Source organism: Glycine max, chromosome 4, assembly GCF_000004515.6.
Source record: "Glycine max cultivar Williams 82 chromosome 4, Glycine_max_v4.0, whole genome shotgun sequence".
In the NCBI taxonomy this organism is placed as follows: Eukaryota; Viridiplantae; Streptophyta; class Magnoliopsida; order Fabales; family Fabaceae; genus Glycine; species Glycine max.
Window position 1 is genome coordinate 25,779,845 of NC_016091.4, and position 144,179 is coordinate 25,924,023.

Sequence of the window (144,179 nt, forward strand, 5' to 3'; positions counted from 1 at the left end):
TTGCTTCCTCCTTAAGCAACCCAACTTCCAAAATGTTTTAGAAGGGCCTAGACTCAAAATTCTATTTACACCCCTATCTTGATAAGTTCACCCCCTTTTTTCGTAATTTACGAAAAAGTTACAGAAGCCTTACGGAAGCATATATGACTTTCTTATTTTTTCTCTTCCCTTTCACCAATGTTAAGTGAAATATGCTTACCCAAGGTTTTCGGAAACTTTACGGAAGCATATATGACTTAACTTTCTTATTTTTTCTCTTCCCTTTCACCAATGTTAAGTGAAATATGTTTACCCAAGGTTTTCAGAAACTTTACGGAAGCCCCGGAAACCATTTTTCAAAAACGTGGAGGAGCTTGCCGCCCAGTTGCTTCCTCCTTAAGCAACCCAACTTCCAAAATGTGCTAGCAGGTCTAGACTTTAATTGCTATTTACACCCCTAGTTTACTAAATACACCCTCTTTGCCTCCCTTTTTTCTAATTCTTTTTCCGTAACGTTACGGAACCTTACGGATTACGTAACGATACTTGTTTTCTTTCTGTAATGTCACAAAGCTTTACGGATTACACAACCATCCCCTCTTTGACTTCTGGAATGTTATGAAACTTTATGGATTGCACAATAATGTTTCCTTTCGACTCCCGACATGTCATGGAACTTCACGGATTGCCTAACGTTGGGTGTCAAGTTCCTCGAAGCGGTCATGCGAACGTCGCATCCCAACAAACTGATGGTCCCCAGACGAAATTAGGGTATGACAGGAAGCAAGGAAGAAAACTTCCTTAAGAAGCTAGAGGGGGGGGGGGGGGCTACTCACACCCCTCCAATAGCTAAGCTCACCCCTATGCCAAAATACATGAAAATACAAAAAAAGTCCTTACTACAAAGACTACTCTAAATGCCCTGAAATGCAAGGCTAAAACCCTATACTACTAGGGTACCCTTAACTTGGCCAAAATACAAGACCCAAAAGAAGGAAAACCTATTCTAATATTTACAAAGAAAAGTGGACCCAACCTTGGTCCGTGGGCTCAAAAATCTACCCTGAGGTTCATGCAAACCCTAGGTCCTTCTTCAGCAGCTCTAGCCCAATCCTCTTGGATCCTCTTGCTCATGGCTCTAGTGACTGGTCCCTTCCTAGGAGGGTTAGTCCTATAGGCTGGCCTATTAGGAAGGCTTTCTCTTAGGACTAAGTTATTTGGTGTTATATTCCCCTAAGAGGAGGTAGCCCAGAGGGTATCTCTTTGGGAAATATATCACCAAATTCATGTAAGAGTTCTTGGATCTTTGGGGGTAAGGTCTCAAATGTAGGAATTGAGGTAGTGTTAAGGGAGGTTTCCCTTGATAGGAGAAGGTAGAAGGATTGTTTAAGAAGGAGTGCTCTTTTGATATCTTCTTTTGTTGCAAAATGATTTTCCTTAACAATCTTCTTGGAGGAATCTTTTTCCTCTTTTTCCTTCCCCTTGGCCTTTGAAGACAAGGCCTTACTATCTTTTTTTTTTCTTTTTTTTTTCTATTTTTTCTTTCCATAACTTGAGGGAACTCAACTCATCTAATATTCTAGATAGAGGGTCCTTATGACTAGTACCCTCACTATTAACGCTTGATGAATGATGACTCATGTTGATTCCTAAGTTGTGGTTCTTTCTTGTTGGGGGTTTGAAAAAGGTAAAAGCTAGGGTTCAAAAGAACTAAAGATAAGCATGATAAGCAAGAAGAAAGTATTATGCAATAACAAGATACTCAGGCGTGACTAGTAAAGAAAATAATCTATGAAAGTAAGCAAGAAATTAAAGTGCAAGAAATGTAAACTATGTTGATCCTAAGAGTGTTCGGATGACCACATTTAAGGTTCCCAACAAAACACTCACTATCCTAAGGGAAAATTGCCTAAAATTATTACACACAAATGGAAGTAGGGTAACCTATTTGAGGCTCCGAACACACTTCCAATGAAAGACCTTTTTGTTACAAAATTTGAAAGCAATGAAGGTAAATGTACAACTGTCCAATTACAAGTAAATTGCCAATTACAAAATTACAAAAAGGTCCTCAATTTTGGTGGCTGTTCTCTCTTTGGTGTTTCACTCAATTTGGAGTGCTTCTTAGTCCAATAGCTCTTAAGGTGGTTGGCCCCTTGCTTCTTGACTCAAATTCTTCAATTGATGGAACCAATCCTCCTTTCCAATTCCCTATATGGCAACTCACAAACAAGGAAACAAAGAGACAAGCAATAACCAATGACAAAAAAAAAAATGAAATGAAAGCTAAACCAATAGAGTTTTAACAGGACAAATTTTCAAGGATTATTCAACAATTAAAGCAATGAAAAGCATATAAAAGCAAGCTAGGACTCAAAGAGAAACCTAGAATGGCTCTAGAGTAGAGTAAAAAAACTACAAAAAAGAGACTCAAGAAACCTCTAGTTTTGGCATTTGTTTTCACACTACTTTTCAATTGAAATTTCAGAACTAAGATTGGTCTAAAATAGACACTAATTATAGAGCAAATTTTGAGCTAAAACAACAAGCACACTTCCCTTTCACTTTTTTTTTTAAATTTTTTATTGACACTGATTTTCTTGCCAAGATGTATGATTTTTCTTATTTTTTACCTTTTATCCAAATCACTTGTTTTTTTTTTTCTAATTTTGGTGCAGATGTCTATAAAATTTAGTAAAAATTTCAGCTCAAAATTCGCAGTGACCAATTCCCAGTAATTTTTACAAGTTTGTATGTTCAAGCCGCCAGTACTGGTGATTTCAGACTTCGAATTTTTTTTAAGCATGATATATTGATTGCCTTTGGTTTACTTTCCACTTTCCTATGTATGTTAAACTCACTAGGACAGTTTATCACAATTTTAGGATTTCAAAATTCACTTAAGATCAAAATTTCAGCCAACAAATCAATCTCCAAAACTCAAATTCACAATAGACACAATCATAAGGAAACCTAAAAGTTGAAGAAAAGGTTCACAACCAAAGACTCTCTAAGAGTTATGCATGAACATGTTAAGGACTAATTAACATGAAAGATTTGACTAAAATCAAATAATAGGACAAAAAAGATTTCATACACTCATGAAATCTTATGTGACAAGTTTCATCACTAGACATGACTTCTATGACAAAACTATAATAGGTGAACATGTCACTCTAGATTTTTGAGGTTTTCTTCTACTTTAATGTTTTTGTAAGAATTTTATGGTTCAGGTTTCAGCCACTAAAAATAGAAATACAAAACTCAAAGGAACCTAAACTCAACACAATTCATGGTTCAAAAACAGGAACAAGAAATTTGAACCATAGAAAATCAAATCTAGCTTCTATAGCACGTTTAATCAGTGGAAATTCTAAAAAAATCATGTTAACAACATTCAGCACAAGACATGTGAGGAGATACATGGATAAAAATGAAGAAACAACAATGGAGGAGAAGGTAAAGCTGAAAATTAATGGAGGTTTAAAGAGCACACCTACTTGAAGCTCTTGTGCTCTGATATCACTTGATGGAAGCTTGCTTGAGAAGCTTCTATGGGGGCTAGATCTTTGATCTTAATAAGGTCATTCAATGGTAATTTTTAGCTATGGAGTTGTAGCGGAAGATAAAGGAGAAGAGGTGAGAGGAGGCACCATCCACTAGAGAATAAGCCTTGGAAGGAGAAGCTTCACCACCAAGAGAGTGCTTTGGATAAGAAGCTTAGAGAGGAAGCTTCAATGGAGGAAGAGAATGAGAGAGAGAGAGAGAGAGAGTCGGGGGGGGGGGGGTGCGAATTGATGGAAATTAGGGAGAGAAGTTGAACTTTGAAGTGTGTCTCACAAGTTTCTCATCCATCAAAGTTATGACAAGTGTTACACATGTTTCTATTTATAGCCTAGCACATGGGAAACTTCCTTGAGAAGCAAGGAAGGTAGCTTCCTTGGGAAGCTAGAGGAAGAAAGCTTCCTTGAGAAGCTAGAGGGAGGCAACTCACACCCCTCCAATAACTAAGCTCACCCCCATGCCAAAATACATGAAAACAATGGGAAGCTTCCTTGAGAAGCTAGAGTGGGGGGGGGGGGGGGGCTACTCACACCCCTCCAATAGCTAAGCTCACCCCCATGCCAAAATACATGAAAATACAAGTCCCTACTACAAAGACTACTCAAAATGCCCTGAAACACAAGGCTAAAACCCCATACTACTAGGTACCCTTAACTTGTACCCTTAATTTGTAGGGTACCCCACAAACCTAAAATGGCCAAAATACAAGGCCCAAAAGAAGGAAAATCTATTCTAATATTTAGAAAGAAAAGTGGACCCAACCTTGGCCTATGGGCTCAGAAATCTACCCTGAGGTTCATGAGAACCCTAGGGCCTTCATTAGTAGCTCTAGCCCAATCCTCTTTGAGCCTCTTGCTCATGGTTCTGGGGACTGGTCCCTTCCTTGGGAGGATTGCATCATTGTGTACCTTTCAGTATCTATGGAAGCGATAAGTGTAGTTTTTGTCAAAGAACTAAACAAGGCACCCGACACCTTTGACATTATTTCCAAAGCCACAAAACTACAACCAAATTGATTGCCCAATCGCTAAAGTTTTGTGCAAACTAGAACTAGCCAGTAGGATGATGGCATGGTCTATAGAACTGTTAGAATATAAGATACAATATGAGCCAAGGGGAACAATTAAGGCACAAAGCCTGATAGATTTTATGAATGAGTTCCATCCACCCATACTAAAGCCACCAGATGAGTGGTGGGAATTAAATATTGATGAGTCTTCTAACCAACACAACAATGGAGCATGGGTCACATTAGAGGGTTCGAACAATGTTGCCTTGGCCAAATCCTTGCATTTTAGATTCAAGGCCACCAACAATCAAGCGGAATATGAGGCTCTACTAGTCGGCTTGAGGCTAGCAAAGGAAGTGAGGGCCCGAAAGGTCAAATTCCGAAGTGATGATTCTTTAGTTGCATCATAATATATTAACAAGGTATTCCATGTGAAAGATCCTCAACTGTTGAAGTATTATCATGGCTTTTCAAAATTAAGGGAAGAGTTTGATAAGTCCAGACAATTCACTTCAACTAAGACTACAATGATAAGGTTGATGAGTTAGCATGACTAGCAAGCTCACTGAAACCTAGACAATTGAAGACTTTCATACTACAAATACTCCCCAGTCCCAATGTATCGACCAAAGGATGCATGCAAGTGGAGGAGGGGGAGTTGGAAACATAGATGGTGGATATCATTTAATATCTGATTAAAAGGACATTTCTGGTGGATAAGATGAAAGCCAACAAACTCAGAACCTAGGTCGCCCAATATGTCATAATAGCTGGAGAGCTATATCGACGAGGGTTCTCATCACCATTGCTCAAGTGCCTAAACAAAGAACAAGCTGATTATGTTCTAAAAGAACTTCATGAAGGCTTATGCGAAATGCATTTGAGGGGAAGATCAATCGAAGTTAGAGTGATAAGGGCCCGGTACTATTGACCAACCCTCAAAACAGATTGTGTGGAATTCGTCGAAAAGTGCCTAAAATGCCAACAACAGACCAACCAAAGAGTTGCACCTCATCACCTCCTCATGGCCCTTTGCCATTTAGAGAATGGATATCTTATTAACCTTTGGCAATGATTAGTTCCTAGAAGGTCCATAAATTCCTCTAGAAAAACATCATTACCCATTTCGACATTCCAAGTGTCATCGTGATGGATAATGACTTACAGTTTACAAAAAAAAAAAAAAGCTCAACGAGTTTATGGCCAGTCTTGACATTAAACATTGAGTCACATCTATTGAACACCTTCAAATAAATCGCCAACTAAAGTAGCCAACAAAGTGATTTTGGAAGAATTAAAGAAGTGTCTTGGACAAGCAAAAGGCAAATGGTCGAAGAACTCCTTGAAGTCTTATGGCCATATCGGTGCACTCCATATTTCGTTACTCCAGAGACCCCTTTTCGAATGGTATATGGGATAAACACCATGGTCCCAGATAAATTCGACTAGTAGTGAATTAGACTTCAAAACTTTATCGAAGCCGAGAACAATGAAGCACTACAAATAGACTTAGATCTCATCGAACAAGTGCGAGAAGGCGCAATGATCATGACCAAAGCATGCAAGTGACGAATGACTTGGCGTTTCAAATCGAAGCTCAAATCAAGGAAATACAAAGAAGGAAATCTCTTTTGGAGAGTCTGAGGTGATGCCAAAAAGGATTCAGTAGAGGGAAAATAGATTGCTAACTGGGAATGACCCTTCATGTCCAGAGAAGGGTCTGACACAACCTATAGAATAGAGCTTACAAGCTTGAAGAACTTTCCAAGAAAGTCATCCCACGAACTTGAATTCCACTCACTTAAAGTTTTATTACAGCTAGGCTATGTAACAAGAGCTACTCTTTTTCCTACCTTGACTTTTTATCCATATAAAAATATGAAGGTTTTTGCCGAGAAGGTTTTAATGAGACCTCATCCTACAAATATTATCAATGAAGAAATATTTCAACAATCACACTTATGTCATTATATTACTCCTTTTTTAATATTGTTCCCCCTAGAATACCCTCTTTGGCTAAGGTTAAACTTCATTAATCATAATTAGTAGTTCCCTCCTGAATACCCTGTTGAACTAAGGTTTAACTTCCTTAATCATAATTAATAGTTCCTTCCTAAAAACTCTCTTCGGCTAAGGTTAAACTTCATAATAATCATAATTAACAGTTTGAATTTTCAACCAACATTTTGGCCAAGTGTTCTTCTTTGAACACCCTTTCTATCTTATCATTAACCAAGGCAACCTTTAGTCTTTCAACCTCCTCGGCAACTTTCCTCCTCGACTCCTCAACATTGAAGTCTCAATCCTCTAAACCCTTGGTCATGTCCTTAAGCTTGGAAACCTTTTCCTTTAAGGTCACATTATCCCCGGCCAAGGCAACGTGAGCAGTCAAGGCTGAGTTAAGAGAGCTTTTGACATTCTTTAAGTTAGATTTCAACTTGATAACATTACAAGAGCCAACAATGTGTTGAACTATGGCCGTTGCACGCAAATGGAAAGCCCATAAGTTGTCCTAGTTCACAAAATCATCATTCTTGTTAAGGACATGATGTTCGAGATTCGAAATACTATCTAGCTTGATGATGTGGTTTGGGTAGAAATCATTGGTAAAGAATCCACTATTTGTAATAGCTGAGATGTTAGCCAAGGAATAGCTAATAGGAAACTCTAGAATTTTTTGTTTCATTTTCTTAGAACCTTTGTGGTTGGAGGGTTCCCCAGAATACTTGTGGTCCTGATGTTTCCTCTTATGCTTACTCTTGTCTTTTGACTTTGGTTACTTGTCAGAGGGGGGAACAACATCATTAGGCGTATCTCTCGGCTGCAGATTCTAAATGATGGGTTGGGTTGGAATGGAGTTACCCGCATTTGCAGGTATCCGGTAGGCCGCCATGTTGTCACCAGCTTGAGCCATGATTCCTATAAGCAAAACACAAGTTAGCAAACCCAAATAAAAAACCAAAACACATAAAAAGATCATAAACTATGTTAGACACTGGGCAATCCATCAATGGTTTGATTAAAACAAAGATATAAATTTATGTTGACCACTTTGTTGCATATAAGTCAACAACTTTGATGATTGGAAGCAACCCCAGGAGAGACCTATGAATTACTGGATAACTTGCCTACTGGATGTAGAAGCAAAGCTTCATGGTGAATCAAAGGTGTTTTGATGATAACAATGATGATAACAAAAGATGATGACAAAGGTGATGACAAAAAGCTCAAAGATCAATCAAAGAACAACTCAAGAGAATCAAGAACAATTCAAGGGTTCAAGATAAGAATCAAGAAGAATTCAAGACTCAAGAAGAAAGTTTAGAGTCAAGAATCAAGATTCAAGGTTCAAGATCTCAAGAATCAAGATCAAGATTAAAGACTCAAGATTCAAGAATCAAGAGAAGGCTTAATCAAGATAAGTATGAAAAGTTTTTCTCAAAAATTGAGTAGCACATGATTTTTCTCAAAACATGTTTACCAAAGAGTTTTTACTCTCTGGTAATCGATTACCAGATTGTTGTAATTGATTACCACTAGCAAAATTGTTTTGAAAAAGTTTTCAAATTGAATTTACAATGTTCCAATTAATTTCAAAAAGCTGTAATCGATTACAATGTTTTGGTAATCGATTATCAGTGCCTTTGAATGTTGAAATTCAAATTCAAATGTGAAGAGTCACATCCTTTCACATAAAAGCTTTGTGTAATCGATTACACTTATTTGGTAACCGATTACCAGTGACTGTTTCTGAATAAATCAAAAGATGTAACTCTTCAAAAGGTTTTTTGACTTTTTCAAATTGGTTTTAAGTTTTTCTAAAAGTTATAACTCTTCTAAATGGTCCTTTTGGCCAGACATGAAGAGTCTATAAAAGCAAGGCTTTGATTTGCTTTTCAATATACTTTTCCAATCATTTCATTACAATCCTTTACAAGCCTTGAATCTCTTTGAACTTCTTCTTCTTCTTTGTACCAAAAGCTTTCTGAAGTTTTCTGGTTTTCTAAACCTTGAAAACTTGTGCTATTCATCCTTTTCATTCTCTTCTCCCTTTGCCAAAAAGAATTCGCCAAGGACTAACCGCCTGAATTCTTTTTGTGTCTCTCTTCTCCCTTTTCCAAAAGAAAAAAGGACTAACCGCCTGAATTCTTTTGTGTCTCCCTTCTCCCTTGTCAAAGAATTCAAAACGACACATTCTGAGAATTCTTTTGATTCTTCCCTTTCCCTAATACAAAAGTGTTCAAAGGACTAACCGCCTGAGAATTCTTTTGTATCCCAATTCACAAAGTATCAAAGGTTTAACAGCCTGAGATCTTTGTCTTAACACATTGGAGGGTACATCCTTTGTGGTACAAGTAGGGGGTACTTGGGTTTGATTGAGAACAAGAGAGGGTACATCTCTTGTGGATCAGTTCTAGTGGAGGGTACATCCACTAGGGTTTCAAAGAGAACAAGGGAGGGTACATCCCTTGTGGATCTTTGCTTGTAAAAGGATTTTTACAAGGTTGAAAGAAATCTCAAGGACCGCAGGTCGCTTGGGGACTGGATGTAGGCACGGGTTGTTGCCGAACCAGTATAAAAACTCTTGTGTGTTTGTTTCCTTCTTCCCTACTCTTTTACTTTCCGCTGTGTATTTAATTTCCGCTTTTACTTTCTGTTAAGTTTCTCTTCTACTCGTCATTCTCTTAACAATTTAGTAAAAGCCTTAGAAGAGTAATTTTTTAATTAGTAAAGGTTTAGGAATAATTAATTCAACCCCCCCTTCTTAATTATTCTGAGGTCACTCGATCCAACACTGGAAGCATGAAGTACTCGTCCAATCTATCCAAACAACGAATGGAATAAGGACTTTGTTTGATTTATTAATTTATTTCAGTTTATATGATTTTGTTTAAAAGGAACATATTTGTGAAACTATATTTTATTTCCATTTATGTGTTTAACAATCATACTGAGTTATGATTGACAGATACGGAAAGTCATGATTCTATCAGACAAAAAAGTGCAGTATCCACTTGATTAAGATAACCAAGATCAATCTCCACAATGGTCATAACATTACTCTCCGCAATTACAAGCGTCTCTCTACCTATAAATATGACATCAAAGATTGAAGAAAAATGATGAATGTACATAGAAAAAACAAGAGTTGTGAATCAATAAAAGAGAGAAAAGAAAATCACTTGTTCAGAAACACACTAAGTCTAGGAGAGTACATCTTTTGTTGTACACAAAATATTAGTGAGAAATAAGAACCTTATTGTAAATCCACTTTCTGAGTGTTGTAAAAAATATCCGATTCTATATCAAAGTTTTGTTTGTGAAAGTCAATAGTGGCTTAGTGACAAAATAATACTTGGGTGTTCTTAGATCTAGAGGGAGTCTAGGGGTTGTACCAGTAATAGCCATGAGAATATTTGTAATCCAAAAGTGGAAGAAAAGAATACTTGTTGTAATCAAGGCAGATTAGTGGAACCATTTAGTGGTTGGTAAAGGAGAACTGGATATAACTTAGGTTGAGTAAATCAGTATAAAACAAAATATTTTTACTGTTATTCATTAACTTATTAAAGTATCTCATTGTCCATTACTGTCACACTCTACACATAAGGTTTTTACTGAAAGACAAGTTTTACATCTCAATAGACGATAGTCCACCTTTTGTCACTAGACGAGGTTTATATAAACTTGATTATTATAATATCTTCCATTTTGAAAAGGTTTTATATTTTGACTAATACACTATTCAACCCCCTTCTAGTGTGATTTGTTATATTTCAAACTAACCCTCAAGGTCCTTAGTTGCAGAGATTTAAAAAGAGCAACCAGTGACTTCACAGGAAAGCGTCAAGGAGCGACTCGTGAAGGTTAGCTCTCAGAGTTCATCATTAGTTTGGTACTCCTTTGGATACTCATCATATCGACGAGGTACTTGTTGCTAGTAAAAGGGAAATAAGGAATTTTGGGCCGAATCATAAAAATAATTTCTCCCAATTTTTGACTTTATTACCACCTTTGAAGTCACCGGTCTTGAAGTTTTTATATGAAGTTGTCATCTTGTATGGCCGACAACAAAAATAGTGTAGAAATTAGCCAGGGGTGGCCTTAACATAATTATACAAATAGAGGACTCAACACTTAGATGGCAGCCCAACCATTTGGATGCAATTGAGAAGGAGCCACATTGAGCACCCGATGGCCCCCATGATGAAGTCGTCAAATCCTCACATGTAGGTTTCAGAAGACTAGTCATACATAAAGAAGAAGTCCCAATGCTCTTTTGGCTCATTCTCCTCGTGATTTTGTACATGCTCGGACTCTTTATTTAAAAATACAAAATTGACCGAAAGGTCTGCATCAGTCTAACATGTCCAGAAAGCAAACGTACACAATTAATGTTCTTGTATTGGCGAGGTAGTGAGCTAGCTTAGCAAATTCTCTATATTAGACCTATCATTGTAACAAGAAAAGGATGTGCCGACTTCCCTATCCACCCAAGTATAGCTGGGAAGGGTGATAAGAGGATACTCTTCCTTTTCCTAAACAACCCTTTGACGCCTCTTTGGGTGAACCTCCACCAAGTGATCGGATTCATCGGCCTCTACACCTATTGCAATGGCAACATCATTTGCATCTCCCTTAACCCTCTTACTATTTACAATGTTGTTGGCCACACCCTCTTACAATTGTTCCAATAATGTCAAGAAGTCCGTTGAGTCCCCCCCATCATTTGAGTTGTCATTGGAATAAAAAAAGACCCTAACAACCCGGTGTTTGATGAAACTTTCAACACATCATCGGTGTTGGCCCTAACCCCAAAACTCACCTCCTCGAACTCCTTTGTGTGACCTTTTGTCGAACCCATTATTGCTATAATACATGTGTACCTAAAGAGTGATTGAGAAGAACTACTCAACTGGGAGGAAATTTTTTAAATAAAGTGTGTGAGGATGATAACGTTCTAGGTCCCCTTTTATAGAAAATGGGCCCTATTCCAAAAGATATATGCACCGTTGGATCAATATAGATCAACAGTTGGCAATCAAAGGTGTTTCCGTGATCAATGATGGAATATGAAAAGACGTTGTGTTAGAACACATTCTCACATTCCAATTGCCATAACGAGAAAACTATAACCACCACAACAGCCGAATACCCCCTTTCTCTGATGTAAGCTCCATTGGAGCTTGTAGGCCTTGGATCTTCTTCATCAATGGATTCCTTTGCTTCTCGAAAGATGAATGATAGAGGAATGGAGAAGGAAGAGAGAGAGGAGACGCCACTTCAAGGAGAAGATGAGTCTAGAAGAAGCTCACCACTATAAGAGGCCATGGATAAGAGCTTGGAGGAAGAAGGAGATGAATGAAGGGGGAGGAAGAGAAGAGCACGAAATTTTGTGCTCTAAAAGAGCTCTGAAATCTGAAGTTTAATTTTCAAATGATCAAAGTTGAAAAAATGCACACACATGACCTCTATTTATAGCCTAAGTGTCACACAAAATTGGAGGGAAATTTGAATTTCTATTCAAATTTTACTTGAATTTGAAATTGAATTTGTGGAGCCAAAATTTCACTAATTATGATTAGTGAATTTTAGATATGATTCAGCCCACTAATCTAAGATCAAGTCCAAGATTCTCCACTAAGTGTGCTTAGGTGTCATGAGGCATGTAAAGCATGAAGGACATGCACAAAGTGTGACTATATGATGTGGCAATGGGGTGTAGCAAGCAAATGCTCACCTCCCCCTCTAAAATTTAATTGGATTGGGCTTCTACCAATTCAATTAAATTTATTTCTCAACACACACATCAAATATTCACTTAATGCATGTGAAATTACAAAACTACCCCTAATACAAAAACTAGTCTAGGTGCCCTAAAATACAAGGGCGGAAAAATCCTACTTTTCTATGGTACCCTACCTACATTATGGAGCCCTAAATAGAAGGCCGAAAAATAATGAAATCTTAATCTAATATGTACAAAGATAAGTGGGCTCATACTTAGCCCATGAGCCCAAAATCTACCCTAAGGCTCATGAGAACCTTAGGGCCTTCTCTTGCATCACTGGCCCAATCTTTTTGGAGTCTTCTATCCAATGCCCTTGGGGGGTAGGATTGCAACATTCCCTCCCCCTTGAAAAGGATTTGACCTCAAATCCATAGGTTCTTGAAACTCAGGGATTCTTTCCTCAACACCTGTAAAAAGAATAAAAACATATGTATTAGTGATGTTGGGTATGCTAGAGTAGGGTAAGGACAAAAAACCCCTTTCTTGACCATCTTCCCATGAGAGAACATAGTTCCTCACCAACTCAATGAGTGGTGCTATAGGTATAGAAAAATATGGGACAAACCTTTCGTAAAAGTTTGTTAAGTCATTGAAGCCCCAAATTTCCCTTATACATGGTGGAGTAGGCCACTCAAGAATGACCTTTATTCTCTTAGGGTCCATGGGAAGCCCTTGATCACTATTTAAAAAGTTAAGGAAAGTAATGGAATAAAACATACCTTTTTCTTTATTTTCATGTTGATTATTCCTACAAAAAATTATGACAAACCTAAGGTGTCCCATATGAACACCTAAGTTTGTATTGAAACAAAAAATAAGAACAAACCTACCTAATGAGTCCCTATGTACACAAATCATGAAGATGTTGGGTGCATGAGTGATTTTACAAAAGAGGGTTGCACCACTCAACACATTCATCATACCACCTATAATAGGGATTTGGTGCCTCATAATACTTATTTTGGGCACCAACGAAGCACAAGGATTTAAACTCTTACGAACCAAACCCTCATCCAACAACTCCTTTACTTGAGGAATAACCTCAAGCTCAAGAGGTATGGCGGTGCTAAGGGATGTTTCCCTTGATAGGAGAAGGTAGAAAGATTTTTTTAAGAAGGAGTGCTCTTTTGATATCACATTTTGTTGAAAAATGATTTTCCTTCTTAACAATATTCTTGGAGGAATCATTTTCCTCTTTTTCCTTCCCCTTGGCCTTTGAAGACAAGGCCTTACTATCTTTCTTTTTTCTTTTGGTTTTCTAGTTTTTATTCCTCATCCCTCTTATCTTTCATAGTTACTTGATCCTTGGCCACCTGTGAAGGTGTTTGAGGATGCAACACAAATTTAGTGCCAAGACGGGTGAGGGTAATCTCATTAGTTAGGCCATTGTAAATGATCTTTCTATCAAATTCCCATGGCCTTCCTAAAAGAATATGCCTTGCCTCCATGGGAACTATATCACAATTAACTTCATCCTTATATATCCCAATGGAGAAACGTACCTTCACTTGTTGGTTAACTATCATTTCCCCTTATTCATTGAGCCATTGAAGTTTATAAGGTTTTGGGTGAGGACTGATAGTGAGGTTCAACTTGGAAACTAATCTTGTGCTACAACAATTGCAACAAGATCCACTATCCACAACGAGAGAACAAGTATTATTTAAAATTTTGCATCTTGTATGAAAGATGTTCTCTCTTTGGGATTGAGATAGATCACAAGATTGACCTCCAAGGAGCCTTCTAACCATTAGGAGGTCACCTTCTTCATGGGGGTAGACTTCCTCACTAGTCTCTTCACCCCTTACTTCATCTTCACTTCCACTAGAGGAAGGGGAAGAAGTAGCCTCCTCTTGACTACTATAAATGTCTTGACCCCTCATAATCATGGTTTTCTTTGTGGGGCATTGAGAGGCAATGTGACCTCTCCCAAGACATTTGAAGCATTTAATGTTGCTAGTCCTTTCTTGGGAACTAGTCTTAGGGGTGGATTTCTCTATGGTCTTACCCTTATCTTCCTAGGGTTTTGAAGGTGCAGCCCCCAAAATTCCTTGGGCTTGGTCCTTCCTTGGATAAGAGTGAAAGCCATAAGATTTGGAAGAAGGCTTTCTTTTAAGTTGTTGCTCCACTCTTATACAAAGTTGGACTAGTTCATCTAGGTCCCTATATGGAAGGAGTTCAACCTTATCCCTCACTTCCATATTAAGCCCACCAAGGAACCTAGCTATGCTTGTTCTTTCCTCCTCCCTAAGTCCAGCTCTTAAAAGGAGTAGTTCCATTTGTTATCTATATTCACTAACAAGGGAAGTCCACCAATAGAGGGCATACCCTTGAAAGCTAAGGGTAGCCAATGGAACTTTTCTCTCTTCACTAGTATGACGGCAAGCAAAGAGTTGTTCAACCTTTATTTCCCAATCTAAGTAGGCCTCAAAATTTTCTTTTCCATGGAAATATGGGAGGCTAATGTTAACCTCTTGAGGCCTTCTATCCTTTTCTCTTCTTTGGGAATGATGTTTAGTATGTGAACTATGGCGCCCTCTATAATAGTCGCTAAGTTCTTTACTTAAAATCTTGCAAGAGTCATGACTACTAAAGGAAGCATGTTTTTCTCTTTTCATTTCTTTTATTATTTTTCTTCTTTCTTCCTCTCTTATTTTCTCTCTTTTATCTTGACTTATTTCTTCCACTCTTTTTTTCCTTTTTCTTTTCTCTCTTGTTTTTCTTTCCACAACTTAAGGGATCTCAACTCATCTAATATCTTATACAAGGGGTCCTTAGGAGTAGAACCCTCACCATTAACACTAGATGAAGAATGAAGACTCATGTTGATTCCTAAGTTGTGATTCTTTCTTGTTGGGGATTTGAAAACAAAAGGTCAAAGAAACTATGGTTGAAACTAGCCAAAATAAACACTAAAAGATGTGTGAAAGATAAGGTAAAAACTAATTGGTAAAAGGAAAGCTATCTAGGTGGTTTGACAATGGAAGGTAAAGGAAATAAGCTATGAAAGAAAGCAAGAAATTAAAGTGCAAGAAATACAGACTAGGCGGATCCTAAGAGTGTTTGGATGACCTCATTTAAGGTTTGCAAAAAAACACTCACTATCCTAAGGGAAAATTGCGTAAAATTATTACACACAAATGGAAGTAGGGTGACCTATTGGAGGCTCCCAACATACTTCCAATGAAAGGCCTTTTTGTTACAAAATTTGAAAGCAAAGAAAATTGCCAATTTAAAAAAAAAGTCCTCAATTTTGGTGGCTATTCTCTCTTTTGTGTTTCACTCAATTTGGAGTGCTTCTTATTCCAATAGCTCTTAAGGTGGTTGGCCCCTTGCTTCTTGACTCAAATTCTTCAAGGGATGACACCAATCCTCCTTTCCAATTCCCTATATTGCAACTCACAAACAAGGAAACAAAGAGACAAGCAATAACCAAAGACCAAAAAAATGAGATGAAAGCTAAACCAATAGAGTTTTAACAAGACAAATTTTCAAGGATGATTCAACAATTAAAGCAATGAAAAGCACATAAAAGCAAGCTAGGACTCAAAGAGAAACTTAGAATGGCTCTAGAGTAGAGTAAAAAAAAACAAAAAAAAAGACTAAAAAAAACTGAAAAAAAAAGACTCAACAAAACTCTAGCTTTGGCACTTGTCTTCACACTAATTTTGAATTGAAATTTCCAATTTAGAACAAATTTTTGAGCCAAAACAACAAGCACACTTCCCTTTCACTTTTTTTTTCCTCGAGACTGATTTTTTTGCCAACTTGTGTGATTTTTATTATTTTTTCCTTTAATCCAGATGTCTAGAAAATTCATTAAAAATTTCATCTCAAAAAACGTAGTGACCAATTCCCAGTAATTTATACAATGTGGTATGTTCAAGCTGCCAGCACCAGCGATTTCAACCTAGAAATCAAGAGTAGTGTTTATGTTGCTTAAGGCTTGGATAATTACAATTTGTGTTTGCTTATGCTCAATTATCTTGAATAACACAATTCAAGAGAGCTTAAGACTTATTTTGATTCACAAATCCAGCCACAACTCAGCACCACTACTCAACTTCATCATAGGCATCATGTGGGAAACTTATAAAACAAAAAAAAAAAAAGAGTTCAACAACAAGACTACTTCTAGGAATTGATTTAGAACATGTTATGAACTAAATAACATGCATGAATTAGACTCAAAATTCAAAAGATAGGCTAAGAATGACAAGAATACATGAACAAATGTATCTAGAATTCAATCAACAAAATAAAAATTCAACACAAACTTAGAACATAATGTGACAATTACTATGACTAAACATGACTCTAAGACAACATGGATTAAGTGATTTATACTTAGATTTTTGTGTTTTTTTTTCTAATCAATATTTTGGAAGAAAATTTAGATCTAAGGTTCAGCACAAGAATATTATGAATGAAAAATGATAGAACCTAAAATCAACACAAAAACATGATTCAAGAGTAGATCTACAAAATTTGAACCATAGAAATGCAAGAACAAGTGTAGATCTAAGATTTAATCGGTTTATTTTTTTTAATCTACTCTAAACAATACCAAACCACAAGACAATGAAGGATATACATGGAGAATAAGATGAAGAACAAGAAATTAAAGAGAATTCATCGAACAAAATGATAGAGGAAGCAAAAGAGCATCACCTAGATGAAGATGCTCTTGATACCACATGATGTAAGCTCCATTGGAGCTTGTAGGCCTAGGATCTTCTTCATCAACGGATTCCTTTGCTTCTTGGAAGATGAATGGCAGCGGAATGGAGAAGGAAGAGAGAGAGGAGACGCCACTTCAAGGAGAAGATGAGTCTAGAAGAAGCTCACCACCATAGGAGGCCATTGATAAGAGCTTGGAGGAAGAAGGAGATGAATGAAGGGGGCGGAAGAGAAGAGCACAAATTTTTGTTCTCTAAAAGAGCTCTGAAATTTGAAGTTTAATTTTCAAATGATCAAAGTTGAAAAAATGCACACACATGACCTCTATTTATAGCCTAAGTGTCACACAAAATTGGAGGGAAATTTGAATTTCTATTCAAATTTTACTTGAATTTGTGGAGCCAAATTTTGGAGCCAAAATTTCACTAATTATGATTAGTGAATTTTAGCTATGGTTCAGCCCACTAATCCAAGATCAAGTCCAAGATTCTCCACTAAGTGTGCTTAGGTGTCATGAGGCATGTAAAGCATGAAGGACATGCACAAAGTATGACTATATGATGTGGCAATGAGGTGTAGCAAGCAAATTCTCACCTCCCCCTCTAAAATTTAATTGGATTGGACTTCTCCCAATTCAATTAAATTTATTTCTCATCACACACATCAAATATTCACTTAATGCATGTGAAATTACAAAACTACCCCTAATACAAAAACTAGTCTAGGTGCCCTAAAATACAAGGGCGGGAAAATCCTACTTTTCTAGGGTATCCTACCTACATTATGGAGCCTTAAATACAAGGCCCAAAAATAATGAAATTCTTATCTAATATGTATAAAGATAAGTGGGCTCATACTTAGCCCATGCGCCTAAAATCTACCCTAAGACTCATGAGAACCTTAGGGCCTTCTCTTGCATCACAGACCCAATCTTTTTGGAGTCTTCTATCTAATGCCCTTGGGGGGTAGGATTGCATCACTCTCACTCACCAAAAAACCCTCTCAATCTTTACAGACCAAGATGGCTTGGGGGGTTTTGTATACATGATATGTATTCGGCTAAGGGAGAACAACAAACCTAAGCCCTTGGTTTCCTAAGGCGTCTTAGGGAGTATTCAACCATTATGAGAATGGTTCTAATCTTATAAAGTACTTAGCTGAATACCCTCATAAACCTTGCTTTGTCATTATCTTAGATTAAGCCGAACGTTTAGGTTGTCTAAACTCACTTAGAAAAAGATTACCTAAACGATAATCTACCTACCAAGGCCCATAAATGTTTATATAAATAAGGTAAGACCCCCCCAGGTAAAAACAGAGTTCATTTCTACACATCTTTACTATCCTAGTATTTGCTCAAAGTCAAGATCTTATTTGAGTGTCAGAGTGTCTTTTGCAGATACTTTCCTTTCGGGCAAACCTTACTTGAGACAGTGGAGGACAAATAGGAGCAAGGAACTCGTCGACAGAAAGAAGTGTCTGGCCACTATTTAGCAGGAACGATAATTATAATAATTAATTTCTAATTAATAATTATAATTATATTTTATTTTCTAAAATATACTTATTTACATGTATCAAATATCAAATTCATAGTACGCTAGTAATAAAAACTTAAAAAGTGCCTCTAAAAAAACTTAAAAGTAGATTCGTGATTTGTTTTCATCCATAGGAATTGAACTCAGATACCAAAATTTATAATAACTAACACACACAAATCAATCAATTGGACTTTCTTAGTAGTAGACTAGTGATTGTAATTTTCTATTTAGAAGTATAACCTGCTCTCTCTTTTCCACTTTTAATAACATACCATAAACCATTTTTTTTTTTAATAAAAACTAGTGGTTGATTCAAGTAGCATATATTTGATTTTTTTTAAGTAAGGTATAAACATGAAATGTAGACTAGTGATTAGTAGTAGACTAGTGATTTTTTTCTTTTCCACTTTCTTAGTACTTACATATTGTCTTACTATATGTAAGTATGTATCACAATGTAATGTATGTATAAACATGAAATTTAGAAGGAATTATTATGAATCACCTAAACATAGTTTGTGAAACTGTAACTCAGTAATTATAATTGCAATCACTTTCTTTTCTCTTTTTTGATTTTAATATAGCAGCCAGGCACGCACATGACATGAGGAAGGCAGAGCAGGCAAGAATTTCCATTCATATTTTCTTGTAGACTATTAAATTCTAGGTCAATCAAGAATGAAAGAATAGACACAAACAATGAGAGAGAGACAAGGCAACTTTGGCCACGTTAAAGATATATAAATAAAGAGCATAATAGAGAAGGGATGTGGGGGGAGAGAGAGAGAGAGAGAAGAGGGAGTGAGAAATGGATGTGAAGAAAATTGTGGTGGTTGTAGAAGATGTGAATGCAGCAAGAACTGCTCTAGAATGGGCTCTTAGAAACATCATTCGCTATGGTGACATAATCACCCTTCTCCATGTCTATAATCACTCCACAAGATCAAGAAGCAGAAGCAAAGCACGTCTTCTACGCCTTAATGGCTTCAAATTAGCCCTTTCCTTTCAAGACATGTGCAACAGCTATCCCAACGTACGTACCCTTTTTCAGTTTGTTTTTGTTCTCTTTCAATTATTATTACGTTGTGGATTTTGCCGTGTTCAAATTAACGGATATGTGTCATATATAATAATAGGATTGTGTTACAGACAAAGGTTGAAATAATTGTCATAGAAGGGGACCAAGAAGGAACCAAGATTGCTGCCACGGTGCGAGAGATTGGAGCTTCCATGCTTGTGGTTGGACTCCATGATTATAGTTTTCTATACAAGTAAGTCCAATTTGAAAACATTTCCATGTTTTGAGTTCAATTTCAAAAGATAAATGCATATTGGAATTATTAGTACTTCTAACATAGTTGTGATGGGTGGATGATGTTGATGACCCTCCTTAATGATGTTATATGGGTCCTCCCTCAGTCCCTCTCCTTAGAATTTATAGCTATTTTAGACAAAATTGCAGTGGAATTTTCTCTCTTGTCATTGTCAACATGATCTGGGTGATCAATGAACACCTGAAATTCAAGGTTCTTTGGATATGCATTTGAGGGAAACAGAAAGGTTAGGTTCTAATAAGAGGTCAATTTCAACAAACTGATAGGTTTTGGGGATTTCACTTTATCTATCTTAATCAGCAAGATCAGGGCCTTCATAAGACAATATCAACATGGATATTAGTGGGACCTGGGTTTATTAATTGTCCAATTTGTGTTTGTTAGTACATTCTTTCTTTCTGCTGCTTTAGCTTAAAAAGGTTTATGCAAGTGAGCTTCAAAAATTGGTCACGAAAAGCCTTTGCAAATGCACGTGCCTTCTTTAATGGTGACAAAGCCTTTTGGGATCCACTTTTAATTTTAATCTGCTTTGCCTTTAAAAGAAGCACCCATGTTGCGTTCAGAGATGACTATGCTCTAACCATGTATCTATGCTCTAACTTAATGTGAATAAATCCTTTTTGTCAAATTTAAACATGATAAGGTCATTTCTCTCTTGATGGAGATTACTAGTGTGTTTGATTTGGTGGTAAAAATTATGGTGAATACAAAATCATGTAAAATCATTACAAAAATTACTATTTGTTTTAAAAAATTATGGTGAGTTTAATTCACCTTATTACCAAACATGCACTCTATATGTGGCAGTATCATTTCAATTGCATTTGACACCTAATCACATTTCTTAAGCTCATACCAAATAAATGCATTGATTTCTGTTATTGTTTCTTTAATTTTACTTATGCAACATTGTAGTGTTACTAAGAGAACTCAAAACAGTGTTTTTATTCATTTGTAACATAGATTGGCAATGGCCCATTCCCATAATAGCATAGCCAGCATTTTCAACTGCAGAGTACTTGCAATCAAGCAGTCTCATGCGTCATCAGTGAGGCCCATGATATGTGCACTGTCTGTGCTAGACAGTTCAACCAACATGGATTTTTCTCAAATTGATGTTTCTAGATTACAGTAAGTTTCGTGACAATATGTCTTACCATCAATAATTTCTCAACATATTCAATTATTTACTAGAGATTAGGAATTTGGAGTTTAAGCATTATTAGATTGTTTCCTTGTGCTTTTTAAGTAATGACTCGTTTTATGGTTCATCTTCGTTTGTTTTAACCAAAAGGGATTCATAAATTTTTAGTGAATAAATCATCAATTTGGTCCTAGAACCGAAATTCACCATTTCTTTTAAATAGTTCTTAAACTAATTAAATTATATAACTAGTCCTTGAAATATTATAAATGTTATATAATCCCTCAAATATTGAATTTATTATCAAATCAATTCCTTAATATTATTAAAAAAATATTAATCCAGGGACTAAATTGATGTATAGTCAATATTTTAGAAATTGTTTATATAATTTCATTAGTTTAAGGACTATTTGAGAGAGTGATATTTTAGGAACTAAATAGATGGTTTATTTAATTTTTAGTTGTTATAAATGAGCCGTTAATTAAGGTTGTTTAATACAACAGTAACAGTTTATTCAATTATATTGCAGAGTCCCTCGTAGCCCTCCCCCAAAAATTCCATACCGAATCTGTCCTAACCCATCTGCAATTATTTGGAGATCAAAGAAGTCTAGGGGAGAAGGTGAAGGACACAATTTCGTACAGAAAATCTTTTCACTAAAGTAGCCCCCAAAAGTAATTTAGACTCTTTTTTTCTGTGTTCTAATTTCCTATAAGTTATGTCCACCTGCCACACATACACATACAAAAGGGTGCAATTGACATAGTATAGTTTGGTTGTTTATGCCTACATTTTTGTGGTTGTATAAAGGATCTAGTGATATATAACATTACCTTGGTACAGATTCGAAGAGTATTAGAGTTTTTATCCCCAATTTATTTATTATCTTGTATCCATGTATAACGAATCTTGGCCCCTGCTAAGTGCTAGATGACGAGGGAGATGACGAGACAGTGCCTCATTGACAAAGTTTAATTTTTTTTGCTTGTTCATGCTCCACCGAATTAAAATATATGTTTATTCAATTTATGAAAAGGAGTTCATTTCAGGAACAGATTATGATTGTATCACTGACACAAACTTATCTTTAGTCCAAGTTTAAGAATCTCGGTTTATAGAAAGTTTTAATTTACTATTTTAGATTGAGACACCACTTCTTTTTCATAAAATGTTTTTACTATAACTAACAAACAAACTAGATAGTTTAATTGGCTTTATTTTCATACAACTTCTATTTTACATAAATATTTTAGAGACCCTTGAAATATCACCACAAGAAATTGACTTCTCCAAAATTATGACAATTGATGTGTATAATTAACTTTTCCTATTTTAAAATATTTTTTAAAATGATCACGAGATGTTTCAGAATGAGTTTAAAATATATTTTGCTGAAACCAAAGATATAAAGCGCTCAAATTCTATGAAGTGTTTTGATGATAATAAAGATTATTGAAATTAATGGACGGCTAATAATGTTATGTACAGACGTATATATGTATGTTATAAGAACAACGCGCTCTTTCAAGAAAAAGAGAAAAAAAACGACGCTCTTTATCATGCTTTAAAACATGTGTAAAGGACTTTAAATAAAAATGGTTTTATACTAAGCGTCCAATATACTGTTTTTGAACTAAGCATCCGATCCTCTCAAAAAAAAAAAAAAGAAAAAAGAAAAACTATGCATCCGATATCCTTTAAATAAAATAGATTGAATTAAATATATTTTTCATACTTATAGTATTTTTTTTTTTCATTTTACTACCTAAAAAATATTTTTTTTTTGTTTTACTATCTAATATCACTACTACAAATATTGCCTTTTACATCACCTGTGCTACGACGGTTATTTAGATAACCGATTTAAATAGTGACGCGGTGGCATTTTTGTAATTATTTTGAAAAAAATTACATTTTACGACATACATTCTAAGGCGGTTATTAAAAACCGCCTTAGAATGTTATATTATATAAATTTTACGACGGGTTTTAGTGTAAAACCGTCGTAGTTGGGTTAAAAAAAAACAAAGCCCGTTAAAACCTTCCCCTCTTCGTTACTGAACCCTAGCCCCTCTTTCCTGTTCTGTGAGTGAGCACATTGACAGAAGCAACGTAGCCCTTTGCTGTTCTTCCATTCGATCAACCCGACGATGCACGTGGATGACTCTTCTTACGGCTCAAAGTTCCTTTGAATCAGGGAGTTCGTGAAGAGCAAGGCTTTCTCTTCGTTTTTGCCTCTTCATTTTTGTTCTGCAGCATTCTACAGCCATTTCTGGCAGCCTTTTATTCCACTAATGGTCAGAATAGCTTAGTATGTAATCTTTTTTTTAGTCATGGTACTTTTGTCATACATGGGATATAATTTTAATAGGTGATATTTGGTTTTATGCTGTGCATGCAGGTGCTTTAATTGGTGGGAACAAAGCTAGAAGGCATAATAACAGATATGTGTTTGGATAGTCATGACAAATCTCATACGATCAAAGGAACTTTGCTTGTGAGGCCTAGTGACCACTTTTTCTGGTTTGGATAATTGGAAGTCCCAAGCTGCTACTTCATCTTATTAGCTTCATATTGTTTCAGGTTATTCTTTAACACCGTACAATTCTTGATTCTTATACTTGGAAAACATGTATTTAAACTCATTATTAGAGTATTTTGCATCATGCAGAATTTCTTTCAACTAGCATTTTTCACATGGACTTCGATAAGTTCCCCATTTTATTCGCTTGGAAAATAACAATAATAAAAAAATTGGAAAATTTGTGTTCTGAAAATATTGTTTTTAAGAAAAAAACGAGATTGAAAATAAAGAAAATTAAGAGAGAATGTATTAAAGTAGAATGAAAATACTGTATAGCCAGAGCCTTTTTTTTTGTCAATTTTTTTCTTCCACAATGAGTTAGAATTTGAGTTGAGTATTGATCATTGGGTAAATAATTGGTAGTTACTATTCTAATTTATCTAACAAAGTCACAATTACCTTAGCTGTATAACTGTAATTAAAATAGGAAAAAAAAAAGAAGATAGCAAAATCAAATGGAGGATATGAAAAATTTTATTCTTTGTTTCAGTAACAAATATAACATATTGTTTTCTGTGAAGTACAGATCCGATTCGACATCAGATCATGCTTTCATCAAGAAACTGAGAATATTATCATAAGGGTACTTCGAAATCTCAAAGTTGGGTTAGTCACTTACTTACCTTCTCAACAATTTCATTTGCCTTCCCTGCATGGTTTCTCAAACAGATTTATTTTTGATAGAGAGAAATTTAAAGTATCATTTGAGGGTCCTTAGTCACAGTCACACATGTTGTTGGAAGATTTTTTATTTTTTTTAATAAGCAAAAACAAATTTAATCATAAGCACGAGGTCTGCCATTCAGTGGGTAGCATGCCTTGGAACTTGTCTAGCCTTTTGGTTCTGGTTCTGTGGTTATTAAGGATGTTCCTCCAAGGACTACTGTTGTCGGGAACCCAGCAAAGCTGGTAGGAGGGAAGAACAACTCTGTTAAGTTGGATAAGATTTCTATCTTCACCATGGACCATACTTCACATATTGCTGAATTTTATGATTATTGTGTTTAGACTTTAGAGTGTAGTGTAGTGTAATGTAATAATCCTCAAGCATGTATGCTTTGCAGTTTTGTGTTTGGGATTTTAGGTGAAGTGATTTTGATTTTTGATTGGGGCTATTTTGTTTTTTTACTATTTGAGTGTGTACAATAGCAGCAATGAGATTTGAACCTAGGACTTCATGTAGACTACTCAAATCTCTTAACCACTAGGCCAACTCTGGTGGCTACTGGGGCTATACTTGTATCGACAGCTAAAAAGCATTGATATAACATGATGCATGTGACACAGATATGATACCTAGAGGACAGGGGGATGCAACAAATTTTTAAAATTATAAGACACAACATGACTAAAAGTACATCATAAACGAAGTAACATGAAAAGTTAATCTTAAATCCAAAGGGAATTTATTTTTGAAAGTGAACACTAGTAATTGCAGACATCATGGAATGCTATATTTTATTTAAGTATTGTAATATCTTATTTGTGTTCACATAAAAGTTTAAAAAGAAATTTAAAGCAATTGTGAGATGCAGTTAGTAATATTCAAATTTACTTTTGGTTTAAAGGAGGAGAGTGGAGGAATTTTAATGCAAGGGAGAAGTTCCTTGTTTGTTTCACAGGGGAAAGGGAAGTGAAGGGAGGTGAAAACCATTATATATTAAGAATGGTCTAATAAAGTTATTAACGATAATTTAGTTCAATGAATGTAAAAGTTTCTCTCCCCTCCAAATTCCCCAATTCTTGAGGGAAAGCTAAAATTAAGTGAGGAGAGATTTTAACCCCCTCCCTTTCCCTCCAACCAAACACTATGGAAATGTTAGTGAAGTATCCCACATGGGTATGACATGGTTACTATTTTGAAGTGTCTGTGCTTCCTTGATTCAGCTGCTAGTTAGTTAGCTATAACTATATACTAGAGTCTACGGTCACATTTGATTTGGATTCAGGGAGAAAAGTGATATCAATAAAGGTTATTTTTTACTATCTGTTTTTCTACTTTTCCTGCTCTAGTTCTATAATCTATTCTGACAAATTGTGATCCATACATTCTGTCTTGTTTTCTAATACTAGCCTCAACCATTCAAAGTCAGCAGCCTGTCCTCTTAACTATGATAGACTGTTGATCACAGACTGAAGTGCTGAATTGAGGAGGCATACATCTTTCAGGGTTTGGAGTCTTGATGGTGGCATGTAATTGTTTCTTAGCTTAGGCTAGTGTTACACCCTAGAGAAAAAAAGGGGGAGGGGACCGGGGAGGTATATTTAGGTTGGTTATAATAGTTATTCTTTATTCAATGTTGTAACCACTTTCATGGTATTCATGTTGTTCTAAAATTTTACTTTTTTACCTATCATTAGTCTTGGTCCGTTAATAGGGATGTTTGTGGGTCGGTTTTGATCGAATTCAGGATTCAACCTAATCAAATTTGATCGGTTTGATTTTCACATTTTTTAAAACCCAAACCAACTCATTCATGTATGGTTTTGTTTGGTTTGGACCAACGAGTTATTTATTTAAATTTAATCTTTTTTTTCCTTAGAACTACTATTTTATATTATAATTCATCTAATTATCCAATACAATTAATACAATATTATCAAATGTCTGGAAGTAGTAAAATTGATTCATTTAACATCACCAACATAATATTCTATAATAGTCAAATACAAATTAAAATAAAATATTCTTCAACTAGATTTATTATAATAGTATGAATTATAACTATTTCTTACAATAAGTTTTACTGCAACAATATTTGCTACAACCAGATTTGTTGCAACTAGATTTGTTAAAACAAATGAACAAAACATGATCCATTAATATTATAAACATGAAAAAAAAGTAAAACAAATAACAATGTACTTGAAAGTACTACCTTAAGAAGTCCCAACACCTGCTGTTCCAACACTTGAAGTTTTAATATTAGCAGAATTTAAAATCAAATCAAACAACTCTAAAAATTAACACAAAAATTAATTGATATTTTATAAAAATATAAAAATGAAATAAGAGATTACACACCTGATTTAATCTTTTCCACTTCATTTATTTCAACTTGCAAGTCATTAACATTTTGCTTAGTAGATCTAAGCAAATTTTGGGCACAAATGAGAGCTTCAAAAGTAATAGAACTCAAGGAACTATGAAATGAATCTAGAATTTTATCCCTTGTACTAAATGTAGACTTAGATGATACAATAAATACAAGAATGACCAATATATCTCTAGCCATACTAGAAAGAATATAATATTTACATACTTTCAATTTCCACCAATTCAAAATGTCAAACTCAGGGTGGTCATCTTCAACATCATCCTCTAAATACCTATATAATTCATTTTTTTGCACCTCACCCTGTTTTTTCTTCATTTTCATTCTAAATTCATCATCCTTATCATTGTTGTCATCATTACGTTGTGAGGCCATGTTTGAAGCCAATGTACTAGAATTAGCTGAATTGCTAATAGAATAGGAAATGGAATGCTCTAGTACATATTGTTGAATCAGTTTGTGAATGAGCTCTTTCAATTTTTTCATCATCTCCATACTCTTCTCAACACCAGACATGCGATTGAAACAAAATTGAATGTACTCACATTTATAATGAGGATAAAAAACATCAATAAGCAAAAGGTAGTTAATTCCACCACTTTCCCAATATTTGTTAAACTTTAATTGCATATTTGTTGTCATCCTTTGTATCACTAAGTCATCACTATCCCTCCACTTATTTAGTGATTTTTGAATACTAACCAGATTCTTAAAAAAAGTGTTAGGAGTAACATGCAATGATCCAAAAAAAGAAAGAGTTGCATCATAGAAAGTCTTCAAAAAGCTAACAAAAACATGAGCATGTTGCCAATCAATCTCTTCAGGACATCCTTCCCCTTCACTAGATATAAGATTTAACACATATGCAAGCTCAACATACTCATAGCAATAAAATGCATGTTCATATTTTTCAGCAACATCTAACATCAAATAAGTAGAGTTTCACCTAATTGGTACATCAAGTATTAACATGGCCTTAGTGGATACACTTACTTCTTCAACATACCTCTTAAAACTTGCAAATCTACTTGGAGAAGACTTCACAAACTTACATGTAGCTCTTATTTTTCTAATGGATTGGTCAATTTCTTTCAATCCATCACTAACAATTAAATTCAAAATATGAACAGAACATCGCATATGCATGAACTCTCCGTTCAATAAAGTATGCCCATTTTAAACATTCAATGCTCTAGCTAAATACGAAATAGTCATGTTATTAGTACTTGCATTATCCACTGTTACATCACATACTTTTGAAACCCCCCATTCTTGTAAACAATTCTCTAGGGTTATCCCTATGGTTTCACCTTTGTGGTCAGAAATCAAACAAAATTTTAATATTTTTTATTCAATTCTCACCCTTCATCAATGTAATAACTTGTCACACACATGTAATTCATATTTTGAATTGACATCCAAGTATCCATAGTAAGTGAAACCATTTGTTTATTTGCAAACAGCACATGCTTCAACTTCTCCTTTTCATCATTAAACACATGCATGCAATATCTGGCAATAGTGACACGAGAAGGAATTTTAAATTTAGGTTGAGCATCTTCCATGAACTTCCTAAATCCTTCATTTTCAACAAACTTAAAGGCAAGTTCATCAATAATTATCATCTTTGCAAGTGCTATTAGAGTCCACCCTTGATTAAAATCAACAAGTTTCATACTAACTTTACTAGGGTCACTCTCACTACCACTTCCAAAAACAATTGTCTTTTGCTTTTTATCAACCTGCCTATATAGGCTTTTCGTACATTGTTGGAACACATGTCTTCTCAAGTTATAGGTTCCATAGATAGAACTAGTTGTTGCATATGATGCATTACAATACTTACAATAAGCCCTACCATCTTCCTTTTTAATAAAATGTTCCCAAACATTAGAAGGGGGTCTAGCAGCTTTATTTCCCTTACATCTACTTGTGCAGATTCAGGTTGTTGTTGTCCTTGCCCTTATTGTGGTGGAGTTTCATGTCCTTGTGGTAGTGAAGGAGCTTCTGTCCCTTGTTATGATGGACTTCGAGTATTACATGGAGAAAGAGTGCTAATTGGTGGAATTGGAGATGAATCATTAATACTCCATATACCACTTTTCTTTTCCAATTGTCTCATTTGCAAATTCTAAAGAAACTATACAATAATAAAAATAGAAAATTCACTAGCAAAATAAAAATCAAATTCATTGCATGAGAGAATGAGAGGAAACAAATAACTCTTCAAGAGAACCTATACAATAATAAGCTCTTTCACAGAGATTGACCCTATTCCATATTATCAATGACATAGAATACCTCTTCGACCCCTTTTTCTTTGAGACTTGATTTCCGCAAGAGCATCCCCAACCCAAGCTCTCTATCTTTCTATGCAAATGAACCAATCCAACATAAAAATAATCAGAGTTATTTCAATATAAAGATTATTCACTAAATACAAAAAACAAATAGAAACATTGCCATATATAAATGCGCATTTTAATTATAGCAAGCTTTGGATAGAGGTATTAATTAAAATTCTAAAAAATCTATCCACAATAAAAAAATAGAAGTGAAGTAACATGGATTTGTGGTGGTGCGGACAACGAATTAAATTGTAACCCCCAACATTAAAATGTAATGTGTCAAAATGAAAATGTGTTTCTAATTCTATTAGTGTAATGTGTTTCGGTGTTTGTAACCCCCAACATATTAAATTGTTAATATTTTATTAAAAGCACTAAAGGAAATAACGCAGTACCACACCTTCCCTGATTGTCAAATTATTTTTTTAGTTTTTAATATATATATATATATATATATATATATATATATATATGTGTGTGTGTGTGTGTGTGTGTGTGTGTGTGTGTGTGTGTGTGTGTGTGTGTGTGTGTGTGTGTGTATGGATGTATAATAAAATTTATACTTTAATTACGGGTTCACAAGTTGGGTCAACGGATCTATAAATCTACACTCGTGACCCAACCCATACATAAATGATTTTGATCAGTTCGGTTTAGTTTTGACCTAAATACATAAACGACCCAATCCACATTGTTCGGATTGGTTTAAGTCAATTCGGATTCTTAAGTGATAACGTGACATTTTATTAGCTTGTCACATCATCACTTAATAAATTTAAACTAATGATAGATACCAAAAGTAAAAGTTTAAAAATATCAAATGGTAAAATAATATAAAAAATTACTTAGTAAATTTTAAAAAAATATATATTATAGCTATAAAAAAAATATTTAAATCAAATGTTTAATATATAAGCTAATTTTAACTTATCATTTTTTTCTTATTTTGTTCCTTTTTAAGTACTTCTAAATTAATTTATCCAAACAACCTCTAAATGAGTTTCACTCATTTTTGTAGTTATAATAAATTTTAGCAAATGATCAAATATAGAATCTTATTAGAAAATGTGTTGTTATTACTCTTCTAAATTCTCTAAAACTCAATGTCACACACGAATCATGGCTTCTTGCCCAACCCAGCTTCCTCTATGCACATCACTCTCATTGTCTCCACGGCCATCAGGAAGGCTAGGACAGATGCTCCCTTGATGTTTCGTTTTGTGTGTTTTGAGATTCTCAATTTCTTATTTTCTTCATCAATTTATGTTCTACTCATTCACTCTACACCTTGTAATCAAAGTATTTTCCTTAGGTGAGATTTTAGCTCTACCTCATCCCTCCTAAAAGGGACTAGATTTCATTAGAGCTAAAGAAAATGATCCGTTTTAAGCTGTAGCAGGTTGTGGACAATTTATTTATAACATGGTAGATAGAGGAAGCCTTGTTTCCTCATCATCCATTGACAGTACGAGGGGCGTTTAAATTGTCGTGTGCATCCAACATACATTCATATTGCCAATTGAGATGGTGATAGTGACATTAAATATATTTTTAGTACATCAAATTTAAAATAATATTTTTTACACTCAAATTCATGAAATGTTTTTTTAGTCCCTCTGACTCATTTTTGACAATTTGATAACATAATTTGTGACAATTTAAAGAATAAAAAAAGCATTCATAAATTTGAATGACTAAAAACGATATACCTCCAAATTTGAAGAACCAAAAACATATTTAAACCATTATAAAATAAACAAATTTTATGTAACCATACAACACAAAGTAAATCCTTTTATTTCATTCCTTTCTCAATTCCAGCAATCAAAACAACACATTTCCATTCAAAATTCACTTCTATCTCAATTTCTTTCATCTCTATTTCTTTACCTCCTAATTTTAACTTGTATCCAAACAAAGTATTACAGATGACTATCGAGTATACAAAAAAAAGGAAGAATTGAAAGAATATGCATCTCCATAATCGTTGAGGGATAAAGCTATACAGTAAAATTTCCTTTATCAAAATCGGTTGTGGGTTGTTAAAACCACTTGCTGACTTCTTTGCATCTCTAGATTAAGTGCTCTCGTCCATAGTCATGCACAATTACAGGCACAGTTATAGGAGGGATCTACAAAAGAAGCAGATAACAGTTTGGGTAACCAAAAATTATGTTAAAGCGAAGAATTAAAAAGAAAGGGTATACAAAGATATTCACAATTTTATCATTGCTCAAGAAGAAAATAATTGGATTTAAGAGTAAAGAGCCAAAGGATAGGTAATGTACACGAAAAATTAATCATTTAAATTCAATCATAAATCACCTAACAAAAAAAAGTAACCCATAAGAAAATCAGAATGGAAGAGTTGTTAGCATTCTAAAAATTCAAAAAACGTAACAGAAATCAAGTAACTGAATGTCATCTAATTTAAAAGATAGTACCACCAAGGGGTGACAAAGAAATCACGGTGGAATGAAGGATTCTACGACGGTTGCTAATTGTATCACCCTGAGATATTATAAGTTATAAATTGATGTTTAATTGTATTTATTGTGTTATTTGAGTATATAATAGACTTGAACAAGTTGAAGTATGCCTTGAATGAGTCATGTGTGAATTTCTTGATGTGGATGTTGAATTATGTGGAGTTTTGTTGGGCGAAGTTGAAATTATGAGATTTTAGATTTTACCAAAACCTAGTTCAGCGAAATCGCAATACCGAATTCATTAACCGTTGGATCGTCTTCAAATTTTGTCTGCATCTCCCTAAGATATGTTTCTACAGTCTGACCATTGGGATTTTGAAAAGTAATAACTTTTGGTCTCCCACTAAGTGAGAATGGTGTGCTAAGCGCAATTCCAATCGAGGGGAATTGCGCTGAGCGGCCCAAAGGTGCGCTAAGTGAGCCCTAGTGCAGGGGGGCTGCACTAAGCCTAAATTCTTGCGCTAAGCACAAGAAGTGAACTTTGGCTTAGCGCGACAGGCCCGCTAAGCCAAAGTTGCAGGTTATAAATACGTCCTCAGCGTGAAAAACAAGATTTTTCACTCTCCTCTTCTCCAAAAATGCCACCCAAACCCTAAAACCTCATTTTCCACCACCCAAGACCACCGGTGGCCGCCGTAAGCCTCCGTTGCTTGCCGTTGGACCCCCACACCAAGAGGAACACTTTAATCGGAGTAGAATTCTCAGAATCCTCCTCGAAGATTCGATGGAGAAAATCCCTCAATCCTCCATTTCAAAGTTTCTCTGAGGTAATCTTGACTTCTAAGCCTTCTCCTAGCTAGTTTGAGTTCCTGTTAGTGTCTCTTATGTGTTGGGTACTGTAATAGGGTGTTTTTACACTTCCTTTGAAAAACCCTAGAGAATGAGACATTGTAAAAGTTATATTTTTATAACATTGAGGTTATTTTTGCGGCATTCATTGAACCTTGATCACATTGGCGTGATCGGAATTTCAAAATGATGTTTCCATTTGTAGAATCCGAAACACCCCTCAGCTCTTTATGTTTTGACAAGGGTATTTGACCCCGAATGTTACCTTTGACCTTGTTTTTGAAATCCATACTAAATTCCTTTCGTTTTGGCGTAATAGAGACTTGCGTTGGACCGACAAGCGCGATCGAGAGAGAGACCTCTAAGTGACGCAAAGAGAAACCGACGGGGAGCTCACGATAGGTGAGGGGAGTTATTATAAAATTTACTGTTTTGACGCCATAGTTATGGTCAGGGAACCTAGCTATGAGAATATCTACCTGTCCCTGTTGCATGCTGATTTTCTTTCAAGAAAACTATGTTTTTAACGAATGGGATGCGATATATCTATTATTGATGAATAACATTATTATTTATTAAACTTGTGTTGTTTGAAGACCTGGGGAGTGTGGACCTCAGGCATGAAAAATATATTTATATGCGGAATGCGACTTATTGTTGATGTTGCTATTGGTGACTTTAATTGATATGTGGTGATGTTGATATTTACGATGATATTGATTTGAGATGACGTTGTTAATGGTGATCATGTCAACATGAATTGATGTTATTATTGATGGTTTTATCAATATGGAATGAGGTTGTTGTGGTTATTGGTGATGTCATTGAAATGGAATGTTGATGATGTTGGAAATGCATTGACAAGTGCATGTTGTGTATGTTCGTGGGGGGCGGAGTGCACTGACCTTGTTGGATGGCCCATTCGTGGGGGACAAGCGTGGTTAAGGAATCTAAGCATTTCTGAGGGGATGCTTAAGCGCTTTAATTGGTTCATGGTCTTTGGCACTTGCTTTTGGCCACATTCATACGTCGTATGTTGTGTATGTCCATGGGGGGGGTGCATTGACCTTGTCGGACGTCCCTTGTATGGGAAACTAAAGTGGTTAAAGAATCTAAGCATTTCTGAGGGGATGCTTAGGAACTTTAATTCATCCATGGTCATTGTACTTGATGGTGCCCATGTTTCATACCTCATATGATATGGGAAATAGTATAAACTATGGCAGTATGTACTTTGTACTAGGGGGTGTGTCACTTGGTAGGGAACTCCTTGTGGCCCCAGGTTGATCACCTAGGGGGGGGGGGGAGTTACGGTGCACGACTGGGTGACCTCGACAAATACTGCATGGTTTCCTAAGTGAGGTGTCGTGTAGACACGCTTAGGGCTATTTCCTTGGTATTGGATATGGTACGTATCGCATTGCATCTAAGAGTTGAGGTCAGGTGCATGCATCATTTTGAGCAGTCTTGATAGGATCCATGGATGGATGATGTGTATGATGAATAATTGTTGAATGTGGGTGTTGAATATGAATGTTATGTAAGCTCATGAATAATTGTTGAATGTGGGTGTTGAATATGAATATATATTTGTGAAATTCAAATTTACTATGATTTTCATAAGCAAAATAATGGAGTAAGAAAGAAAAAGAATTTAATTTTTCCAATTATTAGAGTGGTGATATCGTAGCGACGAGGCGGGTCGTTACACTAACCATCTTTGAAGGCCGCATCGTGACGGTCCTCTAACAACCGCCGTAGAGTGCTTGCATTTTACAACGTCTATTAACTTGAAACCGTTTTAGAATTGAAGAATTCTATGATGATTATTCCTTAAAACCTGTCGTAGAATGAAACTTGCACCCCTTAATTAGCATGAAACTTATTATAATAAAAATTGAGCTAAAATTAAATAATAATGACAGCTCCAGAACATACAATGGCCACATCCACCTATCCATTGAAGGACAAGTTGGGTATGTAATGCTTTAACAGTTAGTTTAGTAACAAAAGATTGAACTCAGCAAAGGCGTGTCCCAAAAATGAAATGGACATTAAAAAGCAACCTCTTTATGCTCCACTGTCAAAGATCCTCTTCAAATATTCTGGTAAGAAACATATAAAACTTAATGAAATGAAAGTAAAAAAATGTTTCCAAACATACACCATGACCAACAAAGTCAGTCTCTAGAGTATTAGCTATTAGGCTATTAGTGCATGAAAAAAAAGGATGAAATACACAAAAAAGATAGATAACACAAACCTCACCGCCAACCTGTCCATGGTAAGTGCCAGCTAATGATTGACCCCACAACCAATTTGTTGTATCACCTCTATATATTAAAGCTTTAACGGGATTATCAATGAGCAATTGACTATGATCACCATGACACAACCTGGGAAAGTCACCCCTGCAAACCCGTAATAAGATGCTAAACGACTTATAACATGGACAGAGGTTAGACATACATGCATAACAATGTAAGCATTACCACTACACCAACAAGCGCTAGAATGGGACTCATCCCACTCCATTAATGCAAATTCTGCATCAGGGAAGCCTAAGTATTGTTTGAAAAACATAGGCTAAAAAAACATATTAAGAATGGAACTTTTATTGAAAGAACCTTCAACAACAATGATAAGGCTATGATGAAGCTTCATAACCATGTTCCCATTGGACACGCCTGTGTAAGAAACAACTTTATGCATTCGATATCAACATCAACGATAGGTATATTCACACAAACCTATCCTTATTCCCCTCATATAATTTGCTGAAGTTACAGTTGTTTAGATAGACATGTACCTCTTTCCAATAACGAGGCACTTGCTGAACTTAGAAACGCATACACAATGCTCCATCCATCCAGCACATTAGTAATTTTGACGCAACAAGCACATGTTAACATATAATATATAGTATGAATTAGTTCAAAAATTGGTAATAACCACAAATTATAAATAACAGCTTCATATGAACATTCATCAATGTAGTTGTGGAACCTCATATTTGTTGATGTCAATTGGGCTATCATCAGCACTATCGACATTCTCAGCTACACAATAACCTGCATAATGGGTAATTCGGTCGCACAAAAATAACTGATCCTATTGACACACCTACCAATTGCGATATCAATGCATTGTCTAAGGGCTTTGTTGCATAGAAAATGAAATAAAGAAATATCTATATTAATTCTCAAATAATTGCCAATAATTGTACAAAATTGTTTATAACAATTATGTTAAACATCAAATACACCACAATGGTTCTTCCTATCTCATCTAAAGATATGTACATAGATGTTTTTAACTTTTAAAAAATATGCTGCCCATTTCTTGTGAATTGTTGTCATGCTCTTAATGTCTAATGGTGTGCCATCACCAAACCACTACAAAAAATTTAAAGTATAGAAATTAGTGACCTACATGTGAAATGAATAAAAAGGTGATACTCAACAATTAATTTTTTCTTAAAAGTAAATATACCATGCTCCAATCATTCTTCAACCCCTCGCTTACTATGTTCCACGTCAAATGCATGAGATAATAACCACACTCATACCCACCGATTTAAACATGACTCTACATTGAATATAAAAAAAAGATTGAATCAGACAATTACAAACTTACCAAACATCACTAGTCAGAAATAAACATTCATTATATGACTAACCTTTATTTCAATCCACTGCATTGCAACTTTATCAATATGGCCATCCAAACTACTTTTTAATGTCCTCATTGCACTGCTTAATAAAAAATGTCAACGTGTAAACGAGCACACAAATATTAGTGTTTCGATGTTTACAATATATTAAATGACTTATGATATAATACTTAACTTGTTAACTGCAGTTTTGATATGAATATCAGGTTTCTTACGCAACGAAAAGAACCAAACAACAACATCCTTCATAGGATACAAAACAACTAGGTGCTAATGGGCCCTACATTTGAAAATAATTAGGTACATAAAATACAAACATTCTATACATGCATTTGATAAATTTTACTTATTGATTCAAGTAAGCTCCTAGGTAGACCTCTCGTTGGGATTCCTTAACCATGTTTCATTGTAATGTTGACATTCAGCATGTTTGCCCTTTGCATTGTGTATGGACTGAAGCTCAAGGAATCCATACACCAAACCATGTCCCAAGGTCAAACTCCACTCATCCATAAACCTATTTTGATCATTTGAAATGAAAAATTTAAAGTCTTGTATGTTTTAACCACCAATATTAATTAATAGTCAATTATATAGAATGTACTTACATCATCCACAACTACAGTATAGCTATGTCTAGACATTTCTCACCTGATATTATTTCATTTACATAAGAAAATGTTAAGAAGAACAATGCATCCGCATTTGGAATCCCAAATTTACTCCTATCCCATAACAACTTATCAGGGTTGTCGTAAATGTCATACATGGCCCTAATCAACTGACGCAATAGATCCTTTGCACCAACATCATTCGACCTTTTAACATGTTCAACCACTTTCTTAGGAGTAACATGTGAATCCTATATGAAGAATGAAAAGAAAAATTAAAGTAATGATAGTAACTAATTTATATCAATCTATGGTTGTCTTAATACATGTTAAACATAATAAAAAATACCTCATGTGATACAAGTTTGACAAGATTTTCCGGCCATGCAATGAATGTGTCAAGGGCTTGCCTGACATAATTTCTGACGTTGAAAATGGGACTTCAGCGTCACCATCATAAATTTTCATAACACTGACCCTTACCACATCATCTGTGTCACAACCTACCCTACGACAGGAGTGCGGGCAAAAAGCCAAAGGAGTGTCTTTCAAAAAGAAAAACGCGTGGGAGTCGCCACCGATGTTTATTCAAGGAAAACATTAGAAAAACCAAAAAGAGTTATGCGAATTTTGAAACTAAGGGTTCGGGAGTTGTTTATGCATAAGGAAGGTATTAGCACCCTATGCGCCCGTCACAAGGGACGAAAGTCTTTAATCAAGTGTGCAAAAACATGACTTCAATATTATTTACTTTTCCTTTTTTATATTTTAATTTTTTTTGGGGTCAACAAGGGTGTTGCCCTTGCTCCTACGTATCCTCAGGTGCGATGAGGAATTCAAACCTACGTAGTTCTTTAAGTCTAAAAGTTTGTGTTTTAAATTGATTTTATGTTTTTGAAAGATTGATTTTAATTGCGAACAAAAAGTCGTTTAAGACGTTGGACTTTGAAACGATGTTTTAAATTTTAAAAAAGCGGAGAGAATCATTAAAGCGTTGGACCTTGAAATGATCTTTTAAATTTGAAAAGCGGAGAGAATCGTTAAGGCGTTGGACCTTGAAACGATCTCAAGTGATATTTGATAAAAAGAAGTTAGTTATGAGTTGGTTTTATCTTGGTTTTGTTTATTAACTTTCAATCTCTTTTAAGACAACTTTACAACACTAGCGATCGGTTAAGATTTACTTTACAAAAAGAAAAGAGATTACCGATGATAGAAGAAGGAGATGAATATGCACAAAAACAACAAAGAGGACCCCTAAGGGGCATAGATCACGCTCAAATCTCTAAGAACACACACTAACCGAATGATGAACGAAGAACATGGAGCGAGAAACGACATAGGGATCGATCACGGTCGTGATTCGGCAGCGCTATGGCCTTGTTTTCATCTTCTTTCTTCTTCTTTTCTCTTAATTCTCTCAATTCCCTCAAGTCTGAACCTTAGAACCCCTTCCTTAACTCCTCTTCCCGCCTATTTATAGCCAAAAAAGGCATTTGGGACCATGGCAGCTCGCCCAAGCGAGCTCATGCCTTAGTCATGAAGTAACTGACTCACCCAGGTGAGCTGCAGCTCGCCCAAGCGAACTGGTTTCTTAACATTGAAGTCTTTTGATGGCCCAGGCGAGCCAGAGGCTAGCCTAGGCGAGCTAAGGTCCAGGAAACTCAATAAAAAGACCCTTTTGCCCCTTCTTTTTGGTATCCTTTGCATTCTTGATCAAAACATTGAACGATTTTTCATTTCGTGCGGTAATTGGTGTTGAACAACGCATTTTAGCTAGCGAGAATCAGTGAATGATAGTCCCCAGACGAAATTAGAGTATGACAATCTGCATAAGCGACATTGTGTATGGTAGACCCCCTATCATATATGTTTCCCAAGGCCACCAAACGTGTACAATTATCACCTTGCACATACAACCCCATAGTCAATATAACATTAGCATCATGTTCTTCCCCTGATGCATGGACAACAATTTCAGCATTGCTACCCTTTGTGCTCACGCGTGCACCTAATATCTGTATATCCATGTCAATCGGGGGTGTGTACACCAATCCCCTTTGAGACAACTCTATTTTGATGGCCTCGTTCAACTCCTGTTTCATTTTTCCTAGAGTTTGCTTGTTTTCTTCTTCAATTTCATTCCTCATTTTTGATGCAATCCTCCCAAGAAGGGGACCCAGCACTAGTGCCATGGCTAGGAGACTCCAAGAAGATTGCGCCAGAGATGCAGGAGAAGGCCCTGGGTTTTCATGAGCCTTAGGGTAGATTTTGGGCCCATGGGCTAAGTATGAGCTCACTTGTCTTTGTACATATTAGATTAGGGTTTCATCATTTTTGGGCCTTGTATTTAGGGCTCCATAGTGTAGGGAGGGTACCCTAGTAATGTAGGATTTTTTAGCCCTTGTATTTTAGGGCACCTAGACTAGTTTTTGTATTAGGGGTAGTTTTGTAATTTCATATTCATTAAGTGCACTATTTGATGTATGTGTGTTGGGAGAGAAATTTAATTGAATTGGGAGAAGCCCAATCCAATTAAATTTTGGACCATCCTAAGGGGGACGTGAGCATTTGCTTGCTACATCCCATTCTCAAATCATATAGTCACACTTTGTGCATGACCTTCATGCTTTATATGCCTCATGACACCTAAGCACACTTTGTGGAGAATCTTTGACTTGATCTTGGATTAGTGGGCTGAACCATAGCTAAAATTCACTAATCATAATTAATGAAAATTTGGCTTCACAAATTCAAATTCAAATTCAAGTGAAATTTGAATAGAAATTCAAATTTCGTGCCCCTTCTATCCCTCTCCCTCCATTCATCTTCTTATACCTTTAAGCTCTTACCCATGGCTTCCTATGGTGGTGAGCTTGTTCTTGCCTCATCTTCTCCATGAAGTGGCGTCTCCAATCACCTTTCCTCCTTCTCCATTCTGCTGCCATTGATCTTCAAGAAGCAAAGGACTCCATTGATGAAGAAGATCTAAGGTCTACAAGCTCTACATGGAGCTACATCATGTGGTATCAGAGCATCTTCATTTAGGTGATGTTCTTTTGCTTCCTCTATCTTTTTGTTTGGTCAATTCACTTTAACTCCTTGTTCTTCATCTTCTTCTTCATGTATCTCCTCCATTTTCTTGTGGTTTGGTGTTGTTTAAAGTAGATTAAAAAAAACCCGATTAAATCTTAGATCTACTTTTGTTCTTGCACTTCTATGGTTCAAATTTTATAGATCTACTCTTGAATCATGTTTTTGTGTTGATTTTAGGTTCTATCATTTTTTAGTCATAATTTTCTTGTGCTGAACCTTTAGATCTCAATTTTCTTGCAAATTATTGATTAGAAAAGAAAACACAAAAATCTAAGTGTAAATCACTTCATTCATGTTGTCTTAGAGTCATGTTTAGTCATAATAATTGTCACATTATGTTCTAAGTTTATGTTCAATTTTGATTTTGTTGATTGAATTCTAGGTACATTTGTTCATGTATTCTTGCAATTCTTAGCCTATCATTTGAATTTTGAGTCTAATTCATGCATGTTATTTAGTTCATAACATGTTCTAAATCAATTCCTAGAAGTAGTCTTATTGTTGAACTTTTTTTTTTTGTTTTCTAAGTTTCCTATATGATGCCTATGAAGAAATTGAGTTGTGGTATTGAGTTGTTGCTGGATTTGTGAATCAAAATAAGCATTAAGCTCTCTTGAATTGTGTTATTCAAGACAATTGAGCATAAGCAAACACAAATTGTAACTATCCAAGCTTTAAGCAACACAAGCACTACTCTTGATTTCTAGGTTGAAATTTTGGTTGCTATCAGTTTTGGCACACTATCTTCTTAACTCCACCATGGCTTGAATTCTTTGCATTTTGAGCTGAAACTTTAACTAGATAAAATAGACATCTGGACGAAAACAATGAACAAAAATAAGGAAGAAAAGGTGATAAAGATTAGCATCAAAATACACGTCTAGAACAACAACAAAAAATGTGTTTGCTTGATTTGCTTAAAAAATTGTTCATTATTTTGAGTTGTATTAGAAGCCTATTTGACTCCTTGGAGTTGTTCGTCTTTTAGATGTGTTGATAAATTGACATAACTAGAATTTTGTTTTTAATTTGTCAATCTAATCTAGTGCCATTCTAGGACTTCCTTTGTGTTCCACCTTTGCTTGTGGTGCTGTCCTTTTGCTTTATTTTTTTTTGAATCTCATTGAATTAATGTCATGTTAAATTTCCTTTTGGTTTAGCTTTCATTTCATCTTTTGGTTTCTTGCTTGTCTTTTTATTTTTTTTTTTGTGTTTTTTAAGTGTTGCCTACAATAAGAATTGGAAAAGGAAATCAGTGCATTGCTTGAAGGAATATTTTTTAGTCTTGGAGGTTAACCATCCTAGGAACACCATTAGATTTGAAGCAACAAAAGCCTCACCAAATTTTGAGTGAAACACTTGAGAAAACAAACAAGCATTGAAGACCTTAATTGCTTTGTTAAATTTGTTGTAATAGAACAATTGAGTGATGAATTTTTTTTTCTATTGCAATTCCTTGTATTTGGACATTCTTCAGGGGTGTATTGGGAGTCTCCAAGAGACCACCCAAACCTCTATTTGTGTGTAATAGCTTAGTGTAAACCATGTAGACTAAGTGAAGAGCTAGTTGGGAGCTCCAAAGGGTCATCCAAGCCTTCACATAGGAAACCGTCTAGCTTGCTTTAAATTTCCTTTACCTTCCATTGTCAAACCACCTAGATAGCTTGCTTTTTACCAATTAGTTTTTACCTTATCTTTCACACCTCTTTTAGTGTTTATTTTGGCTAGTTTCAACCATATTTTTTTTTACCTTTTGTTTTCAAACCCCCAACAAGAAAGAACCACAACTTAGGGACCAACATGAGTCTTTATTCTTCATCTAGTGTTAATGGTGAGGGTTTTACTCCTAAGGACCCCTGGTATAAGATATTAGATGAGTTGAGATCCCTTAAATTGTGGAAAGAAAAACAAGAGATAAAAGAAAAAGGAAAAAAAAGAGTGGAAGAAATAAGTCAAGATGAAAGAGAAAAAATAAGAGAGGAAGAAAGAAGAAAAATAATGGAAGAAATGAAAAGAGAAAAACATGTCTCCTATAGTAGTCACAACTCTTACAAGAGTTTTAGTGAAGAACTTAGTGACTATTATAGAGGGCACCATAGGTCACATACTAAACATCACTCCCAAAGAAGAGAAAAAGGATAGCAAGCCTCAAGAGGTTAACATTAGCCTCCCATATTTCCATGGAAAATATAATGTTGAGGCCTACCTAGATAGGGAAATGAAGGTTGAACAACTCTTTCCTTGCCATCATATTAGTGAAGAGAGAAAAGTTCCATTGGCTACCCTTTGCTTTCATGGGTATGCCCTCTGTTGGTGGACTTCCCTTGTTATGGAACAAAGGATTTATGGGGATCCTCCAATAGAGTATTGGAATGATCTTATGAGTGCCCTTAGGAAGAGGCACATTTCCTCCTACTATGAAAGGAAGCATATGGACAAGTTCCAAAGGCTTAGACAAGGGAGTATGAGTGTTGAAGAATATAGACAACAAATGGAACTACTCCTTTTAAGAGCTGGACTTAGGGAAGAGGAGAGAACAAGCATAGTGTTCGTGATTGTCGGCAAGTGTACTAATTCGCACAAGTAGTATAAAACGGTAAAACCGAGTATCATATCCTCAGGGAATTTGTTTCACCTAGACCACGTATATTCAGTATGTAAACACTTATAAGGATTGAAATAAAGCAAATGTTGGGTTTTGTACTATAAAATCTATTTGAACATAAACAGAATATTTAAAGCTACAAAAAGTGACAACTATCAAGTTTAAAACGCTGGGGAGTGTCCTACTAAATTTCTCTTGCTGTATACAATGTGTTTTTCTCTATTTAACGTTATCCTTGTGTTCTTACACTGATAAATTACTCAAACCATGATTCCTCATATGAATGAGCCTAACTCTTTTTAGACTTTGTTCTTGATTCCTCAACAAACTTGATCTAAAAGAGTTGCACTAAGCCTACAGTGTAAAATGGACTAGATTATTGCACTCCATTCCTAGACATACAGATTTCTAGCTTGCTCTATCAAGTTCTAAGGTTTGAAAGCATTTTCCAATACTAAAAAGCCTAGCTAGACATACAAATGGGTGATTAAGCCACAAGCATGTAAAATAAATATAGATAGAAGCAATGAACACAGAGAAATAACATTAAAAAGATAGTAAGAGTATTACATCAAGAGGTTCAGTAGTAACTCCCCAACAAAGAGGCTTATCCTTCCATTACAAGCAAAACTTCAAAAATACAAGAAAGAAACTATTTTTGGTGAAAGAAATTGGAAGAAGATGATGGAGAATGTCTTCTCCAGCCTCTAAACCCTAAATCTCTCTATTTTTCCTGAAGCTAAGCTCTCTTTGCTGCTCAAAACTCGTCTCTACCAACTCTCTACCGGCTCTCTTTTGAAACTCCGACAACTTCAGTGTTTTAAAGGCTCTTGGACTCTTCAGCGAGCATGTCTTGCTGAGTGCGAGTTAGTGAATTTACGCTTAGCGACCATGGGCGCGCTAAGCGCGAGAAGAGACAACGTCCTCACTGGGCGGGCTGGCTGTGCGATGGGCGTGCAGATCTTTGGATTATCCTCTTGTAGGGTTTCCCATCCGCTAAGCAAGCTGGATGCCTTGCTAAGCAAATGCATCTCGCTGAGCGGATTTGCCTCGCTAAGCGAGTCATCAACAACTTTAACTTTCTCTTCTTTGGCTTGAAACTGAGTTGGATTCATTATTAGGTCACAAAATTGGAGTTTTTACCCTCTAAAATCACACAATAATGAAAATATGTACAATTCCTACAAAAAGAACCACAAATTGGAGGCACAATGCTATTTCCTTGCAAATTTTCAATACCAATTTAACTTATGAATAACAACTAACAAACTCCCCCAAATTTACAGTTTTTCTTGACCTCAAGCAAAGAAATAACAATTTACTTGTCCTCAAGTGAAAGGAATCAATAGTGGTTAGCCACAATCGTGTTTGTTTCTAATGTTTCAATCACATGAACAGAGAAACCTAGCAATGCTTCAACCATCAACCTTTCACAAAAATATGCAGTATTTCAAAGATATGAACATGTCTATTAAGCAGCACAAATGAAATAAGTTAGCAAGCATGATAGGTATCAAGGAAGGTTAACCATGCTTAATCCTCACGACCACTGTTTCTCTCACAAGCACAAATGTTTAAGGTAGTTCTTCAATCAACAACCAACATAAGTCTCAACTTTTGCATTTCATCTCATTCCATACAATCACAAACACACAAAATGAATCTGAAGGACTTTCTTAGCTTGTAACAAGGTTGGGTTACAAACAATTCATAGTTTTTCTAGGATGCAAAACTTAGGTTCTGAGAGAGCATTCATCCTTAGAGCATCTTCTTCTTTAATTCCCAGCTTTTATTAATATGCCACAAGCATAATAGACATTCAGCTCAAGCAAAAACACACAAAGTTTCACTTATTCTTAAAATTTCCATCTTCTTAAAGTTTCAATCATGGCCTTCATCATTTCCAAAATCATGCGTTCATTCAGTATTAAGAGATTCATGCAAATATCAGTACTTGATGCTAGTTGTTCTCTCACAATTTAGATTCACACATCTCACCGGGTTATAGCAAATGATTACCTTCGCTATTTACTTGTCAAACAAACTAACATTTTCATTCACACCCCTAATTTCATGTTTTTTCTCTTCTAACTACCACATACTTATTCAAGGCATGTGATCTAGTATCGCAATTCATGCAAACAATCTAATTCAAATAGATCAACAAACACCAGAAATTGAAACCAAAACATGTTTCAAAAACCAATGTGCGTAGTTTAAAAACCATAAACTGTTCAAAAAGCTATAAAAGTGCTAAGTAAATAAATAAAACTAAGCTAAACTGAAAATTAAAAACTATATCTAAATAGAAGAAAAATAAATAGAATCCTGTCTTCACTCCTCCTGAGCCGGTGCTGGGTCGTCCTGAGGTGATGTGGGGGCATCCTGGGCTGGCAAAGGTGTGTCATGAGCTGTAGTGGGCCAGGGGTTCCAGGTGCTCTGCGCTGCGGTGAAATTTGCAACGTAGTCTATGTCAGCAGTGCCATCTCCCTCATCTGTGACCTCCATAGGCGTGGTAGCAGGGGTATCCTACGGTGTCTCCTCTGGCTCTGGATGTGGCTCCTGGGCTATAGGAGCCTCACCTCCCCCTACAGGAGAAGGCTGGACTCCTGAACAGGCCACCTGGGCCATAAAGTCCTCCATGATGATGATGGGCTGATGTTGAGCCAAGTCATGGATACTCTACATCACCAGGCATAAGCCATGGTGGAGGCTCTGCAGCATCGGCACGATCGTGTTTGTGCTCAAAGTGGAGGGGCCGGAGGGTGCAGTGAGTGCTAGGGGAAGGACTGGTGTTGGCATACGTGCTGGTGTGGGAGCTAGAGTAGAGGTAGAAGCATCTGAAGGTCCTTGAGCCCTGGCCTAGCGGGACCTAGGGAATGTGATCATCGGATCATCCGGGTTCTAGCAGTTCTTCCTGATATAGGCTAAGTTAATGGCCGGGCTCAGGGACTCGAAAGTAAGGGAATCTGGGACCACTCCTCTGGCTATGCATAAAGCAGTGATTAAGGAAGGGAAGCTAATGTAGATGCAAAGACTTTGGCTTTGATGTTTTGATGATGCCATGTGATCATGCACTTCTCAAGTTTAATTCAAGACAAAAATCCAAGAAATTCAAGATACATTATCAAGAAGATCTCTAGTGATTTAGGAAGGGAATTCCAAGTTGAAATAGCAAGAGGTTTGGCCAATGAATTTAAGCAAAAATGTTTTTACAAGAGATTTACTCTCTGGTAATCGATTACCAGAGGATGTAATCAATTACCAGTGGCCAAAACACTTCCTAAAACGTTTTTAAAATAATTTTGAATATTTTTGAAGGCATGTAATCGATTACATGAGGATTCTAATCGATTACCAGCAGCTGAAAATGTTTACAACAGTCATTAGAAATTTGAATTCAAAATTTAAAAGTGTAATCGATTACTCATGGATGGTAATCGATTACCAGCAGTTATTGAATGTTTTGATTCAAATTTTAAAGCCTGTAATCGATTACACAAATCTTGTAATCGATTACCAGAGGAGAATTTTACAAAATAATTTCCAAGAGTCACATATGTTGAAATGACTTTTTTAATGGCCATCAAAGGTCCATTTATATGTGACTTGGAACACGAATTTGCTCAGAGTTTTTTAGAACAAAAAGATCTTATCCTCTCAAAAAGAAAAATTATCTTATCCTATTAAAAATTCCTTGGCCAATACACTTGCAATTCAATAAGGAATTATTTTGAGTGCTCCATTGTTCAATCTATCTCTTTCAAGAGAGATTTCTTCTTTTCTTCATCTTATTTCTGAAAAGGGATTAAGAGACCGAGGGTCTCTTGTTGTAAAGCAATCTGAACACAAAGGAAGGGTTGTCCTTGTGTGGTTCTGAACTTGTAAAGGGCTTTTGCAAGATAGTGAAACTCTCAAGCGGGTTGCTCGGGGACTGGACGTAGGCACAAGGGTGTGGCCGAACCAGTATAAATCTGAGTTTGCATTTTCTCTTCCCTTAAACTCCTTTATTTATTATTGTTTATTGCTTCTATTCAGTAAGTTTAATTTGCATAATTATTTAGGAATTCATTTTGAAAGGAATCTTGGGTTTTGGGTTAAAATCAAAATAGAATTTTTAATTAGGAAAAAGTTTGTGATATCTTAATTCAACCCCCCCCCCTTCTTAAGATATCTGAGGCCACTTGTCTAACAGCCAAGCCGAGAGGAGTTGGACTGGACCATCTGTGATATCTGTCCAGAAATGATGGAGCCCACATCCATGTCCATCTTCATCACCAGTCCGTAAACTAATCTCGCCCTGTCCATATTAAGATCGGACGTGTGAGAAGTAGGGGCGATGTTAGAATATGATAGAAAACTCAAGGTCTGAGCAAGAGTCGTGAGGTCCTTCCTGAGAAGCTTCCAAGGTGCTCCCTCAGCGTTAAGAACAAATCCTCGCCATGGGATACAAAGCTTTGATGCTAGCTCCTACGGGTCCGGATGTGTGTGATAGAACTTCGAGTAAGTGGAGTATCGCTCCCATGGCTCCTAAACCACGGGGGTCTCCAGAAACTCGTTAAGAGTTGCAGCATCAAACTTAATCAACTTGCCCCGTACCCTGACCTATCTTGGAGATTTATCTTCTGAATCAAACAGGTTAGCATAGAATTCCTTGACCAAGGCCACATCAATGTGATTATCTGGCTGCCTGGTCAAGGCTCTGCTCCATCGATGCCTCTCATGCTCCTGACAAGACTCATCATACTATGTAATCTGTAGCTTAACATTCCTCTCTGTGAGGATGTTTCTGGCATGCATGTTCTGCTCGTACCTCTCCCACGCGACCTCAGACACAAACGTGGATGTGTCATAAGGCTTCTGAGGTCGGGAGTGGACACTCTTCTCTTCCAGGAGGTCATCTACACCAAAACAAGCAAAGGAATTGATGTTAGACAAGGTTTATTGAAAATAGATAATAGAAAACAAAACAGGAAAACAGAGTTGGCGGTGTTAGTAATCTTTTATGACTAACTTTTGTATAGAAAAGTTTTCCAAAATGTATATAAATCTCCCAATTTATGGTTCTTTTTGGTAGGATTGTAAATATTTCTATTTTAGTTTTCATATGTGCTCAGTAGAAGCCTTTCTTATGAATTTAATGTAAATTTAACCTCAATTTCAGGTAAAAAAGAGAAAATTATGAAGGTGCAAAAGTTGCTGTCTCGCTAAGCCTGAACCATGTGCTTGGCGAGACCAAACCGCTAAGCGAGCCAATAGTGGCTTAGCGATTGAGGATAAGCCTGAAGAGAGTTCTTTCACGCCAACAAGCGCCTAGCGCGTATGCAGTTGGCTAAGCAAGATGATTGTCTCTTCCGCACTAAGCGCGAGATTGGCGCTAAGCCAAATCTCACTTGCGCTTAGCGCAAGAATGGCGCTAAGTGCGCCTTCGCGGACAGAAAGCCATTTTTTAAGCCTAACTTTTAGGGAGATTCTAGGTTAAAGAGTAAGTCCTAGGTTTTTAGAGGTAGAGGAGGAATCCCCATTGCTTTGTAATCTGGTATTTTCTCTGAAACCCTTCTCCTATTTGTGAAAGCTGCTCCCTTGTAATGGAGGGCTAAAATCCTTTGTTGGGAATCTCTGCTGAATACTTGATGTAAATATTATTATTATCTATTTGAAGTTATTTTCATGTGTTCAATGTTTCTATCTACGTTTATTGTATGCATGCTTGTGGTTTGATCACCCATTGGTGTGTGTTAGGAACTTTAGCAATTGGAAAATGTATTGTTTCCTTAGAACTTGATAGAGCAAGGCTAGATAACTGCATTGCTAGGAATAGAGTGCAGGGTTTTGGTTTATATTATGCTGTGATTATAATGCTGTTTAAATTAAGCTAAGTTCAACAAGAGACATCTACGAATGAAGTTTAGTTTAAATTAGTTCAAACTCATGAGACATCAGTGTTTGGTATTTTTGTCCTCAGTATAGAATACATAAATAACTTTAAATAGAGAAAAACTCTAATTGCATCAAGTATCTAGGTAGAAGGACCCAACGCTTTTACTTATTTGTTTTCACACTCAATTGCTTACGTTTACTGTTTCTTTGATTAGAACATAAAATACCTTTGTTTTCAATTCATGACACTTAATTCTTTTTACAAGCACTTGCATTTTGAATGACACTTTTCCAAGTAAAACAAGTTCCCTAAGTTCAATACTTGGTTCATTCCATTTTAATTATTTACTTGATGACTTGGTGCACTTGCCGATTAGATTTCACATCCACAAAAATAAGTAGTAGTACCAGGTTGTGAGCAAAAGTATTTTGGCGCCGTTGCCGGGGAACTTCTCTTTATTTGGAAAAGTTTAGTTCAGTTTGTAGGTGTTTATTTTTTATTCTTTGATTCATTGTTTGTTTTGTGAATATTTAGTTACTACATAATTAATTGTTCTTTTGAATTGGTTAACTGCTGTTTGCTTGTTTTGCATGCTTAGAAGGTCTTCTGCAGGTGTTTTGATTCCTATAGATTTGGAGATTTAAGCCACTTGTAGGAGGAAAAAACCGTTGAGCGAAGAAAAAAAATCTTGCAATACAGGACAGTACAACTAAGTCCGAGGGAACCCATTAGATCTTTAAGCAATAAGTTTTGTCTTCTAACGTGTATTTTTGGTTACTTATTTTGTTTAACTCTTTCTTTCTTGAGAACCTATCCTTGCAGTGTGGAAATCCATAAGAACTTATTCCATGACTAAACTTTAGAAATGGAAGACCTTTTTAAGAGGTGGAATGAGCATCTTGACAGCACACGTTTAAGGGTGAACCAACCACCACTGATAAATTGTGATTTTTGTGGAGGAGAGCATTACAATGACAATTATCATCTCTACTCCATCAATAAATTTGGGTGGGGACGGGAGTTAAGTCCTTACAATCAATATGAAGAAGAAAGAACTCCTAGTCTTGAAAGTGTGTTTGAAGAATTCTTGGCATACCATGCTAGCTCTAAAGCCGATCAAACTTCAATGAAAAGTCAGGAACTTCAATTTGGCAAGAGCTACTCCATAGAAGATTACCAAGGGGGACTCGAGTTACAACCTTACAATCAAAATGAAGCATAAAGAGGTTCCAATCTGCATAATTTGTTGATGCAATTTAAGGAAACAACTAAATCAACTCAACAAGCATTCAAAAGTGCAAAAATTCAGTTTGGTAAGCTGGTAGACGAAGTGACTCAATTTGTGGCCAGAAGAGGAAAAGATTTTGTAGAGGTTGAAGATCAAGAGGAAAGCCCTGTAAAAGAGCATGAATCAAGATAAAAAGATAAAGAGAAAGGTGAGGAAAAAGCGCAACAATGGGAGGAGTACTCAACAGTAGAAAATCAACAAGAAAGAATTCTCCAAGCCAATACCTTTCCTCGTCAACTGATTGTCAAGGAAGAAAGGCAGGGAGAACATGAGAAAACCTTTAAGTGTCATTCCTTCCTTGATCACCGAAACCTCTCCTACAATGAATTGGAATGTACTTCCAAAATACATGAAGTTCATGGAATTTCTAGCTAAAAGGCGAAACTGCAAGGAAGATGTGTTCTATGCGACCTTCATGCCACCTTGAAGGCATTTGACTTGTCAAGCTAATGACATTAAAGAATCGTTTACTGGGAGGCAACCCAGATTTTCCTTTAGTTTTTTTTTTAATTATTGTTTTTCTGTTTACTTTTGCATTTAGTTAGGATCATCTTGCTTGTGATTGCTTGGATTCATCATCTTGTTTTGTATTGCATAAAAGGGGTTGAACTACTTCTTGGAAGCAGTGGACGAAAAATTTAACTTACAAAAATTTTCAGTAGTCCACTCGCTAAGCGCACATCCCATGCTAAGCGGATTTTCCTTCTTGCGCTGAGCGAGCTCATGCTTATGCTAAGCGCCTTAACCCCTGATCATTGGCTATAGTGGTCTCGCTAAGCGCATGCTTCACACTAAGCCTAAAAACTTCTTTGGATTTCAATTCTTTTGAATTGGTCTGAGCGCAGTTGCTCGCCAAGCGCGCAAACCTTTATGGAATTGAATTTATGAGAATTGCGCTAAGCAAGCCACCTTGCTTAGCGAGACCCACTCTCTGCATTTAAGAAGCAATTTATTCGCTAAGCACGGCCATTGCCTGCTAAGCGTGGGTTGTAGGACAATCAGATCTGCAGAACCCGCTAAGCGCGTATCTTCGCGCTAAGCCCAAAATCTTCTCTGGAATTTCAAATTTTTGAATTGGGCTTAGCGAGCAGATTCGCTAAGCACGCTTGTTTAAAAACTCAAACGTCACTTTGGGCTCGCTTAGCGAGTCTACGTGCTAAGCGAAAGGATCGAAATTTGCATAATGTAAAGAGGCGTAACTGCCTTTGGTAGTTACCACCCCATTCTCTTCAGCATCTCCTCCTTCCCTGCATTTTTCTACACCTTTCTTTCATTTCCAAATTGCCTGCAATTTTTGCTTCCTTTGCACACTCAATCTCAGCAATTCAAGTAAGTGTTTCAACCTTGTCTTTATTTTCTTAAAATTTTTAAACTTTTGGTTAGTTGACTTAGTTACTATTTAGGTTTAGATAGTTGTCTTGATTAATGCTTTTAACTTAGTTGCTAGTTAGAGTAGAGGTTAGGGTTTTATTGTGTATACAATGTGCTTGTTCTGTTTAGGTTTAGATGGCCTAATAGAGGCCTAATTGAGGGGTTAAGAAAGCCCCTACTTTTCTAGAAATCGCGATGAGTGGGCTAAGCGCCTTGCTACACTAAGCGAGTTCATCGTTTCTGTTGAACATTTGGATTTCCAGATGAACTCGCTAAGCGCGTTCATCTTCTCTAGTTGAAAGTTCAATTGCTTATGAACTCGCTAAGCCCGTCTTTGCGCTAAGCAAGTAATGTGTTTTCAGACACTTAGAAATTTCTATTTTTGTTGTGCGCTAAGCATGCCCTGTCACGCTAAGCGCAATTATCTCTCTGTTTTTCTATTTGTTGGAATTAGGCTTAGACCTTCTCGCTAAGCCAGTGTTGTTCAGTAGAGTAGTCGCGTTAAGCATGCCTTGCCGCGCTAAGCTCAAATCCTTATATGTTTTGAAAATTTATGGAATTGGGCTTAACGAGCCTGCTCACTAAGCCAGTTCTATAGAAAAAATTGGATCCGTGTTCACTCGCTAAGCGCGTGGCTATCACGCTTAGCGCATGAGTAGTTTTTCCTGAGGCACACTGAGTCTCTTGCGCTAAGCGCCCAGACTGATTTTTAGTTTTATTTTCTGCTTTTCAAATTGAATAATTTCCTGTCTAATCTTGTGTTTTGATTCTTTTGTGTTGCAGATGGCTCCCCGTAAGAGAAAAGCCACAACTTCATTGTCCTAGGCCAGTTATGACTTATCCAGATTTGTATCAAGGGATGCCTGGGACCGTTACTTAGATAACATCCTCAGCCGAAACATTCTTCTGGAGAAGAATGTGAAGCTATACATTACTAAGTTTGATGACTTCAGAAGAGAAGTTGAGAGGAGGAACTAGCACAGGGAGCTTACTAATTTTTCTAAAGGAAGCATAGATGTGGCAGTTGGTAAATAATTCTATGCAAACCTATATGTCCCTGAGGACAAAGCACCAAAGCAAGTTAGGGTTCGAGGGCACCTTCTTAAGTTCGATGTGAAATCCCTCAACACCTTCTTGAAGACTCCAATGGTCTTGGAGCAAGGGCAGAGCTTACCTTCTTTCTTTAGGTTGCAGGTTGAGGCCAGACCCTCAAGAGCTGGCAACCCGGCTATGTATCGCTGGAAGGGAATTTGTTCTTAACACTGAGGGCTTGCCATGGAAGCTCTTGAGGAAGGATCTTACAACTCTAGCACAGACCTGGAGTGTTTTATCTTATTCTAACCTAGCCCTGACTTCACATACCTCTGATCTTAATCTTGACAGGGCTAGGTTAGTTTATGGGCTAGTAATGAAGATGAACATGAACATAGGAGCACTTATATCTGAACAGATCTTGCTCATTGCTCAGTCCAACTCCTCGAGGCTTGGATTTCTAGCCCTCATCACTGCCTTGTGTAAGGCCCGAGGAGTCACCTTAGATTCTCTCACTTATGAGTCACTCAGCCCAGCCATTAATTTGGCTTATATTAAGAAGAATTGTTGGAACTTGGATGACCCTTCGGTCACTTTTCCAGGGACCCAAAAATCTAGGGCTAGAAGATCTGAGGCCCCATCTCCTTCAGCTGCCCCTACTCCCCCTACTTCTTCTCTCCCTTCAGCACTAGCAGCCCCAGTTCTTCTAGGTCCCTCTGCTCAGAGCTCAGAGCCTTTCATGTCTATGCTTAAGAGCCTGCACCAAGGCTAGCTCCTGATTATGCAGAGCTTGCAGGATGTGGTCCAACAATGACCAATTATGAGCATGGAGGAGTTTTTGCAGAAGGTTGCTTGGCCAGGAGTCCGGCCTTCTCCTTTGGGAGGGGGTGAGGCCTCCGCAGCCCAGGAACCTCAGCCAAATCAGGAGGATGACTCTTCTGAAGCCACTCCCACTCCACCTGAGCCATTTATTTTTGAGGATGATCCAGTGACCACAGAGGGTACTCAGCAGGCATCTCCAACAGGCATTCTTGCACTGGACTTGAACAAGGAGGTCATGGATCAGGACCCACCACCAACACAGGACCAGGATCACTGACAGGATTTTTATTTCCCTGCTTTTTGAATAGTTTTAATATTATCTCGTCTTTAGTACATTTTATAATTTAGATTTATGTTTATGTTTTAGTCTTTAAATTTCAGTTTATAGTTTTTATTTTGGTTGATAGCTTGTATAAAGCTTGATTGAACATTGCACTTATATTATCCAGTGGTTTGATGCTTGGTTTTGAAATTCAGTGTTTGTTGATTGGTTTGAAGTGATCAATTGCGTGATTTGAGTGAATTGGGATGCGTAAATCATATGTTTTGAATGAGTGTGCAGTGATTAGAAGAGAAAGAACATGGATTAGGATCATGACTGAAAATGTTAGTCAGTTTGACAATTTGATTGTGAAGGTACTCATTAGCCATAACCCGATGAGAGTGTGATCTTTAATTGTGAGAGAGCGACTAGCATTAAGTAATGGTTTTTGCATGAATCTCTAAATATGGAATGAATGCATGAGTTTGAAGAGGATGAAGGCCATGTTTTGATTGAATCAGCCACTTAGCTAAAAAGCTTACCTCGTGAATGAATGACATATCCTTTGCACCCATTTTGAACTGAAAGTATGATTGTTTGATTGAACCTTGAGCCTATACAGTTTATCTCCTTCTAGCATGTCTTAGGTTGTAGGAGAGCATCATTCATAAAAGGATATTACGGTTCAAAGTAAATTTGCCCCAAATTTGGGGGAGTTCACTGGGTGAAAGCTTCCAATGGTAAGGAAATAATAGCACACACAGTAAGTAATAAGTAGTTCAAAAAAAAATTGTCTATAAGTATCATAAATAAAATGTGTGTGCTGTTAAATGAGAAAAAGAAAAGCTAAGTACTTAAAGGAATGTAATAGAGGTTGAGAATTATTATAGAAAAGGTTAATCTAAGGGTAAATGCTCTCCTAGAACCTAAGCTTTTGCATCCTAGAAAAACCATGATTTGTTGCAACCCAACCTCATTACAAGCCTAGTAAAGTCCTTCAGATTCAGTTTGTGTGTTCTTGACTGTATGATATGATATGAGATGAAGTGAAAAGATTGAGACTTATGTTGGTTGTTGATTGATGGATAACCTAAACACTTATGCTTGAGTGAAACAGTGACCGTGAGGCTTTGGGTGATGATCCTTCCTTGATATTTGTCATTCTTACTAGCTTATTTCAGTTGTGTTTCTTAATAATCATGTTCATATCTTTTAAAAGCTGCATGTCTTGTGAGAAGCTGTTGATTGAAGCAATGTATGTCATTCATGTCATGTGATTGAATTCTTTGGAATAAAAACCTTGTGGATAACCACAGTGATTTTGTCACTTGAGGACAAGTGAACTATTTTTTCTTTGCTTGAGGGCAAGCAAAACTGTAAATTTGGGGGAGTTTGTTTAGTCGTCTTTTACAATAAACTTTTGTATAGAAAAGTTTTCCAAAATGTATATAAATCTCCCAATTTATGGTTATTTTTGGTAGGATTGTAAATATTTCTAGTTTAGTTTTCATATGTGCTCAATAGAAGCCTTCCTTATGAATTTAATGTAAATTTCACCTCAATTTTAGGTAAAAAAGAGAAAATTATGAATTTGCAAAAGTTTTTGTCTCGCTAAGCCTAAACCATGCGCTTAGCGAGGCCAAACTGTTAAGCGAGACAGCAGTGGCTTAGTGATTAAGGATAAGCCTGAAGAGAGTTCTTCCACGCCAGCACGCGCCCAGCGCATATGCAGCTTGCTAAGCGAGACGGTTGTCACTTCTGCGCTAAGCGCAAGATTGGCACCAAGCCAAATCTCACTTACTTGCGCTTTGTGCGAGAATGGCGCTAAGCGTGCCTTCACAAACAGAAAGCCCTTTTTTAAGCCTGACTTGCAGAGAATGGGAATAGGTCTGAATAGACTGGCAATTGTGTGCAGAGAATAGAGGAAAAGCTGAGCAAGGAAGCAAAGGCCTTAACTTTTAGGTAGATTCTAGGTTAAAGAGTAAGTCCTAGGTTTTTAGAGGAGGAGGAGGAATCCCCATTGCTTTGTAATCTGGTATTTTCTCTGAAACCCTTCTCCTATTTGTGAAAGTTGCTCCCTTGTAATGGAGGGCTAAAATCCTTTGTTGGGAATCTCTTCTGAATACTTGATGTAAATATTATTATTATCTATTTGAAGTTATTTTCATGTGTTCAATGTTTCTATGTACGCTTATTGTATGCATGCTTGTGGTTTGATCACCCATTAGTGTGTGTTGTTAGGAACTTTAGCATTGGAAAATGTACTATTTCCTTATAACTTGATAGAGCAGGGCTAGATAACTGCATTGCTAGGAATAGAGTGCAGGGTTTTGGTTTTTATTATGCTGTGATTATAATGCTGTTTAAATTAAGCTAAGTTCAACAAGAGACATCTGCGAATGATGTTTAGTTTAAATTAGTCCAAACTCACAAGACATCAGTGTTTGGTATTTTTGTCCTTAGTATAGAATACAAATAATATTAAATAGAGAAAAACTCTAATTGCATCAAGTATCTCTATAGAAGGACCCAAAGTTTTTACTTATTTGTTTTCACACTCAATTGCTTACGTTTACTGTTTCTTTGATTAGAACAGAAAATACCTTTGTTTTCAATTCATGACACTTAATTCTTTTTACAAACACTTGCATTTTGAATGACACTTTTCCGAGTAAAACAAGTTCCCTGAGTTCGATACTCGATTGATTCCATTTTAATTGTTTACTTGACGACCCGGTGCACTTGCCGATTAGATTTCACATCCACAAAAAAATAAGTAGTAGTATCAGGATGTGAACATGCGCTTAGCGAGACAGACTCGCTTAGCGCGCCTTCAAAAAATAACAGCATGCGCTTAGCGCGACAACAAAAAAACATAGACATTGGCTAAGCGAGACACCTTCGCTTAACTGAAACAACACAGTGGCTAAGCGAGCATGGCTTGCTAAGCCTTATTCTTTAACAGAGAACTAATTGTGCTTAATGAGCATGTCTCACTTAGCGTGACACACTACACAGGCTTAGTGCTAGTGGGCGCTTAGCGGGACTTGACTACTGTAATATTAATGGCTTAGCGAGCAAGCTCATGAAGCCTTATTCTAAAACAAAGACGAAATTGCTCTTAGCGAGCACAGCTCGCTTAGCGCATGCACAAAAATTCTATAGAACTAAATTGCCTTGGGCTTAGCGAGACAGACTCGCTTAGCCCAGGCTTATTCACAATCAGAGGCATGTTGGCTTAGCGAGTGTGGCTCGCTTAGCAGCAACGGGAATACCAAGCGCCTCTATGTCACAGTCCTAACTATGTGTACTCGCTAAGCGCGGCATGCCGGCATAGCGAGTTCATGCAAACTCAGAAATTAAAAAACTGAAATTTACAGGCTTGCTAAGCCGTTGTGCAATGGCTTAGCGAGTTCATACAAATATGCATAAATTTAAACAGAAATGATGAACTCGCTTAGCGGGACAGGGCCCACTTAGCGTGCTCATCAGAAAACCCAGAAATTCAACCAAAACGGATGAACTCGCTTAGTGAGCCTGGCTCACTTAGCGAGTGCATCGAATTTCCAAAAAATGGGGGCTTCGAAGCCTCAACTCCCTAGCCACTTTTCAGGCATAGGAAGCCTGAGGCTTAGCCCTACAAACAACCTACATTACATCCTAAACTAAAGCCCTAACGACATACTAACTAAACAACTAATTACAAAGCCACAACATCATCAACAAGAGCAAATCACAGAACAAATAATATGTCTTCTACCCTAGGGTTCAAAAATTTAAAATGAAAATTGAGTAAAGAAACTTACTTGGATTGCAGAGATTAACTGAAATGTGAGGCATGGAGCAGAGACAGAATGAAAGCACAGTGAAAGGATGGAAATGATTGCAAATGATGTGTGTGGGAAGTTATAATTTTTGTGAAGTGTAACTGCCTAAGGTAGTTATGTTTTATTTTTGGCAGTTTCAATCTGCTCACTAAGCGCGAGTGACTCACTAAGCAAGCACTCGGTGACATTTGATTTTTCAGAATTTAAACTCATGTGCTTAGCGAGACTAACTCACTTAGCCCAATTCAAAAATTAGGAAACCCGAGAGGTTTTTGGGCTTAGCGCACAGGTGCACGTTTAGCAAGTTATGCAGCTTTGATTGGTCTGAAACTTTCGCTAAGCGAGACATGGCTCGCTTAGCGGATTAAATGCCTTATGATGCAGTAGTTGGGTTGCGCTTAGTGAGATGGTCTCACTTAGTGCTATTGCCATTCCAGAGAGGGTTTTGGGCTTAGCGGGATGACCCGCTTAGCCCAATTTCCATGAAAGTCCAGGCAGAGAGCCTTTTGCGCTTAGTGCACAGGTGCGCTTAGCGAGAGACTATGTTGCGCTTAGAGAGCTGACTCGCTTAGCCCTATTCCATTAAATGCACAACCCAAGAGGTTTTTGGGCTTAGTGCGACTATCTCGCTTAGCGACACCCCAACAGCCAATGGATGGGGGTTGGCACGCTTAGCGAGAGATGCTACTCGCTCAGCACATAGGGTATGTCTCGCTTAGTGCACAGGGCGCGCTGAGCGAGTAGGATGATTGAAGATTTTCTAAGTTCTTTTCTCATCCCATGCTTTAGAGAATCTTTTGGCCAACCCTTTATAATACAAAACATGCTTAGCACTTTACTCTAGCAATCTCAAATGATTCAAAACCTAACCACATGCATTGATGAATAGAAAAATGAATGAGAAAACTAAGAAAAAGCTGGGTTGCCTCCCAACAAGCACTTATTTAACATCACTAGGTTGACGTATATTACCTCTAAGGGTCTTGTAAAACCTTAGCTCTGGCCACAAGAAGAGCTGTCTCATTCTCAATCTTCTCCATCTTGGAATAGACATTTTGGTCCTTTGAATGTTTCACTGCATCAAATAGGTTAAAAGTAACCTTCTGATCATCTATACTCATCTCAAGGTTACCCTTTCCCATATCAACGACACAATTGGTTGTTAACATGAATGGACGACCTAGAATCAGTGGAATCTTAGCATCCTCTTCAATGTCCATAATCACAAAATCTGCAGGGAAAGTGAATTGACGCACTTTGACCAACACATCCTCCACTACACCATATGGCCTTGTGATTGAGCGATCTTCCAGTTGCAATGTCATCCTTGTTGGTAGGATTTCCAACTCTCCTATCCTTTTACACATGGATAGGGGAATTAGATTGATGCTAGCCCCTAAGTCAATAAGCGCTTTCCAAACTGACACAACACCGATTGAGCATGGAATAGTAACACTCCCTGGATCCTTATATTTTGGTGGAAGGATCCTCTGGATGACCGCACTACAATTTCCTTCCACCATAATGTTGTCTCTATGGATATATTTGCCCTTCTTGGTCAGCAGATCTTTGAGAAACTTGGAGTAGAGTCGCATCTGTTGCAAGGCTTCCCCAAATGGAATAGTGATCTCCAATTTCTTGAAAATATCAAGGAAACAAGCAAAGTGTCATTCCTTGTCCTTCTTAGACAGCACCAAAGGATATGGTACTTCCTTTCCAAAACTTGGGTCAGCCTCTTTTTTCTTCTCTCTTGCCAACTCACTCTTGGTCTTTTTCTCTTCCTCACTATCTCTCTTTTTTGCATTTTTTTCTTCCTCATCTTCATTTATTTTTCTCTCATCCATCTTATCTCCCTCATTTTCTTTTTCTCCCTCAGCTCCTAACTCCTTCTCCTTATTGGTCTTACTTTCATTCTCCACAATGATCTCCCTCTTGCTTCTGGTCATGACATCCTTGCATTCTTCCTTGGGATTTTTCTTAGTATTAGCTCCAAAACCTCCAGAAGAATTCTCAGCTATTTGGTTGGCTAGCTGCCCTACTTGAATCTCCAGGTTCTTGATGGCTGACTCAGTGGTCTTATGATTAGACATTGAAACCTATATAAACTGAGCCAAAGTTTCTTCCAGCTTGGTGGTCCTCTCATACAAGTTAGGCCCTTGATTAGGAGGTTTGTTGGAAGGTCCTACTTGATCTTTATTGAAATGATTCCCTAGATGTGACCTCCATCCTTTCCCTTGATTTTGATTGAAGTTCCCTCCTTGCTGGTAACCTGAAAAGCCGCTTGAATGAAATCCCTGTTTGTTTTGATTCCCCATGTAGTTTACCTCTTTAGCAGAATCATCTTGGGGTATACAACATCCGGATTCTTGGGCTCCTCCACAAATGCTATAACCTTCAACCTGCATAATAGCTTAATGAGAGGGCTGGGCAACTTGTAACTATGTTGGCAATTTGATGAGTGTTTCGGTGAGTGATTCCAGCTGCTTAGATAACAGCTTGTTCTGTGCCAACAATGCATCTTGTGAAGAGAGTTCCAACAGGCTTCTCTTGGTGGGTATATGAGTTCTATCACACAAGATAGCATGATCACTAGCAACCATATTCTCAATGAGTTCCATTGCTTCTTTTGGAGTTTTCAACTTAATTTTTCCTCCAGCAGAAGCCTCTAACAATTGTTTGGACTGAGGTCTCAAACCATCAATGAAGATATTCAACTGAATAAGCTCTATGAATCCATGAGTAGGTGTCTTCCGCAGTAAACCACAGAATCGTTCAAGCGCTTCACTCAAAGACTCATCTGGAAACTGATGAAATGAGGAAATAGTTGCCTTGCCTTCAATTGTCTTTGATTCAGGGAAGTTCTTCTTCAAAAATTTTTCTACTACTTCTTCCCATGTCTTCAAGTTGTTCCCTTTGAAAGAATGCAACCATCTCTTAGCTTCACAAGCTAAGGAGAATGAAAACAAGCTCAACCTTATTGCATCTCCCGACACCCCTACGATCTTCACTGTATTGCAGATTTCTATATATGTTGCAAGGTGTGCATAAGGGTCTTCATTGGGCAGACCATGGAATAGATTTCCTTGGATCACCTGGATTAAGGAATGTGGATATGAAATGTTGTGAGCTTGGACTTCCGACCGCACAATACTTATGAAAAATTGTGGCACGGTAGAGCTGGAGTAGTCCTCAAGAGTAACCCGCTGTGGTTGGTCTTCCGCCATGATGTAAGCTTCAGATGCAGCAACTTCGGATTCCCTCAAGTCTGCTGGAAATGCTGAAGATGATTCAGATGAAAGAGTTCTCTTGGTGCTTGGTTGAACTTTCCTTTCTTGTAAATCTTTCTTACTTCTTTCTGCGTTGTTCCTCTTGCAAGTAGCTTCAATCTCCAAATCTAATGAGCTAAATCACCTACTGAAGAATTACCTCGCATACAAGAAGCAACTAAACAGAGCAGCAATTAACCAAGTCAAGAGAAAAATTGAATTCTGTCTATTCACAAGAAATAATTAAAGAATAAAGAATAAATGTTTCCAAACTGAATTATACTATCTAAGTGGAAAGAAATTCCTCGGCAACGGTGCCAAAAACTTGTTTGTGATTGTTGGCAAGTGTACCGATTCGCAAGGGTAGTATAAAACAATAAGACCAAGTATCGTATCCTTAGGGAATTTTTTTCACCTAGACCACGTTGTTGGATTTCCCCTATAGTTACTTTTTGGTCCACTTTTTCTTTATACAAATATGTTCAAGGGAAATCCGGTTTGCCGAAAAGCGTACCGGGTCGTCAAGTATTTAAAATTAAAACGGATGAATCTGAGTATCGAACTCAGGGAAATAGTATTAGACAGAGTTAAATTCATAAATAAGGAATTGTTGAAAGAAACATTGATAATTGATGATTTAGAACAGAATTAAACTAAGTCTAGGCTAAAAAAAGAAACAGTAAAAATGCAAGAAAGTAAGATTGATAGCAGTAGGTAAAGGTGTTGGGTCTTTCTAACAAACCAGCTGATGTATATAAAGATGTTTCTCTAATCAATTATGATTTTGTGTTTTATGTTGTAGCCTAAATTACTAAACCTCGATCCCTAGTTAGACTGAATCAATCCAAGCTTTGTCCTCAGATCCCTCTTGTTGGACTAGGCTTAATTTGGACAGCCCTCCAAGGTTTAGACTAACTTAAACTAAGCTTCGTGCTCAGATCCCTCTTGTTGGACTAGACTTAGCTTAAATAGCTTACAAAAGTTTAGACTAATTTAGCCTAAGCTTTATCCTCAGATCTCTCTTGTTGGACTAGACTTAGACCAAACAACATTATTGTAACATCATATTTAAAACGAGAACTTAATCCGCAAATCCCTCATTTAAGACTAAGTTCCAATCCTGCTTCATTCAAGTTCTAAGGCAACAATACATTTCCCAATGCTAAAGTCACCTAACTATGCACACAAATGATTGATCAGACCAAGAGCATATAGAATGTAAGCACTGAAAGAAGCATTGAACACAAGAAACACAATTAATTAGATATTAAAGTAATTACTTCAACTGTTCTTTAGAAATCCCCCACAAGGGTGTTTAGCCAGCCATTACAGGAAAACCCTAACAATAATGAGATTAAGAGTAGAGAATAACTGCTCATTACACAAGAAGGGGATCCTTCCTCCTCTTCTCAGCATTTCACAATCACTCTGCAACACACTAATCTCTCTCTAATTAGAAAACCTAGGTATCTCTGCAAAAGCTGCTCCTCTTGCTGCCTCCAGAGCTCTTTTCCCGAAATAGGCACTGTGGTGTGCTTTGGAATTCTGTGCAAAAATCTCTGTAAAAGTGTGTACCCTAATTCTACACAACATAGGCTTTAAATAGACTATGAATCTGTGACGTTGTGCTTAGCGCCACCCTCGCACTTAGCGCAAATAAGTGGATTTGAGTTTAGAACCAGTCGTGCGCTAAGCCTGGCTGAAGACAACTATTGTGCTTAGCGCACTGATCTCGCGCTTAGCACGCGGCCTTGATATTGATGCTCTGCTAGATTGTTCTATCGGGCTAAGTGCGCTGAAGCTGCGCTTTGCCCAACTGATGAGCTAAGCTCAACTGTCACTTTTAGCAATTCATGACTTAGCCTCTTTTTCACCTAAAATTGCACAGATTTCATCATTAAATCCAATGAAATATTCTAGAGACAACTTTCACGTTAAAACAAGATTTATTTACAAACTACTATGAAATAACCATAAATTGGGGGGAACAATACAAGTTTTGGAATGTGTTTTCTATACAAAAGTTATTCGTATAAGACGACTAACACACGTATATTCAGTATGTAAACACTTATAAGGATTGAAATAAAGCAAATGTTGGGTTTTGTACTATAAAATATATTTAGACATAAACAGAATATTTAAAGCTACAAAAAGTGACAACTATCAAGTTAAAAGCGTTGGGGAGTGTCCTACTAAATTTCTCTTGTTTTATAAAATGTGTTTTTCTTTATTTAATGTTATCCTTGTGTTCTTACAATGAGAAATTACTCAAACCATGATTCCTCACATGAATGAGGCTAACTCTCTTTAGACTTTATTCTTGATTCCTTAACAAACTTGTTCTAAAAGAGTTGCACTAAGCCTATAGTGTAAAATGGACTAGATCACTACACTACATTCCTAGACATACAGATTTCTAGCTTGCTCTATCAAGTTCTAAGGTTTTAAAGCATTTTCCAATACTAAAAAGCCTCACTACACATACAAATGGGTGATCAAGCCTCAAGCATGTAAAATAAATATAGATAGAAGCAATGAACATAGAGAAATAACATTAAATAGATAATAAGAGTATTACATCAAGAGGTTCAGTAGTAACTCCCCAACAAAGAGGCTTAGCCTTCCATTACAAGCAAAACTTCAAAAATACAAGAAAGAAACTATTTTTGGTGAAAGAAATTGGAAGAAGATGATGGAGAATGTCTTCTCCAGCCTCTAAACCCTAAATCTCTCTATTTTTCCAGAAGCTAAGCTCTCTTTGCTACTCAAAACTCATCTCTACCAACTCTCTACCGGTTCTCTTTTGAAACTCTGCCAACTTCAGTATTTTAAAGGCTCTTGGACTCTTCAACTTCCGAAGGCTCGCTCAGTGAGCATGTCTCGCTGAGCACGAGTTAGTGAATTTTTGCTTAGCGAGCATGGGAACGCTAAGCGCGAGAAGAGACAACGTCCTCGCTAGGTGGGCTGGCTGTGCGCTGGGCGTGCAGATCTTTGGCTTATCCTCTTCTAGGGTTTCCCATCCGCTAAGCGAGCTGGATGCCTCGCTAAACGGATGCATCTCGCTGAGCGGATCTGCCTCGCTAAGCGAGTCATCAGCAACTTTAACATTCTCTTCTTTGCCCTAAAACTGAGTTGGATTCAACATTAGGTCACAAAATTGGATTTTCTACCCTCTAAAATAACACAATAAAGAAAATATGTACAATTCCTACAAAAAGGACCACAAATTGGAGGCACAGTGTTGTTTCCTTGCAAATTTTCAATACCAAATTAACTTATGAATAGCAACTAACACATAGCTAGGTTCCTTAGTGGGCTTGATATAAAAGTGAGGGACAAGGTTGAACTCCTTCCATATAGGGACCTAGTTGAACTAGTCGAACTTTATATAAGAGTGGAGCAACAACTTAAAAGAAAGCCTTCTTCAAAATCTTATGGCTTTCACTCTTATCCAAGGAAGGACCAAGCCCAAGGAATTTTGGGGGCTGCACCTTCAAAACCCAAGGAAGATAAGGGTAAGACCATAGAAAAATCCACCCCTAAGACTAGTTCCCAAGCAAGGACTAGCAACATTAAATGCTTCAAATGTTTAAAGAGAGGTCACATTGCCTCTCAATGCCCCACAAAGAAACCATGGTTATGAGGGGTGAAGACATTTATAGTAGTTAAGAGGAGATTACTTCTTCCCCTTCCTCTAGTGGAAGTGAAGATGAAGGGGTGAAGAGTCCAGTGAGGAAGTATACCCCCATAAAGGTGACCTCCTAATGGTTAGAAGGATCATTGGAGGTCAATCTTGTGATCTATCTCAATCTCAAAGAGAGAACATTTTTCATACAAGATGCAAAATTTTAGATAAAACATGTTCTCTCATTGTGGATAGTGGATATTGTTGCAATTGTTGTAGCACAAGATTAGTTTCCAAGTTGAACCTCACTATCATTCCCCACCCAAAACCTTATAAACTTCAATGGCTCATTGAGCAAGAGGAAATGATAGTTAACCAACAAGTAAAGGAACCTTTCTCCATTGGAACATATAAGGATGAAGTTAATTGTGATATAGTTCCCATGGAGGTAGGGCATATTTTTTTAAGAAGGCCATGGCAATTTGACAGGAAGATTATTTACAATGGCCTAACTAATGAGATTACCCTAACCTATCTTCGCACTAAATTTGTGTTGCATCCTCAAAGACCTTCACAGGTAGCTAAGGATCAACTTACAATGAAGGACAAGAAGGACGAGGAAAAGTTAGAAAAACTAAAGAGAAAAAAGGATTGTAAGGCCTTAGCTCCAAAAGTCAAGGAGAAAGAAAAAGAGGGAAGGTGTTCCTCTATGAAAGTTATAAAAAAGAAGAGTCATTTTGCAACAAAAGGATAGTAAGGCCTTAGCTCCAAAAGTCAAGTAGTCTTTCTACCCTCTCCTTTCAAGGGAGACTACCCTTAGCACTGCCATAATTCCTCCACTTGAGACCATTCCTCTAAAGGTCCAAGAACTCTTACAAGAATTTGGTGATGTATTTCCCAAAGAGATACCCCCTGGGTTACCTCCACTTAGGGGAATAGAACACCAAATAGACTTAGTCCCAGGAACAAGCCTTCCTAATAGGCCAGCTTATAGGACTAATCCTCAAGAGACCAAGGAGATTGAATCCCAAGTTAAGGAATTGTTGAAGAAGGGATAGGTCCAAGAGAACCTAAGTCTTTGTGTTGTGTCTGTGTTATTGGTGCCAAAGAAGGATGGTAAGTGGAGAATGTGTACAGATTGTACAGTCATCAACAACATAATTGTGAAGTATAGGCACCCCATTCCTAGGCTTAATGATATGCTTGATGAGTTGCATGATGCAAATATATTTTCCAAAATTGATCTTAAAATTGGTTACCACCAAATAAGGATGAGAGAAGGTGATGAGTGGAAAACCGCTTTCAAGACCAAGTTTGGGTTGTATGAGTGGCTAGTGATGCCTTTTGGGCTCACTAATGCACCAAGTACCTTCATGAGGCTAATGAATCATGTCCAAAGGGAGTTCATAGGTAGGTTTGTAGTTGTTTATTTCGATGATATCTTAGTCTATAGTAGGGATGTTGGATTTCCCCTGTGGTTACTTTTTGTTCCACTTTTTCTTCATACAAATATATTCAAGGGAAATCCGGTTTGCCGGAAAGCGCATCGGATTGCCAAGTATTTAAAAATTAAAACGGATGAATCTGAGTATCGAACACAGGGAACTAATGTTAGCCTGAGTTACGTTCAGAAATGAAGCATTGTTGAGAGAACATGTATGATTGATAATTTCAAACAGAATTTAAACTAAACCTTTATGCTAAAAACTATATAAAATGCAAGGTAAGTAAAAGTTACAGCAGTAGGTAGAAATGTTGGGTCTTTCTAACAAACAAGCTGATGCATATAAATATATTTCTCTAATCAATCATGCTCTTGTGTTCTATGTTGTACCCTAAATTACTAAACCTCGATCCCTTGTCAGACCGAATCAATCCAAGCTTCGTCCTCAGATCCCTCTTGTTGGACTAGGCCCAATTTAGACGACCCTCTTAGGTTTAGACTAACTTAAACTGAGTTTCGTCCGCAAGTCCCTCTTGTAAGACTAGGCCTAGACTAAACAACATTATTGTAACAACATAATTAAAACCAAAACTTAATCCACAGATCCCTCTTATAAGACTAAGTTTCGATCCTGCTTCAATCAAGTTCTAAGGCAACAATACATTTCCCAATGCTAAAGTCACCTAAGTATGCACACAAATGGATGATCAGACCAAAAGCATACAAACATTAAGCATTGAAGGAAGCATTGAACATAAAAAACATAATCAATTAGATATTAAGTATTTACATCAGCTGTTCATTAGAAATCCCCAACTAGGGTGTTTAGCCGGCCATTACAGAAGAAACCCTAACAATAATAAGCTTCCAAAGACTAGGTATCTCTGCAAAAGCTGCTCCTCTTGCTACCTCCAGAGCTCTTTTCTCGAAATAGGCATTATGGTGTGCGGTGGAATTTAGTGCCCTGGGCCTTGTCAAAGTTATTTCCCTAATTCTACAGAAGACAGACTTTAAATAGGCTCTAAATTCGCAACGTTGCGCTTAGCGCCACCCTTGTGCTTAGCGCGAGTAAGTGGATTTGAGCTTAGTGTCAGTCGTGCGCTGAGCCTAACTGAAGACAACTGCTCCACACTTAGCGCACTGATCTCATGCTTAGCACACGGCCTTGATATTGATGCCCTGCCAGATTCTTCTATTGTGCTAAGCGCGCTAAAGATGCGCTTAGCGGTGGATGCACGCTTAGCCCACTCATGAGCTAAGCTCAACTGTCACTTTTGGCACTTCATAACTTAGCCTCTTTTTCACCTGAAATTGCACATATTTCATCATTAAATCCAATGGACATATTCTAGAGATAGCTTTATCCATAAAAAAAAATTATTTACAAAAATTACTTCAAAACAACCATAAATTGGGGAACTATACAAGTTTTGGAAAATGGTTTCTATACAAAAGTTAGTCGTATAAGGCGACTAACAAACTCCCCCAAATTTAAAGTTTTGCTTGTCCTCAAGCAAAGAAAGAATAGCTCACTTGTCCTTAAGTGACAAAGACAGTGGTCAATCAAAAGAAAATGGTGTCTGATTCATAAAGGAATTCAACCATATGAACTGAATATCATGGAATTCTTAAATTAATTACTTCTCAAAAGCATGTGGCTTTTCAAAGATAGAAGCATAAGCATTAGAGTCACAAATGAAATAAGCTAGTAAGCATGACAAAAATCAAGGAAGGATCATCAACGAAAACCTCACAATCATTGTTTCACTCATGGTCAAGTGTTTAGGCTTATTCCTTCATAAACAACCAACACAAGTTCCAACCTTTGCATTTCATCTCATATCATACAACAATGAACACACAAAATGAATCCGAAGGACTTTCTAGGCTTGTAATGGGGTTAGGCTGCCAACAATTCATGGTTTTGCTAGGATTCAAAAGCTTAGGTTCTAAGAGAGCATTCATCCATAGAATAACCTTCACCATTTTCATTCATTCCTACCCCATACTCGCCCTTTATTTAGGCACTTAGCTTCCATTATTTTGCAACATACACACTTATTAATTTCATTTGTACTTACAATTTTTTTTTAACACAAAAAACATTATATACATAAACAGTGTGTGTATACTATTTTCTTTGACCATTTCAATTCTTACCCAGTGCCTCCCCAAATTTGGGACAGATTTACCTTGATAATAACTCCCCTAAATTTGGGACAAATTTGCTTTGAACCCAGCTTCTGTGGATGATGCTCTCCTACAACCTAAAATAAGGTAGCAGAAGATACAACTGAATAGGCTCCAGGTTCAATCAATCAATAAATTCATTCAGCTTAAATTGGGTGCAAGGGATAATTCATTCAAACATATGGTCAGCTTTTTGGCTAAGTGGCTATTCATAATCAAACATGGCCTTCATCATCCTCAAATTCATGCATCCAGTCCATACTTTAGAGATTAACGCAAAAATCAATACTAAATGATAGTCATTTATCTCAAAATTTAAAGATCACACTCTCATAGGGATACGATTAATGCATTCCTTCACAATCAATCTGACAACCAACTAACATTTTCAGACATACTTCTAATCACATGCTCATTCTCTTCTAATGACTGCAAACTTAATCAAAACAATCATCTAATCATCCCAATCAATTCAATTCATACATTTACTCAATCAAATCATTTTCAAACACTCATTTCATACCAAACAAGCCACTGCATACAAAGTTCAACCAATTCACTGTTCAATCAAGCTTTTTGTACAAGCAAACAAACAACTACACTACTGAAATTTAAATGCTGAAATTTAAAGAACTGAAACATAAAAATTGAAATTTAAATGACATAAATCATAAAATAACTGAAAATAAACTAAAGTGTTCAGAATGCAAAAATTTAAACGTCTTGCTCCTCCTGTGGCTGGTCTTCATTAAGATCCAATGCTGGAGCTACTGATGAATCCTATATAAGCTGCTCAGGCTCTTCAACTGGTGCATCATCCTCAGGTATATGCACAGGGGCTGGAGATGGCTGTGGAGTCTGATCTGGAGTAGTCTCCTTCTCTACTGGTGCTGGTGCTGGTGGCTCTTCAGTATCAGGCTCCTGGTGTTGGTGCTGGTGCTTAGCACGAGTAAGTGGATTTGAGCTTAACACCAGTCGTGCGCTGAGCCTGACTGAAGACAACTGTTTTGCTTAATGCACTGATCTTGCACTTAGCGCGCAGTTTTGATATTGATGCCCTGGCAGATTCTTCTGTCGCGCTAAGCGCGCTGAAGCTGCGGTTAGCAGTGGATGCGCGCTTAGCCCACTGATGAGCTAAGCTCAACTATCACTTTTGGCACTTCATAACTTAGCCTCTTTTTCACTTGAAATTGAACATATTTCATCATTAAATCCAATGGACATATTCTAGAGACAACTTTATCCATAAAAAAAAAATTATTTACAAAAATTACTCCAAAATAACAATAAATTGGGGAACTATACATGTTTTGGAAAATGATTTCTATACAAAAGTTAGTTGTATAAGGCGACTAACAAGGGACCTAGATGATCACTTAGGACTTCTAAGGCAAGTTCTTTTAATTCTTAGGAAACTCACTCTCTTTGCTAATATAGATAAATGCCCATTTTGTGTCGATAGTGTAGTCTTCTTAGGTTTTGTGGTTAACAAAAATGGGGTCCATGTGGACCTTGAGAAAATCAAGGCCATCCAAGAGGGGCCTACCCCAAAAAGTGCAGGAGATATTAGGAGCTTTCATGGGTTGGCAAGTTTCTATAAAAGGTTTGTTCCTACTTTCTGTACACTTGCTTTGCCACTCAATGAGTTGGTGAAGAAGAATGTGGCATTCACATGGGGTGAGAGAGAAGAGCAAGCCTTTGCTTTGCTATAAGAAAAGCTCAACAAGGTACCCGTTCTAGCTCTCCCTAACTTTTCTAAAACTTTTGAGCTAGAGTGGGATGTCGCTGGTGTAGGTGTGGGGGCTGTGTTGTTGTAGGATGGGCACCCTATTGCTTACTTTAGTGAGAAACTTCATGGCGCCACTCTTAACTACCACACGTATGATAAGGAGTTTTATGCCTTAGTTAAAGCCTTCCAAACTTGGGAACATTACCTTGTTTCCAAGGAGTTTGTTATTCATAGTGATCATGAATCACTTAAGTACATTAGAGGGCAATGCAAGTTAAATAAGAGGAATGAAAAATGGGTAGAGTTTGTAGAGAAATTTCCATATTTTATCAAATACAAAAAGGGAAAGACCAATGTGGTTGCAGATGCTCTTTCTAGGGGACACACATTGCTTTCTTCCCTTGGAGCTCAAATTTTAGGATTTGATAACATAAGGGAATTGTATGTTTCTGATGAGTACTTCTCTCCCATTTATGCTAGTTATGGGCACAAGGCCCAAGATGGATTCTACATTGCAAAGGGATATTTTTTCAAGGAGGGAATGCTTTGTATACCCCAAGGATCCATTAGAAATTTTTTGGTCAAAGAAAGCAATGAGGGTAGGCTAATGGGGAATTTTGGAATTGATAAGACTCTTGTCTTCCTCAAGGAAAAATTCTTTTGGCCCTATATGAAAAAAGATGTCCATAGGTATTGCACTAGGTGTGTGATTGGTTTAGAAGCCAAGTATAGGGTGATGCCTCATGGGCTATACACACCCTTATCTGTTCCATTTGCACCCTGGGTAGATATTAGTGTCGACTTTGTCCTTGGGCTTCCTAGGACCCAGAGGGGTGTAGACTCTATCTTTGTGGTGGTGGATAGGTTTAGCAAGATGGCACATTTCATACCATGCCACAAGGTATATGATGCTAGTCACATCTCAAGATTCTTCTTTAGAGAATTTGTGGGGCTTCATGGTTTGCCTAAGACTATTGTGTCTGATAGAGATGCTAAGTTCCTTAGCCTTGTTTGGAAAACTTTATGGGCAAAGCTAGTAACTAAGCTCCTTTTCTCCACCACTTGTCACCCACAGACTGATGGGCAAACAGAGGTAGTGAATAGATCTCTATCCACATTGTTAAGGGCTCTCCTAAAAGGAAATCACAATTCGTGGGATGATTACCTTCCTCATATGGAGTTTGCCTATAACAGGGCGATTCATAGAACTACCAGCTAGTCATCTTTTGAGGTTGTCTATGGGTCCAATCATCTCACACCTTTAGACCTAATTCCCCTTCCACTTAACACTTCTTTTATACATAAAGAAGGGGTATCTAGGTCAAAGTTTATGAAGAAATTACATGAGAGGGTTAGGGACCAAATAGAGAACCAAATAAAGGTGTGTGCAGGTAAATGCAATAAAGGAAGGAAGGAGTTGGTGCTTAATGAAGGGGATTGGGTTTGGCTCCATCTTAGGAAGGATAGATTTCCTACTAAGAGAAAGTCCAAACTTAGCCCTAGAGGTGATATCCCTTTTCAGGTCTTGGAGAGGATCAACAACAATGCTTATAGGATAGACCTCCCAAAGGTGTATGGAGTTAGCAACACCTTTAACATTACTGATTTAGTTCCTTTTATAGGTGTAGCTGATTCAGATGATGAGGGGTCTGCTGATTTGAGGACAAATCCTCTTTAAGAGGGAGGGGATGATGCAATTCTCCCAAGGAGGGGACCCATCACCAGAGCCATGGCTAGGAGACTCCAAGAAGATTGGGCCAGATATACAGAAGAAGGCCCTAGGATTCTCATGAGCCTTAGGGTAGATTTTGGGCCCATGGGCTAAGTATGAGCCCACTTATTTTTGTACATATTAGATTAGGGTTTCATTATTTTTGGGCCTTGTATTTAGGGCACCACAGTGTAGGGAGGGTACCCTAGTAATGTAGGATTTTTCAGCCCTTGTATTTTAAGGCGCTTAGACTAGTTTTTGCATTAGGGTAGCTTTGTAATTTCACATGCATTAAGTGCCTTATTGGATGTGTGTGTGTTGGGAGAGAAATTTAATTGAATTGGGAGAAGCCCAATCCAATTAAATTTTGGACCATCCTATGGGGGAGGTGAGCATTTACTTGCTACACCCCATTGCTACATCATATAGTCACACTTTGTGCATGTTCTTCATGCTTTACATGCCTCATGATACCTAAGCACACTTAGTGGAGAATCTTGGACTTGATATTGGATTAGTGAGCTGAACCATAGCTAAAATTCACTAATCATAATCATAATTAGTGAAATTTTGGCTCCAAATTTGGCTCCACAAATTCAAATTCAAATTCAAGTGAAATTTGAATAGAAATTCAAATTTCCCTCCAATTTTGTGTGACACTTAGGCTATAAATATAGACCTTGGGTGTGCATTTTTGCAACTTTGATCATTTGAGAAATTACACTTCAAAGTTCAGACCTCATTTGAGTCATAAATTTCGTGCCCCTTCTACCCCTCTCCCTCTACTTATTTTCTCATACCTTTAAGCTCTTATCCATGGCTTCCTATGGTGGTGAGCTTGTTCTTGACTCATCTTCTCCTTGAAGTGGCATCTCCAATCACCTTTCCTCCTTCTCCATTCCATTGCCATTGATCTTCAAAAAGCAAAGGACTCCATTGATGAAGAAAATCCAAGGCCTACAAGCTCTACATGGAGCTACATCAATTTCCTCCTTAAGGTTGACTATAATCTCATTCCTCCACTCTTCCTTAAGGCTTCCAATTATCTCAACCAACTGTTGTTGGCTGATGGATGTGGAGGAGCTGCTTGAGCCACATGATGCCCTTCCATAGTATTGAGAAATTGTCACACCTGATCTTGCTGCATGAACACGACCTCCATGCTCCGGTCGCCTAATGGCAGTGTTCAGTATATCGTCACGACCTTGGGGAACAAAGGATCTCTGTGTCATTTGTTCTTCTAACGAGTCCTATATGAACCATACACTCACAATGGTGATTTTTTAAATAACAAATTAGTCAAATAAAATATGAAAGATGAACTCACAATTTTATAAGATATTTCCTTTGTTGCTTGAGATGTCATCTAACCATATCGCTTTGTTCAGGCCAATTTCCACTTAACATGTCTTTCAATGGGAGATGGGGGGGGGGGTCGTCAATTCATGGAGTATTCACAATCAACATTGCTTTCTGTTGTCTTTTCTTAATTTTTTTGTCTAACAACTTCTTTTCGAGCAAACCATATCCTCCACGAGCAGTAAATGGGGACAACCGTTGTGTTTTTGAATTTCCCGTGCTCTTTTCCTAATTCCCTGTCATGCATAATATATAATTTCCATCAAGCTAATTAAAATTAAATCATATAATTAAATTGAAAATAATAGTTAAAGGCATCCATATCTAACCTACCAATTAGATGTCTTCCGGGTTGTAGCAAATTCCTCCCAAGTATGTGGATCTATACCATATTTTACAGAAGGATCCTCTTTATGTTGTCCCTCATTATTATCATACACAAATTTGGTGGTGAACTGAGACTTAAATTGCCTCAATCTAGTGGCCACTATTGACATGACCTTCTTCTTGGCATTTGCTACTTCTGGGATATCAAATTTGGCATGCATAAGAAATTTGGATGTCAACATTTTTAATTTTTCATAACAGAAAATTAAATACACCTCCCTGTTAACTGGACTTACCAATATTTCGTCCCACACTAGCTCCTTTAGAGATTCCGGTACATCTATCCAATTGCTATGTACAATTGGAATCTTTTCTCGAGCTACTACCCCCAAATAGCTGTGGAGCTTCTCTTTATGTGGGTCTGATCCTCTCCCAGTTGTAGCATCGAAGTTAACCGCTGGTCTAGGTTGATCTAAGGTTCTTAAAGTCAACCTTCTGAGTCATGTGAATTGTCTACTTCTCTTAGACGCAACCTGTGAATGACCATCTAAATGCGGAGGGGAGCTTGGCGGTGATCCTATGACCCTGTGCAAATAAAACAAATTCATGATCAGTAAATTGATTACATATAGATATAGTAAGAAATTATAAATATCGACATTAAAAAAATTGGTTACAAATAATGCAATATGGTATACATTACTTTCATACAATGCAGTTACATAGGAATGTTCTCCCATAACCCTTCATCATGATCAGTATGGGTTGCATGTACATCATCCACGTCGTTGTGTTCATTTATAGAAGGCAATTGTTTTCAAAAAGCAGGCATCTCACTAATGTCAAGTGTTGAATCATCATTTTGGTGACTGATACCACTTGCTCTTCCTTGTAGAACCATTGACAATCTTGAATCACATGGATCTTCGACGTAAAAGACTTTTCTGGCTTGTTCTGCCATAATGAAAGGTTCATCTATTTAAGCCACCTTATTAAGGTCAACTAAAGTAAATCCCAGTTGATCTTGATGCACACCAGTATTCGCATTAACCCACTTACACTTAAATAAAGGCACTCTAAATTCACTGTAATCAAGTTCCTAAATTTGATCAATGACTCCAAAGTAAGGCATGGACGCTTGATTGAGGTCATACCCGAATCAAATAAACATTAAAATGCAGTAACTAGGAAGTGATCCTAGGTCGTTTCCCAACGAGCAATGACTAATCAAATGTTCATAATATGCTTCGTTATAATAGTAACAGGAACGATTGGGGGGGTTGTTTTGTGAATTTAAGAACAAGCAAATTGGAATACGAAATTAATAGTATTAAAAACGTGTTGTTTCCTTTGATTCAGAAGCTATTCTCTTATCCTAGGTTGTGAGGATTTCACCCCTAGCAGTTAACCACTTAATCCAACCCTAATTTAATTTACTAAGCGAAAATCAATTTAGGGTTATCAATATGTGATTAAGCAACACATACACCAATTAAGCCCTTGTTCATTAAGCACGAACGTAATTTAAGCACACAGGCAATTAATCGAACACGAAGAATGCATAGATTAACAGAACGCATGTGGGTTAATTGGTGAAGGGAAAACCGATAAGAGAGCAACATTAAAAACAGAACCTCAAAGAGAATTACGCTTCATCCTCAGAGGGAAACAACAATAGAATTTTAGCCTTCCATAGTTCAATAGAAGCAGCAAATATAAATGAAACTAAAAGCAGAAACGTAAATGAAGCTAAAGGCAGAAAACGTAAATAAAGCTAAAGGCGGAAGAAGGAATAAAAACGAAATTGAAATTAGAAGCATAGAATGGATAATTGAATTCATGTGAACAGTAATATCAAGCTCCAAACGTAAAACCCTAAAACTCCTCAATAATAGAATAACAGAATAGCCCCCCTACACGAATCCCAAGGCTGCTATTTATAAGGGTCACTCAAAGTCACTAGGCCCTATTACATTATTTTGGCCCAAAATGAAATAAACACTGAACAACATAAAATAAAATTGCAATCTCCTAATTAGAAATTAACTAAGGTAAACATTGCTTTATTTTCCCTCTTTAAGTCCACAACCAAAATCAGGATTAAGCTCAATGCTTCATTAATTCCTGAAATTAGGTTAAAATCATCAAATTAGCTGAATGAGCCCAAATAATAAAACTGCCTAATTAATTTGACAATTAAGACTAATTAGTAATTAAAAAGGTGCAAAAAGGTTTAAGAAATAGGAGGAAATAATGGCACATCAACGCTTGAATCAGATTGTTTTCTGATGCACTACAAAAGTGATCAAAATTAGCATGAACACTGACCCCACTTTTCTGCATGGTACTTTTATCATCTTGTGATTTGGTGTAGAAGGAATAATTGTTGATATAATACCCCTTCCAAGTAGGGACATTGAGATTTCGCCCAACAACTAACAATCTTAATATTTTAGAAGCACTGTTATTAGCTAATATTGTTTCTCTAACCTAGTTGATGAAAGTTTTATTGTGCTCTTGCAACACCCTCATAATGTTAATTTTTGGGTGACTAAAACTGACATTTTTTTGTGATAGAAATTGTGTTGTTTAATACATATAGATGCGCTTGTGAGACCTCCTGTCGAGTCATTGTGACAACATTGTATCCTCGTGTACCTTTACCTCCCCATGTCCGGTCATGACGAGTTTCAGGAAGCCCGACAGATTTAACTGTTTTAATGTAATGGGAGCAAAACTCAATACATTCTTTAGCAATGTACCTTTCAACAATGGAAGCTTTTGGATGGTATTGATTCTTGGTATAACCCTTTAAAACCTTCATGTACTGCTCAATTGGATACATCCACCGTAAATAAACGGGATCACACAATCAGATCTCCCTCATGAGATGAACTATTAAGTGAACCATTATGTCAAAAAATGATGGAGGAAAATACATCTCCATTTGACAAAGGACAATGGCAGCCTCATTCTCCAAATCATCCAATTGTCGAGGGTCAATAACTTTGCAACAAATAGCATTAAAAACAAAGCATAAACAAATTATGGCTACCCTAACTTTGTCAGGCAAGATACCGCAAATGGCTACAGACAATAGTTGTTGCATTAACACATGACAATCATGAGATTTCAAGACAACCAATTTTGAATCATTGACAGATACAAGGCTCTTAATAGTTGAAGAGTATCCTTGTGGGACTTTTAGACTTTATAGACATTGACAAAAGCTTCTCTTCTCTGTTGTTGACATTGTATGACATGTTGGTGGCAAGTACGTTCGTCGATCGTGTGATATTGGATGCAACTGCTCTCATATACCCATTTCAACCAGGTCTTGATGATACTTCAAACCATCCTTTGTCTTGCCTTTAATGTTAAGAAGGGTGCCAATTAAACTATCACAAACATTTTTCTCCACATGCATAACTTCTATACAATGTCTAACATCAAGATCGGACCAGTATGGAAGATCAAAGAATATTGACTTTTATGGGTCAAATGATGCCTTCTTTTGGGTCTTCCCAAAGATAGTTATGGTGTCATTGACCCAATCATAAACTTCTTTTCCAACTAATGGTTTCAGTGCACTTTCATTTTCCTAAATCTCATTAAAAGCTTTCTTTAATCAAATGATATGGGTGATAAGCTTTGAGAAATATTTGGTGTCTGGTATATACTGTCTTCTTTCTGTTTTTTAGTTGGATGAAGCTCGTATTTTTCTCACAGATAGGACATGCATGATGTCCATTGACACTGTATCCACTTAAATTCTCATATGTTGGAAAGTCATTAATGGTACAGAAAACCATTGCGCATAACCTAAAGGTCTGCTGTAGATACCCATCCCACACATCAACCCTGTCTTCCCACAATTTTCCCAAGTCTTCAATCAAATGAGTGAGATACACATCAATATCATTCCCTGCCTGCCTTGGACCCGCTATTATTATACAAAGTATTATGTACTTTCGCTTGATGCACAACCAAGGAGGCAGGTTGTAAATCATCAACAAAACAGGCCATGAACTGTGGTTACTGCTTAGGTTACCAAAGGGATTCATTTTGTTGGAAGCAAGACCAAGCCTTAGGTTTCTTGCCTCGGCCACAAAATCTGGATACAAATGATTGATTGTCTTCCATTGCAGAGAATCAGTCGGATGTCGCAGCAATCCATAACTTTTTCTGCCATCTACATGCCATGTAAGGTTTTTTGTATCATGTTCATTAGTAAACAACCACTTAAACCTTGGTATTATTGGAAGATACCAACACACCTTTGTTGGACATTCGATGTTTGTGGTTCATCATCATTGCTTTCGTCGTCCTTCACTTTGTACCATGAAACACCACATGTGGGGCACTTAAGCATTTCTGCAAACTGATTTTTGTACAATATGCAGTCATTAAGGCATGCATGGATTTTCTGGTACTCCATTCCCACTGGACATAAAATCTTCTTTGCCTTGTAATTATTCTTCAGAAACATGTTATCTTCCGGAAGCATCATTTTCAATAACATAAGCAATTCAGTGAAGCTCTTGTCACTCCACCCAAATCGTGCCTTCAAGTTGACCAAAGCTAACACCGCTGACAACCTTGTGAAAGTTGTGCACCCCGAATACAGAGTCCTCTTTGAATCATTTTCTATTTTTTCATACAACGATGCATGTACTTGTTCAAAACCGTGTTGCCAAGATCGCGAATCATGTCTTCTATACGATGTCCCATGTCTACATTAACTGGCTCATTGTGAGAGACTGTTAGCCTGTCTGGCAACTCTTCGTACCTTATCTATTTTGTGTAATTAGGAATGATCCCATCACATATAAGATGTGACATTTTGTCATTTAATGATTGATGCCTCCCATTTGCACAATTAACACATGGATAGAAAAATTTTCCACACAAAGATGCATTACGTTCAGTAAATTGCAAGAAGTCTTCAACACCATTCTCATACTCTTCAGTAACACGTGATGCTTTCATCCAACTTCGATCCATGTTTCCCATTTGTTGTGGCACTTCTTTAAGTTATCCAGCATACATGAAAACCTCACTTTTTTCATTAAAAGTATGGCCTAACCCCATTCAGGAAGACATTTTTTATAGTTGATTTGTACGTATAGGTTAATTGTCTTTTGTTAAATTTGATGAAATTTTGGTAGCATTTCGCATTGGTCTCCAAGTACACGACATGAAAGCGGTGTCATTTGATCATCCACCACATTCAAGTATGGACTTGGAGAACAAATTGAAATGCAATACACCGAAATTTCATCAAATTTAACAAAAGACAATTAACCAATACATAGGAATCAACTATAAAAAATGAGTCTTCCCAAACCATCCAAACTGACAATTCAAGATTCAATACATTAATTAATGCAAATTTTCTGCATTAATCGTTGTATTGAATCTCAAACGGGAAACTAAGGTTTACTCGCAATGCACATAACTGTTTAAGTAAAACAATAGTGATATATCAAGAAGCATGTAATAATGATAGGTGTGGGACAATCAAATACATACCTCGTAAGATGGTCACTAACGAAAGTAACGAGTGCGACCAGGGAAGTGTTATATTATACAAAACTGTTGACTCAAGTACAGTGCTTGAAAAACACAACTTGGTTAAAAGGAACACTTCCACTGTTTTGTAAATTAAAAGAAATTCTTGTAAGTTAATTAATATAGAAGCCATTCCCTCTTATTCCTTTTACATTTATGGTTAAAAGGAAACACACAAATTTTAGCAAATGGACCCGAAAGAGAAAGTAGGAATAAAAAAATACCAAATCATGTTGTTCACAAATTATCAGACCCGAACACCATAATAATGTGACAGAACACTAGAAAATTGTAGCATTTGTTGCATCATGGAAAGCATCAAAATTTACTACCCAGAGTATAATTATTTTTGTTTTCTCATGCATACAAAATGTGCCTCAATTTCATCAGAATGTGCCTCAAAACTTTAAAATAAAGAATGCAAAAAACTATAAACGGAATTAAAGTGCATGAAACATAAAAGAAATAGAAACGACGGCAGAGCCGAACAAAATCTGTGAGGGGAAGAAGAGAAGAAACCGAAGCGACGACAGAGCCGCACATGATCAATCAAGAGGGAGAAGAGATATGAAAATAAAACTTTGAATTTATTGAAACAGAAAGAAAAGCTTACAAAAGATTGTTTCCTAGCAGAGCTTTTCTCTCTAAAATCTAAAATCTGACTATCTGGAAGGGTACTTCACAACTAAGTCGAGGACTTCTTTTATAGCCAAATTGAGTTATTGTTGCTACAGTACCGGTTATGTGATCGAAACTATTTGTACAATAGAAGTAAATTGCAATTAATCATCATTTAAAGAAATACCAAAACAGTCATCTTCGTTTTGGTAAAAAGGATCATCATCTTCTGAAGAGTTAGTTTCTTCCTTCTTTGAGGAGGAACCTTCATCTTCTTCTTGCTGCAGGATTTGTAAGACTTCTTTGAGATTTTTGGCCAAACTTTCTTTTGATCTGGCACTTGCAAGGAATGCAGCGAGTTGGGACTTCTGGTTAAGAAACAACGAAATCTCAGGATCAACTGCTTTGAGGAGCTCTAGATGAGCCTTAAACCAATACTTGACCTATTCTAGTTCTTCTTTAGAGGCATTGAATTGTGTCCACCACTTTACAAAGGCATGCCTCTGAAGTGACGGGAAATTCTTTTTTCCTTTGGTTTTGTTGTACCTGTATTTCCAGGAGAAAATCTAGGATAAAGCAAAACTAGAAAAATATTTGAGGTCTGCTGGAATTCTTGATTCTTGGGAATTGTATAGTTTGTTAAATTGAGCATATCCTTGTTGGACTTGTTCTGGAAAAATTTCAGGTATTGGGCCGAAGAAGTCCCACCATTGAAGAAACCAATTGGGAAGTCTTAAAGTAAATAAGCCATGAATGTTTGAATTCGGTATTTTGGTGCCATAATACTTTGGTCCAAGCATCGATATAATCCCAATAGGTATAACCTACAGGATCAAAGGTGCAAAAAATTTCTAGGCTTGATTTAGGTTTGGTCCAAATTGTCTTGGTTGCATTACCTTTAGGATCTGGATTGTTGAATGAGTGTTTAAAGATTGGTCTTTTGGATCTTTGAAATGTTTGATAGACACTGAGTTTGAGTCTATCAGTATGAACTCATAAAAAGTCCTTGTTTTATTGATAGTAGTGGGTTTGAAATGGAATCCTGGAGGGAAAGCCTTATTTGTAGCCTCGAAGGGATTTTTGTCCCAATATTCTGGTTCCATCTACAAAACAGTTGAAAATTTATTTTTATAAACATAACTGTTATTTCTTTTGGTGGTGTTTGTGGTTGAGATAGGGTTTATTTCCCTTTAGGATTGCAAATTATTTTCGATTGTGAGGAATTTAGAATCATGGTTTGTAAGTCTCTTTCAAAATCATCATTAGATTCTAAGACAATATCTGCCCAAGTCTTTTTAACTATTTTTGGGAGTTTGGTAGACCCATTTCTTGTAGGGCCTGGACAGTTTGTACTGAGAAGGCATAGTCGGCCTTTGTCTGTTTTGCGGTTGCAGGTTTTGGGGGTTCCTGAGTGGATGACGCAGGTTTAATGGTGACTATTTGGGACAATGACCCTTCTTTTTTAGGTTTTTGGGAAGATGCTCCAGCCTGGGTTGGTGACCCAGAGGATGTGGAAGAACTCCTTTTGATGGTTGGCTCAGGCAGGGCCAACTTAAAACCTTTACCTGTGTTTTTTCCTCCCCGTAGGGAGGTTTCAAACGCCTTAGGCGGCATGAGAATTTTTCTGTAAGAATTCATGGGTAAAATAGTTAGGTAGAGAGTTTGAGGTGCCCTTGATATATTCTATATCAAAATCAAAAACACTTAAAATTGTTTGCCATCTTACAAAAATCTGTTTCGAGACAAGGTTTTTTACATCCTTTTGTAAAATATCTTTGACTGATTTACAATCAACCCGAATTAAAAATTTCTGATTTAATAAATCAGATTGAAATTTGGAAATGCACAAAACAATTACTAAAACGTCTTTTTTAACAGTTGAATATTTTAGTTGTGCAGAATTCCAATGCTTTTATGTGTATGCAATGACATGTTCTTGGTCATGAACTCTTTGTTTGAGGATACCACCATAACCTATGTCAGATGCATCAGTTTCAACAATTTTGAATGCCTGCGGAATTGGGAGATATAGACATTTTATGGATTAAACTTTGAGTTTGATGTCTATCACAGTTTGAGTATGGATGTCAGTCCAAGGAGGCGGATTTTTCTTCAGCCTATCATGCAATGGCTTGACAATATTGTTTAAGTATGGTACAAATTCTCCTACATAGTTCAGACAACCAAGGAATCTTTGTAGCTGAGTTTTGTCTAAAATTTGGTTAGGGAATTTGTCCGCGAATTCTAGTGATCTATCTATGGGTATGATTGTACCCTGGTGAATGTTATGACCAAGGAATCAAATCTTTGTTTGAAATAGATTGATCTTTGTTTTGGAGACAGCGAGGCCGTTTTGTTTGATGATGTGAATAAAAGTTTGCAAATGTTTAAAATGTTGGTCTATGTTTTGGGAGAAGATTAAAACATCATCTATGTAAACAATGAACAATTTTGAATAGGGATTGAAAATATTGTTCATGATTTTTTGGAATTCTGAAGGGGCCTTCTTCAGACCGAATGGCATAACATTCCATTCGTGTTGCTCGAAAGGTATTGTAAAGGAAGTTTTTTACGTATCAAATTCTTGTATCTGGATTTGCCAAAATCCGGATTTCATGTCAAATTTGGAAAATAAGCTATGAAAGGTTTATAATTAAGTAAATCTTTTTTGTTTAGAATAGGATACCTAATCCATTGTAAAGCTTGGTTTAAAGGTTTATAATTTATGACTAAATGTGGTGTACCCTATTCAAGCTTTGATTGTTTATTGACGTACAAAGCAACGTAATACCATGGGCTTGTACTCTTTCTAATCAAACCTTTATCAAGCAAATCTTTAATTTCTTTTTGGAAATATTGGAGAAGTTCTTCATTTATTTGGATTGGTCTAGCTTTTGTGGGAATTTGTTTTTCCATAAACTCTTTCTCATAAGGGAGATCAACAATATGTTTCTTACGGTTCTAGAATGTATGTGCCAAGTCGGAACAAATGGTTAATTGGATATGTTGTAACAGGGTTTGGATTTTCTCTTTTAATTATGGTTTTTCCAATTGTGACTGAATGTTATTGCAATAGATTTCTTCTTTTAAGAAATTGATTTTACTAATTTTCTTTTCTGAAATTTATATTTCTTGTGATTGGGTTAGTAGAAAGATTAAATATAATTTTTCTTTCCAAATGAGTGGTAGTTATTCCTTCCCTAGATATCTGAAGGGGGAATAAGGCTCTAATGAAGGGTGTTCCTAAGATAACCTCATTCTTTAGGTTTTTTACCAGAAGAAAGTTTGTGTTAATCCTAAGACCCTGATTTTCTATGATTCCGCTTGATAATTTGTAAATAATCTTTAATTTTGAGCCATTAGTCGTACTTAGTTTTTCTGAGGTTTTCTCAAAGAATTTTGTTGGAACTAATCCTTTCAAAATACAGTTTGAATCAACCCCAGTGTCAAATAGGGCCATTGTTTCTAAAACAAAATCATTAATAATGATTCTAATGTTTATATTAAATTTTTGGATCTTAATCTTGTTGATTAATCCCATAAACATTTCATCTTCTAGATTTTCATTTTCTACATCCTTCTCAAAATCACTATTTTCTTCTAGTTAAGATAGGATGATCTGATGAATTTCTTGTTGTTGACGAATTTCCTTAACTACCTTTTTCAAATTATTAATCTCTGTTTTGAGATCTTGGATTATGGTTGGTTTTGCTGAAGTGTTTTCTAATCTTTTGAATATATTGCAAACATCAAATTTATTATTTGTAATAAAGTCTTTTGGCCTGGGTTTGGTTTCCAGAGACTTTCTCAGTTTTTCCAGGAAAACCTTCTTTTCCTGGGGGTCTGGCATGGAATTGATTGCTTCAAACAAGAGATCTTGTTCTCTTGTTATAGTATTGATTTCTAGTATATCTTCATCGTCTGTAGACGATGGTTGGTCATCTTGTTGAATTAGGTTTAGATTCTCTTCAGAGGATGTAGAGGATGTATTTTCCGATTCTTCCTCTGAGGTTTCGATAAGCAGATTATTAATCTGCTCTTCAATGGTTGGATCTAAGTTAAGGTTTCTTAATTTTTTCTTTAACCTACAGTATTTGCTAATGTGGCCTTGTTTCCCATAATTGTAGCATGTTATCTTGGGTTTTATTTTTGGCTTTGAAGTTTCAGTTTATTTGCTGGTTGAGGGTTTATGCGAGTATTTCCTTCTTAGAAATCTCTTTTTGTTGAAGGTTTTACTTCCATGGGATTCTTTGCTAAGGTTTTGTTTCTTCTTTTGCTTTGGATAGGCGGGTAGTCCAAATTGTTTGCAGCAGGATCCTAAATCTCTCTTTGTCTGGGCCTTCTCTTTGGCTAATTGTCTTTGGATTTTGGAATCTTGACAAATTTTCAAAGCTACTTTCTGAACATATGAAATTAATTGACCATAACTTAAACTCTCATATGGGATGTCTCCATTGATAGATTGACTACGGATTTTGTCTCTAACCTTATCTCCGAATGATCTTGGAAGACTAACTAGAAATTTTTCTTTCCAGGAAGGTTGTTGGCTATCCTCTCTTGTGTAAACTCGAGTTAGGAAGGTGTCTCTATACCACCTAAAATCTGCTAAAGTTCTACACTTAAGATTGGATAATAATTCTATTGACCTATCTTTCAAAGTGATGGGTCACCGATAAAATGTTGAGCTATTGTAAAAATAAGGGTATTAACAACGTCACCAATCTCTTTATTATCATCATTTGTAATGACTTTTCCATTGAGATCCATTTTGACTGCGCCGTAAATTTTTTATTTTTCATCATTAGTGAGATAATTATCCCACCATCCCTTTAATTGGCCGGAAAATCCTACCACTAGGATATTGATGATTGTTTCCTTCGAACACTCATGGGATGTCTGGTATGTTGAAGCTACCATCATCATGTGTTGGAGTGTATTCATAATATTATACTCTATTTGGGCATCTATATTCCATTCATAGATGTTGTTTGCGCTGAAACTTTTAAAATTATTTTCGCCTCTTTCTTGTAACAAGAGGTTAGGGGTGGTTGGTCTTTCGTAATAAAGTTTGGAGGGTGCTTTCCAATGTATGGAATTTATTGGATTTATATCCTTCTCAGATACTGAACCTATTTCAGTTTTGTGTTCTGAATTTTGATCACTATCTTCATTAGTAACATTAATTAATTTGGAGGTGCTTCTTGTTCTCATTTTTTATGTTTCTTTCGAAGGTTGGGGTGTTTCAAGGATGACTCTAAGTAAACTATCAATCTTGTTTAATAATTCACTGTTGTTGTCACCTACTCCTTTCGTAAGGATTTTGTTTTTTCTAAGTTCCCTAATTTTTTGTTTTGCCTCTTCACTAGCCTTAAAAGGTTTGAATAAGGGTTTTTCTGTGGGGACATCTGACAAAGATTCATCATGAGTTTTTGGTTTAGGAGTTGCCTTTGTTTTAATGGATTCTCCTAAAACTTGAAGGTATTTATTGGTGTAATTAGCCTGTTCCTTTAGGCTCTTGGTGTCTTTGGAAGTTATTTCTTCATTGACATCTTTTTTTTAAATGGCGTGGCCATGACAGGTTTGTCATTACTGTCTTTGACCTTTGGTAATTGGTATTGAGTTGTTGGAGGTCATTCCCATTGGATTAACTCACCGTCTTTGATTTGCCAGTTTGTAATAAGATTGGTTGTTGGATCACCTATGATATCTTGTTTCCACGGGTAATCTAGGTTCTCTTTGATGGTATAAGCATGAAACCAATCAAAGAAAAGGACATTAATTTGGACTCTTTCCACAAACTCATAAAATTTGTCTTGGATTTGCTTTCTGTTTGAACCCTTAAAATGCTGAAAAAGCCATCTCCTTTGAGGTTCATTCTCTAGAGAATAAAAGTCTTTTCTAAGGGTATCCTTATCAATGCTAAATTTGTTAGATAACATCATAAGGTTCATGCATAGAGGAGTATGTTAGAGATTGGATCGACTTCTAGTCATCCTCTTGTTCTTAATTGTATGTTGTTCTAGGTATACTAAAAGTTGTATCTAATCCTTGGAGGTTTATACTAGTAAACTGGTTTTGTGACGCAGATCTAGTTAGTCCTATTGGGATTGATCGGGTTCTTATCGAAAAAGACCTTCTTGTCGATTTGTATTCGGATCTTGAGGCTTCTATTCTTGATGAAAAAGAGTTTCTCCTACTAAAGGTTATTTCTACTTTGCTGGAGTTATCTTGCTTAATTTGTTCTATGGTTGGAGTGGGTCGAGGAACTGACGGTGTTGCCTTGTCCATGACACATTTTTTAAGGAAAGTTACTTCGTCCCATTTTATGGTTCTTGGGAGAGAAACATTGGCCTTTTCATATTAATGATTGAAATTCTGATACCGATGACAGATGTCGTACCGGATGTCACGACATCACGCTTCAGAACATGCAGATTATATTTGACAGTATGAACAGATTAAACAAGTAAATAACACAAGAGAATTGTTAACCCAGTTCGGTGCAACGTCACCTACATCTGGGGGCTACCAAGCCAGGGAGAAAATCCACTAAAATAGTGTTAGTTCGAAGATCTAACAGCCACTGTTTACAACCTTCTCACCTAACCACTACCCATGCAACCTCTACCTAAGAGCCACTCTTAGATATGAGAACCCCTCTCACTCCCTCTCAATCACTCTCCCGTGTTTACAAATAAATCAAAGACACACCAGAGATTGCTCTCTGAACAATAGAGATCAACTCTACACACTCAGGTCCAACACTTGATGTTAGGGTACCATCAAGGTGGCTCACAAAACACTCAAGTCCCAAAACTCACAAAATAACTCTTCAATCTCGGACTTGGTGGAAAACCCGTGCAGCCTTCATGTTTATATAGCAGTGTACGTATCTGGGCTGCAACAACTTGCGCTGGATAAGATCTATCATTCTCCTGAAAATCTGCACTTAAAGATCTAAAAGATAAAGTTTTATCTTTTAGTTTTTATCTTCAATCTCTAATCCCTGAACGAAACTATTCAAGTTTGTAATTCAAACTTTAATTATCTTTTAATTCGTTCCTAAAGATTATAGCGCCTAATCTGTTGCTAACTGCACATTAATCTGTTAAAGATATAACAGATTTATGTGTCCAGTATTTTCGGGCAGGATGTCCTGGACATTGTATCCGACATCGTGGATCCTGCAGCTTCAATTCTTCATTTGACATTTTATCTTGCCTTATGCATTGTGCAGCCCAATCTGATTCCTTGACATAATGTTAGACATCATGTGCAGCAACTCCAGCTTTCCTTCATTGTCTAAGTGCTTATGTTTTAACAAAATTTTAGCCAATCTTTTAAATCTCAGTAAAGCTAAGCACTAACAATGATAAACAAAGTTGTCTCTCCTTTTTGTGGTTTCAAAAGGACTCTTGATGCACAAGTGTTCATGACCTTGTACTGAATTCTGTATATTAATGCTGTTGGGATTGATCCTTCTTTCATGTCAAGACCATGAAAGTGGATGTTTAGGAATAGAGTCAAGAATGTTTCTATCCATCAAACTCACTGTTTTGTTTGGGTAACAATTAAAATAAACTGGACCTTGTCCTAGGCTTATTTCTACTATTCCTATTAAGGAATATTCAAATTTGTTGTGCCTAATATCTCTAAGACACATTAAAACTGCGGCATCGATGCCCATATCTATTAAAGGTTTGATGGGTACCTGGACACATCCTATGTAGGTACTTGTATTTTCGATTGTGTTCATAAATTAAATTTTTTGAAAGTAAATGAAATTCTTCTCATATGTCTTGTCCTAGAGGAATATTGTTTTCTACAGTTTTGATTATGTAATCAAAATTATGTTTGTCTTTGATTGTCTCAGGAACATACAGTGAGTCCTAAGGGATTTCTGGAATACTCCAATCATCCATATTTTGGTTTATTTCTTCGAATCGGACCTCCTCATTGAAGAGATTGTGTTTTGGGGCGACCTCGTGGTTCTGGTTTTCTTGCTCATTGAGCAAATTTAGGTGCCTAGAAGAACTGCTTAATTTGAGGATGATGATGATGAATTAGAACGAAAGGAAATACGGGAGAAGGAACATAAAAGACGCGACATAATAATTTCATCCTCTAGTATTTTTGCTTTCGTTTGGTTTCATAGAAGTAATTCCATAAGGTTATATGTTACTAAATTTCTTGGATCTGAAAAATTAAAAATTTTTAACTCTTTTTTTTAGAACAATACAATTTAAATGTTACTCTTATAGTCACCAGTACATTATGTCTTAATATTTTACTTGAACAGTACACCTTAGCCTTACTGCCCTTTCTCATTCACGGGACTTACTGCTACAATACCATTCAATTAAAATATCGGACTGTTGTACGTCCAAGAGTACTGTTCAAACATGTACCGTTTAAATTAAACGTATTGTACATCATCGAAAAATATTTTCTGTACATAGTTTCAGATCCATAAAATCAATCTGCATATATCTTTATGGACACTATTCCTACTTATAATATGTATATTGCCCTTCTAATGTCAAATATGACAGATTGTAACTGTAGTCATATGATTAAATGCATGTTTGGTTGAGCTATTGTTTGGAAAATAATTACATGCATTTTCAAAAGCATTCTCAGAAAATTACAAGAAAAATTGCTTTTTCCCCCAAAAAAATGCACTAAGTCTTGGTAAGACCGAAACAGTACTAGTTGCAGCAGCAGTACTAGTTGATTTTTTCTACATCAACGCCTTGGATCATTTTTTTTCTCATAAGGGAATATTTTCTGCCACTGTCAGCCCAACGGGTAAATGGGACTTGCACGAAGGCAACATTGAGGTTCCTAATTTATTTAAGGTCATGTTTGGGAGGGTTGGTCTTTGCTTTCTTGAGACATTGCTGCTACTGTTTCGTTCAAACTCCTTAAATGGTTAAGGTATGCATATCTAATTGGTGCGGACAATTGATAACGTGACATGACCTTATTGGCTTATCAAATGGCGTTGAACAATAAAATAATAGGGTTACAAATACTATGGTCACCTAATCACTGACACTATTGGTTCAACAAATTCCACTTAGATACAACTCCAATTTGCAAGTAAACTTTGTTTGTGGTTAATTATTTGATCAGGCATATAACCTTGAGCTGGAAAAGTTGAGAATTGAACTAAGACATGCCTAACAACTGCATGCAGTATAAACCCGTCAGAAAATTGACCACCCAATTAAGGTCTTCATACACCTTCAACTTCTATACAAGAAATTAATGAAAAGCATGTTTCATGGGCAGTTGCATCATCATCACGATGTGATGATAGCCTGTAAGAACAATTATCATTATTATTTAATTATTTTAATAATAATAATTAATAAAAAGAAGAACAAGAGTTTAGTTTGATGTATATATATAAAAGCCAAGTTAGCTAGAAACACTGCCAATGTACGTGAGACATATGGTCATGTTGTCATCCGTACGATTATTCACTTTTATGTGTTTTTTCATCTTTTGCTTTGGATTAACATTGCTTGACAGTTTGGTGAGTGTGTATGGACACATGTGCATGGCTGTTTACTAATAAGAGTAAGAATGCCAAAGCAAAATTAACAAGTTTCATAGCCAAAGTGACGGATCATAATGAAAAACTAGCTACCTAACTCTCCCTATTTTTCTTTTAATCCATTGTATTATTGGTATTCAAACATTTTACAAGATTTTGGCATATCTCAATCTTCTTCGGGTCAATGACCTGCTGCACTTTCACTTTGACTATGGTTGAAAGACTTGAAAATTTTTACTTTTTGTGGAAAATAAAGATTAAGGAAGGCGTTTGGGTTGGCTTTTCTTTTCCCAATCACAGCCACACGAGACACAATGATTTTCACTTTTTGACAGAAACAACGTTTTGGTTTGATTTAAAATAGTTGCAAATGGAGTATTACAAGTTAAAACATTAATCTAGGAAAAGTAAACAGTTTGTAGCGCTACACTACTATGGATAATAGCCTGTTTTTTGTTCTTTGTTTAATGTTGAATTGGACAATGTATACATAAAGCAAAGCAATATATATACTATACGAGAGCATATGAAGAAAAGGTTTATGAGGTCATGGCAGAAAAGAAAACTACAGAAAATATAACATGTAAACTCATAATGATTTGGATGTAATGCCCTGAGGACAATACATTAATATTAGATATATGACATATATGTCACAATACATATATAAGTTCATCTAATTCATGTTGGGCGTAAACGTTACATATATTCAACAACACAAAAGGACTAGTTCCTCGCTATTTAATTATCTGGAGACTTAATAAAAAAAAAAAAGTCATTGAATGAGAAAGGATTTCAAAAATAAGAAAACGAAAACTAATTATGGGATAATCATTCCAAATGAATATAATTTTCTCAGGACCTCAACATATGATGCAATCATACCCCCCAAAGGCATTGGATAGAAGACTCCAAGAAGATTGGGCCAGAGATGCAAGAGAAGGCCCTAGGGTTCTCATGAGCCTTAGGGTAGATTTTGGGCCCATGGGCTAAGTATTAGCCCACTTATCTTTGTACATATTAGATTAAGGTTTCATTATTTTTGGGCCTTGTATTTAGGGCTCCATAATGTAGGTAGGATACCCTAGAAATGTAGGATTTTTCAGCCCTTGTATTTTAGGACACCTAGACTAGTTTTTGTATTAGGGGTAGTTTTGTAATTTCACATTCATTAAGTGAATATTTGATGTGTGTGTTGGAAAATAAATTTAATTGAATTGGAAGAAGCTCAATCCAATTAAATTTTAGAGGGGGAGGTGAGCATTTGCTTGCTACACCCCATTGTCACATCATATAGTCACACTTTGTCCATGTCCTTCATGCTTTACATGTCTCATGACACCTAAGCACACTTAGTGGATAATCTTGAAGTTGATCTTGGATTAGTAGACTGAACCATAGTTAAAATTCACTAATCATAATTAGTGAAATTTTGGCTCCACAATTTGGCTTCACAAATTCAATTTCAAATTCAAGTGAAATTTTAATAGAAATTTAAATTGCCCTCCAATTTTGTGTGACACTTAGGCTATAAATAGAGGCCATGTGTGTGCATTTTTTCAACTTTGATCATTTGAGAATTATAATTCAAAGTTCAGACCTCATTTGAGGCACAAAATTTCGTGCTCCTTCTCTCCTTCTTCCTCCCCTCATCTTTTCCTCCTTCAAGCTCTTATCCATGGCTTCCTATGGTGGTGAGCTTGTGCTTGACTCATCTTCTCCTTGAAGTGGCGTCTCCAATCATCTTTCTTCCTTCTCCATTCCACTGCCATTGAACTTCAAGAAGCAAAGGACTCCATTGATGAAGAAGATCCAAGGCCTACAAGCTCCACATGGAACTACTTCATGTGGTATCAGAGCACAAGAGCTTCAAGTAGGTGCTCCTTAAACCTCCATTAATTGTCAGCTTTACCTTCTCCTCCATTATTGTTTCTTCATTTTTCTCCATGTATCACCTCACATGTCTTGTGCTAAAAGTTGTTAACATGATTCTTTGGAATTTCCACCGATTAAACTTGCTATAGAAGCTAGATTTGATTTTCTATGGTTCAAATTTCTTATTCTTGTTTTAAAACCATGAATTGTGTTGAGTTTAGGTTCCTTTGAGTTTTGTCTTGCTATTTTTTGTGGCTAATACCTAAACCATAAAATTCTTACAAAAACATTAAAGTAGAAGAAAACCTCAAAAATCTAGAGTGACTTGTTCACCTATTGTAGTTTTGTCATAGAAGTCATGTCTAGTCATGAAACTTGTCACATAAGATTTCTTATGTTGTGCTGAATTTTATTTTTCTTGTTTCTTTGTATAACTCATTTGTTCATGAGTGTATGAAATTATTTTAGCCTATTAGTTGATTTGAGTCAAATCTTTCATGTTCATTTGTCCTTAACATGTTCATGCAAAATTCTTAGAGAGTTTTTGATTGTGAACCTTTTCTTGAACTTTTAGGTTTCCTTATGATTTTGTCTAATGTGAATTTCAGTTTTGGTGATTGAATTGTTGATATTTTGATCCTAAGTGAATATTGAACTCCTAAAACTGTGGTAAACACGCCTAGTGAGTTAAACGTACATAAGAAGGTTGAGCTTAGCTATTATAGGGGGTGTGTAGCTAAGCTCTAGCTTCTCATCTCAAGGAGGTGAGCTTAACTATTAGAGAGGTGTGTGTAGCTAAGCTCTAGCTTCTTTAGGAATCTTCTCAAGGAAGCTTCTCAAGGAGGTGAGCTTAGTTACTAGAGGGGTGTGTGTAGCTAAGCTCTAGCTTCTCAAGGAAAAAATTATAAAAAAAGAACCATGTGATTTAGATAAAAGGAAAAAATATGAAAAATCCCACAATTTGGCAAGAAAATTAGTGTCCAGGAAAAAAAGTGAAAGGGAAGTGTGCTTGTTGTTTTGGCTTGAAATTTGTTCTATAATTGGTGCCTATTTTATACCAATCTTAGTTATGAAATTTCAATTGAAAATTAGTGTGAAAACAAGTGCCAAAACTAGAGGTTTCTTGAGTCTTATATTTTTAGTTTTTTTTTACTCTACTCTAGAGCCATTCTAGGTTCCTCTTTGAGTCCTAGCTTGCTTTTATTTTCTTTTCATTGCTTTAATTTTTGAATAATACTTGAAAATTTGTCTTGTTAAAACTCTATTGGTTTAGCTTTCATTTCATTTATTTTGGTCTTTGGTTATTACTTGTCTCTTTGTTTCCTTGTTTGTGATTTGCTATATAGGAAATTGGAAAGAAGGATTGGTGCCATCTCTTGAAGAATTGGAGTCAAGAAGCAAGGAGCCAACCACCTTAAGAGCTATTAGACTAAGAAGCACTCCAAATTGAGTGAATCGCCAAAGGGAGAACAACCACCAAAATTAATGATGCAATCCTACCCCGCAAGGGCATTGGTTAGAAGACTCCAAGTAGATTGGGCTAGAGATCCATGGAAAGGCCCTAGGGTTCTCATGAGCCTTAGGGTAGATTTCGAGCCCATGGGCTAAGTATGAGCCCGCTTATCTTTGTAAATATTAGAATAGGTTTTTCCTTCGTCAAGGCCTTGTATTTTGGCCATTCTAGTAGTATAGGGTTTTAGCCTTGTATTTCGGGGCATTTTGAGTTGTCTTTGTAATAAGGACTTTTTTTTTATTTTCATGTTTTTTGTCATGGGGGTGAGCTTAGCTATTATAGGGGGTGTGTAGCTAAGCTCTAGCTTCTCATCTAAAGGAGGTGAGCTTAGCTATTAGAGAGGTATGTGTAGCTAAGCTCTAGCTTCTTTAGGAATCTTCTTAAGGAAGCTTCTCAAGGAGGTGAGCTTAGTTATGAGAGGGGTGTGTGTAGCTAAGCTCTAGCTTCTCAAGGAAGTTTTCTCAAAGAAGCTTCTCAAGGAAGTTTTCTTAAGAAAGCTTCTCAAGGAAGCTACCTAGTCTATAAATAGAAGCATGTGTAACACTTGTTGTAACTTTGATGAATGAGAGTCTTGTGAGACATACTTCAAAGTTCCACTTCTCTCCCTCTTTTATTCCTTGAATTTCGTGCTCCCCCCTTCTCTCTTTCTTTTCCTCCATTAAAGCATCCTCTTCAAGCTTCTTATCCAAGGCAATTCTTGGTGGTGAAGCTCCTTCTTCCTTGGCTTATTCCCTAGTGGATGGTGCCTCCCCTCTCCTCTTCTCCTTTGCCTTCCGCTGCATCTCTATGGTGAAAAATCACCATTGAAGGACCTCATTGAAGCTCAAAGATCCAGCTTCCATAGAAGCTCCACAAGCAAGCTTCCATCAATTAAGGACCATTTTGTAATTGGCAATTTACTTACCTTCATTGCTTTCAAGTTTTTGTAACAAAAAGGCCTTTCATTGGAAGTGTGTTGGGAGCCTCCAATAGGTTACCAAACTTCCATTTGTATGTAATAATTTTAGGCAATTTTTCCTTAGGATAGTGAGTGTTTTGTTGGGAACCTTAAATGTGGTCATCCAAATACTCTTAGGATTCGCCTAGTTTACATTTCTTGCCCTTTAATTTCTTGCTTACTTTCATAGCTTATTTCCTTTAACTTCCATTGTCAAACTGCCTAGATAGCTTTCCTTTTACCAATTAGTTTTTACCTTATCTTTCACACCTCTTTTAGTGTTTATTTTGGCTAGTTTCAACCATAGTTTCTTTTACCTTTTGTTTTCAAACCCCCAAGAAGAAAGAACCATAACTTAGGAACCAACATGAGTCTTCACTCTTCATTTAGTGTTAATGGTGAGGGTTCTACTCCTAAGGACCCCTTGTATAAGATATTAGATGATTTGAGATCCCTTAAGTTGTGGAAAGAAAAACAAGAGAGAAAAGAAAAAGGAAAAAAAAGAGTGGAAGAAATAAGTCAAAATGAAAGAGAGATAATAAGGGAAGAAGAAAGAAGAAAAATACTAAAAGAGTTAAGAAAAGAAAAGCATGCCACCTATAGTAGTCATGACTCTTGTAAGAGCATAAGTGAAGAACTTCGTGACTATTATGAAGGAAGGCATAGGTTACATCTTAGACCTCATTCCCATAGGAGAGAAAAGGAAAGAAAACCTCAAGAGGATAACATTAACCTCCCATACTTCCATGGGAAGGACAATGTAGAGGCTTACTTTGAATTGGAAATAAGGGTAGAGCAATAACTTAAAAGAAAGTCTACTTCAAACTCTTATGGCTCTCACTCTTATCCAAAGAAAGACCAAAGTCTAGGCATCTTAGGGGTGGCACCTTGTAAGACCAAAGATGATAAGGGGAAGACAATAGAAAAGTAACCCCCTAAGGTTAGTATGCAAGAGAAGACTAGCTCTATAAAGTGCTTTAAATGTCTTGGAAGAGGACACATTACTTCTTAATGCCCCACCAAGAAAACTATGATTATGAGGGGCCAAGATATTTATAGTAGCCATGATGAGTCTACTATTTCCCCTTCCTCTAGAGAAAATGAAGAAGCAAAAGGGGAAGGATCTAGCGAAGAAATCTACCCGCAAGAAGAAGGACAACCTTTAATGGTTAGGGAAGAGTGTAAGGAGGTAAGTGTCTCCTCCAAGAGGTTAACTAAGAAGGAATTTCATTTTGCAATAAAGACAAATATTAAAGAAACTTCTCCTCTTAGACAACCTCCACATCTTCTCCTTTGTAAAAAGACACTTGTTAGCACTGCCACACCTCTTGGGCTTGGTATTATTCCTCAGGTAAAGGAGTTGTTGGATGAGGGTTTGGTTCGTAAGAGCTTAAATTCTTGTGCTTTGTTGGTGCCCAAAATAGGTATTATTAGGCATCAAATCCCTAAAATAGGTGATATGATGAATGTGTTGAGTGGTGCAACCCTCTTTTGTAAAATCACTCATGTGCCCAACATCTTCAAGATTCGTGTAGATAGGGACTTATTAGGTAGGTTTGTTCTTATTTTTTGTTTCAATACAAAACTAGGTGCTCATATGGGACACCTTAGGTTTGTCATACTTTTTTGTAGGAGTAATCAACATGAAAATATAAAAAAGGTATGCTTTATTGCATTACTTTCCTTAATTTTTTAAATGGTGATCAAGGGGTTCCCATGAACCCTAAGAGAATAAAGGTCATTCCTGAGTGGCCCACTCCACCAAGTATAAGGAAAATTTGGGGCTTCCATGAATTAACAAACTTTTACAAAAGGTTTGTCCTATATTTTTCTATACTTGTAGCACCACTCATTGAGTTGGTGAGGAACCATGTTCCCTCATGGCAAGATGCACAAGAAATGGGTTTTCAGACCATACCTTACTCCAACATACCAAACACCACTAATATATATGTTTTTATTCTTTTTACAAGTGTGGAGGGAAGAAGCCCAGAGTTTGAAGAACCTCAGGATTTGAGGTCAAATCCTTTTCAAAGGGGAGGGAATGATGCAATCCTACCCCCCAAGAGCATTGAATAGAAGACTCCAAGGGCTATACATGAACCCACTTATCTTTGTACATATTAGATTAAGGTTTCATTATTTTTTGGCCTTGTATTTAGGGCTCCATACTGTAGGTAGGGTACCCTAGAAATGTAGGATTTTTTAGCCCTTGTATTTTAGGGCACCTAGACTAGTTTTTGTATTAGGGGTAGTTTTGTAATTTCACATTTCATTAAGTGAATATTTGATGTGTGTGTTGGAAAATAAATTTAATTGAATTGGGAAATAAATTTCACATGCATTAATTTCAGTCTTTTACATTTTCCAAGACTACAATGTCTTCAATCTTTTACATTTTCAAAGACTACAATGTCTTCAATCTTTTACAATTTCAAAGACTTCAATGTCTTTTGTCTTTTATATTTTCAAAGACTACAATGTTTTCAGTCTTTTACGCTTTCAAAATGTCTTCAGTCTTTTACGCTTTCAGAGTCTTCAGTATCTTCTGCTTTATGTTTTATAAGACTACAATGTCTTCTGTTTGATGCTTTCAAGACTTCAATTTCCTTTACTTTTATGCTCTATAGGACTTCAATGTCCTCCATTTTACGTTTTAAAGGACTTCAAGGTCCTCTGTTTGGTGTTATAGGACTTCAATGTCCTTTTGTTTTTTTGGTTTCACTTCTTTTGTTTTCTCTAGCACCTGATTTTGAATAGCAAGATCACTCATATGAAATTAGGGTCCTTATCTCTACCAACCTTTTATTTTCAATAATAGATAAGTAAAGAGGGGCAACTGTCAGACCCTAATTTCGTTCAGGGAATGCTTTTTATTGTTCGACACCAGTTGCAATGCAAGGTCGAGGGATCGCTCAAATCGATTGTTGAATCCAGGAACAAAAACCATAAGGAAAAGGGCAAAATGGCCATTTTTGGAAATTTTTGGACCCTACCTTGCCCAGGCTAGCATCTGGCTCGTGTGGGCCATGAAATTCCTTCAACCCTAAGTAACTAGCTCGCCTAGGTGAGTTGTCCCTGCCCCAAATGGATTTTTGTATAAATAGCCATGTAGGGGAGGGGTTTAAGGGTGGAGGAAGATTAGATAGGAAGAAAAATGAAGGGAGATGAAGTAAAAAGAAGAAAAGCGAAGCCGAGGTGCTACCGAATCGCAATTAAGGATCATTCCTTACATCGCTCCTCTTGCTAGCCTTGTTCCCTGTGCAACAGCCGATTAGTGCTTCTTCCTTTTCTTTTCTTTTCCTAAGAGTTGAAAGTAATCCATGTACCCTTATGGATCCTCTCTGATATTATGTATGTATTCATCTTCTTCCCTTTATCATTGGTAATTTCATTTCATTTGTAAGTTTCAATTCTAGCTGACCACCAGTGTCGTGGAATTGTTTTCCTTTCTTTTGTAAGACTAGAGACTAATAAACAAAAAAAAAAACAAATAAAGGAAATCAATTCACAACCAAACTTCTTTTTATCAAATATCACTTGAGATTGTTTCAAGGTCCAATGCCTTAACAATTCTCTTCGTGTTTCAAAATTTAAAACATCATTTCAAGGTCCCACACCTTAACGACTCTTTGTTCGCAATTAAAATAAATCTTTCAGAAGCATAAAATTAATTTAACACAAAGACATTCAGACTTAAAGAACTACGTAGGTCTAAATTCCTCATCGCACCTGAGGATACGTAGGAGCAAGGAAAGCCCCTTGTCGACCCTAAAAAAAATAAAGAAATATAAAAAGGAAAATAAATAATTTTGAAGTCATGTTGCGCACACTTGATTAAAGGCTGTCGTCCTAAGTGACAGGCGTGTGGGGTGTTAATACCTTCCCTATGCACAAACAACTCCCGAACCCTTATTTTCAAAATTTGCAGACCTCTTTTTGGTTTTTCTAACATTTTCCTCGAATAAACATTGGTGGTGACTCCACGTGTTTTCTACATTAGAAGACACGCTTTTATTTTTTCCGTGCGCCCGCCCGTCAAAGGGTTGGTTGCGACACCTCCCCCATAGCATCTTAGTTTTTTATTCCACCTAAAAAGTAGATAATTAGAATTGACTGCAACATTTATGAGAGAGAGGGACAGAGAGATCCTATCTAGCGTATATCAGTTCATGTTGGTTCTAGGGTTAGAACCATATAATTAACAAGGCTACCTTAGCTACCCCCATTCCTTCGGCTTTTCTCTTAAATCAAACACTTAATATACATACTTCCTCCCACCTTAGTCAGATTTACAATTGTTTTCCAAACTAAGTCAAACTTAGGATTGAAGAAAACATATAAGCTCTAAGATGCTAGAAAAGATGAATGATGGAGAAATCTCAAATGCTTTCCCTGACCAGAACCCTTAAACTGCTACATGCAAGTAATTTGTTTAATTCTTTCATGGCTTTTACACTTATACATATATATACATCATTCTCAGTATCTTTGGTTTTCTTCATTCTTTCTCTCAACCTTTACTCATCATCATTATAACAATAAGTATATTCAAAGTTAATAGTTTTTTCACAAAAAAGAGCAATGGTTAATGGTTTATTATTATGTGAATGAATTAATGAATAATATTTTGTACATGCACAAATCCTGATGCTGAAGTCATAGCCCTATCACCAAAGACTCTGATGGCCATTGTGTGAAATCTATCTCAAGGGTTTCCAAATGGACCAAAACCTTCAACTCCATCGATGAGGGCACAACCTTCCTTGGAAGCTGAAGCAAAGAACAAGGAAAGAAGTAAGAAATTGAGTTTATGTGTGTCAAGAGAAGGCATTGTCCACCACCACCTTTCAATGGCTCTCGGAGACCTAACTAGGATAAGGAAGCACTTTAGAAGAAGGCACGATGAGAAGAAGTGGAGGTATGAGAAGTGCTTATGCTCAAAGCATTATGTTGTTTAGTCAGATTGACACTCAAAAAACATATGCCACTAAAGGATACAAATGTGATTGTGACTCTTAGTGCAGTGAAAAGAACTTGAAAGAATCTATACATGCAAGTTTTATTACCTTTTTGCAATCATCTTAAACGACAAAAGTTGTAAGCTAGTTTTGAATTATCATACATTACCTTATGTGACTAACAAATTGTCTTAATATCATTTACTAATCTAGGGAGTGAGGTTATGAATCCTATAGGTTAGGATTGAACTTGTCCCTAATTTCTCGTGTCTTTCTCTTGTTCCCATTGAAAAAGTGAAACATGGTTAAAAAATAAAACTCTCTTGGTTGTTATTCTTTATTACCAGCTCATGTAGTTTATTTTCATAAGCTATACTTAAGTGTTACAAGTGGTAAAATGCTACAGGCTCACTAACACTACTACAAAAGGATGCTAACAATGTAAAATGGAGTAACATCCTATATTACTTTGAACAACTGAATGACCTAAGCAAGAGATGATCAAAATAACCCAATCTAAGAATGAAAGAGATTATTGCAAAGAAGACGAAGGCAAAATAATTAGCAAAACTTGAAAGACAGAAACATCAACATTCATCACAAGAATTTGAATATTTGGAAGAATGTGCTAAAAGAGAAGTCTCATAAAACAAAGAAACGGAGTTGAGAGTCATGGTTCCATGCCGCAGTATTGGAAGTTTACATGGGATGAAATAGTCTTAGGTACTTAATCTTTCTGAAAATTAGACAGTTAGTGTACGCAGTAGTATATAAGTGCAATGTGTATGACACAACAAGCAATTCCAGCAGGAGGTACGCAAGTTATATAAATAAAATGGATATGCAACATAATGTTCCATAATATAAGACAAAACAATAAGTATATAGTGCTTGATTTATTGTTGAAAATTTCTAGCATTTTATATGCCAAGTTTTCATATTCTCATTCATAGATCAAAGTTTATAATCCTATTTCAAATAGAATGTTTTATTGTTAAATTGAGTAATGTAGTTTAACCTTACTATGAATTAAAATTGTGACATAGTAAGTATAATTTCACAATCAGGTTGCTCTGTATTACACTCAACAGAATGCATCACCATTATTCATTTTGCATAAAGCTGAAATTAAACACCATAGGGACGAAAATGCAGCACATTTTCTAATAGTCAGTTATAGACGAACCTGGCTAGGTAACAATAAGACCTCCCGGTAGGTGAACAAGCCACCACTAAAATCAACTGAATGTTTCCCAAGAGCTACTATCCAAATACAAGGAAATAGATCAAAATACGAATTGTATGAAAATTCAACAAGGCCCACTAATGGTGTATTTAGATCCCAACAGTTTGTTTCCCATACAACCCCATAAAACCAAGAAAGTTAGACGCGAAAGTGTGAGCTTGAAAACAAACCTAGCCTTCAACGCGATCGGTTTTACATGACGACGATGGCACACCATGTTTGACGGTCAGTGAGTGACAAAGGACGTTAGTTGAGTGAAGGAAAAATATGTAAGGTCACTTACTTCATGCACGAGGGTCATCTGTGAGTGACTTTAGCCACCAGCCTCATTTAATTGACAATGCATACGACGACGATGTGTAAAAAAAAAGTCGTGGAATTCTCATTTCAACGATGGTCCTATTAAAAACCATCCTTGTACGATGCATTTGAAGACGGGTTTTACTACACTGTCGTTGTTGGTGCACATCATAATCACAAAAATGCCACCATGTATTCTTCTAAGACGGTTTCAAAGGATTGATGTGTAATGTGCATCGTAAAAACATCTTTTTCTAGTAGTGAATATAGACGTACCATAAAACCTTTACAGTATACATTTTATCAACTTACCATTCCATGGTCTGTAACAATGGCCGATACATAATCTAAAGGAGTAGCATCATCGTTGTCCATAAAAAAATAAAATATAAATTAGTCTATCTATTTTGGGGGGCTGTTCTTACAAATGACATGTCTAAAGCATAAAAAGCTTACAACAAATTTAGAAGTTGAAAATTGTCTTGACTAGTCCTATCGTCCAGATAATTGACATCCATTCTTCTAGGAATCATGGCAATAGCATCCGGGTCACCTGCATGAATTTTAAGTTTATCAAATTTAGTTGCCAACTGTGTTTCAAAATATGGCATGTAGATTGTGGAAGTGCTGTAAGCCAATAAAAGTGGGAGGAAATTCCCTATTTTTTCATAACAAATAATACTTAATAACAGTACAATTGATTCCCATCTTTCTCTTCTAATATGTATTAAGTATATGTTAAAGTGAAAATTCCACACCAACCAACTTAAACTTACCTAGTTCATTATAACATATTGAATCAAGTTGCACCCTTTCATGAAACTTATAAGCTTCACAATAGATCAATACAGGAACACAAAATGCATGAGCTACCATTGCAACACATGTAGTCCCAACCTTTGAATATGCAGTTCCATTACACAAAATGGAAGAATCTCGAAGAAAAACTCGTGTGACCTTATGCATCACATAATAAATAGCATTTAAATGGGTATATGTACAACTCAGGCCCCTAGTCACCAGTTCCATTACACAAAATGGAAGAATCTCCAAGAAAAACTCGTGTGACCTCATGCATCACATAATAAATAGCATTTAAATGGGTATATGTACAACTCAGGCCCCTAGTCACTAGTCTCTGAAGTAAGGCATGACATTCAAACTTTGGTCATGAGTCTACCAACACAACATGGAACTATTTCCCAAGATCATGGGCATATAAAAGAATCATCTCAACAACACATGATGATTCATATGTATGAAGAACATCTCCATCCCTAATTTTCGAAGCAACATGTCCAACAACCACCTTATCAGTAAGAATTATTTTTTCATTGATGAATTGATTAATATCTGAACAAAGAGCTGCTTTTGCTTCAGATTCAGTATCACTCAAAGGCAACTTGGCAATACAACTCTTTATAAACCTAATTGCATTTCCCATGCTAATAGAAAGTGGTATGCAGTCAGAAAAAAAAAATGAAACATAACTATTGATTTTTGTAGTTAAATCCCTGACAAGGACTTTTGCAGATGGTGTGGAGTAGTCTATAACGGCTTCCTACATCGGGTATTACTCCCAGATATATCTCCTTCCAAATAACGCGATCCAACCTGATGTAGAAGCAAAGCTTCATGGTGAATCAAAGGTGATTCAAAGGTGTTTTGATGATAACAGTGATGATAACAAAAGATGATGACAAAGGTGATGACAAAAAGCTCAAAGATCAATCAAAGAACAACTCAAGTAAATCAAAGATCAATCAAGAACAATTCAAGAGTTCAACATAAGAATCAAGAAGAATTCAAGACTCAAGAAGAAAGTCTAGAGACAAGAATCAAGATCTCAAGAATCAAGATCAAGATTCAAGACTCAAGATTCAAGAATGAAGAGAAGACTCAATCAAGATAAGTATTAAAAAGTTTTTCAAAACTTTGAATAGCACATGAGTTTTTGACAAAACCCTTTACCAAAGAGTTTTTACTCTCTGGTAATCGATTACCAGATTGTCGTAATCGATTACCAGTAGCAAAATTGTTTTGAAAAAGTTTTCAAATTGAATTTACAATGTTCCAATTAATTTCAAAAAGCTGTAATCGATTACAATGTTTTGGTAATCGATTACCAGTGCTTTTGAACGTTGAAATTCAAATTCAAATGTGAAGAGTCACATCCTTTCACATAAAAGCTTTGTGCAATCGATTACACTTATTTGGTAATCGATTACCAGTGTTTGTTTCTGAATAAATCAAAAGATGTAACTCTTCAAAAGGTTTTTGACTTTTTCAAATTGGTTTTAAGTTTTTCTAAAAGTTATAACTCTTCTAAATGGTCCTCTTGGCCAGACATGAAGAGTCTATAAAAGCAAGGCTTTGATTTGCTTTTCAATATACTTTTTACATTCATTCAATCAATCCTTTACAAGCCTTGAATCTCTTTGAATTTCTTCTTCCTCTTTGTACCAAAAGGCTTTCTGAAGTTTTCTGGTTTTCCAAACCTTGAAAACTTGTGCTATTCATCTTTTCATTCTCTTCTCCCTTTGCCAAAAAGAATTCGCCAAGGACTAACCGCCTGAATTCATCTTCTCTTGAATCTTGAAATCAAACTTCTCTTGATTTGTTGACTCAATCTTGAAATCATTCTTTGGGCATTTTGTCATCATCTTTGTCATTATCAAAACTACTTGAATCACTTGATTCATCATCATGAAGCTTGCTTCTACAGAAACCAGTATACCCATGACAAACTAAAGCACAAAATTGCCAACATGCTTAATTTTTCTTTTACTTTATCCTCTGATAGAAAATTTACTTACACCTATAAGAAGGAAAGAGTGTTACTATACAACAAATGCATGAACTTTACATAAAATATTTTTTTAATAAAAATAAAAATATAAGCATGGTGACATTGTGACAAACATATCTAGATAATTTAAAAAAAAAATAAGTGTCCACTAGCACTATTAAGAATACATCTCCCAAAACCTGAGCATAAACACAACAAATAAATGTAAACAAACCATGTTCAAGAGGCTTTTATTTTTTATACTACAAATTAATACCAGTAAGAGACATGATATGTAAAACTCGCTACACACATTGGAACCCAAACACACAAACTCATAAAGCATATTAGAGATATAAGACCAACCATAAACCTTCACCTAACAGCTTAGCTTGTGTCTGGTTATCAACTGGAAAGTCATTGTACACACAATACAAAGGAGAAAACATGAAAGGAAAAACATTGTGTTGAGCATAACATCCATCAAGCTCTATTCTAATGGAAAAACCAGACACACACTAAATTTTTTCTTGGAATTACCCTTTGACATGATATCAAAGCCATTACGATTATGAGGTAAGCATTTCAATTATTACCGGCCATTCTTCAAAATTAAATCATATTTTAGCATAGTATAATGGACATATGCATTGTGCATGTTCTGAGACCAATGGGATTTTGTGTAATTGCATTAGATAGCCTGAGCATGTAGTCCTATTGAAGTACCAAGCATATCCAAGAAAATACCCTAATGCATGTCTTTCGAAGATGATATTGATGTAGCAAAAACATCGAAAAAGGGAATAAAGGGTAAATTTTCTAGAGTACTGTCATCATGCTTTGGAATCACAAGGTTTCTGGTTAAGTTGAAGTAATACAAAGCATGTGGAATACAAAGCGCAGGAAAATGTTTAGAAAAAACCAAAAAGAGTGTCATACCCTAATTTTGTCCGAGGGCATTTGTTTGTCGACATCTGGACCTTAATTGATCACTTCGGGACGCTTAACACCCATCGCAGAGGAATCCGTAAGGTTCCGTGATGCTTCAAAAAGAAATCGGCTGAAAAACACAAAAACGGGAGTGTATTTAGCAAAGTGGGGGTGTGTAAGTAGACTGTTACACCCTAATTTCATCCAGGGACCATTGTTGATCGCTTTAGAAGGCTTAACACCCATCTCCGTGGAATTCATAAAGTTCCGTGAGGTTTCAGAAAGAAAACAACAAAAAAAACACAAAAATGGGGGGTGAACGTATCAAACTGGGGTATAAATAACAATTTTCAAATCTGGGCCCATCTAGAAGATTCTGGACTTTTTCTTGCTTCATGTGGAATCAACCTAGCTCGCCTAGGTGAGCTGGGCAGCAACCACATCCCCCACTTTGTTGAAAAATGGCATTCGGGGCTTCCGTAATACTTCAGTAACATTTCCATAACCCTGGGAAAGCATATTTCACTTAGTATTTGCGAAGAGGAAGAGAAAGAAGAACAAAATCAAGTCCGATATGCTTCCGCAACTTTTCCGTGAAATACAGAAAAGGAGGGCTGAACTTATCAATTTGGAGGGTGCATCAGGAAACTTCCTGAGCTCGCCTGGGCGAGCTGGGTGCAACCTCCTCCCCATTTTGGCTATAAATAAGGGCAAAGAGGCTGAGTAAAAGGTCCCTAACCCCTATACTGTGTATTTTAGTTGTTTTGAGTGAAAAAAAGTGATTTTGTGAAGAAAATCCAAGCCTAGGTGCTTCCGTAACGCTTTCGAGACGTTTCTGTGAGCAATTTCGTGAAGATTTTCCACCGTTCTTCGGTCTTCAACGTGTAAGTTTTCGAATCCGAGACTTTCAATTCATTTCTTGTTTTGTTGGCTTTCATCTTCATTTCTTTCACTTTCGGTTTTCTTTTTTTCCGCTTTTAACGAGCTTTTAACCGTTTATTAAAGCCGTTATCTCGCCTAATAATTGATAAAATGAATTTCAACTGATCATTTGTGTTGTAATCTCGTTTGATCACTGCTAAAATAAAATCTAACTGATCGTTCGCACTGTAACCTCGGTTAAATCAAAAAGCAAAATAATAATAAAATAATCAAAATATCTTTGAAAAAAAAATAATAAAATAATCAAAAAATCAATCGAACGTTTTTCTTTGAAAGTTTCCTTGAATGAATTGACTAATAACCAAAGTGAAACTAAGGCTAAAATCAACTCACAAACCAAGCTTTGTCCGCAAAAGTCACTTAAAACCGTTTTAAGGTCCAACACCTTAAAACGGTCTTCTTTGCTTTTATCGGTTAACATGGACCGTTCAAAAGCATAAAATCAACACATAACTTTACCGCTTTCGCAAGAACTACGTAGGTCTGAATTCCTCACCACAAATCGAGGATACGTAGGAGCAAAAGCCCCGGTTTTGTCGACCATCCCTTTAAAAAAACAAGAGATCGTTAATGGTCCAATGCCTTAACGTTTCTCTCCTTTCAAAAGAATCAAAAGATCGTTTAATAGTCCAACGCCTTAAACGACTTTTGTTCAATTAAAATCAATCTTGCGAAAAAAGATAAAAATGACTTAACCAACGTTTAGTTCTCAAAGAACTACATATGTCTGATTTCCTCATCGCAATTGAGGAATACGTGTGAGTGAGGGAAACACCCTTGTCGACCACAAAAAGATAAAAAATACAACAGCCCCATAAAAAGCTAAAAAACATAAAAAAGGGGAAAATACATAAAAACATAAAAAGGGGAAAATACGTAGTTTTGAAGTCATGTCTTGCACACTCGATTAAAGGTTGTCGTCCCTTGTGACGGACGCGTGGGGTGCTAATACCTTCCTCGTGCGTAAAAACAACTCCCGAACCTTTCACACTCAAAGTTCATAAACCACACGTTCTGGTTTTTCCAATGTTTTCCTCGAATAAACGTTGGTGGCGACTCTGCGCGCCTTCCTCCCTTGGAAGGCGCACCCATGAATCCCGCGTCGCCCTCCTGCCGAAGGGTAGGTTGCGACAAAGAGGTATGCGAATTTTGAAAATAAGGGTTCGAGAGTTGTTTACGCATGGGGAAGGTATTAGCACCCCACACGCCTGTCACAAGGGACGACAACCTTTAAATGAGTGTACAAAATGAGCTTCCAAAATAAATTTACTTTTTCCCTTCTTAAAATCAAATAAAAAAAAGGGGTCACAAAGGGTGTTGCCCTATATTCCTACGTAATACTCAGTCAGCTACGATGAGGAATTCAAACCTACGTAGTTCTTTAAGTCTGAATGTTTGTGTGATAAATTGATTTTTATGTTTTTGAAAGATTCATTTTAATTGCGAAAACAAAGTCGTTCAAGGCATTGGACCTTCAAATAATATTTAAAATTTTGAAAAGCGGAGATAATCGTTAAGACGTTGGACCTTGAAACGATCTTAAGTGACATTTGATAAAAAGAAGTTAGTTATGAGTTGGTTTTATCTTAGTTTTGTTTATTAACTTTCAATCTCTTTAAAGACAACTTTACAACACTTGTGATCGGTTAAGATTGAACTTTACAAAGAAAGACGAGATCACTGATGAAAAATGGAGAAGATGAATATGCACATAATAACAAGGGGGACCCCTAAGGGTACATAGATCACATTCAATCCTCAAAAATAAAAACTAACCAACGGTCACATGAAGAACATAGAACAAGAAAACAACCTAGGGAATGATCGCGGTCGCGATTCGGTAGCGCCTCGACTTTTCTTCCTCTTCTTTCACTCTTCTCTCAATTCTCTCCACTTCTGACCCTTTGAACCCTTTAAAACACCCCTAGGACGCCTATTTATAGGCAAAGGGTCACTTTGGGGCAGTTACAGCTCGCCCAGGTGAGCTGAAACTTAACCCTGAAGTAGTGAGCTCGCCCAGGTGAGCTAGTCCCTTAGCCTTGAAGTTATTTGGTGGCCCAGGCGAGCCAAATGTTGGCCTAGGCGAGCTGGGGCTTAGGAAAAACAAGGAAAAAACCCTTTTGCCCTCCTTTCTTGGTATCTTTTGTCTTCATGATCGAAACACCGAATGGTTCCTTGCTTTGCACTGTAACTGGCATTCAACACTATAAGTCAACTAGCAAGGATCAAAAGATCAACAAATGATAGTCCCTAGACAAAATTAAGGTATGACAGTTGCCTCTCTTTACTTATCTTTTATTGGAAATAAAAGGGAAGTAAAGATAAGGACACTAATTTCATTCGAGCGACCTTGCTATCCAAAACGGACGCCAAAGAAAACAAAAGAAATTAAACCGAAAAAGCAAAAGGACATTGAAGTCCTATAACACCAAACAGAGGACCTTGAAGTCTTTAAAAAATGTAAAAAAAGAGGACATTGAAGTCCTATAGAGCATAAAAGTAGAAGTCATTTGATGTTTTTTTTAAAGCGTAGAAACAGAGGACGTTGAGTCTTATGAAGCACAAAGACAAGGACATTAAGTCTTATGCATGATAAAGACAAGGACATTGAGTCCTATTAAGTCTTATAAAAGACAGAAGATGTTGAAGTCTTAAAAAACGTAAAAGACGGAAGACATTGAAGCCTTTCAAATGTAAATGACTGAAGACATTGAAGTCTTTGAAATGTAAATGACTAAAGACATTGAAGTCTTTGAAATGTAAATGACTAAAGACATTGTAATCTTTGAAATGTAAATGACTGAAGACATTGAAGTCTTTGGAATGTAAATGACTGAAGACATTGTAGTCTTTGAAATGTAAATGACAGATGACTTTGAGTCCTATGAAAGCATAAAGACAGAGGAATTTGATTCCTATGCAAGATAAAGGCGAGGACTTTGAGTCTTATCAAAGATAAAAGCGAGGACTTTCAGTCCTGTGAAAGATAAAAGCGAGTACTTTGAGTCCTAGGAAAGATAAAGGTGAGGACTTTGAGTCCTATGAAAGATAAAGGTGACGACTTTGAGTCCCATGAAATCATAAAGCAAAGGATGTTGAGTCCTATGAAACAAAGGACGTTGAGTCCTAGGAAAGATAATCCATGTTGTCTTAGAGTCATGTTTAGTCATAGTAATTGTCACATTATGTTCTAAGTTTGTGTTGAATTTTTATTTTTGTTGATTAAATTATAGATACATTTGTTCATGTATTCTTGTCATTCTTATCCTATCTTTTGAATTTTGTGTCTAATTCATGCATGTTACTTAGTTCATAACATGTTCTAAATCAATTCCTAGAAGTAGTCTTGTTGTTGAACTTTTTTTTTGTTTTCTAAGTTTCCTACATGATGCCTATGATGAAGTTGAGTTGTGGTGCTGAGTTGTGGCTGGATTTGTGAATCAAAATAAGTCTTAAGCTCTCTTGAATTGTGTTATTAAAGATAATTGAGCATAAGCAAACAAAAACTATAACTATCCATGCCTTAAGGAACATAAACACTACTCTTGATTTCTAGGTTGAAATCGCTGGTGCTTGCAGCTTGAACATACGAACTTGTATAAATTATTGGGAATTGGTTACTTCGAATTTTGAGCTGAAATTTTTAATGAATTTTATAGACATCTAGAAAAAATTATAAAAAAAGAACCAAGCAATTTGGATCAAAGGAAAAAATAAGAAAAATCATACAAGTTGGCATAAAAATCAGAGTCCAGGAAAAAAAAATGTGAAAGGGAAGTGTGCTTGTTGTTTTGGCTCAAAATTTGTTCTATAATTGGTGCCTATTTTATACCAATCCTAGTTCTGAAATTTCAATTGAAAATTACTGTGAATACAAGTTCCAAAACTAGAGGTTTCTTGAGTCTTTTTTTTAGTTTTTTTTACTCTATTCTAGAGCCATTTTAAGTTTCTCTTTGAATCCTAGCTTGCTTTTATGTGCTTTTCATTGCTTTAATTGTTGAATAATCCTTGAAAATTTGTCTTTTTAAAACTCTATTGGTTTAGCTTTCATTTCATTTTTTTGGTCTTTGGTTATTTCTTGTCTCTTTGTTTCCTTATTTGTGAGTTGCCATATAGGGAATTGGAAAGGAGGATTGGTGTCATCCCTTGAAGAATTTGAGTCAAGAAGCAAGGGGAAAACCACTTTAAGAGCTATTGGACTAAGAAGCACTCCAAATTGAGTGAATCACCAAAGAGAGAACAACCACCAAACTTGAGGACCTTTTTGTAATTTTGTAATTGACAATTTACTTACTTCCATTGCTTTCAAATTTTGTAACAAAAAAGCCTTTCATTTGAAGTAAGTTGGGAGCCTCCAATAGGTCACTCTACTTTCATTTGTGTGTAATAATTTTAGGAAATTTTCCCTTAGGATAGTGAGTGTTTTGTTGGGAACCTTAAATGAGGTCATCCAAACACTCTTAGGATCTGCCTAGTTTGCATTTCTTGCACTTTAGTTTCTTGCTTACTTTCGTAGCTTATTTCCTTTACCCTCCATTGTCAAACCGCCTAGATAGCTTGCCTTTTACCAATTAGTTTTTACCTTATCTTTCACACCTCTTTTAGTGTTTATTTTGGCTAGTTTCAACCATAGTTTCTTTTACCTTTTGTTTTCAAACCCCCAAGAAGAAAGAACCATAACCTAGGAACCAACATGAGTCTTCATTCTTTATCTAGTGTTAATGGTGAGGGTTCTACTCCTAAGGACCCCTTGTATAAGATATTAGATGAGTTGAGATCCCTTAAGTTATGGATAGAAAACAATAGAGAAAAGAAAAAGGTAAAAAAAGAGTGAAAGAAATAAGTCAAGATGAAAGAGAGAAAATAAGAAAGGAAGAAAGAAGAAAAATAATGAAAGAAATGAAAAGAGAAAAACATGCCTCCTATAGTAGTCATGACTCTTGCAAGAGTTTAAGTGAAGAACTTAGTGACTATTATAGAGGGCGCCATTGTTCACATACTAAACATCACTCCCAAAGAAGAGAAAAGGATAGAAGGCCTCAAGAGGTTAACATCATTCCCCACCCAAAACCTTATAAACTTCAATGGCTCAATGAGAAAGGGGAAATGATAGTTAACCAACAAGTGAAGGTACCTTTCTCCATTGGGACATATAAGGATGAAGTTAATTGTGATATAGTTCCCATGGAGGCAGGGCATATTCTTTTAGGAAGGTCTTGGCAATTTGATAGGAAGATCATTTACAATGGCCTAACTAATGAAATTACCCTCACCCATCTTGGCACTAAATTTATGTTGCATCCTCAAACACCTTCACAGGTGGCCAAAGATCAACTAACTATGAAAGATAAGAGGGATGAGGAAGAAAAACTATAAATACAAAAGAAAAAGAAGCATAGTAAGGCCTTGTCTTCAAAGGCCAAGGGGAAGGAAAAAGAGGGAAAGGATTCCTCCAAGAAGATTGTTAAGAAGGAAAATCATTTTGCAACAAAAGGTGATATTAAAAGAGCACTCTTTCTTAAACAATCTTTCTACCTTCTCCTATCAAGGGAAACATCCCTTAGCACTGCCACAATTCCTACATTTGAGAACTTACCCCCAAAGGTCCAATAACTCTTATATGAATTTGGTGATATATTTCCCAAAGAGATACCCCCTGGGCTACCTCCTTTAAGGGGAATAGAACACCAAATAGATTTAGTCCCAGGAGCAAGCCTTCCTAATAGGCCAGCCTATAGGACTAACCCTCAGGAGACTAAGGAGATAAAGTCTCAGGTTAAAGAATTGTTGGATAAGGGCTGGTTCCAAGAGAGCCTAAGCCCATGTGTTGTGCCAGTGTTGTTGGTGCCCAAAATGGATGGTATGTGGAGAATGTGTATAGATTGTAGGGCCATCAGCAACATCATTGTAAAGTATAGACACCCCATTCCTAGACTTGATGATTTGCTTGATGAGTTGCATGGTGCCAATATCTTTTCAAAAATTGATCTTAAAAATGGATATCACCAAATCAGGATGAAAAAGGGTGATGAGTGGAAAACCGCTTTCAGGACCAAGTTTGGTTTGTATGAATGGCTAGTGATGCCTTTTGGGCTCACTAATGCACCAAGCACCTTTATGAGGCTTATGCATCATGTCTTAAGGGATTTCCTAGGTAGATTTGTAGTTGTTTATTTTGATGATATTTTAGTGTACAGTAGGAGCCTAGATGATCACTTAGGACATCTCAGGCAAGTTCTTTCAGTCCTTAGGAAAAACACCCTCTATGCAAATATAGAGAAGTGTACCTCTTGTGTAGATAATATAGTTTTCTTAGGATTTGTAGTTGGTAGAAATGGGGTCCAAGTGGACCTTGAGAAAATCAAGGCCATCCAAGAATGGCCCACCCTAAAAAGTGTGGGAGATTTTAGGAGCTTCCATGGGTTAGCAAGCTTCTATAGAAGGTTCATTCTTAATTTCTCTAAGTTGGTGAAGAAAAATGTGGCATTTACCTGGGGTAAAAATCAAGAGCAAGCCTTTGCTTTGCTCGTAGAAAATCTTACTAAGGCACCTGTTCTAGCTCTTCCTGACATTTCTAAAACTTTTGAGCTAGAGTATGATGTCTCTGGAGTGGGAGTTGGAGCTGTATTGTTACAAGGTGGGCACCCTATTGCTTATTTTAGTGAAAAACTTCATAGTGCCACCCTCAAATACCCCACCTGTGATAAAGATCTTTATGCCTTAATAAGAGCCCTCCAAACTTGGGAACATTACCTTGTTTCCCCACCTATGCTTTAGATGAACATTTCTCCCACATTTACGAGAGTTTTGGGAAAAAGGCCCAAGATGGATTCTATTTGGCTGAGGGGTATTTGTTCAAAGAGGGAAAGCTTTGCATACCCCAAGGATCCATTAGGAAATTACTTGTGAAAAAGAGCCATGAGGGTGGGCTCATGGGCCACTTTGGGATAGACAAGACCCTTTCTTTACTTAAAGAAAATTTTTATTGGCCCTATATGAAGAAAGATGTCCATAATGTAGAAGCAAAGCTTCATGATGAATCAAGATTGATTCAAAGATGTTTTGACGATAACAAAGGTGTTGACAAAAAGCTCAAAGGTCAATCAAAGAATGAGTTCAAGATGTTCAAGATAGAATCAAGAACACTTCAAGATTCAAGAGGAAAATTGATTTCAAGAACCAAGACTCAAGATTCAAGAATCAAGAGAAGACTTAATCAAGATTCAAGATTCAAGAATCAAGAGAAGACTTAATCAAGATAACTATGAAAAGCTTTTTTCAAAAACTGAGTAGCACATGGATTTTTCTAAAAACATGTTTACCAAAGAGTTTTTACTCTCTGGTAATCGATTACCAGAGTATTGTAATCGATTACCAGTAGCAAAATGAATTTGAAAAAGTTTTCAAATGAATTTACAACGTTCCAATTGATTTCAAAAAGGCTATAATCGATTACAATGTTTTGGTAATTGATTACCAGTGCCTTTGAACGTTGAAATTCAAATTCAAATGTGAAGAGTCACATTCTTTCACATAAAAGCTTTGTGTAATCGATTACACTGATTTGGTAATCGATTACCAGTGATTGTTTCTGAATAAATCAAAAGATGTAACTCTTCAAATGGTTTTTGACTTTTTCAAATTGGTTTCAAGTTTTTCTAAAAGTCATAACTCTTCTAAATGGTCCTCTTGACCAGACATGAAGAGTCTATAAAAGCAAGGCTTTGTTTTGCATTTTAAGACAATCTAATCAATCCAATACAATCTTTTACAAGCCTTGAATCTCTTTGAACTTCTTCATCTTTTTTGTGCCAAAAGCTTTCCAAAGTTTTCTGGTTTTCTAAACCTTGAAAACTTGTGTTATTCATCCTTTTCATTCTCTTCTCCATTTTCCAAAATGAATTCACCAAGGACTCACCGCCTGTATTCTTTTTGTGTCTCTCTTCTCCCTTTTCCAAAAGAACAAAGAACTAACCGCTTGAATTCTTTTGTGTCTCCCTTCTCCCTTGTCAAAGAATTCAAAATGACACAGTCTGAGAATTCTTTTGATTCTTCCTTTTCCCTTATACAAAAATTTTCAAAAGACTAACCGCCTGAGAATTCTTTTGTATCCCTATTCACAAAGTATCAAAGGTTTAACCGCCTGAGATCTTTGTCTTAACACATTGGAGGGTACATCCTTTGTGGTACAAGTAGAGGGTACATCTACTTGGATTGTTGACTGAGAACAAGAGAGGGTACATCTCTTGTGGATCAATTCTAGTAGAGGGTACATCCACTAGGTTCAAAGAGAACAAGGGAGGGTACATCGCTTGTGGATCTTTGCTTGTAAAAGGATTTTTACAAGGTTGAAAAGAAATCTCAAGGACCGCAGGTCGCTTGGGGACTGGATGTAGGCACGGGTTGTTGCCGAACCAGTATAAAAACTCTTGTGTGTTTGTCTCCTTCTTCCCTACTCTTTTACTTTTCGCTGTGCATTTTAATTTCCACTTTTACTTTTGGTTAAGTTTCTCTTCTACTCCTTATTCACTTAACAACATAGTAAAAGCCTTAGAAGAGTAAATTTTTAATTAGTAAAGGTTTAGGAATAATTAATTCAACCCCCCCCCCCTTCTTAATTATTCTGAGGCCACTCGATCCAACACATAAGCATTACACTAGGTGTGTGGCTTGTTTACAAGCCAAGTCTAGGGTGATGCCTCATGGGCTATACACACCCTTACCCATCCCATCTGCACCTTGGGTAGACATTAGTATGGACTTTGTCCTTGGGCTTCCTAGAACCCAAAGAGGTATAGACTCTATCATTGTGGTGGTGGATAGGTTTAGCAAGATGGCACACTTTATACCCTGCCACATGGTGGATGATGCTTCATGGTTTGCCTAGGACCATTGTGTCAGATAGAGATGCTATGTTCCTTAGCCACTTTTGGAAAACCTTATGGGCTAAGCTAGGAACTAAACTTTTTTTCTCTACCACTTGTCATCCACAAACTGATGGGCAAACCGAGGTAGTGAATAGGTCTTTATCCACCATTTTAAGGGCTCTTCTGAAAGACAACCATAAGTCCTGGGATGAGTATCTTCCTCATGTAGAATTTGCCTACAACAGGGGGGTTCATAGAACCACCAAGCAATCCCTTTTTGAGGTTGTCTATAGGTTCAATCCCCTAACACCATTAGACCTCATTCCCCTTCCACTGGACATTTCTTTTATACATAAATAAAGGGAATCTAGGTTAGAGTTTGCAAAGAAGTTTCATGAGAGGGTTAAGAACCAAATAGAGAACCAAACAAAGGTGTATTCAACTAAAGGCAATAGAGGAAGAAAAGAGCTAATTCTTAATGAGGGTGATTGGGTTTGGCTCCATCTTAGGAAGGATAGATTCCCTACTAAAAGGAAATCCAAGCTTAGCCCTAAAGGGGATGGACCTTTCTAGGTTTTTGAGAGGATCAATAACAATGCCTATAGGTTGGACCTCCCAGAAGAGTATGGAGTCAGCACCACTTTTAACATTTTTGACTTAATTCCTTTTGCAGGTGGAGCTGATATTGAGGAGGAGGAACTAACAGATTTGATGTCAAATCCTCTTCAAGGGGGAGGGGATGATGCAATCCTCCCTAGGAAGGGACCAGTCACTAGAGCCATGAGCAAGAGGCTCCAAGAGGATTGGGCTAGAGCTGCTAAAGAAGACCCTTGGGTTCTCATGAACCTTAGGGTAGATTTATGAGCCCATGGGTCAAGGTTGGGTCCAATTATCTTTGTACATATTAGATTAGGATGTCATTATATTTGTTCCTTGTATTTAGGGCTCCATAATGTAGGTAGGGTACCCTAGAAATATAGGATTTTTCAGCCCTTGTATTTTAGGGCACCTAGACTAGTTTTTGTATTTGGGGTAATTTTGTAATTTCACATGCACTAAGTGAATATTTGATGTGTGTGCTGGGAAATAAATTTAATTGAATTGGTAGAAGCCCAATCCAATTAAATTTTAGAGGGGGAGGTGAGCATTTGCTTACTACACCTCATTGCCACATCATATAGTCACACTTTGTGCATGTCCTTCATGCTTTACATGTCTCATGACACCTAAGCACACTTAGTGGAGAATCTTGGAATTGATCTTGGATTAGTGGGCTGAACCATAACTGAAATTCACTAATCATAATTAGTGAAATTTTGGCTCCAAAATTTGGCTCCACAAATTCAAGTGAAATTTGAATTGAAATTCAAATTTCCCTTCAATTTTGTGTGACACTTAGGCTATAAATAGAGGTCATGTGTGTGTATTTTTTCAACTTTGATCATTTGAAAATTAAACTTCATATTTCAGAGTTCTTTTAGAGCATAAAATTTTGTGCTCTTCTCTTCCTCTCCCTTCATTCATCTCCTTCTTCCTCCAAGCTCTTATCCATGGCCTCCTATGGTGGTGAGCTTCTTTTAGACTCACCTTCTCCTTGAAGTGGCATCTATTCTCTCTCTTCCTTCTCCATTTTGCTGCCATTCATCTTCCAAGAAGCAAAGGAATCCATTGATGAAGAAGATCCTAGGCCTACAAGCTCCAATGGAGCTTACATCACCTTCTAGGTGGTCTGGTAGTTTTAAGTGGGGCTTAGGTCTCTATTACAATAAATGTGTGGTTGCGTTTGTTGAAATCATTAACAATGTGCCTTTTTGATTTCTTCTTACCATTATTTATTGCCTTGAAGACGACTTCGAAATCCTCGAGTCAAAATTGATCATTGTCTAGGTTTGTTGGCCTTTAATAGCAAAAATTTTTGCGGGCATGAAGTACGTCTCCTCAACCAACGATGACATCGACAAATATCCTGTTCCTTTGAACATGGAATTTACTGACTCAAACAAACTTGTAGTTATATGTCCCCAACATTTCCCCTCATTGAAGCATTGTACCCAATATTTTTAGGGTAACTAATCAAGCTATTTACCTGCACTTGGCTTATTCTTATGGATATTCCTAAGATGCCATCAGTGCATCTTCTCCACAAATGTGTACCCTGTAAATATTCAATCAATTTAATACGTTATGAAATTTGAATTTAAATATAGTTTAACGAGATAAAATAACATATTAAAGATTCTCACCAGCCTACACGAGTGTCTTCTTTAAATGTTTGCAGTTGGGGTTACCGTGAAGGAAATTTTGTGCAATGTGGCACAGGCAGAAGAGATGAGATGTGTCCCTAACCCATAAGTTACTTGGGTTGTTGTAGGCACTTATAACCAAAGGGTGTCTATCTGAAATGAGAGAAATGTTACTTTACGAAATAACATGCCTTCTCAAATTCTTTAGGAAGAACCCACATGCTGAAGTTGTCTCTCTTTCTAGGCAACCGGGAAGATATGGTGTGTGGTAGCTATCAATAATGTGCTAGTATACGTCCCATAAAGTCATGTACCATGATGGTTTTGCACTATGCAAACCCATTAATGCATGGACCGAATGATCAAAAGACACCTTTAAGCATTTTTTGCCATGTACCATTTCTCCCTCTTTAAACACCAATTTTGTTTGAGTAGTGACCACAGCCCCGGGAACACATGATTGCAAATTTCCCAAAACTTTTTGGAAGCTTAGCATATGATTCTTCCCACTTTCCATGAATCATCTATAATGCTCTTTGCTTTGTTAACCATGTCTTTTTATAGGATGGAGTATAATTCATTAATGTTTTGATCTCTACCATCAACATTTTGATGGAGATTGTTGGGTTCATTTTGACAATGGGTTGGATGATGTGCGCTAAGAGGTGTGTTTACCAAGTTGACTTTGATCCTGCCTAAGCATTGGTGCGAGACAAGTCTATTGACCTTTGATGCTTTTGATAATTCATTTCTTATGCATCTTTCAATTGCATGTGCCTAAGCTCCATGTACAACCATTTTCATGTGATTTACACACGAAGTTTAGCCTTTTCTGGTCAGAATATATTGTTTTGCAGTCAAAATTATGTATGATGTTGTATTATTTGACTGCTTAAATACATTGAACTTTTTCGTCGAAGGTCATGCTAACCTCGAGTGCACCAGTTGGTAGTGGTACACAGCATTGATGGTGCCCATGTTTCATACTTCATATTGCATGGAAATAGTATAAACTTTGTCAGTAAGTACTTATAGTTTCTCATGAGGGGGAATACTTGTGTGGATGATGTGTACGGAGTTACATGTATAAGCTAATTTACTTTCCATTATGTGGATGATGTGTACGGAGTTACTATATCTATATATGTATTCATTTAAGTAATTGTGCACTATTTGGTGTATGTATATCGTGAAAAATTTACTTTGATTTTTCATAAGCAAATTAAAGGATTTTTCATTTAAAAATTGAGATTTTTATGGTTTAGAGTAGTGATATCGTAGGGATGAGGCGGGTCGTTACATTAGTGGTATCATAGCCGGTCAAACCTTTTGACTAGTGAGTTGTGAGTCTGCTATGTTTTTCTATGCATTTTGTGGTTGCCTTGTTGAATGCTTGATGTTTGTTGTTTATATTTAGAACTTTCTCACCTTGTTGTGTTTCCATGAGTTATAGAGATTTGATTGGTGGAGTCATAACATGTTTGTTCCCCTGATGTCTACTATACCATGAGTTTCAATGCCTTGTCATGAGTTATCAAACTGACCATCTGTACAATTTGTGAAGTGCAATAGGATGATATAGCAAGCAATCATGAATACAAAGGATGGAAAGTGAGTGTTAATGTCTCAAGAGATTTAGAGGAGTAATTTCTCGAGGCATCAACTCTCAAAAGTAACTAAGTAGGGACTTGAGATAGGTGTGATTTTGTTCTGTTCTTTTTCTTGTTTGTGTGTATTCTTTCCATGTTCTCACTTCCTGGTGTGTACAGGGAGTGATGGCTGGATGGAATGATCGTGCGATAGCTGATGCTCTCCAAGCCTTAGCTCAGGCTATGGGGAATCATAATAAGGGAGAAGCTGTTGGAGATGTTGAGTACCAAGGGTTGGACCGCTTCCAACAAAACAATCCCCCTGCTTTCAATGTAGGATACAACCCTGATGGTGTTCAGAATTGGATAAGGGAGATCGAGAAAATATTCTGAGTGATGGCATGTTCGGAGGGGCAAAAATTTTCTTTTGGTACATATACTCTGGTGGAAGAAGCTGAGTATTGGTGAGAGAACACTCGCTAATGCTTGGAGGCTAAAGGTCAAGTTGTGACCTGGGAAGTCTTCAAGAGGGTATTTCTGGAGAAATACTTTCCTGAGGATGTTAGGAACAAGAAGGAGATGGAGTTCCTGGAGCTCAACCAGGGGAACATGACTGTGGCTGAATATGCAGCCATGTTTGAGGAGCTGGTGAGGTATTTTCCCCAATATCAAGGAAGAGATGGTGAAAGTTCAAAATGTGTGAAGTTTATGAACGACTTGCGACCTGAGGTCAAGCAAGTTGTGAATTACCAAGGTATTCGTCAGTTTCCACTTTTGGTGAACATGTGCCAGATTTGGGATGAAGACTCCCGAGACAAGGCGACCTATTATAAGAGTACAAGTCCAATGAAGAACAAAAAGAATGGACCTCAACATTAGGGAAAACCGTACTTGACCCCTCCTAAGCAGTATAGTAATCTCCCCAACAATCAGAAGACTGTTGTTATGGGGTTTGTTGGTGGTAGTGGTAGCAAACCCACTAGTTTCTCAACTCAGATCACTTGTTACAAATGTGGTAAGCCAAAGCACATCTCCTCAAATTGTGTTGATAAAGGCACGACCTGTTTAACCTGTAGAAAGAAGGGGCATATTCAAAGAGATTGCCTATATCCCAAGAAGGAGTAGAATGGTCCCTGAATGACCAAACTGGACATTTGAAGGCCATGTGAAGAGTCTTTATCCTTAACAGTGTTGAAGCTTCAAAATCCAAAGATCTAATCCAAGGTAAATGTTTCATAAATGGGATTCCCTTATGTCATTTGATTCCGGTGCAACCCATTCTTTTATATCTTGTTCATGTGTAGAGAAACTTAAGCTTTATGTGTCTTCTTTAAATAAAGATCTAGTGGTAGAGACCCCAGCTAGTGGTTCTGTGTTAACTTCTAATATGTGTTTGAATTGTCCTGTGGAAATTCCTAGTAGAAAATTCTTCATTGATCTAATTTGTTTGCCGTTGAGCCAAATTCATGTTATTCTAGGTATGAACTGGTTATCTTCCAACCATGTTTTATTAAATTGTTTTGATAAAACTGTGGTGTTTATCTTTGCCAACCAAGTTGTGACATACTTAAAAGAAGATGCTCAAGTGTACATGATCTTGTCAAACCTAGAAGTAGAGACAAAGGTTTCCATGGGTGACCTCCCTGTTGTCAGAGAGTTTCCTGAAGTGTTCCCTCAGGATATATCCGGTTTACCACCTGAGAGAGAGAGATAGAGTTTTCCATAGACCTGGTACCTGGTGTTGGACCCATACCCATAGCCCCTTATAGCATGTCTCCTATAGAGTTAGTCAAGCTTAAGAAACAGTTAGAGTTATTGGAGAAGCGGTTTGTGAGACCTAGTCTGTCACTATGGGGAATAGTAGTGTTTTTAGGGAAGAAGAAAGATAGGACCATGAGGTTGTGTGTAGACTACCGCCAATTGAATAAGGTGACGATTAAGAATAAGTGCCCTTTGCCTAGAATAGACGACCTTATGGACCAGCTGGTAGGAGCTTGTGTGTTTAGCAAGATAAACCTTAGGTCAGATTACCATCAGATCCTAGTGAAGTTTGAGGATATTCCGAAGACTACTTTTAAGACCAGTTATGGTCACTACGAGTATATAGTCATGCCCTAGGGTGTGACTAATGCTCCAGGTGTGTTTATGGACTACATGAATAGAGTCTTTCACCCTTACCTCGATAGTTTTGTGGTAGTATTCATAGATGATAATTTGTTATATTCCAAGACTAGAGAGGAACATGAAGAGCACTTGAGGATTGTGCTGCATACCCTTAGGGACTGACAACTTTATGCTAAGTTGTCCAAGTGTGAGTTTTGGTTAGAGAAAGTTAGTTTCCTAGGGCATGAGATATCTCAAGGGGGTATTGATGTAGCTCCATGTGGAGCTTGTAGGCCTTGTATCTTCTTCATCGATGGAGTCCCACTTCAAGGAGAAAGAAGAAAGATGATTGGAGACGCCACTTCAAGGAGAAGATGAGTTAAGCACAAGCTCACCACCATAGGAAGCCATGGATAAGAGCTTGAAGGAGGAGAAGATGAGAGGAGGGAGAAGAGAGAAGGAGCACGAAATTTTGTACCTCAAAAGAGGTCTGAACTTTGAAGTGTAATTCTCAAATGATCAAAGTTCAAAAAATGCACACACATGACCTCTATTTATAGCCTAAGTTTCACACAAAATTGGAGGGAAATTTGAATTTCTATTCAAATTTCACTTGAATTTGAAATTGAATTTGTGGAGCCAAAATTTCACTAATTATGATTAGTGAATTTTAGCTATGGTTCAGCCCACTAATCTAAGATCAAGTCCAAGATTTTCCACTAAGTATGCTTAGGTGTCATGAGGGATCTAAAGCATGAGGGACATGCACAAAGTGTGACTATATGATGTGGCAATGGGGTGTAGCAAGCAAATGCTCATCTCCCCCTCTAAAATTTCACTGGGCTGGGCTTCTCCCAATTCAATTAAATTTATTTTCCACCACACACATCAAATATTCACTTAATGCATGTGAAATTACAAAACTACCCCTAATACAAAAACTAGTCTAGGTGCCTTAAAATACAAGGGCTGAAAAATCCTACATTTCTAGGGTACCCTACCTACATTATGGAGCCCTAAATACAAGGCCCAAAAATAATGAAACCGTAATCTAATATGTACAAAGATAATTGGACTCATACTTAGCCCATGAGGCCAAAATCTACCATGAGAAACCTAGGGCCTTCTCTTGCATCTCTAGCCCAATCTTCTTGGAGTCTTCTATCCAATGCCTCTGTGGGGTAGGATTTCATCATTCCCTCCCCCTTGAAAAGGATTTGACCTCAAATCCAGAGGTTCTTGAAACTCAGGGATTCTTTCCTCAACACCTGTAAAAAGAATAAACACATATGTATTAGTGATGTTGGGTATGTTAGAGTAGGGTAAGGACTGAAAACCACTTTCCCAGCCATCTTCCCATGAGAGAAATAGTTCCTCACCAACTCAATGAGTGGTGCTACAAGTATAGAAAAATATGGGACAAACCTTTTGTAAAAGTTTTTTAAGTCATTGAAGCCCCAAATTTCCCTTATACTTGGTGGAGTAGGCCACTCAAGAATGACCTTTATTCTTTTAGGGTTCATGGGAAACCCTTGATCACTATTTAAAAAGTTAAGGAAAGTAATGGAATAAAGCATACCTTTTTCTTTATTTTCATGTTGATTATTCCTACAAAAAATTATGACAAACCTAAGGTGTCCCATATGAGCACCTAGGTTTGTATTGAAACAAAAAATAAGAACAAACCTACCTAATGAGTCCCTATGTACACAAATCATGAAGATGTTGGGTGAATGAGTGATTTTACAAAAGAGGGTTGCACCACTCAACACATTCATCATACCACCTATCATAGGGATTTGGTGCCTCATAATACCTATTTTGGGCACCAACAAAGCACAAGGATTTAAGCTCTTACAAACCAAACCCTCATCCAACAACTCCTTTACTTGAGGAATAACCTCGAGCTCAAGAGGTAGGCGGTGCTAAGGGATGTTTCCCTTTATAGGAGAAGGTAGAAAGATTGTTTAAGGAGTGCTCTTTTGATATCACATTTTGTTGCAAAATGATTTTCCTTCTTAACAATTTTCTTGGAGGAATCCTTTTCCTCCCCCTTGGCCTTTGAAGACAAGGCCTTACTGTCCTTCATTTTCTTTTGGTTTTCTAGTTTTTCTTCCTCATCCTTCTTATCTTTCATAGTTAGTTAATCTTTGCCCACTTGTGAAGGTGTTTGAGGATGCAACACAAATTTAGTGCCAAGATGGGTGAGGGTAATCTCATTAGTTAGGCCATTGTAAATGATCTTCCTATAAAATTTTCATGGCCTACCTAAAAGAATATGCCCTGCCTCTGTGGGAACTATATCACAATTAACTTCATCCTTAAATGTCCCAATGGAGAAAGGTACCTTCACTTGTTGGTTAACTATTATTTCCCCTTGTTCATTGAGCCATTAAAGTTTATAAGGTTTTGGGTGGGGAATGATACAGAGGTTCAACTTGGAAACTAATCTTGTGCTACAACAATTGCGACAAGATCCACTATCCACAATGAGAGAACAAGTTTTATCTAAAAATTTTCATCTTGTATGAAATATGTTCTCTCTTTGGGATTGAGATAGACCACAAGATTGACCTCCAAGGAGCCTTCTAACCATTAAGAGGTCACCTTCTTCATGGGGGTAGACTTCCTCACTAGACTCTTCACCCCTTACTTCATCTTCACTTCCACTAGAGGAAGGGGAAGAAGTAGTCTCCTTTTGACTACTACTAATGTCTTGACCCCTCATAATCATGGTTTTCTTTGTGGGGGCATTGAGAGGCAATGTGACCTCTCCCAAGACATTTGAAGCATTTAATGTTGCTAGTCCTTTCTTGGGATCTAGTCTTAGGGGTAAATTTCTCTATGGTCTTACCCTTATCTTCCTTGGGTTTTGAAGGTGCAGCCCCCAAAATTCCTTGGGCTTGGTCCTTCCATGGATAAGAGTGAAAGTCATAAGATTTTGAAGAAGGCTTTCTTTTAAGTTGTTGCTCCACTCTTATACAAAGTTGGACTAGCTCATCTTGGTCCCTATATGGAAGGAGTTCAACCTTATCCCTTACTTCCATATTAAGCCCACTAAGGAACCTAGCTATGCTTGTGCTTTCCTCCTCCCTAAGTTCAGCTCTTTAAAGGAGTAGTTACATTTGTTGTCTATATTCTTCAACACTCATCCTCCCATGTCTAAGCCTTTGGAGCTTGTCCATAAGCTTCCATTCATAGTAGGAGGGAATGTGCCTCTTCCTAAGGGCACTCTTAAGATCATTCCAATACTCTAATGGAGGATCCCCATGAATCCTTTGTTCCCTAACAAGGGAAGTTCGCCAATAGAGGGCATACCCTTGAAAGCTAAGGGTAGCCAATGGAACTTTTCTCTCTTCGCTAATATGATGGCAAGCAAAGAGTTGTTCAACCTTCATTTCTCAATCTAAGTAGGCCTCAACATTATCTTTTCCATGGAAATATGGGAGGCTAATGTTAACCTATTGAGGCCTACTATCCTTTTCTCTTCTTTCGGAGTGAGGTCTAGGATGTGACCTATGCCTTCCTCTATAATAGTCACTAAGTTCTTCACTTAGGCTCTTACAAAAGTCATGACTACTATAGGAGGCATGTTTTTCTTTTTCCATTTCTTTCATTATTTTTCTTCTTTCTTCCTTTCTTATTTTCTCTCTTTCATCTTGACTTATTTCTTCCACTCTTTTTTTCCTTTTTCTTTTCTCTCTTGTTATCTTTCCACAACTTAAGGGATCTCAACTAATCTAATATCTTATACAAGGGGTCCTTAGGAGTAGAACCCTCACCATTAACACTAGATGAAGAATGAAGACTCATGTTGGTTCCTAATTTTTGGTTCTTTCTTGTTGGGGGTTTGAAAACAAAAGGTAAAAGAAACTATGGTTGAAACTAGCCAAAATAAATACTAAAAAAGGTGTGAAAGATAAGGTAAAAACTAATTGGTAAAAGGCAAACTATCTAGGTGGTTTGATAATGGAAGGTAAAGGAAATAAGCTATGAAAGTAAGCAAGAAATTAAAGTGCAAGAAATGCAAACAAGGCGGATCCTAAGAGTGTTTGGAAGACCTCATTTAAGGTTCCCAACAAAAACACTCACTATCCTAAGGGAAAATTGCCTAAAATTATTACACACAAATGGCTCCCAACTTACTTCCAATGAAAGGCCTTTTTGTTACAAAATTTGAAAGCAAAGCAAATTGCCAAATACAAAATTACAAAAAAAAAGTCCTCAATTTTGGTGGCTATTCTCTCTTTGGTGTTTCACTCAATTTGGAGTGCTTCTTAGTCCAATAGCTCTTAAGGTGGTTGGCCCCTTGCTTCTTGACTCAAATTCTTCAAGGGATGACACCAATCCTCCTTTCCAATTCACTATATGGAAACTCACAAACAAGGAAATAAAGAGACAAGCAATAACCAAAGACCAAAAAATTAAATGAAAGCTAAACCAATATATTTTTAACAAGACAAATTTTCAAGGATTATTCAACAATTAAAGCAATGAAAAGCACATAAAAGCAAGCTAGGACTCAAAGAGAAACTTAGAATGGCTCTAGACTAGAGTAAAAAAAACAAAAAAAAAAGACTCAACAAACATCTAGTTTTGGCACTTTTTTTCACACTAATTTTGAATTCAAATTTCAGAACTAATATTTGTATAAAATAGGCATCAATTATAGAACAAATTTTGAGCCAAAACAATAAGCACACTTCCCTTTCACTTTTTTTTTCTTTTCTGGATACTGATTTTCCTGCCAACTTGTGTGATTTTTCTTATTTTTTCCTTTTGTCCAAATCACTTTTTTTCTTTTTTTATAATTTATTTCCAGATGTCTCAAAAATTCAGTAAAAATTTAAGCTCAAAATTCGCAGTTACCGATTCTCAATAATTTTTACAAGTTCGTATGTTCAAGCTGCCAGCACCAGCGATTTCAACCTAGAAATTAAGAGTAGTGTTTATGTTGCTTAAGGCTTGGATAATTACAATTTGTGTTTTCTTATGCTCAAATTTCTTGAATAACACAATTCAAGAGAGTTTAAAACTTATTTTGATTCAGAAATCCAGCCACAACTCAGCACCACAACTCAATTTCTTCATAGGCATCATATAGGAAACTTAGAAAACAAAACAAAGTTCAACAACAAGACTACTTCTAGGAATTGATTTAGAACATGTTATGAACTAAATAACATGCATGAATTAGACTCAAAATTAAAAAGAAAGGATAAGAATGACAATAATACATGAACAAATGTATCTAAAATTCAATCAACAAAATCAAAATTCAACACAAACTTAGAACATAATGTGACAATTATTATGATTAAACATGACTCTAAGACAACATGGATTAAGTGATTTGCACTTAGATTTTTGTGTTTTTTTTTTCTAATCAATATTTTGGAAGAAAATTTAGATCTAAAGATTCAGCACAAGAAGATTATGACTGAAAAATGATAGAACCAAAAATCAACACAAAAACATGATTCAAGAGTAGATCTATAAAATTTGAACCATAGAAATGCAAGAACAAGTGTAGATCTAAGATTTAATCGGTTTATTTTTTTTAATCTACTCTAAACAGTACCAAACCACAACACAGTTGAGGATATACAGGGAGAATAAGATGATGAACAAGTAATTAAAGTGAATTGATCGAACAAAAAGATAGAGGAAGCAAAAGAACATCACCTAGACGAAGATGCTCTTGATACCACATGATGTAGCTCCATGTGGAGCTTGTAGGTCTTGGATCTTCTTCATCAATGGAGTCCTTTTCTTCTTGAAGTTCAATGGAAGTGGAATGGAGAACGAAGAAAGATGATTGGAGACGTCACTTCAAGGAGAAGATAAGTCAAGCACAAGCTCACCACCATAGGAAGCCATGGATAAGAGCTTGAAGGAGGAGAAGATGAGGGGAGGGAGAAGGAGAGAAGGAGCACGAAATTTTGTACCTCAAAAGAGGTCTGAAATTTGAAGTGTAATACTCAAATGATCAAAGTTCAAAAAATGCACACACATGACCTCTATTTATAGCCTAAGTGCATACAAAATTGGAGGGAAATTTGAATTTCTATTCAAATTTCACTTGAATTTGAAATTGAATTTGTGGAGCCAAATTTTGGAGCCAAAATTTCACTAATTGTGATTAGTGAATTTTAGCTATGGTTCAGCCCACTAATCCAAGATCAAGTCCTAGATTTTCCACTAAGTGTGCTTAGGTGTCATGAGGCACGTAAAGCATGAAGGACATGCACAAAGTGTGATTATATGATGTGGCAATGGAGTGTAGCAAGCCAATGCTCACCTTCGCCTCTAAAATTTAATTGGATTGGGCTTCTCCCAATTCAATTAAATTTATTTCCCAACACACACATCAAATATTCACTTAATGCATGTGAAATTACAAAATTACCCTTAATATAAAAACTAGTCTAGGTGCCTTAAATACGAGGGCTGAAAAATCCTACATTTTTAAGGTACCCTATCTACATTATGGAACCCTAAATACAAGGCCCAAAAATAATGAAACCTTAATCTAATATGTACAAAGATAACTGGGCTCAAACTTAGCCCATGGGCCCAAAATCAACCCTAAGGCTCATGAGAACCCTAGGGCCTTCTCTTGCATCTTTGGCCCAATCTTCTTAGAGTCTTCTATCCAATGCCCTTGAGGGGTAGGATTGCATTAGGTATAGTTGTAGACCCCTCTAAGATAGAAGTCGTTCTTGAGTGGAAGAGTCCTAAGTCTATATTTGAGATTAAGAGTTTTCTGGGCTTAGCAGGATATTACCGGAGATTCGTAGAAGGTTTCTCCAAGTTAGCTTTACCTTTGACCAAACTGACTTGTAAGGGTAAAGCTTTTGTGTGGGATACCTAATGTGAGCATAATTTCCAAGCCCTTAACCCGAGAAAACCCTTTGAGGTGTATTTTGATGCATCAAATATAGGTTTAGGAGGAGTGTTGATGCAAAATGGCCAAGTAGTGGCCTATGCTTCTAGACAAGTCAAGACTCATGAGAGGAATTATCCCACCCATGATCTGGAGTTGGTTGCTGTAGTTTTTGCCCTTAAGATGTGGAGGCATTACTTGTTTAGCACCAAGTTTGAGGTGTTTAGTGATCATAAGAGCCTTAAGTACTTATTTAGTTAGAAAGAGCTGAACATTCGTCAAAGGAGATGGTTAGAGTTTCTTAAAGATTATGATTTTGAGCTTAGCTACCATCCTGACAAAGACAATGTAGTGGCTAACGCCTTGAGTAGGAAATCCCTACATATATCTACCTTGATGGTTAGAGAGCTGGATCTCCTAGAACAATTTAGAGACCTTAGCCTTGCGTGTGAGGTTACCCCTAATAGTGTGAGATTAGGAGTTTTGAGGATCACCAATGAGTTAGTAGGATATATCAGGGAGGGTTAGAAGACTGATCATTTTCTAAGGACTCAATTAGAAGCTATAGAGTTAGGGAGACATAGTAGTTTCAATGTGGGATCGTATGGAGTCTTGAGACTTCAAGATAGGATTTGTGTTACCAATGTGCTTGAACTTAGGAAGATGATCTTAGAGGAAGGACATAGGAGCCACCTGAGCATCCACCCTGGTTCTACCAAGATGTATCAGGATCTAAAGATAATGTTTTGGTGGCCTAACATGAAGAGAGAGGTTAGTGAGTTTGTGTATGCATGTTTAGTCTGTCAGAAGGCTATGATAGAACACCAAAGACCTTTAGGGAAATTACAACCCTTGGAGATACCTTAGTGGAACTGGGACAGTATTTCCATGGATTTTGTTGTAGGAATACCTAAGACCCCCAGAGGTTTAGATTCTATCTGGGTTATTGTTGATAGACTAACCAAGTTTGCTCACTTTATTCCCATTAATATCATATTATCCTTGGAGAAGTTGACCTCCCTGTATATTAGTGAGATTGTCAGATTACATGGTGTGCCATCTAGCATAGTGTCTGATAGAGATCCTAGGTTTACCTCTATATTTTGGGAGTTTGAACAGAGCATTGGAAACCAAGCTTAGACTAAGTTCAGCCTACCACCCTTAGACTGATGGCCAAACTGAACGGACCATTCAGTCGTTGGAGGACCTTTTGAAGGCTTGTGTCTTAGAACAAAAAGGAATTTGTGAGAGTTTTCTGCCATTGATAGAGTTCACTTATAATAATAGTTTTCACTCTACCATTGGCATGGCTCCTTATGAAGCTCTGTATGGTAGAAGGTGTAGGACACCCCTATGTTGGCTAGAGCCTAGAGAGAACTTCACCTTAGGACCTATAGTGGCACAACAAACCACTGAGAAGGTCAAGTTGATCTAAGAGAGGATGAGGATTGCTCAGAGTAGGCAGAAAAGCTATCAAGACAAGAGGAAGAAAGACTTGGAGTTCAAGGTTAGTGATCATGTATTCCTGAGAGTCACTCCGTGGACTGGGGTTGGTCGAGCATTGAAATCCCAAAAACCCACACCTCATTTTATTGGTCCTTTCCAAATTCTCAAAAGAGTCATTCCTGTGGCATACCAAATTGCATTACCCCCATCTCTTTCTAATCTTCACAATGTATTTCATCTGTCTCAACTCCGTAAGTATATCCATGATCCATCTCATGTGATCGAATTGGATGACGTACAAGTGAAGGAGAACTTGACATATGAAAAATGGTCATTGAGGATCAAGGATAGGCTGACAAAGCACCTAAGAGGGAAGGAAATTCCATTGGTCAAGGTGATATGAGGAAGTGCATTAGAAGAAGACGCCATGTGGGAACTAGAGAGTCAGATGCGAGGAGCCTATCCAGCCTTGTTTGAGTCAGGTAAATTTTGGGGACAAAATTTCTAAAAGGGTGGGAGAGTTGTAACACCCTAAAATATCGCTCATTATAAATCGATGTTTAATTGTATTTATCGTGTTATTTGATTATATGATTGACTTGAATGAGTTTACGTATAGTGTGAATTAGTCATGTGTGATTTGCTTGATGCAGATGTTGAGTTATGTGGAGTTTCATTGACCTAAGTTTAAATTATGAGATTTCAAATTTTACCTAAACATATTCCAACAAAATCGCGATCCTAGATTCGTTAACTGCTGGATCGTTTTCACATTTTGACTAGAGGTTCCTAAGACATTTCTGCAAGGTTTGACCATTGGGATTTTCAAAATAACAATTTATAGCCTCTCTCTTAGCGTGAGAAGTGCTCTAAGTGCAATTTCAACCCGAAAGGGAATTGCGCTAAGCGAGAATTGTCACGCTTTGTGCAAGAGGAATTGCACTCAGCGTAAATTGTCACGCTCAGCGCAAATCCCAACCGTGAAAATTCATGCTTAGCACCAAAAGTGGACTCCCGCTTAGCAAGACGAGTTTGCTAAGCGAGATCTGCATATTATAAATGTTTTCCAGCATGAGAAACACAATTTCACGCCTCTTTCTCTCTCTCAAAAATTCATCCAAACCACCCTAGAAACTTCTCCTCCACCACCCACGACCACCACGAGTTGTCATTGCTTGTCATCAGACTACCACACCAAGAGGAACATTTTAATCGGAGCAGAATCCTCAGAATCTACCTCAAGGATTCGGTGGAGAAAAAATCCCTCAATCCTTTCTTTTATAGCTTCTTTGAGGTAATCTTGATTTCTAAGCCTTTCTCTTAGTTAGTTTGAGTTTCTCTTAGTGTCTCTTGTGTTTTGGGTACTGTAATAGGGTGTTTTTACACTTTCTTTGAAAACCCCTTGAAAATGAGACATTGTAAAAGTTATCTTTTATATAAAATTGATGTTATTTTCGTGACCTTCACTGAATCCCAGTCACATTGGCGTGATCGGGATTTCAAAATGACATCTCCTTTTAGTAGAATCCGAAACACTCTTAGCCCTTTATTTTTTGACAGGGGTAATTGACCCCGAATGTTGTTATTATCCTTGTTTTTTAAATCTATACTAAATTTCTTTCAATTTGGTATATAGAACCTTGTGTTTGGATTGACAAACAGGAACGAGAGAGGTACAGACGCAAAGAGGAACTGACGTAGAACACAAGAGTATGTTGTGTGTATGTTGGACTAATGGATGTTTGTGTATGCTTATGGTATTTTTAATGTTTTCTTACTAAGTATGGTTATTTGATTTTTGTGTTAATTTCTTTTATAATAAACTCACTCTTGCAATTTTTGTACCGTGTGGTTGGTACATGTGATGATCATGAACCTTTGTTTGTGGGAGCAGAAGGACAGCAGTAGAGTACGTGAAGTAAGATTCTTTTGTGGAGCTGCCAAGCCGACATGATGACGTTGGGATTATTTTGGGAGAGAGTTTTGTTTTGTTAATCAACTCCTCCGTAGCTGGTTTTATATTTCTTTTTTGAATTGAGGATGTAAATCACAGATTTATCTATATGTATAAGCTAATTTACTTTCCATTATGTGGATGATGTATACTGAGTTACTATATCTATATATGTATTCATTTAAGTAATTGTATGTTGCTTTGTGAATGTATATCGTAAAAAATTTACTTTGATTTTTCATAAGCAAATTAAAGGAGCTTTCATTTAAAAATTGAAATTTTCGCGGTTTAGAGTAGTGATATCGTAATGACGAGGCAGATTATTGAGCCCACTGAGCCCAAGCGGATTATTAAGATCTGCGTTAATGCGGTTGTCGGTGCATGTGAGTGAATAGTGTACACCTATCCACATCACAGACAAAAGCCTATCCATTGCATCATGACTTTTGATCGCACTGTTTCACATCGCTTACCTAGCCCACACGGATTATTGACATCCGCATAAATTCGTTTGTGGTTTAGTAAAGGATCATATTATTAAAGTAAATTGAAAATAAAAATTGAAAAGCATGTAACAATGCCAAATACATAATAAAGACGAACAACTAATTAAAAGCAATACAACAACAAAATATGTTAAATTATTCGTTCTAATTTCAGGGAATTCTCCATCTCCGCCTAGCTTAGGTCATTAACTTGAGAAGGTGATGATGAATCATGAACATCAACTTTAAGTTTCATACATATTACAACAACAACAACAACGCCTTATCCCACTAGGTGGGGTCGGCTACATGGATCAACTTCCGCCATAATGTTCTATCAAGTACCATACTTCTATCCAAATCATTAAGTTCGAGATCCTTTTTGATAACCTCTCTTATAGTCTTTTTGGGTCTTCCTCTGCCTTGAATTGTTTGTCTTCTCTCCATCTGGTCTACTCTCCTCACTACAGAGTCTACCGGTCTTCTCTCTACATGCCCAAACCACCTAAGTCTATTTTCCACCATCTTCTCTACAATAGGCGTTACTCCAACCCTCTCTCTAATAGCTTCGTTTCTAATTTTATCCTGTCGAGTCTTACCACACATCCACCGCAACATCCTCATCTCCGCTACACCTACTTTATTCTCATGTTGGCTCTTGACCGCCCAACATTCTGTTCCGTACAAAATCGCCGGTCTTACCATAGTCCGATAAAACTTTCCCTTTAGCTTGATCGGTACCTTTGCATCACATAACACCCCCGATGCTTTTCTCCATTTTATCCATTTCATACATATTACACTTTACATATTTTCAAATGTGTCAAACATGCACTAAACACCTTCTTCATCAATAATTTGAATTGTCCTATACTCAACACGACTATTGAATTAGTATCCAAGAAAACGATACCAAAATGCAGTAATTATAGAGGTAGCATCATCATCTCTAATTGATGACTATATTGCAGTGATTATGTCTTGTCACTTCTGAAAATTGCATTTACGCTTGAACTATGGATGATCTCACCATTCATATAAACGTATGCATAAATTGGCTTTGAACTCATTTTGCTTGCTATCTTTGTTTTCTCGCACAATGTGATTTGATGCAACTATTCAAAGTCTATGGTGATATGATGCCTTTATATATACAATCAATCACAGGTCCATGGTTCACATGATTTGGAATTTCAATGCATGATAGTAAGACAATCATGTTAACATGCTTTGGAATCTCGAGACCTTATAATGAGACAAATTGTAAATGTGCTTTGGAATCTCGAGGTAGTTTATATTATAAATTGATGGGTGGTGCATGTCAATACCACATTTTCATCACCCAACTTCAAATTTTATATTATTTGTACCTATTTTACCATCAAACCTCATTGTCATGGCTCATATACTTCTATTGCGTCATCAACACTTTCACCGTTCACGTACCACAAATAACGACTTAATCACTTCGTATTACCATACAATACCTAAACCACAACCACAAATTGTACCATTATTATCATTTATCGGGTTCCAACATATTGCCCTAATCAAACAGTGTAGAATTGATCCTCTAGTGATCACTGCATTGATTGAACGATGGAGGCCTAAAACACACACTTTTCACCTGCCATGGGGTGAATGCACCAGCACACTCGAAGATGTTGCATTGTATCTAAGCATTAGGGTCGATGGTCGTGTTGTGATAGGACCTAACTTTCTAGATTGGGATGAGTTATGCGACAAGTTACTAGGCAAAATCCCTCCAGATAATGCACATAAGGGAGTCACACTAAAGCTGACACGATTTCTTACCACCTTGCACGCACCATTACCAGGAGAACCAACAATACATCAACTACAATGTAGGTGTAGAGCTTACATAATGTACATGATTTGTTGTGCTTTAATACCTATTACATGATTTTGAAAACATAAAATAGTTGGGGTTCTGCTTGTTTAGAAAACCTGTTCAGAGAATTATGTCAGGCATCATCGAAGTTTGGTAGAGTTATGGGTGGTTGTCTTACTATTGCAGTCATGGGCTTGGTACTGCATGCCTTTTATTGCACCAAAGAGTTCCATGGCCCAAAACCACTTATTTTCTCACTAAAAGGTTATTACAAATAATGAAATCACAATTTTTAGTTTCAATGATGCACATTTTAACATTACAAAGAATAGTGGTTTTGTTTCATTTACATTTCAGATGGAGTGGTGGTAGATTAGAACATAGGGACACACCTCATGGTGACTTGGTCGGGCATAGATCTCGCATAGATCATATGGAGAAGCATCATATATATTACTATCATCAACCGCACCATCAATATGTACATATTAACATTTACGAATGTTGCATTGTTAACATATATTTCAGTTTTCTTGGGTCCCATATAGAGGATTTGAAGAGCACCTACTAAGACATGCATATAGAGACAAGAACATTTGGTCTGCATGTACTGTAATTATTTGTTTTTCTATTGTGGAATGAAATCAAAAAAACCGGATCAAGTTACAATTTGGACTACATCAAGACATAACTATTGATCCCATGAATCTTGATCCAGATTGACATGCAAGACAATCATTACAGTGACTAGATGGAATATCATGCAAGGTAGAGTAATATCTAGAAAAACAAATGAAATGATGTTTGAACTGGACCATGGGTTGAAGGGCTAGTGACACATACACCATAGTATATAGAATGGTATAGGCAAAACATTATTTTGTTCTTGTCTGTTGCATAACAACTAAATGATTCACCGCACAATAATTACCCATAATGTTACAAGGACAACCGTTGAATTCCTCATTCCACATCCTCGGTCAATGTTTTGTACTTCATCACCTGCTTATCAAACTTTTGGCCAAACTCGCAAGTCAGACAATGCAACTAACCTTGAATGGATAACCAATTTATTTGGTGATGATTTAAATACACCAAATTTTGCAACATCATATTTGGCTTATTTACAACAGTTCATTGCACCATATTCATTTGGAGAGCAAGGACAAAGTTCTTTAGTTGTAACAACTCACACTGAAAACCCTGAGACAGAACAACAACATCACCATCATGAGGGAGAACCAGTGATACAAAAAAAAGAAATCCATGACGTAATCAACGTCCACCGTCCTGTGGGACTGGTCATCATCTTGGTCATTAAAGTATAAAATGTTGTGATAATGAGATCAATTATGTTTAAGTACCCTTCTAATGTAGTTTTCAAAATCATGTTAAAATGGTCATGCCATGTTATATTATGTTTAAGTGATCATGTTATGCAATTTATAAAATTTATTTCCAATACATTATAAATATCTGTGGCAAATTTATTTCATATTTTTCATGTCAAAGAATCCAAAAAAAATATATCGTATAACAGTTTCATCAAGAAAACCTCAAATTGATAGTAAAAAAATCTATGTTTTCGACCTTTAAAACTATGTTTAAGTGCTTATGTTATGCAATTTATAACATTTATTTCCAATAAATTAAAAATATTTGTGCCAAATTTATTTCATAGTTTTCACGTGAAAGAATTCAAAAAAAAATATCATGTGACAGTTTGATCAAGAAGGACCTCAAATTATTACTCAAACATAAAAAACTATGTTTTCAACCCTTAAATCTTGTATTTATAGTTTATGAACAATTTCAATAATTTTGAATTTAAAAATCGTTTGTTATTGTAGTGACCCTTGTCACATCTCGAGGCCATGTGCGAGTCAGGCTCACATGCCAATTACCAGTGCATGTGACTGCACAGTGAACACCTGCACGCAACATACAAAAGCCTATGAAAACGATTCAAGCTATTTTTTTGTTATTACTGCTCACCGCACTAACCCTTATTGCATCTCGAGGCCATGTATTAGGCAGGCTCACAAGCCATTTACAAGTGCATGTGATTGCACACTGAACACCTGAATGCAACTAACAAATTCTATAAATATCACTACCAGTTGAAGACATTCGTATAACTTTCAAATGCTCATCTAAACCACTACCACTATGTCTCACCCAACTGCATATGTTTGTATTTACTACAACAACCAAATTTGCAGCACTAATGAGAGTACCACCTTCATTAGTAATAATGCAAGAACTTTCATGGTCAACAAGGTCATAACTCTTACACAATTGATCGAACTAGTTCAACAAAAAATAAACACTGAACCACACCAACATATCCAACATCTCCACTTTCGATGCCCCATATTTGAGCCAGGATAACAATATATGTACACATGTTTTATTTTGAGACATGATCATGATGTTGGACAGATGTTCAACATTTTTTACAACAACCCAACACTATCATTTGTGGAGTTATTTGCCACAATTTGTAACAATAATAACCCACCAAACAACCAAAATGACTCAACCTCCAATCCGGAGGACCTATTAGATGAATACAAACACAATGTAGATTGTTGGGTCAAAGACCATGGTAGTGATAGTGACTCCTCTTTTGGACTGGAAGGATGTAACATGTCTCCTTCCCACGAACCAATAATCAAATGAGATTGATAATCTGGGGATGATCCGTGTGTTAGTTGTTTCTGCTTTGAGGTTTTCCTGTGTTGTGTTATGTTTGTGTTAAGTGCTTTAACATTATGTCATTATAAGTTTGCATTACCTACCTTGTTTTGTTGTTTTTGTTTATAGTACTTACTTTACACAATGAAAATATCATTTGTTTCAATTTATGTTAACAACGAAAATAACAAAAACTGACAACTCCCTAAAGCACAAACACTTGAAATTGATAAGTCTGTGCGAGTTAATTGAGTCTCTATTATTTACAGAAAATTGACATTGAATTGAAAACTCAATTTAAATTTAAAGTCTAAAAGTAATAATGTACGTCTAGTGCACCATGTAGTAGAGTAAAATGACATTTGAAATTGACAACACTTTCCAATTTACCCAAGTCTTTGGAAAAAAAACAATAGATGTTTCACCGACAAAACTGACTTTGAATTGACAACTCAATTTAAATTTCAAGTCTTAAAACAATAATGGATTGGTACACCAGGTAGCAGGGTAAAATCCCAGTTGAAATTGACAACACTATGCACTATATCAATAAAAGAGAAATTGGAATAATGACATGTCTCAATCAACTTTGGATTCCAGACAAGCCTCTATCAAAAAGACAATTCCAACCTTATGAGAATCCAGTACACATCAACGGGGAAAATATTCAAACAAATATAAATAACACAATATACCTTCACAAATGAAATTCAATCTCAATATTATGGCCTTCTTAGGAGAAACAAGCACTCTAACTATTGCTAACTCAAAATTAGCATTCATTTTTCCAAATGGATAAATCAAACACAACCAAACTGGTGTTTATTTTTAATGTCCTCCTCCAATACTAATGTGAGTTCCTAATGAGTGTTCTTTTGAGACACTAAAGAGTAGAATGCACAACACCCTTCGACTAACCAATGACCAATTTGTCCATGAAATCTACTATCGGCAACCATCCATAGATGCAGGTCAACAATCTTTTTTCATTCTTTGCAATTGAAAAATGATGATGATGTTAGCACAATGTTAATGTGCAATGAGCAATACCCGCTTTTTGGCCCTATAGAATTATTATGTACCATCAACAAAACACCCGATGGTATACTCAACCTTCTTTGACCCACCATCACTCCTACTCATGACAAGGCGGTTTTTTTGGTTACTCCTTCACTGAAACAAACCCAATATGATTTGAAATTCCTTCGAGATGCAATATCGAAACACTCAAGGATGTCATCAAGCAAGTTGTACCTCTAGGGATTCTCCCTTATGGAATTCACGAATCATAGGTGGTCAGACAATTGTTCTTTCGACAGTTAAGCCATACAAAATATTCAAACAAATTAATCAAATATGAAATACATAGTTGAAAAATGATGAAGACGTGTTAAAGGTTTTAGTAGAATCCAACTACTAGAAGCATTTTTGTCCACTAGAAATTTTAGTTATTTTTAGTAAATCAGTAACCCAACAAACTCCAATAACCAATGCAGATGTTGTGCATGATGAACAACTCGCTAGAATGATTCAAATAGAAAAAGACATGTTCGATGCACAACATCTTTCAAACTATGATTAGTTTCGTCATTTTCATATTTCAATTGTTATTGTTAGTATGTTCCATTATTTTTATTTTATTATATTTCGTTTGTTATATTTGTCTCTCTAATTGTTAGTATTTTTCGTTATCTGAGTGTTTTAATTTCTTTATATAACATAACTAAGATGTTGTAACTATATATTCAATATGTTTTTAATTAATCTATTTTTTTAATCACTTTTCCTTTTTTATTTATTTTAAGACTATTAATTAATTATTAACATTTTATTTAATTAGAGCATTTTTAAATTTAATAAAATAACATTTAAAAAAGAAACGAAGGTGGGAAGTCGAGTCCTCAAACAGGACTTCTCAAAGGGTAGTGTAGTTCAAGAATTAAATTGAGAATTAATGTACATTGACAATTATTTAGAGAAAAGTAATGTAGATAGAAAAAAAATTCTAGAATCGGATGTTAATAATTATTAAGGTCCGTTTGCGGTATTTTTCTATTTTGAGTTTTGAAATTATTAAAAATTCAATTCAATTTTTATTTTGAGCTATCAATTTTAGTTATTTTTTGTTTTTAATTTTAAAAAATTGTGAATTAGAAATAGATAAAATAAGCTTATTATTCTATTTTATCACACTCCATTATAAAATCATGTAATATAAAAATATATTAAAAAAATTAAACACAATAAAAAAATTATTAAAAATAAAATTGTACAATAATTTTTAAAAAAATATAATGACACAAACATAACACTATTAATAATATGTTGGGATATATAACATAAGTTTCTACAATTTGTATTTAATTTCTATCAAGCAAAAAATTACATCAGTAAAATAAAAAATATACATAGGATTTATATTTCCAAAATGTAATAATAATAACAATTAAATATAATACAATTACAGTATTACGTTACTTACATTCCATAATAAATGGACAGACCTAGAACAGGGATGGGCCATACTTGCCTAACTTATTCCGACTTCTACTCATACTTAGACTACCAAAAAAAGGAAAAAAAATCAAAATAATCCATTGAAGAAGGAAATGGTTGTCAACTTGTCATGGATTGCTACATTAGAAGCAAGTCGTCCTTTTCTCTCTTTCGCGGCTATTTAACTACTTCATTTCTGTATGCTGAACGCGAACGGGTCTAACACAAACCATTCTTGGTTTATGATTTATGCTTCATGCTCAAGGTCAAGTAGATATAATTATAGCAGTCCAAGTCAACCACTGGCTAGTCTGGCTTCTCATTCTGACCAGTGACCAGAACAATTAACTTGGCCAATCCCCGATTCTCATTCCACATCGTTTGTCAAAGTCAATGATATTCTCCTTTCCATTTGCCCCTTTGAATAAGTAATGTGTCCAGCGGCATTTTTTTTTAAAGTTATAAGATAATACTACAGATTCAATAGCACTAGATGATTTATCAAGAGACAATGCTGAACAGAAATAACACCATCTTACCATCCGAAGTTCCTTACCAATTGCTATTAGTTCTACGTATTACTAAGTTTTTTTTTCTTGTACACTTTGAATAATTTCTCTTTTTGATAACATCCTTTATCCACTACATGATTGACAATGTCTTAGCTCTTTTGTTAAAGTTAGGGGTAAAACGGATGGCACTCAACCCATGAATTCATCCGACACTATCTAATTATATTTTTGTGAATTAGATTAGGTCAATGTATTGAATAATGAGTTTGAAGTTTTGGATCCAACTAAATCCAATACAATCCAAATATATAATATTCATATAATAAAAATATTAATTTTCTATTAATATATAGAAAACGGCATACCTAAAGTAAACTTTCATACCTATATTAGTCTCATATTCACTCTCAAAAGCCCCAATAGAAGAAGAGAGTTTCTCTTTGAAATTGAGTTATTAAATAGGTTACAACCTTTGAAGTTTATGTTTTTGTCATTATGAATGAGTTATTACTTAAACAATTTGCAGGTTTATAGTTTATCATTATGAATGAGTTGTAAAACAAATTTTGAAAATATCCTTTTACTATTTTTGAGTTTTAGGTATTTTTAATTTTTTTTTAAAAAACAAAATAGATGACAATTTTTTTAATGACTCACCCTAATGGTCAAACTCAACCCAACCCAATTAAAGTTGGTAAATCCAATTCAACTCAATTGGATTTAATTGGATTGGGTTAAAAAATATACTAAACTCAATCCAACCCGGGTCACCTACACGTAAAAGTGGCCTAGATTGGATCAAGTTTACACCCTTAGTTAAAGTCATAAACAAAAGTATGTTTAGATTGGGCTTGATGCATATCATGCCTAATCCGTGAGAAAAAATTGTTATTCTCACCCCAATTATGATAGAAATTATTATGAATAAAAATAATTAAATTAATTATTACAAAAATTTCCTTTACTAATAGTATTCAAATTATTTGTATCATAATTAATTTGATTACAGTTAAAAATGGTCATTTGTGTAATTATTAATTCAAATTTTAATTAAAAATATTTATATCACAATTAATTCTATTATTAGTAAGATTTGAGGGTAAGAATAGCAAAATTGAGGGGTGGGAATAGCAAAATTCAGCGTAAGAATAGCAACTCCCTCTATTAGATAAATCGTCTCTTTCCTTCTTCCATCTTACAATAGTCATAGATGAGAACTTATGAAGTTTCACTTTGGCTTTGTGCTAACTTTGGTGTGGATGGCTCCTCCATTTTATATTTGTTTTCATCCACAATAGTGAGTTTGTTGCATATCCTATCTAGATAATGTTAGGTATGGATGGCCATTCATACTTACCTTAGATTTTGATAAACAATAATGAATATAAATTATTGATAAGTTAATGAGTTTATGACAAGTGGACAAGATCAACATTATTAAAGGACTTAACAATTATTTACATCGTCCACACTCAAAGAGAGAAAAGCTCTGTTAATTATTAATTAGCGTTCAACGTGCTAAAATCAAGAGCGTCAATTCAATATATTAATCAATATTATACACTGAGTATAATTAACACTCACGTCCAATTGATATGAGTTTTGTACATACTCTTATAAGTGATCAACATAGTTCGAAAAGGTCGTGATAATCGAAAAAGAAAGTACACATATTCTCTTTTATGAATTTTCAGTTTGTCTCTTTTTATTTGAATTGTTAACATTTGAATTTAAGGAAAAGACATAATAGAAGAGAATAAAAGGTCTACACAGTATATTCCTCACGGGTGGCTTTCATCGAGTACAAGGAGCACATGTAGTTGTCTGTACTTCTGTGCATATCCTCGTGAATCAGAGAATGACACATAGTCTCATCTCCCATTGTGAGACAAAGGTTATTTCAAGGACTCAACACTAATCCTATAACAGATCCTTTACTGAAGTCTATGAAAGGAAGACTCTACCCAAAAGGAAAGATGACACACTTATTACGAGAAAACGAGAATAATTCTGAAGCAAAACTCTACACAAATCACTGGATGATTCATTTAAGCTTTTATTGTTTATCATTTTCTAAGCAAAGTTATCTTGTATTTGAGCTTTACTATTTATCCACTCATTAAGTGTTATTGAATACTTGTGTTCATTCAAACTATTGTTTGTGAAAGTTAGGAGTGGCTTAGTGTTAAATAATACTTGTGTTTTCTTATATTAAGAGGGAGTCTAAGACAGTGCCAGAAGTAGTATTAAGAATACTTGTATAGCCAAGAGTGGCAGAACAGAATAATTGTTTTTCAAATCAAGTTTTGATTAGTGGAACCCTTTATTATTGTGTAAAGGAGAACTGGATGTAGCTCAGTTTGAGTGGACTAGTATAAACCAAGTGTTTCTACTTCTCTCCTTAACGTTTTATTAAGCATTCTCTTAGCACTTTCTATCATTCTTTTCATACCAAGTATTTGCTTGAAAAACTATTTTAAAAACTCTATCTTACCTAGTTGGAAGATCAAACTTGGCTTTATCAAAATCTGTTTTCTTTTCAATGGATGACTTACCATACATATACATATTTGCCTATATTTGTGATATAAGTGTTTTAAAAGAAATTTATTATCTTTTATTAACACATTATTCAACCCTTCTTGTACTGTAATTGTTGTTATTTCTTATAAAACTTGATCTCAATGCTTTCACAAATGTGCATGCTTAGAGGACACTAGATATTCTTGACATCCAATTGAGCCTTCACTACCCTGCAAATGCTAAGTCACATCCATTAGGGTAGAAATCATCTTCTTTGGCATGCAAATGCCTGAATCTCAGGTCAACTTGCCTTATGGTGACTTTGTTCACTTGATCCATAGACAGAATCTGAAGAATTTAGTAAATAGCAAGCTCTTTAGTCTCTTTGTTTGAGGAAGGCATAGTTTTCTTTTTCTTAGCCTTCTTCTCCGTAGACTAAGCTTGGGCTCTTGACACTACTCTTTCCTTGATGTTAGTCTCAACTACGTCTTTCATCCTTTGTGCTTCTTCAGGAGTAAGAGCACCCATGTGTTGTATTATCCCTAAATGATGGTACCAAGGAATACGAACAACAAGGCTTTTACCTTCTTCATCAACTAGATATTCTCGTTGTGTCTAGGTGGCATCCATTACAACTATAGCATCCTCAGGCAAAGCCTTGAATTCCTCAATGAACTCATGAACATAACCTAATTAGCATTCCCACTTTAGACTAGTCATTGACTTCATTGGATGGATGATGATCTCTTAATGTTCTTTGTACACCTTCTCTTTTTCTTTTTCTTTGTTATGCTCATTCTCTTTGATCACCAGCAAAGGGAATTTTTCCCGTGTCCTCTTGAGACTCTCTAGTTGTCCTTCCACTTGTTCAACAAAACTTATGTACTTTGGATGGTATGACATGCTAGTAACAACAGGTAGAAAGTGTGGATTGTCCCATGCACTTTGATTAAGGAGTCTAGGTTGGTTAGTTGGACAAGGAATAGTGTAAAAGACATGATATTTGGGGGTTCAAAACCTTCTTCCCCAAGGAGTTTAAGGTGTTTATCATGAATAAACTATTTTTTTTGGAAAGGCTTTGGGTAGCTTAGACACCAAGGGTTTGCCATAAAGGGGTTTACCTTCAGAGTTCAAGAGATGATTACATTCTTCATCAAGTAAAACTAGGTCATGTAGAACAATGATGTAATTGTCTAAAATAGGATGTTCAAAGGGGTAGGTTGGGTTTGGCTTGTGGATGGTTTTGTTCAAAGTGGTACTAGGTTTGGTCTCTTTTAGTAAGATCTCAAGTTTGAGTTTTGTGGATAAAAAAACATGATTAAAAGACAAGATTTCACTAAAGGTGATCAACCACTCTCAGATGAAGATTAATAACCAATCAATTTGATGAATAATAATAATAATAATATATGAAACCAGGTTTTTGAAAAATTAATTCAATGAAAATGTAAAATAGTTGGAGTTTATCTTGAAATTTGTCAATAAAATATTGAGATGGCTTTAAATAGTAATTATAGTATGATCACGATTATTTTGTCGCTATCTTTTGAAAATTATATTGCATATAAATACAATTTATGTGATTACAATTGTGATCATAGAGAATCTAAAACTTGTTAAGGGGTTTAAATAAATTGATTGAATGGAGTGCATCAATTATTGTAAATCTCATATATTATCTTTGATCCTGACAAAAAAAATTAAAATCTTTTACAGTCACTACTATAAATAACCTTTTTAACGACGGTTGAAATAAACATTTAACGATGATTGTCAATCGTTGTTGTTGCTAACGTCGTTAAAAGTAAAATATATTTTACGACGGTTCTATAAATAATCGTCGTTGAAACATGAGGTTTTTAAAGATAATTATTAACTCTTAACTGTCTTAAAACGTATATATCCTAAGACAGTTATTACAAAATAACTATCTTAGAAAACTTATAAGGAAAGACTTTCTAAGACGGTTGTTTGTAATAACCGTCTTAGAATGTACACTTTCTAAGACAGTCATTACAAACAACCGTATTAGAAAGTCTGGCATAGCATGCTTTCTAAGACGGTTATTTTGTAATAACTGTCTTTGAATGTATACTTTCTAAAACGGTGATTACAAACAATCATCTTAGAAAGTCTTTCCTTATAAGCTTTATAATAATAACCGTCTTAGAAGGTATGTAGAAGCAAGCTTCATGATGAATCAAGATTGATTCAAAGAGTTTTGATGATAACAAAGATGATGACAAAAAGCTTAAAAGTCAAGAACACTTCATGATAACAAAGATGATGATCTCAAGAATCAAAGAATGAGTTCAAGATTGAATTAAGAGCACTTCAAGGTTCAAAAGGAAATTTGATTTCAATAATCAAGAATCAAGTTTCAAGATTCAAGTTCCAAGAATCAAGATCAAGATTCAAGACTCAAGAGTAAAGAATCAAGAGAAGACTCAATCAAGATAAGTATTAAAAAGTTTTTTCAAAAACTGAGTAGCACATGAATTTTTCTCAAAACCTTTTACCAAAGAGTTTTTACTCTCTGGTAATCGATTACCAGATTGTTGTAATCGATTACCAGTAGCAAAATGGTTTTCAAAAAGCTTTCAACTGAATTTAAAACATTCCAATTAATTTCAAAATGTTGTAATCGATTACACTGATTTGGTAATCGATTACCAGTGTGTTTGAACGTTGAAATTCAAATTTAATTGTGAAGAGTCACATCCTTTCACAAAAAAGCTTTGCGTAATCGATTACACTGATTTGGTAATCGATTACCAGTGATAGTTTCTGAACAAAATCAAAAAATGTAACTCTTTCAATAGTTTTCAAGTTTTTCTAAAAGTTATAACTTTTCCTAATGGTTTTAAAGTTTTTCTAAAGGTTATAACTCTTCTAATGGTTCTCTTGACCAGACATGAAGAGTCTACAAAAGCAAGGCTTTGATTTTCTTTTCAAGGCATCTTTCTAATTCATTCTTTAGACAACAAACTTTTGCCAATTGATTTCTGAGTCTCTTTGAATTTCTTCTTCTTCCTTTTGCCAAAAGCTTCCCAAAGTTTTCTGGTTTTCCAAACCTTGAAAACTTGTGTTATTCATCTTTTTCATTCCCTTCTCCCTTTGCCAAAAAGAATTCGCCAAGGACTACTAATCGCCTGAATTTTTTTTGTGTCTCTCTTCTCCCTTTTCCAAAAGAACAAAGGACTAACCGCCTGAATTCTTTTGTGTCTCCCTTCTCCCTTGTCAAAGAATTCAAAACGATACAGTCTGAGAATTCTTTTGATTCTTCCCTTTCCCATATACAAAAGATTTCAAAGGACTAACCGCCTGAGAATTCTTTTGTATCCCCATTCACAAAGTTTCAAAGGTTTAACCGCCTAAGAACTTTGTCTTAACACATTGGAGGGTACATCCTTTGTGGTACAAGTAGAGGGTACATCTACTTGGGTTGTTGACTGAGAACAAGAGAGGGTACATCTCTTGTGGATCAGTTCTAGTGGAGGGTACATCCACTAGGTTGTTCAAAGAGAACAAGGGAGGATACATCCCTTGTGGATCTTTGCTTGTAAAAGGATTTTTACAAGGTTGAAAAGAAATCTCAAGGACCGCAGGTTGCTTGGGGACTGGATATAGACACAGATTGTTGCCGAACCAGTATAAAAACTCTTGTGTGTTTGTCTCCTTCTTCCCTAGTCTTTTAATTTCCGCTGTGCACTTTAATTCCCGGTTTTACTTTTGGTTAAGTTTTTTTTTTGTTCTTCATTTACTTAACAACATAGTAAAAGCCTTAGAAGAGTAAATTTTTAATTAGTAAAGGTTTATGAATAATTAATTCAACTCCCCCTTCTTAATTATTCTAAGGCCACTCAATCCAACAAGGTATATTTTCTAAGACGGTTATTACAAAATAACTGTCTTAGAATTTTATATTTTATGATCATGCTTTTCTAGGTTATATATACAGTACCTTATACAATTTACACTATTAACACCTCTAAGATTTCATCAACTTAGTTATTAATATCCACAGATGGTAGAAATGCCAGTATTCTACAAGGATATGGGAAACAAATTATTTCCTCTTAAAAAAAGTAAAAGATTTTGCCCAGATATTGCCACCTATGATGCAAACAAATAATTAATGAACATGATGGAGAGTATAAAAATGTTTAAAATCAATAGGAATATTTTTTTTATTGTTTTCTCACCCAGATATTTTCAATAAAATTTGCATTCAAACAATAATAGCTTATCAGTTTTTTTTCTATCAAACTAACTAATCAACCATTTTATGCAATAAAGCAAGTAGTACAGATTCCTTTCATTACAAACTCCTATCACAAAATAAAAGTTAAACAAACAATAACAATAATAAAAGGATGAAAAAACCTTAATTGTAATGAGGTCCGTTATGTCAAATTTTTCCTTCTTTTGGATCACTCTTCGCATGTACTGGATTGCAAATTTCACCTGCAACAAGAAAAATGAAACAAAATCAGCATAACAGTAAGCGATGGCACTAAGAATTTATTCTTGTAATAAGAACTGAATAATGTATCAATTTAACAAGATTTTGAGATCTAAGACAGTGACGGGTGAGTGGAGCAAGAGCACTTTGGTTCCTATACTTAAAATATTGAGACTAAAATTCCAAAGCTTATAAAACATTGTGTTGGAATCCTACAGATTGAGTTCAGGATTCATTGGCTCCTCCTCAACCCTACGTATTTAGATATCTTTCATCTCCTTTTTTTCTAGCTCACTCACTCCGCTACAACTTTTCTTCTTTGGCTTTGTTAGTGTTTGACAGTGAAATTATATATATATATATATATATATATATTTGAATGGA

General features: G+C 36.3%; 1 protein-coding gene and 1 pseudogene across 1 annotated transcript; one reads left to right on the forward strand and one right to left on the reverse strand.

Annotated features, from left to right (window-relative positions):
- The first annotated feature begins 19,163 nt into the window (after positions 1-19,163).
- On the forward strand, positions 19,164-22,260 carry LOC100817650 (uncharacterized). Its single transcript, XM_006602358.4, has 4 exons — positions 19,164-19,598; positions 19,715-19,836; positions 20,863-21,030; positions 21,576-22,260. Exons 1-4 carry the CDS (start codon positions 19,374-19,376, stop codon positions 21,709-21,711), a joined length of 651 nt encoding a protein of 216 aa, XP_006602421.1. The 5' UTR covers positions 19,164-19,373; the 3' UTR covers positions 21,712-22,260.
- Positions 22,261-31,106: 8,846 nt separating this feature from the next.
- On the reverse strand, positions 31,107-114,150 carry LOC100819781 (probable translation initiation factor eIF-2B subunit delta; annotated as a pseudogene).
- Between the last annotated feature and the right edge of the window lie 30,029 nt (positions 114,151-144,179).

Bases quoted from the DNA above. Each gene is read 5' to 3' on its own strand.
- LOC100817650 (XM_006602358.4), top strand. From the start codon at position 19,374: ATGGATGTGAAGAAAATTGTGGTGGTTGTAGAAGATGTGAATGCAGCA. The intron at 19,599-19,714 runs GTACGTACCCTT...ATTGTGTTACAG, and splicing joins TGTGCAACAGCTATCCCAAC to ACAAAGGTTGAAATAATTGT. The intron at 21,031-21,575 runs GTAAGTTTCGTG...ATTATATTGCAG, and splicing joins ATTGATGTTTCTAGATTACA to AGTCCCTCGTAGCCCTCCCC.